General features: G+C 39.6%; 5 protein-coding genes across 7 annotated transcripts; 1 reads left to right on the plus strand and 4 right to left on the minus strand.

The window, feature by feature from the left end:
* Positions 1–4,412: 4,412 nt before the first annotated feature.
* On the minus strand, positions 4,413–40,688 carry LOC122667740 (protein STRUBBELIG-RECEPTOR FAMILY 6). The gene is made up of 16 exons (XM_043864141.1): positions 40,323–40,688; positions 38,543–38,675; positions 38,368–38,439; positions 38,222–38,287; positions 38,042–38,113; positions 37,872–37,943; positions 36,680–36,751; positions 36,525–36,590; positions 36,360–36,425; positions 35,962–36,272; positions 32,358–32,641; positions 31,726–31,997; positions 6,200–6,332; positions 5,114–5,250; positions 4,851–5,007; positions 4,413–4,751 (listed from the first exon to the last, which is right to left on the minus strand). Exons 1-16 carry the CDS (start codon positions 40,402–40,404, stop codon positions 4,611–4,613), a joined length of 2,136 nt encoding a protein of 711 aa, XP_043720076.1. The 5' UTR covers positions 40,405–40,688; the 3' UTR covers positions 4,413–4,610.
* A 9,941-nt stretch (positions 40,689–50,629) lies between these two features.
* Positions 50,630–65,719, minus strand: LOC122667738 (ATPase 10, plasma membrane-type). Of its 2 annotated transcripts, XM_043864139.1 has the most exons (22): positions 65,646–65,719; positions 64,226–64,374; positions 64,019–64,138; positions 63,296–63,394; positions 63,026–63,163; positions 61,540–61,674; positions 61,194–61,373; positions 60,626–60,832; positions 60,090–60,209; positions 58,544–58,663; positions 58,313–58,435; positions 57,742–57,846; positions 57,136–57,280; positions 55,959–56,120; positions 55,445–55,683; positions 55,045–55,077; positions 54,859–54,940; positions 53,577–53,737; positions 53,318–53,491; positions 51,656–51,838; positions 51,390–51,553; positions 50,630–51,021 (listed from the first exon to the last, which is right to left on the minus strand). In XM_043864139.1, exons 2-22 carry the CDS (start codon positions 64,289–64,291, stop codon positions 50,925–50,927), a joined length of 2,853 nt encoding a protein of 950 aa, XP_043720074.1. In that variant the 5' UTR covers positions 64,292–64,374; positions 65,646–65,719; the 3' UTR covers positions 50,630–50,924. The 2 variants fall into 2 exon arrangements, with proteins under 2 accessions (XP_043720074.1, XP_043720075.1); XM_043864140.1 differs by lacking the exon at positions 51,656–51,838 and having other exon boundaries at positions 51,390–51,609.
* A 4,713-nt stretch (positions 65,720–70,432) lies between these two features.
* On the minus strand, positions 70,433–72,131 carry LOC122668799 (glucan endo-1,3-beta-glucosidase 5-like). Its single transcript, XM_043865331.1, has 2 exons — positions 71,774–72,131; positions 70,433–71,603 (listed from the first exon to the last, which is right to left on the minus strand). Exons 1-2 carry the CDS (start codon positions 72,124–72,126, stop codon positions 70,433–70,435), a joined length of 1,524 nt encoding a protein of 507 aa, XP_043721266.1. The 5' UTR covers positions 72,127–72,131.
* Positions 72,132–75,425: 3,294 nt separating this feature from the next.
* LOC122669045 (cysteine protease ATG4-like) lies at positions 75,426–109,514 on the minus strand. Of its 2 annotated transcripts, none has more exons than XM_043865671.1 (9): positions 109,171–109,514; positions 102,285–102,786; positions 102,094–102,179; positions 101,918–101,968; positions 101,385–101,770; positions 78,580–78,718; positions 76,108–76,163; positions 75,952–76,022; positions 75,426–75,853 (listed from the first exon to the last, which is right to left on the minus strand). In XM_043865671.1, the coding sequence occupies exons 2-9, from the start codon at positions 102,745–102,747 to the stop codon at positions 75,624–75,626; spliced, it is 1,482 nt and encodes a 493-aa protein (XP_043721606.1). In that variant the 5' UTR covers positions 102,748–102,786; positions 109,171–109,514; the 3' UTR covers positions 75,426–75,623. The 2 variants fall into 2 exon arrangements, with proteins under 2 accessions (XP_043721606.1, XP_043721607.1); XM_043865672.1 differs by having other exon boundaries at positions 109,137–109,514.
* A 2,605-nt stretch (positions 109,515–112,119) lies between these two features.
* Positions 112,120–113,632, plus strand: LOC122666820 (protein TIFY 3-like). The gene is made up of 4 exons (XM_043862897.1): positions 112,120–112,246; positions 112,567–112,774; positions 112,921–112,978; positions 113,316–113,632. Exons 1-4 carry the CDS (start codon positions 112,145–112,147, stop codon positions 113,476–113,478), a joined length of 531 nt encoding a protein of 176 aa, XP_043718832.1. The 5' UTR covers positions 112,120–112,144; the 3' UTR covers positions 113,479–113,632.
* Positions 113,633–116,191: the final 2,559 nt, after the last annotated feature.

Consider the following 116,191-nt stretch of genomic DNA (forward strand, 5'->3'; position numbering starts at 1 on the left):
CTGAGTAGCGAAAACCATTTTACATAGCCGTTACTTTGTCCGACAAGAGAGAGGCAAGTCGATCGTCTGTCTCTACCTGAGCCATGGGATCTCATATTTTTGTATCTTTTGCATTGTCTTTACTTTGATTAAATTCGTTTAAAAGGTATATTTTTTTTCTCTCTTTACTTTTGGCACAATATAGACGTGTAAAGTAATTTGTTTTTAGTATACATAATAATTTTTATTTGTTAAAATATCATGTTAGATTTATCTTCATATATTTGATGCATCATATAACCTTACATGTTTAAAAATAATTTATCATTATGGGAGAATATTCGAAATCAAACATCTAGTAGAAAGACCAATTTAATTAGACAAGATGAGGTGCTAATACCTTCTCATACTCGTAATTTGACCACTTACCCAAACTCTCTGACCGGACCATATGGAATCAGTAGTCCTTTCCACTCACTCTGGACGGAGCTACCACCATTGGGTCCTAGGCCCAAATCTTAAGTGGCGACTCTATTTCTTTTTATATATGTAGCATGATCCCAAACCCCCCATTCTAATAATGAATCCCAAGCATAAATCAAACCTTGTCGCCAACAGACCCCGATAAGAAACAACTCTTCGGATCCCAACCGCAAGGCGAAGAACCCCGCATCCGAAGGTTACGATACCCATAAGGGGGTAGGGAGGTCATTTTATAGTGGATGAGAGAGACAGACACAAGTGCGCAAGCACAAGACCATGCTCTTGGACATTAAACTTTCTTCCTTATTTCATGTACAAAAGCCTCGTTTGTTAGTTACAGAGTTTGAGGAGGGAAAAATTTAAGTGGGCAACAAGAATTGTTAAATGGAGGAAAAAGCACTATTAATTTGCATTCCATTGTCATTTATTTATTATTTTTTTTTTTGTGAGAATATTCCAGAAAAAGGGAAAACAAAGAGAGAGGGCATAGCAGAGAAAATGGTGAGGAGAGAGTAGCGAACAAGTAGCTTGAGAGCCCCTGTCGAATGATATGATGACGACTCCGATGATGTTTCGTCTTGAACCCGAATAGGATTCATAAGCTATTCGACCCTAAACTGAAAAGCAATTGATTGAATTCATTTGCGACGTCATTGTCAAAGATTGCTCTCCTCTAAAAAAATCCTTTCCACCTTGTGACATCTCCCACCGCAAATTCTGTGTTCATGGCTTTGGTTGCGACACCATTCGTGAAACTATAATCTCATTTTCCAACCCTACCGTGATATCAAGGACTACAGTGTTATCATCGACATAGTGACCAGTAAGGCAAAGGAGTATGGATTTGTTCTCCTAATACTCACATGGACACAAACAAAGTCCTGGAACAACCCCAAAGGTAAGGGTATCAAAATAGGACCGGAATCGAAAAACCGAAAAATCCAAATTGTACTTGGTCCAAATTCAGTTTTTAAATTTGGCTTGGTTCGGTTCCTAGATTAGGAGCCTTCGGTTTGAATCAAAACCAAAGTGAATTAGTCACTTAAATCCCTAACTTTCTTCTTTGGAAAATAATTTTACGAAGGCAAAATCTTTGTTATGATCAGTTGAAGAACTTCACGTTGGAAATCCTCAAGACTCAAGAGGATCTCCATCATGTGGGTTCCTAAGTTCCTTTCTAATTTGGAAATCATGTGGGCCACAGTCGAGACAAATTAAACTTGTCCAAGAATGGGAGCTCAAGCTTTCTTGTGCCATTAGTGCATTTTTCGGTTCTTCGCCAAGACCCTAGTCTTATGAGTAGGCTTCACAATGCCTCAATAATATGACCAATCCGAGTTCGAATGAGGGATCTATGATCTTGAATGAAGATGCCACACATGGTGCCCAAATTTTATTTTCTACACCATACAACAACTTCGGGGATTTTTTTAGCCATCTTCTAATTGGAAAGTACAGGAGCTCAAATCACGATAAATGAAAACATATGAGTTTGCTTTTCAAAAAAAATTTAATCATGTCAATCTAGTATAGGAGTGGGAAGTGATGGCATAGCACGTGAGGTAAAGATAGCAATGTCTGCACATCCAACGGGGTCAATCCTAGTTTTGGGATCCATGCACTGCACTTGAGTTGAAGGTTATGTGATGAGAAATGTATCCCTAAGAGTCAACTTTACATAGGAAGAATTAGGTCATTTGAAGCTAAGATGAGGGAGATATGACGTGAACACTATTTTGTTTCGTAAAATTTCAGAATTGCTGTTTTACATATGCCGTGACTTTAAGGGCATTTCTAGGTACCTTAATGGTTGATTTTTGAGTATCTCAAAATATGAAAGTTGTAGAATTTTGAGTCTATTTTTATATGAAAAATTATCAGGGCCTTCGGAGTTATGCAGAGGGAGTTGAGACATCTGGATTGTGCAAAGGTTAGTCTACCAAACTTGGAAGTGGTCTGACCAGCTCCACCCAAAAACATTATTTTGGAGGTTTAAGTTGCTCTTTTGATTGGGATTATATAAATGATCTGGGCTTCAAGAGAAAATCTATGGAAGATATCCTTGAACTTGAGAGAAATGATTTATGAGGAGAGGAAGCTCCATTGATGTGTAATCCAAGAATCCCCAAATCTTATATGCTTCATTTGTGATTCAAGCTTTCAAATGAAGATTTGGTGAAGTGCATCCATGAATTCATTAAAGGGTTTGAAGAAAGCTGAAGATTGAGGAAGTTTTTTGAAGAAAAAAGTGTAAGAGAATGCTCACCAGAGGTTAAACCCTGAATTTTCCAAGCTTCAAGCTCCATTGATGGTTTCAAGCCTTAATGTGAAGCTTTGGTGAAGTTCTTCAAGCAACATCTCAAGGGTTTGTGAAGAAAAGAAAAGGAGGAGAAGAAGTGATTCATTAATTGAAGACATTCAATCTACGACATCTCCAGATGTTACCCGGTTATGTAGGTAACTCTTTTGCAAATTCCTTTTATTGTAATTGATTGTAGACCAGGTGTTTGTGTTTTTGCCTGAATCACTATTTGCAAGTCATTGAGTGGGATTTGTACATGGTGATGAGCTTGTAGTTGAGGCAACTTATATTATTCCATTGTTTGTAATCTTTGGTTACCGAGTGGATGCTTGGTATGAGGGTACGTACTCCCTTGTAGTAGTAGCTACATAAACTAGGGGTTGTAGCTTTTGACTGTGAGAGCGGTCGAATCATTATATTATGCATTAATAGAGACCAGGTTAGGCTATTTGCACCATGGATGTTAGCACACTGTCGAACCGCGTATATCCTTATCTTGTGGTGTGTGCTCGTATATTTGCACTGTTATAGGATGGTTGTGGAGGATGAGATTTATGATGTGTGCCTGTGACTGGTGATAGCTACATGTGTGTATGTGTTTGCTGCAGGGTGGTGTGTGATTTATGATAGTTGCATGTGCTAGTGTGCTCAAGTGCCAGTGAATCCAATGAGTGAGTTGAAGAATGAACGAATTCATCGCCTTTCAATGTCCATTATAATACAACAATCAACACACACAATGCCTATCTTACGGTAAATAATGATAAGGAGGGGGATCGTTGCCAGGTTGCATGGCCCTTGCACCAACGCCTACAAGAGCATCCAACAAGGGTGAGATTTTTCATTTCATGAGAGGCAAGGCTATCATTTCACGAAGGGAATTTTTCATTTCACTGGGCAGTACGGCATCATGCAGCCTAACAACCTTCTTTTTCCCTTAATAATGATATGGGGCGCTGTTCTCTGTGCCGCAGCACAGCCTACGCCCAGGCACATGGGGGTGGGCACAATGACCACCCTGCTCCCCTGCACAGGTTGCCCATGTGCCTCAACACAGGCTGCGTTGCGGCACAGAGAACATTCTCCCTAATGATATTTTGATAAAACGACGACACCAATCAAGGACAATGAAACACAATAGCTTTCCTCAAGGTAGACCTAAGCTTATGTTCTTTTCTTGGGAGGAGAAATAAACTCCCTCGAAAAAGCATTTTTCCGAAATTCTTCGATTTCCCAAATGCCTTTTACATGTTTGCACTTTGCACAATGCGAGTGTGACAACATGGTGCACCATCCCAAGCCCACAAGCCATGCACACGAGTGCCTCTATCAGTGAGCTCCTTTGCTGATTCTTTAGACCTGCCCTATTCTAAAGGGCATAATCAAAGTTTTGATGGGCAAATTTAAGCTGTGCTTGGTATGCATTCTTGGAATGTATCCCAGATCGATTTTGCATTCTCAAACAATAAAAACAACCATTTGTACTGTCTGTGAATGAAAACATCAACCTAGAATGCATTCCAAGAAGCATACCAAACACAGCCTTAATTTCCGTCGGTGTTAGAAGCAGCTGCATATTTTCCTTTCAAGAATGTCATATATCTAGGAATCAAGGAAGCCTAGTGAAGACACAAAAGAGAATAGAAAATTACAAACATCCGAGGAAAGTATTGTTCGGTACTGCTAACGAAAATCAATGAAGTCCATATAAAACTTCGGTGTCAGATGCCACCATAACCTTCTGAAAACAAAAGCTCATCCCATCCTTTTCCCTTTCCTCTTCTCTATTCATCAAGACTAAAATAATACAACGCCTATCAACAGGGATCATACCAAGCTCAAACATTTACTCCTGTATGTCGGTGTCATCTGCTCGCCGAACTCCTTGCACATCTGCAGCTGTTCTCTTGCTCATGTTTGCTCGCTGCACCAGCCTAACAAGTGCCTGCACCACTTCTGACATGGGTGGTCGGAACTCTGGCTCCATCTGCCCAAATCAAGAATTATGATACTCAGTCGTAAAAATAACAGGTATTAACAGATCACAGCACTAAATTGGTGTTCAAGATCTTTGCTAACATTTTACCTGTACACAAAGAGCCACCACATCAGCAAAACGCGAGAGGGACTTGGCAGGATAGAGCCCTTTGAGAGCTGGATCAACCATCTTAGACAGAGCATCGATGTCATGAAGCTGAGGTGTTGCCCATCGTACCAATGATTGCTCAGATCTTGGCTTCAAGCTGCCAGAAGTATCCACATAATATAATAATTAAAAAACAAAACCAGAATTGAAGTTTGGAGAAACCTTAAAGACATCCTTGTGCTTCTGATATCAGATGGTTTTACCTGTCAAATGGTTTCCGACCAGTAAGAAGCTCCAACATGACCACTCCAAAGCTGTACACATCACTTTTCATGGTATACTGACCAGACATTGCAACCTCAGGTGCACTATATCCAGATCCCACATTATGGTTCAACACCTGAAAAAGTGGTGAAAAAGTAAAGGAAGAATTTCACACCAATAACTGATGAGCAAGCTATAGGAACCATGAGTAGTGATGGCTGATACCACTCCAAGACCTCAGCCTATGAAACAGCAAACAGGTAGATCAGCAGTGTCTACTACAATTTGCTTATAACCAAGACAACCCCATTTCCAAAGAGCTGGTGCCTTTTTCTTACAACATCATAGGCTTTCTTTGCACTTGGTCTCCACCCATGACAAATAAAACAGGTAGGGTGTTATGGAGGTACACCCTTATGGAAAGAGTTTGGAGCTTGTGGCGTGAGAGAATAGAGGACTTCAGAGGTTCTTGTTGGGATCACCAACAAATTACAGATTATTGACACATGGTTGTAAGAGCAGCTTGATAGTCATCAACCTATGGAGACTCTTTAAGTGAAAAAAAAAAAAAAAAAGAAGCAAAATAACTAGCATTCTCCAGACATCTCATGTCAATGATGGCCTAGATCAAGCAACAAACTTGTTGATGAATTAGCTTAGGACAGCAGAAGGCATGGATTAGTGTACATATGGCTTTATTCCCTGTTACAGAAAGAAAAGCCAATATAACCACATTATTTTAGTTAGAGTCCTATTTTACATGCTTGTTACACTTGTATACTTATCATGCTTAGTTAACTCATGATTGTATTTATTCGTCCCCCCCCCCCCCCCTCTCTTCAAAATAAAAATAAAATAAAATAGAAGATTCACAGCCTCATGGCAAAAGTCAGATATTTATTTCATGGCTATGTACTTCATACTAAAACACAAATCTTTCTTATACCCAACTCTTCTGGCATTATTGAGGGGACTAATGATGAGAAGACTTGAGATAAATGACAGCATAATTACGTAATTTCGGCATGCTTTTGATATCCTTATGAGATATCGTAGTACAACTTTTTGAATCTCAAAAGTCTCACCTGATCCATATTTGGAATGAAGTTTGCCAAGCCACAATCTGAAAGGTGAGGATTCAGCTCCATGTCCAGTAAAATGTTGGCAGACTTGAAATTCTTGTGAACGAAAGATGGCGAGCAAACTTCATGTAGATACCTTGATAGATTTTTAGTTAGTTAGTATGGGGCAATGCACCTATAAGTATTATTGCAAAAAGTAAGCACTAATTATTTGATACAGCGCATAACAATGCTGAGATCAACGGAAGCACTGGACAAATACATTCGGTGGTGGCAACAAATCCGGCACCTAAAGAAGAATTAGCCGGTTATAGTCAGTTTCAGAAAGTAAGGAAAAGAATAACAGCCTCCCCCCCCCCCCCCAACAAAAAAGAAAAAAGAAAAAAGAAGAGTGAGCAGACAGAGCTAAAGTTCTATAGTTATGATGTCCTTAATTAGACCATTGGCAATTGTTACAGCATATTGAGTGTACAATTGTCCTTTTCATCTAAATCATTAATACAATGCTTACCTTTTCCTCAAAAAACAAAGTTGAACTATCACCGGGTTTTAAACAATTTCATATAAGGTAAATTGCATCTGAGGTGCCCAATCTTTGACATAAGGACATTTAAGGTGCCTAATCTTTTAAAAGTGATGTTTGGGGTTCCCTATTAAATTACTCTTACTCCAAACGGCATAAATTTTCAATTTTACCCTTCAATACTTCTTCCACTTCTCAATCGTCCTCTGTACTCTCACCCCACCCCACCACCCACCCCATCAGCATCACCTCCACTCCCACCACCCCCAGCCGACAACCTCCACCGAACCCATGAACTACTTAAAGGAGGGTAACAGGTGACATTGGCGAATTGCAGGAGTGGAAGGCCTTGTAAGCACCAATCTTGAGAACATCAAAAGTTGTGGAATTACTTGGGGGTGGAGAGGAGCATGTGTTGTTGTTGGTAAGGAGGAGCATGTGTTGTTGTTAGTAAGGAGGAGCAATTGCAGGGCCTCTTTGAAGTAGAAGCAACCCTTTGGAGGGGCTTACCTACTGGAGAGAGCTGCTAATTGAGCTCAGTGCCATTATTTCCCTCTATTGAAGATGATGAGGGAGCAAGTGCAACAGATGAGGGAAGGCTTGTGGTTGCTGCTGTTGCATCCGCAAGTAAAGCTCTTCACCTGATTCAGCGACAGAACCTTGGGGGATCTGAGAGATCAGGTCAACCACGGTAGCATGGTGGGTGGCGGTTGTGGTGGCGTTGCTATTTGCAGGAAATGCAGAACAAAGAAATCAGTCAAGGCTAAGGCCAATGATGCAAAATCATTCCACGCTCACGCTTATAACACCTTAATAAAGAAAGGGCTTCTTTATTCTTTCTTTTCCGTTTTCAGCTCCTATCTATCGAGATCTTTTCTTGCAGTCTAAGACTCGTTTCAGAGAATTAATTAGCTCCATAAAGAGAAACCCATTACAATAAAGATTCGTTATTTTCCAGACCCACTCTCCAGAGGCCAAGAAAGGAAGAAGAATGGATTCAGAATGCATATTGAGCCATTCGTGTCCCTGTGCGGGCGACGTACAAGAATAAGATGCAAATTTCATGTTACTTGTGAGCTCAAACTCAAACAGTAGCAGCAGCAACGAGGGAGTGGTGGCGTTGCTATGCAGGAAACCCTCCCTCCACTTGCTCCTTGACACCGAAAAAATCAAAGAATAGAAGTCTGAAATATTTGCTACTTCTAATACCCCCTTCCTCACCTTGACGCAAACTAAAGGGCATTCCCCACATCTAAAACTCAGTAAACTTAAGACAAAAGCTCTCCAAAAACAAACACAAAGAGGTTGACGGTTGTGAGGAGGTGGGGGTGGGGTGCAGAGGGCAGAGATGGGAAGTGGGAGTTGTTTAAGGGTAAAATTGGAAATTTATTCAGCTTGGGGTAGGACTAACCTGATAGGGAACCCCGAGTGTCACTTTTAAAAGATGACGTATCCAAAACATCCTTTTGTCAAAGATTGGGCAACTCATATGTAATTTACCCTTTCATATAAGACAAACTAAGTGCATATTTTTTTTAAAGATAGACAAATAACTTTTATTGCCATGAAGAAAAACACAGTATAGGCCTAAAATGACCATAGGAGAAGTGGTGAGGAAAGACATGAATAGTTTAGGTTTTGTTTCTTATATGATGTCGAATAGAGCTGATTGGAGGGCAACGATCCGTGTAGCCAACCCCAATTAGTTTTATATGACTAGTTTGTAGGTGTTGTTCTTGTGTCCTTTTCTTTACTTGTTTTATTATCATTGGTCTTTGCAAGTATCCATGTAGCCAACACCATTTAGTTGGGATAAGGTTGAGTTGTTGTTTGTTTGTTTTTTTTTTTTTTTAAAAAACAAAATACACAGTACAGGACAACATCAACAACAAAGCGAAGGTGGCTATGCACTAGGAGCAGGGATCCAGGCGAAAAGATTGACACCATACCTGGCTTGCCTATCAGCCAGTCACATCTTCCATGAAATGTAAAGTTTCCGCAAGCAAACAGGGACCTGGCTTTCCTAAAAAGATGAAGTACACCAAGGTCACTTCATGGACAAACTAAGGGTGCATTTAGTGCCACTTCTTCGGAGAGTGACTCTAAGGTTCTATTTGTTTCAACAAAGATATTTTCCAGGATTTGAAACAGAAGCAATTGAAAGTTGTATGTGTAGAAAACCTAGGACCTATAACCAGTAACTTTAGAGAGGAGAAAAGAGAGAAGAGAGGATGGAAGAAGAATGGATTGTAATGCTTGAGTGATCTTATTGATCAGACAAGCCCTCTATTTATAATAACTGAGAAAGATAAAATTGGACAGAATTGCCCCTAATCTAGTCTAGCCGACTCTATTAGAAGAGTAGGCAGTACATAATGAAATAATAACAACCTAAAAGGACCAGAATACCCCCACAGTATTCTGGTGTACATTATTCAACACTCCCCCTCAAGCTGGAGTATACATATGTCAAAAGGAAGCTCCAGCTTGGACTAATAAGGAAAAAAAAATAAATGCTACACCAATCTTGAATATTAGTCGTAGACTCCAGTGAGCACAGAGAGAACTCCAATCAACCACCATAAAGCACACACTCCAACATTCTAACACTCTCCCTCAAGTTGGCGCATATAAAGCACAAATGCCCAACTTGAACAAAATAAGAAGAAACAGAGTCATAACAGTGTCCAGCTTGACACATTGGCGGATGGATGAAGCTCCCAAATAATCTTGGGCATAATAAATCTTCAAGAACTGGAGATAATTGATCTTCAAAACCTGGACAAACTTGATCAGTAAACCGGGACAGGATTGTTCTGCAAAGCCTGGGAAGGGTCGATCTTCAAAATAGAGAGAAGCACCGATCTTAATAAAGGCAGAAAAAAAAAGGCAGACACAATCTTCCAAAAAAGGCAGCTTTCATCGATCTTCAATAACTATTCAGTGATGAATCTCGGATCTTCATAGTAACATATAATCTTGAAGATAAATAAATAGGGCAGCAAACATCGGAAAAACCTGAATCAACCCAACTGTAAATCCTCTAATAGGCAACCAAACAAGGTCCCAAAAATATCTTCAATACTTCAATCTCCCCCTCACGGCAAATTCAACCCAGTAACAAGCGATACCCAATGGCAATGGTGGAAAAAACTGGTCTTCAATGTTTTGCATAAATGTTCTGCAACGTTTGTTTGCAAGTTTTGCAATGTCTACAAGTTTTTGCAAGTTCTGCAAGTTTCTGCAAGTTCTGCAATGGAATTGTACACAATCTCCCCCTCACGTGTATTACTATGATAATGGCAAAAAGTGTAATTTTCCCGAATTTCCAAAGCTGCTAAGGGTAATTAAAAAGGAAGGAATGGCAAAATTATAATTTACCAAAAATTTCCAAAGGTGTTATGGGTAAATACCAAAGGTATGGGATATGAAGGGAATTAGAATTATTGAAAGGGAATGGAGTTGGAAAAAGGATGGCATGGCTGTAATTTGGTTGAAATCCATTTTTAAATACAATCCAAGCCAAAGGGCAAACTGGTAATAAAACAGAATTTTCAAGGGTCAATTAGATAGTCAAATAGGGGAATGGCAGAATTGCAAATAACACAAAGTTGAAAAAGGGTTGGCATTCTGGTAAATATGGTGAGCAGTATAGGATTCCTTTGAAAGAAACAAAGAGGACCGTAGGGTCAAGGATTAAATAAGTTCAAAAGGTAAGGGCAAAGTTGGAAGTGGAAATAGAAAAAGAATAACAATTGAAAAATGGAGGGGCATATTTGTCATTGTGCTGAAGTACCCCTCTTCTTCTCCACTACATAACACCAAGGCAACTCAAACCCTTCGCTGGAACAGAGGCGTGAACACCACCGCATTAAGGAATCAAAGCCAATAGTAGGATGGAAAAAATCTATCCAAATAAATCTTCCCACAGCAAGAATCAACCCTTGAAACCAGATCAGCAGTAGTAGCCATCAACCTAGCCATCAACCAATTCTTCAAACCAGGAAATACCAGAACCATAGCAGCGGCAGCCAGAGATGTAGAACCAAAGGTGGAAACAACATCTCCTCCTTGAGGTTGATTGTAGCAACGATACCAGGGAAGGATTTTATAGAATCGTGGACCAAGGCAGGGCTCATGTAGGAGAAGACTACTTCTTCCTCACGATTTCTTCTCAGCCATATTCGAAACAGACCTGGCGGTAACCAAGAAACCATAAAAAATTGACTCCCTGCAGCTGAATCTGGCAGTAGGGTAGAAGTTTAAATCTTATCTGTAGAATGATGACCAGAATTGATCTCCACAAACTGAAGAAAAAACCTTCGAATCTGAACAACTGTGATCAGCAACTTGAGATGATCTGCAGAAGTCAATCTTCAAGAGGGAAGAATCGATTCTTGATAAGGTAGAATAATCTTCAAAAAACATGCGTTCATCGATCTTCTGGAAAAAATATTCTTTGCTACAATACTAAAAACAGAAAAGATTACAAAAGAGAAAGCCAAGTTCGGAGTGCTTCTTCTAGTCTTAAGACCTTCCTTTTATAGCCATCAGACTTCAACTGATTATAAAATCCAATATATGCACAGTAGATTCTGTCGGTGGAAAAGGCTTGTCGTGTGTTGGAAGATAAGAGAGAATCTTATCACATGCAATCGTCCTGCCTTTACTGTTTCAAAAGCTGATTCCTTTTAAAACTTAAGACCAATGCTTTTCAAAAAGCAGATTCTTGTGATGTCAGCATACTAATTATGGTTCTGCCATGTTGTCAATGTTATGCTGAGCTACACTGTCGCCACTGTCGGTGGACATATAACCGGATCCGTGTTGTTCTTCAACAAATATCCGTTCTGCCTCAATGAGTTCTTCTGCTTCTAGAAGAAGATCATATGGAACATCTAAACAATTTAGATTCAGGCAATTGGTGATTAGATTATCGGTTTCTTGAATTTGTTCATCAGTAAACATATAATCAATGTCCATACCTAAGCAAAATATTCTTCTGCCATCAGTGATTCTGGTGGTAGCATATCTCCAATGTTCTGCAGCTTTATGCAGTTCTATCAGAGATCCACGATACATTGATTCTGGGCAAACTTGTCGTGCAAGTTGCAAAGCTTGATCATCCTCAATTTTTGGAGGTCCAACAAAGTCATTTTCATTGGCACGTCTAAAGATTCAGAATTGATATGGTTGAAAGAATTTATCCCTCTGTCTCCACCCCAGAGTGCCGAAAATATCCAGAACAATATAATTCTGAATTCGCCAATGTTTGGTTCAAGGTACTAAAACTCGGGTCTCGGTACCAACTCGGCTCTTGGAAAAACCGAGACGAGTCGAGATCTCGCCGAGTTGGTGCATTTTTTTTTCCAACTCGAAGCCTCAACTTTGGGTCAACCCGAGATCTGGACCTGAGATCCGAAATCTCACCGAGATATGTCGAGTTTTGTCCAGTTAGGTAAGGTATTTAAGTGGTAGGTGGGTTAAAATAATGGGTCGAAACCGAGATCCGAGATCTCGCCGAGATATTGCACTTTTGAGACTTGCAGGTAGTCTAGTCTCAGCTTTTCCAAAAACCGAGAAACTCGGCGAGATCTCGAACTATGGTTTAGTTGCATGATAGATCATGGTTTTGATCATCATATGGAATTCTTAAAGATGACTATTAGGAAGGACGACTATCCTGCTAACTAGTCCCCATTCGACAGAGTTGATATCCCAAGGGTCATTTTCTTGGATATAAAAAATAAGACGAAGATGCTTGTAGGTATTTTCAAACATATTCTTATAATATTTTGTTAAAACATTTTTAAACTTGACATACTGCTCATTTTCGTAGTAATAAAAGATTTGAGAAAACAGTTCGGAAGGGAAAAATTATTTGCATTTTTCATACAGACAAATTCGTTTAATTCGATAAAACTTCCGATTTTGGGAAAAGGTGTCTTCATCCAAAAATTCAGAGATTTCAAGAAAATTGTTGCTTTTCTCAAAAGTAAAATCATCGTCCCAATTTGTTTGTTTAACAATCTTGAGAATGAGTTTTTGAAAATCAAGATCTTTTTGAAAATGATTTACCAATTTGGTTGAAAGTGTACTGAGATGTTTACGAAACAGTTTTTTCTGTTCAGTAACATGTGCCTTCCAGGCGCCATTAATTTCTTGACAAATGTCACTAGGAAGATTAGGATTAAAGAAATCTGAAACCAGTTGAATTTCGGTAAATGGACGACTATTAGGTGAGGTATTGCCCTGTCTTTAGATGCTCAGTTTGTTTTGTATCTTTAGTGCTTCAACATAGGAAATATCATGCCAGTATTCTGACCAAGGGTTTTGGGCATACTGGATTTGGGAAACAGGAGTATGAGCCAAGGGTTGTGACTCAAACGAGAACTCAGGTTGGCTACCTGGGAATGTTTGCTGTGGAGGTGAGTCATTGATTATGACACCCCTGTTAGAATTGAAGGGTATAAATGGTAATTGACCCTTTTTATTCTTTTTGGGCTGAATCCAAGGTTGTTTTCCTTTGTCCTTTCCCTTGTCTGGTGGTGGCGTGGTTGCCATGACCAGATGTACTATGTTCCCTGGTAAGAAAATCAGCAAAAGTATTATTAGCACCTTTTATAAACTCAATTTCGAAAGGAAATTGACAAATATAATTATACCAATTTACTCGTCGTGGATTTTCTTCACATTTTTTAGCTTTTAAAAAATCTTTTATAGCTTGATTATTTGTGCGGATTAAAATTTTTTCAGAAGCTAGATATATCTTAAATCTTTTGAGTCCATTTTTTATGGCTAATAGTTCTTTTTCATAAATAATATATTTTATCTCATTGGGCTTGAATTTCCCAGAATTGTATCCGCAGACTTCTTCTTGTCTAGGATTTTTATACGGTTTACATTTTAAAACTACGCCCCAATGTTCAGTGGACACATCTGTTTCGAGAGTCATATAATCTCCGGATTTAGGAAAGTATATGGGTGGTAAATCTGTGATTTCAGATTTGATAGTTTTAACTAAATCAATATCTGATTCAGTCCAGGTGAATGGTTGAGTGTTTTTCAACTTTTCCTGTAATGGCTTTTCCTTTTTTGAAAGACTTGATAAAATTTCTACCATAATTTAATATATCTAAAAAACTTTGTAATTGTTTTTTATCTTGAATTTCTTCAGGAAAATCTTTGATTTTTAGAAGAATATGATCTTGTAATTGGATTCCATTCTGGTTTAGAACTAACCCAAGAAATTCGATCGAAGTTTGTTCTACTTAAATCTTTTTTGGACTAAGAATTATTCCATGTTTTTGGAATATATCGACAATAATTAATAAATGATTTTTATGTTCTTCCATGGTTTTGGAGAAAACTAAAATATCATCGATATAGACAACACAGAAAGTGAGATGGCTGAACATCTTGTCCATCCATCGTTGAAAAATTTGTGGAGCATTACATAGGCCGAATGGCATAACTGTCCATTGGTAATGCTTGTAATATGGTACGCTAAAGGCAGTCAGTGCTTTTGACTCATCAGTTAGTCTTATCTGCCAGAATCCAGATTTACAGTCAAATTTACTGTAAATTTTGGCATCTCTAACTTTATCAATGAGAACATCTTTGCGAGGGATAAAATAGCCATAAAAAATTAGATGTTGGTTTAAAGCTCGGTAGTTGATTACCATCCTTGCTTTTCCTCTTTTAATTTCACCATGGTTTCTTACCATAAAAGCTGGACTGGAGTGAGGACTTGTGGTTTCTTCTATAAGTCCTTTGGTTAAAAGATCTTTTAATTGAAGATCAAATTCTTCAATATCTTGTTTGACATAAAGAAGAGGATTAATCCTAATAACCTTGTTAGGATTATTAAGTTTAAGAGAACAAAATCGAGGACTTTTTGCCCATAATTTTAATGGGTTTTCATCAAAATTTTCTTTTAATTTTGAAAACAGTCAATGTTCCTTATTGATTTGACAAACTTGGTGTACTGCAGGAGTTGGTGTAAATCCGGTGTCACATCGATATTTATAATCGTGATTCAGAGGTATATCAATAGCAGTGTTCTTTAATGTTAAAGAAACAGAATCCAATTACAATATCATATTCTTCTAAAAATCAAAGATTTTCCTGAATAAATTCAAGATAAAAAACAATTACAAAGTTTTTTAGGAATATTAAATTATGGTAGAAATTTTATCAAAAGTCTTTCAAAAAAGGAAAAGCCATAATAGGAAAAGTTGAAAAACACTCAACCATTCACCTGGACTGAATCAGATATTGATTTAGTTAAAACTATCAAATCGGAAATCACAGATTTACCACCCATATACTTTCCTAAATCCGGAGATTATATGATTCTCGAAACAGATACGTCCACTGAACATTGGGGCGCAGTTTTAAAATGTAAACCGCATAAAAATCCTAGACAAGAAGAAGTCTGTAGATACAATTCTGGGAAATTCAAGCTCAATGAGATAAAATATATTATTTATGAAAAAGATCTATTAGCCATAAAAAAATGGACTTAAAAGATTTAAGATATATCTAGCTTCTGAAATTTTTTTAATCCCACACTGATAATCAAGCTGTAAAAGATTTTTTAAAAACTAAAAAGCGTGAAGAAAATCCACGACGAGTAAATTGGTATAATTATATTTGTCAATTTCTTTTCGAAATTGAGTTTATCAAAGGTGCTAATAATACTCTTGCTGATTTTCTTAGTAGGGAACATAGTACATCTGGTCATGGCAACCACGCCACCACCAGACAAGGGAAAGGACAAAGGAAAACAACCTTGTATTCAGCACAAAAAGAATAAAAAGGGTCAATTACCATTTATACCCTTCAATTCTAACAAGGGTGTCATAATCAATGACTCACCTCCATAGCAAACATTCCTAGGTAGCCAACCTGAGTTCTCGTTTGAGTCACAACCCTTGGCTCATACTCCTGTTTCCCAAATCCAGTATGCCCAAAACCCTTGGTCAGAATACTGGCATGATATTTCCTATGTTGAAGCACTAAAGATACAGAACAAACTGAGCATCCAAAGACAGGGCAATATCTCACCTAATACTCGCCCATTTACCGAAATTCAACCGGTTTCAGTTTCTTTAATCCTAATCTTCCTAGTGACATTTATCAAGAAATTAATGGAGCCTGGAAGGCACATGTTACTGAACAAAAAAAACTGTTTCGTAAACATCTCGGTATACTTTCAACCAAATTGGCAAATCATTTTCAAAAAGATCTTGATTTTCAAAAACTCATTCTCAAGATTGTTAAACAAACAAATTGGGACGATGATTTTACTTTTGAGAAAATCAACAATTTTCTTGAAATCTCTGAATTTTTGGATGAAGACACCTTTTCCCAAAATCGGGAGTTTTATCGGATTAAACGAATTTGTCTATATGAAAAATGCAAACAACTCTTCCCTTCCGAACTGTTTTCTCAAATCTCTCATTACTGCGAAAAGAGCAGTATGCCAAGTTTAAAAATGTTTTAACAAAATATTATAAGAATATGTTTGAAAATACCTACAAGCATCTTCGTCTTATTTTTTATATCCAAGAAAATGACCTTTGGGATATCAACTCTGTCGAATGGGGACTAGCTAGCAAGATAGTCGTCCTTCCTAATAGTCATCTTTTAAAAGAATTCCCTATGATGACCAAAACCATGATCTATCATGCAACCAAACATTGGCGAATTCAGAATTATATTGTTCTGGATATTTTCGGCACTCTGGGATGGAGACAGAGGGATAAATTCTTTCAACCATATCAATTCTGGATCTTTAGACGTGCCAATGAAAATGACTTTGTTGGACCTTCAAAAATTGAGGATGATCAAGCTTTGCAACTTGCACGACAAGTTTGCCCAGAATCAATGTATCGTGGATCTCTGATAGAATTGCATAAAGCTGCAGAACATTGGAGATATGCTACCACCAGAATCACTGACGGCAGAAGAATATTTTGCTCAGATATGGACATTGATTATATGTTTACTGATGAACAAATTCAAGAAACCGATAATCCAATCACCAATTGCCTGAATCTAAGTTGTTTAGATGTTCCATATGATCTTCTTCTAGAAGCAGAAGAACTCATTGAGGCAGAACGGATATTTGTTGAAGAAGAACATGAATCCGGTTATACGTCCACCGACAGTGGCGACAGTGTAGCTTAGCATAACATTGACAACATGGTAGAACCATAATTAATATGCTAACATCACAAGAATTTGCTTTTCGAAAAGAATCTGCTTTTTAAAAAGCATTGGTCTTTAAGTTTGAAAAGGAATCAGCTTTTGAAACAGTAAAGGCAGGATGACTGCATGTGATAAGATTCCCTCTTATCTTCCAGCACACGACAAGCCTTTTCCACCGACAGAATCTACTGTGCATATATTGGATTTTATAATCAGTTGAAGTCCGATGGCTATAAAAGGAAGGTCTTAAGACTAGAAGAAGCATTTCGAGCTTGGCTTTCTCTCGTCATCTTTTCTGTTTTCAGTATTAGTTCTCTACTCTCTCTACTCTTTTGTATTTCCGCATTTTCTAATTTAGTATCAGAGCAAGGAACAACTTTCTGTCGTCTGATCTATCTTTCTAGGGAACGCATATAGAAGCTATATTATCAAAGATTATATTCAGGTATTCTACTTTCTCTTCCAGTTCTTTCTATTTCGAATTCTTGAGAAAACCCATATATCTTTGGGAGGTTGATATCTGTCGGCATAAGACCATCAGTTGGCAGCTTACGACAGTTCCCTCTGTAACCAAAGACGGTCTTAGGTACCAACTCAAGGTTCATATGGATTCTGTTGACTGATTAGTTTCATCTGGAGGAACGGTTGATAAATCTTTGTATGATCATAGCTTGCATGCTTTTTAAAATATAAAAAAATATAAATTCTGCCTGTGATGGTATTAATATGTTAATCGATATTACCACTACTTATTTCAAAAGTATTGATAACAAAATCAATAAACTGGACTCCGATATTAAAACTATTGGATCTATTATAGATTTAGATTTAAAAGAACAAACCAAAGCTCAAATGCAGACTTTGTCAGATCAACTATCTGTCTTTGTCGACGGGTATGTTTCACCACATACTTCTCATCGTTCTAATCTATTTTACGGTAACTCCATAAATGTTTTCGATGATGACACGTCAAATTATTCATTTGATGAGTCAGATTATAATCCGTTAAAAGAAATAATGAATTATTGGAAATCACGTTTTATAGATGAAAAAGACCCTGCTGAAAGAAACAAGCTTTTATCTATGATGCAAGAACTCTACTCTGAACATGAAACCCTGTTCAGCTTGCATGATTATCAAATATTCTCAGACGAATCCGACACTGAGACCATTCAGGCTGAAACGGATGAGTCTGAATCTAGTTCGTCATCAAACTCAGAAGATGAACAAGAACAGGACCCCGACCCAAAAGGGAAAAGAAAAATTGGTCCTTCTGATAATCTAGATCAAGATGATCTATGTCGACCACAAATAGGACTTGGATCCAATTTCGGTTAGAACCTTCATGAAGAGGTAAAAAATACTTCTGACGATGAGCCTGTCCCAACCACACACCGGCGAGATGATTTAAACAAACAGCATGTCGCCTCGGGAGGAACATATTTAGACTTAACCCATATTGCTTATAAAGATTATGAGCATACAATAGATGACTGGGCTCAATCACTAGCCATTGTCATAACGAATTACAAAACTTCATGGGATAAGAAAAAATTTATCGCTTATTTCACTGGAACACTTCAGGGCGATGTTTTGCAGTACATCCGAAAATGGGAAGCCTCGGATACATGCAAAGCTGAATATGCAGTCTTGATAGGCGACTTATTGTCACCAGAAGATATACTCCGTAATATCACGGATATCATTAAAAAAGAATTTTGTGGAATATCCTCAAAAAATGCTTTTCTTGAAGACATTAACTATATACTTTCCAAACTGAAATTATGGACATTTGTGTAAATAAAAACTACAAATCACTGTAGATTTGTAAATAAGTCTACAAATCAGAAACAGATTTGCAATAAACAGATCCTGTCTTCAATGAAAAAAATCCAGATTGAATCTGGAAAAAAAGAAAGCATCGATGCAGGCTTTTAATCTCCTCAAAAGGGAAGAACTGATCTTCAAAACAGGGAGCACATGTAGCAAATCGAATCAGCAACTCAATGTACGAAACCCTAGTTCTTCTTCTTCTCCGATGAACTAGGGTTTCTTTCTAACAATAAGAAACCCTAAACGATTCTCAAAACGGCAATCTTGGAGAGAATCAATCACTGATTGCCTAGCTCTGATACCATGTAGAAAACCTAGGACTTGTAACCAGTAACTTTAGAGAGGAGAAAAGAGAGAAGAGAAGATGGAAGAAGAATAGATTGTAATGCTTGAGTGATCTTATTGATCAGACAAGCCCTTTATTTATAATAACTGAGAACATAGTTGTCACGGCGGTTAGGCGACCCAAGGCGGTGGAGAGGGCTAAAGTTCAAGGCGACACCAACTAGGCGTACAAGGCGCCCGCCGAGGCGACCAAGGCGCCCAAGTCGACCAAGGCGCCTGGACGCCTAGGCGACGCCTTTACAACTATGACTGAGAAAGATAAAATAGGACAGAATTGCTCCTAATCTAGTCTAGCAGACTCTATTAGAAGAGTAGGCAGTACATAATGAAATAATAAGTAAACAACCTAAAAGGACCAGAATACCCCCACGGTATTCTAGTGTACATTATTCAACACTCCCCCTCAAGCTGGAGTATACATATATCAAAAGGAAGCTCCAGCTTAGACTAATAAGAAAAAAAATAACTGCTACACCAGTCTTGAATAGTAGTCGTAGACTCTAATGAGCACAGAGAGAACTCCAATCAACCACCATAAAGCACACACCAAGGTTCAAGAACTCGCGAGATCTCGCCGAGTTTCTCGGTTTTGGGCAAATCCGAGTCGAGTTGCTAGTCGGTTCCTAAAAGTGCAATTTCTCGACCGAGATCTCGAAGGTGAAAATCAAGATATTTTTAGTAAAAAAAAAACAATATCTCTCTCGGCGATATCTCGGTTGGACCCAAAGGTGCTATTTACTTGTATTCAGCCCAATTTTCACCCAAAAACCCATTTCCAACATAAGAGAGAGCAGGAACAGAAGTTCTTAGGCTCTAAACCAAGGGGAAAAACACCTCTCCTTCAAATTTCTTCTTCTTTCTTTCGATTGTTGGATGGAATGCACTGTTTGGAGTTAGATTGAAGTGCCAAAGTGAAGATTCAAGTGCCAATTTGGAGCATCATCACCTATTTGCAAGATTTCAAAGGTGTTTTCTATTTCTTCCCCAAATCTATTTTTTCCAAAAATAATTTTTGTAATCCTTGTTAGATTCATGCGGTTTTAATATATGTTGAACATCTTTGCCCGATCTATCACTTCATGGAGTCGGATTTTTTTTTCAGTTAATAAATTATTTATTATAATTTCTGGAAAAATAAATGATTTATTTGAAAAAAGAAAATGAAAAAAATAAGATGAATAGTGATTGTTTGAAAATGATTTTGATATATGTTAAACTACTTGGGATGCTCTACAGCCCCATGGATTAATTTTTTATTTTCACCCATTAAAAAAATTATTTTATTTTTTAGATTCAATAAATATATTATAAAAATTAAAAATATATATATAATATTAAGGAAAAATACTTATTGCTTATGGAAAATTATGTACAACATATGTACATAATATTCAACTTCAAATGGTGTCAAATTCATCATTACATTATATTTTTCTTATACTTTAAGGTATAAATAGTTTTAAAAAAAATTCAAAATATTATTTTTAATTAACAAATAAATACTAGGGTTAGGGGATAAATAAGAGATAGTTATTTCATAGTTCTAGTAGCTTGACATTATGTTTAAGAATTATGAATAACATACTTTAAGTCTTGAATACCTTACTTTAAGTGATCCATGGTTATTAATACATGCTTTTTATGTAACAGTGTAAAACATAAGACATTTTGTATACAATGTCTGATATAGCATGGCAATATGGAGTTCCCATGTCCGCAGACAAAAAGAAGTCCAAATGCAATTATTGTGGGAAGTTGCTATCTGGAGGAGCCACCAGGTTAAAGCAACACTTGTCTGGTACAGGCAAGGATGTTTCATCATGCCCAAATGTTCCTATCCAAGTGAAAGTGGCAATGACACAACATTTAAAAGGAGGAAGATTAAAAAAATCTGAGAGGGAAAGAATGCAACAAGAGTTTAATGAGGCAATACTAGAGAGGGCTGGTGCAGAGGTCCGTGGCGGAGATGATACTGACATTGGGCTTCCACCTGGTGAGTTTCAATCAAAGGCTGAATGGAGAATTTACCAGCAGACTTTGGCTGAGAGTAGACAAAGTTTTCATTTTGATAATATAAGAGCATATGAGCAAGCAAGAGGAGCTGGTGGATCTGGCTCAGCTGCACCAGTGCAAGAACATGAGAGGAGGAGAAGCACTGGGATAAGAAATATACCATGACCCCAAACCCGACCACGAGTACAAGGTCCAGAACCCATTTTTGAGCGGGATCCCACCACTTTTAGGCAACAAGATGCCTACCACCAACCATCCCACAAGTATTTGGTGGTAAACAAGAGAAAGCACGAAAAGCCTTCAGCAAGTTCATGCTTTACCATGGCATTCCAGCCAATGTAGCACAAGGAACATACTATAATGCATTCCTTGATGCTGTAGGGAGGGCTGGTGCAGGATGGAAGGGACCTTCACCATTTGAATTATACAATGTATATTTGCCTCAGGAGGTATAGGAGCTAAAAAAATACATTGATGGTTTGAAGCCAATGTGGGAGACATATGGGGTTACTCTTATGGCTGATGGTTGGACTGGACCTACTAGGCTGTCCATCATAAATTTCATGGTGAATTGCAATGGAAAGACTATATTCTTGAAGTCTATCGATGCATCAAAGCATATAAAGGATGCATCATACTTGTATAAGGAGTTGAAGCAAGTGGTGGAGGAGGTAGGACCAAGGAACGTTATCCAAATTGTGACGGATAACGGTTCAAACTATAAAAAGGCTGGAGAGAAGTTGATGAATAAGAAGAGTAAGAGGATCCGGCTCTTTTGGACCCCATGTGCAGCCCATTCTATTGATTTAATCTTTGAAGGACATGGGGAAAAAGACTTTGGTGGCGGGTGTGGTAAATAGGGCAAGACAAGTGACAACTTTTGTGTACAACCATTCTTATGCTTTAGCCTTGATGAGGGAGAAATGCAATAGAGATTTAGTGAGGCCTGGTGTCACTCGATTTGCCACCAATTACATTGCATTAAAGAGCTTTCAGAGTAAGGCGATAGGTCTAAGGTGTATGTTTGCAAGTCATTAATGGTTTGGTTGGCAAGGTTCTAAGTCAGAAGAAGCAAAGGTAGCACAACAGACCATTGCAAATGATGGATTTTGGAAGGACTTGGGGAAAGTGGTTGGCATATTAGAGCCGGTGGTGGCGATCGAGGATGGTTGATACAGAGAAGAAGCCTACTTTGGGCCACATTTATGCTGCCATCCAAAAAATGAAGGAAATGGTTAGAGCTGCTATACCTCGAAGTGCAAAGTCCTACACTACCATCATTGATGAGCGGTGGGAGAAGCACTTGAGTCATCCATTGCATAAGGCTGGTGAGTTCAACATACTTTATACTTTAAATGTTATAACTTTTTTACATTTACATATTCAAAACCCTAAAGACATTAAAGCGATTAAGTCACTAACAAATCATATTTGTGGTGTTTACTTTACCAGCATACTATTTGAATCCAAAGTATCACTACTCCCATGATCTTGGGCTAGACATAGAATTGTTAGAGGCAGTTCAAGCTGTTACTCAGAAGTTGGAGCCCCATCCAATGACACAAGCTGCTTGCAATGATGAGGTGAGAGTATGGGACTTTGGCACTTTGGTAGTTAGTTTATGAATGTAATTACTAAATAGAAAATACTAATGCCTCAAATTGAAAATAGATCAAATACTTCAGAGAGGCCTCAGCAAGTTTCGGTCGACTAGCTGCAGTGGAGGGTAGACAAAAGTCAGACCCTGGTAGGTGGCATGATATTACATTTATGAATTATAATTTTATCTCTTTAGAATGTACATATTCTTACTATTCTATATTTGTAATGCAGCCGACTGGTGGGTGCTTTATGGTACAAGTTCACCCAACCTGAGGAAGGTAGCAGTGAGAGTGCTCTCACAAACTTGTTCATCCTCCGGATGTGAGCGCAACTGGAGTACATTCTCATTGATACATTCAAAGAGGCGGAATAGGTTGGGTAGCGAACGACTGGAGCAGCTTGTGTATGTGCACTACAATATGAGATTAAGGATGAGGCACATACGTGAAGGAATTGAGGCCAATGATAAAGAACCCATTGAACTGTCCAACATTTTTCAAGAGGACTCTGATGACGATGAGGATCCCCTATTCCAGTGGGTGAGGGATCGTGGTACACCTGATATGGATCAATCTGGGGGTAGGCCCGACCCCACCATTGCGTCTGTAACCGGCACTGATGTTGATGAATATATGTCGACGCAAGAGGGTCGTGCACATGCAAAGTCACCGAAACCTTTTGAGCCTGCTGTAGGAAGTCCTGCTGATGATGATGATGGTGGTGGTGATGACACTGGTGATGCTAGTGATGGTGATGGTGATGGTGATGGTGATGGTGATGATGGTGAAGCTGCTGCTGCTAGTGGCATGCAGAGTGGCGGTTATTATGATGATCGTCATGAGGGGATGCGCGAGCAGTACGAGCAAGAAGTTGGAACGCAGGAGGACCCTGTGCGTTTCACCGGTGAGTCTCAGTTTACGCATGCCACTCAAGATCAAGACCATGGTGGCCACCCTAAAACATACAACAGAAAGAAGGGTCGCAAACACTCACATCAGTCATATGCTCAGGAGGAGGACAACAAGAGTATGAACACCATGCTTACAAGTTCGAAGCATGAGTATAGATACTACTAGTGAGCATCGATCATGGCAATCATCTCAACATCATCATGGCTATGACTATGGCCAGCGAGCACCGGTTCGATTATAGTGCCTATGGTCAGTATGGGCGATCCAGCTGAGTATGACAGTCAAAGCTCTAGGTCAGGTGTTGGGTATACATTCCTAGTCCCAAACCAGTCATACATGCCTCAAACTCAATATGACAGTAGCAGTGGATCTTACACCTCATACCAATAGCCTCCCATGTACCCTAAGATAGGGAGATTGGTATATGTTGATCAGAAGACTTATATGGAAGCTGTGTCACACTATTTGCAACACTATAGCAATTCCATGACATGGGAATTCTATGTGGATCGATATAGGGATGAATTTCTTGTTCAATCTAATTTTATGTAACAAATTAAGTGAACATTGATGTAATGTACATTTTATTTGAATGTTTTGATTGATGTGTGCTAATTAGAATGTTTTGATTGCTAATTTGCTATGTTTTACTAAATTATATATAGATTATGTTGTTTTAGTACGACTCGTCGCCTACCAACCTATGGTCCAAAGTGAAACTCATATTTGGACTTGTTTTTTGGCAAATCTGGGCATGCCATTGTGTTTAAATGGCCTGAAATAGGCTGGATACCAAGTTTCAGACCCAAAATATGTGTACAACCCACCGAGTTGGGGGTCCGAGTCCAAAAAAAAAAAAATGCATCAACTCGCCGAGATCTCGGCTCGACTCGGTTTCTGGCCTGGCCGAGATGCCACCGAGACCCGAGTTTTCGAACCTTGGCACACACTCCAACATTCTAACAGTATGAGACTGGAAAACGAGACAAATATTTTACTGATGTTGTGTAAAATTTGGAAAACAAATTCCATTATAAATTTCAGGATCTTCTTTTTCCAAAAAAGTGGCGGTTGATACACTTGGTATCCATGGAGGTCAACACCCTTATCATATGACTGAATTCTTCCCTCCCTCAATCAAGCCCAAATATGTTTCATTCTAATATACAACCATGGTTCTAAATCTAGTTTCGCAAGAAACCGAGATGAAAACCAAGTGTGATACAACTTCGTATCTAGTTTCGACTTAATTTCGGACATTTTGCAACTTTTGACCTGAACCTGGTTGAACCACCTATGAAAATTCACTTATCCCCCATCGAAACTTGACGAAACCTGGGCTCGAACCAGGTTTGGCAAAAAACTTGACAAAATCCCATCGAAATGTCATTTAATTAAATGTGTTTATATTTGTTATTTCATTTACTTAAGATGTTATTCATAAATAAGCAATACTCCCCATTTGAATCCAATAAAATAGTTAAAAAATTAAATTTCGAAAGGATAAACATCTAGGGTTTAAATGCTAGGGTGTTTCTCAAATCTAAAAAATTCCGTAAATCTTATTGTGATAGAACATCACTAAAAACCAAAAGAGTGGCAAAATAATATTTTGTTTTGGTATTTAAAAATTCTTTTCTATTCAGGGCGATTTTAAACGGTATTCACACACACCGAACAAGGTTTGACCAGAAAACTCATTCAATATAAATCAGATTTTAGTGATGTTCTATCATAATAAGATTTACGAAATTTTTTTGATTTGAGAAAAACCCTAGCATTTGAAAGTTGAAAAGCGCCCCTACGATCGAAAATTCAGTTTTTAATCTTGAATTGGGGGTTGACTTTTTATCCTTTTGGAATTTGATTTTCTAACTATTTTTATTGGATTCAAATAGATGAGTATTTGCTTAATTAAGAATAATAAATTCATTTACTTAAATGATATTTGACATAAATCAATGCCATACTTGGTTCGATATCATTTCCAAGAACAGTGTACATTAGCAAACTTGGGTCAAAACCACAAGTTCCATTTTGAGTGTTATTTTTGTGAAACTAATTCATGAATAAAGTTAAAATGTCAAAAATAGGCAGCATAGAAAAAATTAGGGCCAAAAACCACTTTCTCGGCCTCGAAACCAAGGTTTCAAGTTGACCTGGAAAAATACCAAACTAGGTCGAAACCTACCATATGTCAGTTTCGGGGCTGACCAAAACTAGCCTCAAAACCGAGATTTTGAACCTTGTGTAGTACTGTAAAAAAAAGTCAAATAGCATAAAAATATGAAATTAAATGTATCAACATAGTTGACTTCCAAGGGAAATATTTTCCATTGGAACAATTAGAGCCCAAGGGGTTTTTGATTTTCCATTGTGACTTTGACTAAAGTCAATTTTGGCACAAATTTCATTCTTTGGAGTGATTTTTTTTTTTTTCTTCCAGGAGTGGTTCTTTTGAATGGAAAGATATTCACATTTCCTTGCTAAGAATCACTTCCGCATTCTTTTTGGGGATAATTTATGATAAGTGTTATTTTATTATATCTTTTAATTAATTCTTTTAGTATAAGAATACTTGTAAGAATCAACGGAGTGCTTCCCAGAAGAACCATTCCAGAAAATCAATAAGTGACACCAAATATGACCTAAACTGCCAACAATACTTGAGAACTGAACGAAGAAAATCATACAAACTCCTGCATGATGACCAATAAGAAACCCAACTATATAGTCTCTCGCAGGTTTCAAGTATTGGGGATTCCAAAAATATCAATATTTAGGTAATGTGATGTGGTCAATAGACTTCTGATGCAGAAGCCAAGCTGTTTGGCAAGAAATAAATAAAAGGCACACACAAGAAAAGGGTTGGTTCACTTAATCAACTGGTGAACCAACCCAATAGGCCATAGGGCCAACCAACCTTGTGTTGGGCCAGCCCAATAGGGCTGGGAGTTGCTGGGTTTCCCAAACCCAGATCGTAGGGGTATCAATGTCAATTTTAATTGACAAATTTTGACTACAAGTGTTGGCTGAATCCTTAGTGGGAACCACATGACTTAGACAATGACTAGAAGAATATCAAGTGGGGTCCACATGAAGAAGCCAGCTGCAACACATTCAATTTCTATTCTTATGTAATATTTAGTTTCTATTTTCATGTCACAGCAAGTAAGTTTCTATTTCCTTTGTAACTTGAGGAGCAAGTATGACCCTTTATATATTGTAAAGGCTTTTAGGAGCCTCCCCATGATTTTATTAGTTAATTGAATACTGCTTTGAAGCAAAGAAAGATTTTCTTGTCCATGAGTGTGACATGAAGGATTGTTAGGAGCCTAGCTGTGAGAGCCGAATCCCACTATCCCCCTTCTCTTCTTATCCTATCTTCTCTCCCTGCCCTGCTCATAGTTCGAGAACTCGCTGAGATCTCGCCGAGTTTCTCGGTTTTTTTAAGACCCAAGACGAGACTAGAGGCGATTCTCAAAAGTGCAAAATCTCACCGATATCTCACCGATATATCGGATCTCGGTTCGGATCTCGGTTTCGGCCCATATTTTTACCCATCTACCACTTAAATACCCCACCTAACTCGATAGAACTCGCCATATCTCGGCAAGTTCTATCCAAAACCCCAAAATTCTCTCTTCTTCCCAAAACTGAGACTACTTTTTCCCAAAACTACTCTGTTACTTCATTTTTTGGATGGATTTCAAGCCTTGAACTGTGATTCAGCTGCACATTTGAAGATTCAACTCCACTTTTACAAGATTCATCACAAATTTGAAGGATTTTTCAAAGGTAAACTATTTTTCCCCAAATCTATTTTTTCAAAAAAAATTGTTCAATCCTTGGTAGATTCATGTCATTTTAAGATATGTTACACAACTTTGGACGATCTATCACTTGATGGAGTCCGAATTTTGTTTCTATTATTAATTTTGTTATTATATTTTCTGCAAAAAGATGATTTTTTTGAAGAAAAAAAATTGAAAAAAATAGGATGAATAGTGATTGTTTGGAAGTGATTTTCATGCATATTGGACAACTTTGGATGCTCTACAGTTTCATGCAGTCATTTTATTTTTTCACCCAATAAAAAAATTATCTAAATTTTATTTTTAATTAAGAAATAAATACTAGGGTTAGGGGATAAATAAGAGATAGCTATTCGATTGTTCTAGTAGCTTAACAATATGTTTAATAGTTACGAATACAATATTTTAAGTCTTTAATACAATACTTTAAGTCTTTAATAGTTACTAATACATGTTTTTTTTATGTAACAGTGTAAAAAGTATGACATTTCATACACAATGGGGGATATAGCATGATAACATGGAGTCCTGATGTCCGAGGATAAAAAGAAGACCAAGTGTAACTATTGTGGAAAGTTGCTATCTAGAGGAGCCACTAGGTTAAAACAACATTTAGCTGGTACAGGTAAGGACGTTGCCTCATGCAGAAATGTTCCGAGCCGAGTGAAAGTGGCTATGGCCCACCACTTGAGTGGAGGACGAGCAAAGAAAGCTGAGAGGGAAAGACAACAAACAGAGTTTGATGAGGTAGTGTTAGAGAGGCCTGGTGTAGAGATCCATGGAGGAGATGATACTGAATATAGGCCTACACCTGGTGAGTTTGAATCAGAGGCTGAGTGGAGAATTTACCAACAAACTTTGGAAGAGAATAGACAAAGTTTGCATTATGGGAATATGATAAGATATGAGTAGGCAAGAGGAGCTGGTGGATCTGGCTCAGTTGCACCAGCGCAACAAGATGAGAGGAGGAGAAGCACTGGCACAAGATAGATCCCACGGCCCCCAACCCGACCACGAGCCCATTCCCCAGATCCCATTTTTGAGCAGGATCCAAAGAACGTTATCCAAATTGTGACAGATAACGGTTATAACTTTAAAAAGGCTAGAGAGAAGTTGATGAACAAGAAGAGAAAGAGGATCCGCCTCTTTTGGACTCCATGTGCAACACATTCCATTGATTTAATGTTGAAAGACATGGAGAAGAAAACTTTGGGGGCAAGTGTGGTCAATAGGGCAAGACAAGTGACCACTTTTGTATATAACCATAGTTATGCTTTAGCCATGTTGAGGGAAAAATGCAATGGCGATTTAGTAACGCCTGGTATCACTCGATTTGCCACCAATTACATTGCATTGAAGAGCTTTCAAACGAAGGTGATAGGTCTAAGGTCTATGTTTGCAAGTGAACAGTGGTTTGGTTGGCATGGGTCTAATTCAGAAGAAGGGAGAGCAACACAACATACCATTGCAAGTGACCAATTCTGGAAGGACCTGCATAAAGTTGTTGCCATATTAGAGCCAGTGGTGGCAGTACTAAGGATGGTTAATACAGAGAAGAAGCCTACCTTGCCCCACATTTATGTTGCCCTTCAGAAGATGAAGGAAATGATCAGAGCTGCGATACACCGGAGTGCAAGGTCATATACTAACATCACTGATGCGCGGTGGGAGAAGCACGTGAGTCATCCATTGCATAAAGCTGGTGAGTTCAACACTTCAACATACTTTACACTTTATATGAGTTTTTACATTTACATATTCAAACTCAAAAGCATTAAGTCACTAACAAGTTATATTCTTGGTTTCCACTTTACCAGCATACTATCTGAATCCAAAGTATCAGTACTCGCAAAATCTTGGGCTAGACACAGAGTTGTTAGTGGCAGTTCAAAATGTTATTGAGAAGTTGGAGCCCAATGCCAAGACACAGGCTGGGTGCAATGATAATGATGAGGTGAGAGTATGGGACTGGGTACTTTGGTAGTAAGTAAAGGAATGTAATTACTAAGTAGTAAATACTAATACCTCTAACAATGTTTGAAATTTGAAATGAAAACAGATCCAAAACTTCAGAGAGGCCTCAGCAAGTTTCAGTCGAAAAACTGCAGTGGAGGGTAGACAAAAGTCAGACCTTGGTAGGTGGCATGACATTACATTTATGAATTATAATTTTATCCCTTTGGAATGTACATATTCTTAATATTCTATATTTGTAATGCAGCCGACTGGTGGGTACTTTATGGTACAAGTTCACCCAACCTGAGGAAGATAGCAGTGAGAGTACTCTCACAAACTTGTTCATCCTCCGGATGCGAGCGCAATTGGAGTACATTCTGATTGATCCACTCGAAGAGGCGGAACAGATTGGGTAGCAAACGACTGGAGCAGCTGGTGTATGTGCATTACAATATGAGACTAAGGATGAGGCACATATGTGAAGGAATGGACACCAATGATAAAGAACCCATCGAACTAACCAACATTTTCCAAGACTCTGATGATGATGAAGATCCCCTATTCCAGTGGGTGAGGGATCCTGGTACACCAGATATGGATCAACCTGGGGGTAGGCCCGACCCCACCATTGCGTTCGTAACCGGTACAGATGTTGAGGACTATATGTCGCAAGAGGGGCGTGCACATTCAGAGTCACCGACACCTTTTGAGGCTGCAATAGGAAGTGTTGTTGAATGCTGATGATGATGATGATGATGATGATGATGTGTGGTGATGGTGATGACCCTACTGGTGGTGGTGATGACCCTACTGGCGGTGGTGGCATGCGAGGTGGTGGTTATTATAATAATCGTCATGAAAGGATGCGCGAGCAATACCAACATGATGTGGGAACGCAGGCGGACCCTGTGCGTTACACAGGTGAGTCTCAATTTACGCATGCCACACAGGATCGAGACCACTAAACTATGTGTAGAGTAGGGTATTTTAGTACGTCGTCGCCTACCAACCTATGGTCCAAAGTGAAACTCATATTTGGACTTTGTTTTTGCAAAATCTGATAGTGTCATTGTGTTTAAATGGCCTAAAATAGGCTGAATACCAAGTTTCAGACCCAAACTAGGTCTAAAACCCACCGAGTTGAGGCTTCGAGTCGGAAAAAAAAAAAATGCACCAACTCGGCGAGATCTCACCGAGATCTCGACTTGACTCGGTTTTTCCAAGGACCGAGTTGGTTCCAAGATCCGAGTTCTCGAACTATGGCCCTGCTCGATATCCCTTGCTGTGTTTGTGACTGCAATGGCTGCAACTGATCACTGCTGAAGTCTAGGAGCTGATCCCCAAGCAAGCCCTTAACTGAGGTTGCTGATCATCACCAGAGAAGGATCGAACCACACTCCTTTAGATCTGTTTTCTGCCCTACTGCCTGCAGCAATCGAACCAGTTTCTCTCCAAGGTCTGAGCCTTGTTCCAGCAGAGCTTTGAGAGATTGAATCACACCAACAAGGATCCCACTCGATCCCAGTTCCAGCCCAGTCTGCTGGCTGGATTGTTCCATAGCCTTAACCTTCTAATTTCATCTCCAACTCAGATCTTCTTTACTGACCATCAGAACTGAACCAAACTTGCAGCAAAGCTTCATCCCTTCAAGGCCTACACTTGATCCTCTTTAGAGCCCAAACACAGTGCTGGTTTGCTAATTATTGTATAACCTTCTAATTTTGGGTTATCTTCATATCTCAGCCTCTAGCCATCAGAATTGGCTGAAATTTGCAGTGTAGCTTCTCTTCACCATCATCCCCACTCGACCTGAGTTTGGAGTCATTCCACATGCTAGTTTGGTTTGAATTCCTAAACTTTCTAATTCTGTCCTTTGTTGTTATTTTGATTGTGGGTTATTTGGAGCTAGATTAACCCTAATCTAGTCTTACATTAACTTCTCAATTGCTTCAGTAGACCTGGTTCATAGATTGAATTTACTTAACCTACAAGGAAGAATGCATGAATTTATACTGCTCCCAACTGGGGGGGGGGGGGGGAGAAGAAAATTTTAAGAGCATATGAGACCAATTAATGGTTCGAAAGCTATCAAGTTGCCTCCCACAACTTAGTGTTAGAACCAAGATCAATGAAACTAATACTAAACAGCCAAACCTTCATAGAACATTATTCATTAGGATGAAAGGAGCTTTGGAGTTCGGGGGTTGGGGATTCTGTCCAAACACCTCAATTTTGATTTTAAAGGCAAAACTATCATATTAGGTATGGTACTAAATGTTGGAAAACTAATTCGTTTATATAACCTTAATCACTTACTCTAATGCACGTGCAGTCCCCAGAGCAATCTTGACACGGGTGTTCCATGTTAACGGCTTGCTGAATTCATCTGAGAGGTGCAGGAAATCATGCAGTGAACCATTCCCATGAAACTCATACACTAGCAGGTGCTGCCCATGCTCAGAACAGTATCCCACTAGCTCAGTCACATTTGGGTGACATAACCGGGAGATGTTGGAAACAACTTCCATGAAATCTTCAGATGACTGGGAAGGCAGAGCAGAAGAATCTATTTTCTTTACAGCAAGAACCTATGGCATATCATCAAAATATTGGAAGTCAAGATCAAGAATCAGTAGGCATTCAAACAAGAAAATCAATGAAGAGGCCCTAATCATGGCCTACCAAATACCATATCAGAACACTGCGAGGACAAATGTATAATGGCCGGGACCATTATATATCGGGTCCCAGCAAGCAGATATACCACCCCAGGATTTGGTCAATGAAGTTATCTGAACATTCCCATATTTGTTTATATAGAAAGCACGAAAGAAGGATCCACAGAGTGTTCTGAAACACTCCATTTAATGATAATCATGGTACAAATCATTTATATGCATAGGAAATTGGGTAAAGGATTCTACACCACATCAAGAAGAAATCTATACCTTCCCATTGTCGAATAGGGCTCGATAAACACGTCCAATAGACCCCTCTCCAATAAGATTTTCCACACTAAAGCTTCCTGTAGCCATCTGCAGGTCCGCTATTGAATACATTGCAGTGCTTAAGGGAGCAGAATTAGCTTTCTTGACAACAACAGGCTTGTTTGAAAAGTCATCTTCATCAAATGATTTATGCCGATCAATGGGTGGAGGTCTAAGGTTCATCGATGCAGAAGTTTCTAACGTTTTTGTGTTAATTATGGAGGACGTCTGAATAGACTTCATTTCTGCAAAGACAGTAATAAACTAAAACGATGAACATTTTGCATTTGAATATAAATGAAAACTTCTTCAAAAAGTAAGGTACATTTCACTGGATTTGAGGGCCAGTTACCAGTACTGATAGCTTATGGGTCAGACTAGCACGTACATAAGCATACTTAAAAATTCTTAGAATCAATAACTCTCTGCATGGGCCTCCAAGAAACATTTTTTTAACTTAGAGACGGTAATGGAGATAAGTCAACTGAAGCTATGGTTTCATCAGGTTCTTCAGTGAAAATCCTGGGATCCTATTTACTAAAACAGATTCTTGAAACACAATTAGGTAGAGTTAGGCAATTAACATTTTGCTTGTCCACAGCATCCTAAACTTGAGCAACTCAACTTCCGTGATTCTTTGAAATTTTCAAAATTCCTGAGAAAACTACCAGTCTTTAGACGGACCAGCCTCCAAAATTTGATATTCTTTCTGCAGCTTCTCACCTTAATTCTTCAATCCCATTGCTGATCTTAGCAAAATCAAGCAATTGCTTGTATTCTGGACAAGAATGCTTCCAATCAATAGTTGCAAAGTCATCAGATTTTCAATTCTTAATTATCTGATGTTGTAGCAACTAGCAAGCCATGAGGCAGGAGTATTCCCATTGGTTCTCAAGTTTCAAAATTATTCTGTTTGTCCAAAGGAGGTTCAAAACACCTATAATGGGCATTGGCAGTACAGAAGGGTAAGGCAACTTTAACTGTATGGAAAAACAGCTGGAGGCATAACAGATATGATATATTGGAGGTTTAAAAAATTGGAGATCCAAGGATTTGCTCCCCCTGGCAGATGAAGCAATTGAATTCTCTCTCTCTCTCTCTCTTTGATGCAGATTTATCACCAAACTGGGCTTCTTTGCTTAGGAATAAGTCTAGGGTTGGGTTATATACATGTTAGGCTTTTGATCCCATGGGTTTTCAAATAGGCCACTTTTTTGGGCCTAAAATATGGGTAATTAGGTTGCATATGGGATTAGTTGTTTTAGTTCCATACTTAGTTTTATTTTGGTGTTTTTGTTCATAAATTGAACCGGTTCAACCAATGGTTCAATTTAAGTGATTTTAGTAGTTTTCTTTTAAATGTTTAGTGGGGCTGGATTAGGACTCTATTTTGAGTCTATTTTAGTTTCCAAGTCAGTTTAAGTTACCTAATAAGTTAAGGACTGGGTTAGGCCTTTCCTTTTTAGTGTAGGAGTCTATTTTTGAGTCTTTTATACAAGGTTGTAAGGGGGAAAGTATTAAAAACGAATTTTGAAATTAATGAAAAGCTTTTTGCTGCTCTTCTTCTCCATTGAATATTTTTGTCTTGTGTTTGATCAAGGCTAGTGGGATTGGTGTTTGATCCAATCGACACCTTGCGGTGTGAAGTCCGGGTGGTTCGTTCAAGCTCTCCTTCAAGTTCTTTGAAGATTTCCTTCAAGTTCTAGTTGAAGATTCAATTTTTATTCAAGATCTACAATCAAACAAGCTGCTGCCAAGGAAATTCTGCAACAACAGTGAGTTTGAATCATCCATCCCCTACAATTCTTCTTCTAATCCTCTCACAGCCCAAACCCTAAAATTCCCCCTTTTGTTTCCAATGTTCCCAATACCTAAATTCTGCCTAGACCAAACCAGCCAGCAAAATCCCTCCTTTTTTGGATCGAACTCTCCTCTCACCATAAAGAAAACTCGATCCAAGTTGCTCCCTCATCCGACCATTATAAACCCTAAAAATCCATTTTTTCCTCTTTTAAAAAACCCGAAATAACCTTAACCTAACTGCCGATTCTAATTAAAAGGCCTAGACTTGTTAAAACTTAATGTAACCTTCACTGATAGACTCCCCTACATGAACTTGACCTAACCCTACCACCAAACCCTAGGTCCCATTAAACCCTAACTCTAATTTCACAATTTTGACCTAACCGAACTACATGTTCAGTTCAGATCCTGGTTATTGGTCTCCTACCAATCTAGAACTACATTACTCTCTCTCTCACACACATTTAACTCCTGGTCTTTCTTCAGATGGTTGCCTCTCTAGCATTCCTACTACTGTCAGTTTATGAAGCTACATGGTATGCTTAGTGAGATGGAAGTTTGGCTAATTTCTGGTAAGCATTTGAACCATTTGATCAATCCCTCATGCTTGATCAAACTGTCGTAAAGTTCCTATCTCTAGCTTCAGTTGCAGGTGTGTGGTGAGAAGGCAAATCAAGGGGTTTGGATTAAAACTTTAACAGGGAATGGTCACAAACAACAAAAATGGTATACGAGTTCTGTGTCAAGAAAATAAAGGTGCTCAGTGATATATTCGGAAGTATGTGGGTAGTATCTCTAACTGTCAGAAAGATTTGGGTAAATTTACTCCAAAATCAGTAATTGAAGTATTGTACCTTCAAATCTTCTATGTAACTAGATTGGCATTAAAATTCAGCCAGGTGCCTTTTCAAAAAAAAATAATAATAATAAAAAATATGGTTGAGTGCTACACCCAAGGGTCATGTTACTCATTCCCATTCCAATGATGATCTAGACCTCTTCCAGAAAAACAACAGGGATCTTATTTTATGTGCATTTCAAGGCTAAAGACTGTTCTATTTATAATCCTAACTCGATTTCTAGAATAAACTGTCCCTTAAGGTTACCAAAACATCTTTAATTAGAATCTATGTCAATACATTTTTTTTGGAAGATCAAGATCTATTGCATTTTAAAATATTCTAGTCAACCATGGGCTTAACTAATTAGGTCAGTGATTAATAACATAAATACTTCTTTCAACCTGACTTAATTGCTGATCAGTAAGTCAATCGATGATTGCCAGGCATTCTACAAACCAAATTTTTTTTTTCAGAAGTAGGAAACTTTCTTAAATTTGATCCTTGATTTTTGCTTTGAAATACCGAAATCCGGTTTCTAGGTGAGGGGAAAAAAACTTTCCAATTATTCTAGATAGTATAATCAGTGCTGTGAAGGTAATGCCTAGAGAACCAGGGGGTCAAGGATGGTCTAGGCGAGATACAAATAGGCAGGCCTAGATGGCTATTAAGGCTATGCAAACTCCCATGTACTCATTTATTGTTATATATTGGTTGTGCCCATCATAAATGTGCGTAAAAATCTTTCTTTTTTTAAATTATTTCTTATAAATGAAAATGATTAATTTAAGTTAGATGCTCTTTTATTACTCCTTTTCTGCAAGAGACACACACAAGATTCATAAGTATTGAGACCATGATGCATTGTTGTGCATTACAGATAAAGCTTCAAAGATAAAGAGTAAAAATGTAAACCGAACTACCTTTAACTTCATTCGAAGCAAGAGGGCTGAAAGGCCGCTCAGTGTCAAGCTTTTCAACTTCTGATGTAGGCCTTCTGGATCTCTTTTTCATTAAGAAGAATGCTACTATTGCGCCAACGACCAAAATTGATATCACTATTCCTGCAACACCTCCACCTCCTATACCTGATTTCTTCCCACCATTATTATTATCAGAAGGGCTGTTAGTGTTATTGCTACCGCTATTTCGATTGGAATGTGCTTTTGGTGGTGGAGATGTATATGGTGGAGGCGGTGGTGCAGGCCCTGATGTCCATGAGTTACCTACAGTCCTGAAGTTAAAATCATAAAGCTCAGATCCAAACAATAACAAAAAATAGATTTCCATAAAAAGAAACTCAGCGTTTTGTGTTTCTTACTTCAAACTGTTTATGTTTTTCAACTGGTCAGGAATCCAGCCGCTAAAATGGTTGTTTTCAACATTTCTGAAAACAAAAATGAAATGAAGCATCAAATGGGTTGAAATAGAAAACTCCACTATCATAGAAAGGACAATGTATGTGCTTCTCAAAAAGATCACTCACAGATTTTCAAGGGGGAGATTTGCAAGGACATTGATGGTACCCGTAAATTGGTTGTTTTGTAAATACCTGCATAATTATAAATCAGATAACTTAGCAAGGAAAACCTGGTAAACTAAGTATTGGTATCAAATCAGATAACCTGTTGTTTTACTTACATGCTAGTCAGACTTGAAAGGGAGCTAAAACTCTCAGAAAGGTTACCTGTAAATTGATTGAAAGAGAAGTCCCTGAAGTCACAGAGGGGAGATCATCATCACATAATCATTCCGAAGGTCTGAAACCCACAGAACAGCTACAAGGATAAAGATTTTTGAAACAATTCAAAAAAAAAAAAGGTTTATATACATAGTTGCTTTGTTGTGTTATCATCACTATTTGGCTCTGATAACAACTATTTTTTTTCTAAGATAGTTCTGATATCAACTTCATTGGGGATGTGGAATGTACAAGGATTGGGGTGTAGACCTCCATTCCGAAAATTGCAAAAATGGACTACCAGGTAGACACTGCACTCGGTAGAAAGTGATTGGTATGTTTAAACTCAAAGATCACTGCTGTCTTTGGTTAAAAACTGTTGAGGTACGATGTCTTTTATTTAGCATAAGTGGGCTGATGCCGAAGGGCCGTTAAGAATTTTTTTAAGGGCTTTATGGGTATTTCGGTAAATTAACTGCATACGGTTTCACTATAAATTTGTAGCAAGGGTTCTTTCTCTATAAGCAATTTGAGAGAGGTGTGATGATGAGTGGTTGTAACCCTATTCTCCATCGATAGTGAAGCAAATCTCATCTCACCATGGACGTAGGCAATCTTGCCGAACCACTTAAATCCTTGTGTGCATTGTGTGATTGTTTGTTTGCAATTTCCATTCTTTTTTGCACCGTTTTAGGTCCTCGTTTTCTACAAAAGCAAAGTGTATAAAAAGAGGGGGAGGGGGAAGAAATTCAAAGTGAAATGAAAGAAAGCACCCCCTCCCACCACCCCCCCCCCCCCAAAAAAAAGAGAAAAGAAAAGAAAAAGAAAAACAATGATGCGTCCTATGAGTAGAACCTTTGGAGACATAGAGAATGAAGTTTGATGCAACTTCTTGCATTCGATCCAAATGCATTCGAAATTATTTGTGAAGTAAAATGCGTAAAATTTTACTTGACCTTTCTGAAAGTTTACTTATATCTAACCAAACAGCCTAAATATATGAACAAAATCACATGCCATAAAAAGGCCCCAAAGTTTGAACATTTAATAAACTTAACTAAATGATAAAGAAGATGATGCAGCAATTTCTTAATGATATTATCCAGTGTGCAGTGATAATGATTGCTTTCAGAAGTTAGAGAGATATCTCACAATATGGTGATGGCAGAAAGCTGTCCAAATATGTCACCCAGCTGGCCCTGAAGTTGATTATGACTGATGTTTCTACAGTCATCAACAATGCTATCGTTTAGTTCAGAGTCCTCTTAAGGCATTTTGCACAGGCAAATGAACTAAATGGTCACTAATCAAATGGTACTCACAGGTATTTAAGTGAAGTCATCTGAGAAACTGAATATGGGATCCCACCAGTGAAGGAATTTCCAGCGAGATTTCTGCGATTCAGATATCAGTTGTTGCTCTTTCCCTTTTTTTTTCATTGCAAGGGGGGGGGGGGGGAAGGAGCGGGGGGATCAAAAGAATGTAGAACTAGGAGAACTTACAGTTGCTGCAGATTCGGAGGTAGTTGATAGGGTATCTGGTTTCCAAGATTATTGTTACTTATATCCCTGGATGGATTTTGATATGTCAAGTAATCAATCAATCAAAGCTAATATAAAATGAGAAATAATTTAAAAAAGTCACTTACAGGTTCGTTAAAGAAGTTAGACTCGTTAGCTGGTACCCCATTGACCCAGTAAGTCCAAGACCTGATAATTTGCTGATGGGATATGGCATAGAAATATATGTATTAGGAAAAAGCAGCATGGGGGATACACAAGCATTAGAATATGAAGGGAAAATAGAAGAGAAAAGAAAATTACATTTCTGTAACTGCAGAGCCAGAGCAGGATACACCTCTCCAGGACTGCCCACATGGATCACCACTGCTTGAACTCCAACCTGTTAGCTGAGATGGAGAATTTAAGCTGCTGTACATGACCCTAAGGGCAGAAGCTGTGCATTGAAGAAGCCAACAGATGTAGTCAATAAGGAGTCATTCATGAGATTTGAAAACACATTTCCATCAGACACTAAACTGTCTTTCTTCTTACTACTCATGTTGGTTATGGAGCATTGAATAGGATAATTAAGCTCCTAAAATATTAAGGAAGAATATATGACAGTATTCAATAATTTGCGAAAGTTCACCTCACCATCCTGTGCCAGCTAATCCAGCTTAATGGTTACATAAGGGGAACCGATATTATTATGCAGCAAAACACCATTTCCAAGCCGCTGGAGAGGATATTACTAAATTATACCAGAATGAAACAAAGGAAAAGTGAACTCCATTGGTAACTAACATGAAGAAACCCAAAATCCAAACAAAGCCAATTCAAAATATCCATAAAAAATTTAGAGAAAGAGAGGAGGAAAAGATGTGGTTAGAGAAATAATGTTTGAACATGAGATTATAGCAAGAAAAAAATTGAAGTGAAAAAGGGGGGGTGGGGGAGGAGAGGGGAGTTGACATGACAGAGGAGAGAGATCATTATTTCCTAGGAGTGCTATTCTGGTGAGACCCATTTATCTATATTCCAAAAAAAAAATCTCATCTTCATACACCTAAACCTGCTCATCAGAGACAGATAAAACAGGTTTGCAATATGATGTCCACAACTACAGAAGATTTAAATCTATTCACAATAATACCCTTCTACAGTCATATTTATAAATTGAAACTTTACAAATTGCTGTTCAAGATAGAAAAGAAAGTACTGCCACAAGAAGGAAACCAAACTAGGATACCTATAAGGAAAAACAATGATTTATAGTATTCTGAAAGAAGAAAACAATCTGTTGGATCTCTCCACCCCCCCCCCCTTTAACCCATTAAAAGAGTAAGTAAAAGAGACGCAAGTAAACATTCAGAAACGGAAAGATACTGCAACTACCTCCAAATTTCAAGAAAAACAATTGGGTATATAATCCGCTATAAGGGACGATGTCTCAAATTCTTGGCATTCACTCTAATTGGACCAGGAAACAAAAAGACCAGAATGTAAGAATCTATTTCCATAATATCCAGCGTGGTTAGCAATCATAATCAAGAGCCATTACTTATTTTTCATGTTACCCAACATGGATCTACGGGAATCAATCGTGTCTAGAGGGGGGGGGGGGGGGGACGGTGCTTTTCCTCTCACAAGTCATCACCTTTTCATCACACAAGTCACAAGTTTAACTAGAGGTTTGGAAGGGGCGAAGAAGAAGAAAAAAAAAAAGACAAGACACACAACACACAGAGAGTAAATAAAGCTCACATCATCAGCTCCAGCATTCATATTATAGTGAAAAAAAAAAACTCAAGATCCACTTCCATACTCTCGAAGATCTACCTACATCAAAACAATGTCCTCAGTGCCAAAAAAGGACACAGAGATCATCGACAAGCTTCATGCCCAATCTCCACAAGCAATCAAAACAATCGAAGCTTACAGTAACAGAGCAATGCAATTATTGCTGGATACACGTCCTCAGACCACATAATACTCACGGTCGAAAGCGAAACGAAACATAAAAGAGAGAAAGGAAGAAAAAAAAAAGGAACGGAGCAAATGAAGTTGCAGGCAACTGGCAGCTGGGGATCGAAATGCTTACCGTCTTCTGGTTTTGTATCACCATTGACAGAAATCGGATTCCAGACACAAATGCTGAGGACGAACACCCACACTTGCCACATCTCCTTGCCGAAATCTCTCCCCAGGAAGAGATGGCTCTGAAGGCTGTTGGAGCTTCACTTTTTTTCCGCTCCGTCTGTGTTTCTTTCTCTGTTTTTTTTTTTTTTTTTTTTTTTCTTTTTTTTAATCGTTTATCCTTCCCATTCTATCAAAATGGAGGAAGTAAAGATGGCACGAGAGCGTAGAGGCAAGAAGAATCCAAAACCACAGAAAAGCTCAAAACCACTCTACTAATGATAAAAGGAAGGGATACCAAACACCAAAATCCAACACGCTTTCAGGGTTTTCTTAATTAAAACCTGTGAAACCTTCTTCTATTGTAATAATAATAAGAGTAAATTACTCCCCCCTCCCCTCGATTATGCTCTAATGACAAACCCCTCCCCTGGGTTTTGGGTAATGACTCTCCCCTCCCCTGCATTCCTTAGATTCTATCAATTGTACCCATTCCGTTAAAAAGGGCTGTTAAGTGTTATAAAAAGACTATATTACCCTCTGACCCCCTTCTTCTTCTTCCTCCTACAATTTCGCCTGCAACTTTGCCCCCAATCGGTTGATTCAAAAATAGAAGATATAAAATCATTTTTCATTATAAATTGATCATCCCTACCCATTTAAAAGGAACGCTACTGATCCATAACTCATCGTCTCTCCTCTTCCTACTTTCGGATGTCCATTGAGGATTTTATGTTATCAGTCTCTGTTTCTTGTCAAATCTTTACTAATCTCAACAAATCCTAGCTAATTCGAACAAACCTAGATTAGATTCTTTATAGGGTCTTCTTTTTTTCTTATTTATTCCTCAATTGCAGATCACTCTGTAGTCTTTATAGATGGAATTCTCTTTCATAGTGCAGCATAGAAGAATTCCGAACCAAGGGTTAGGAATTAGAACCAGATTAGAGAAAGTTGATAGTCCGAACAAATCGGTTGGAATTTGAACCGGTCGAGACGGTCTAATTAACGGGGATAATATGAGAGTAAAATTTGATTACAATGCAGTGGCTGATTTGAGACATATTGAGGTTTCCTGTTGGAGTTAGGAAACTTAAAAACCCAGATGGAAAACATAAATTGGTAGCGAGTGATTTAAGGACTCAAAACAATGAACTAATAATGGTATGATCTAGTGATTAAACAATAATATGTGCAATTAAAGCAATAATCGATACGATTTAGAAAAATCAGAATTGAAGAAGTAGCCTTGAAGTAGACTGGTGGAATATCAAACGAAACACGAAGATTATACGGAAGCGGAATCCTTGATTAAAGAGGCAATTCAATAGTGGTTGCGAAGGAAGAGAGAGAGAGTTATGATATTGGAGTAACCTAAAGTAGGGCTTAGCTTCCCATTGTGATTGGAGTGACCTAAACTATCTTCCTCACTTCACCTCATCACCGTGACCCACTCCCTTTCCAAGACTCCCAAAAATCAAACCCATCTTCCTCACTTCACTTCACCTCAACTCAGACGATCTTAATCCCTTCTTCTTTCTTATCTTTTTCGGGTCTCTTCGTTTGACCAAATTCACCATAATTCTTCTTCGTTGGGAACACCCGGATCAAGAATGTGGTGGTTTATTTCTCTGGTGACCTTTCCGAGGAGATACGTCGATTCGGGAAGCCATTGAAGGTCCGGATGTTGGCATTCTCATTAACAACATCGACATTTCCTAACCCTATGCAAGGTTCTTTCATGGTGGCGGTGGCTACGGAAGTGAAAGTGGTGGTGGATACGCCAAGTGGTGGTGGCGGTGTTTCCTAGAGATGTTTTTAGGGTTTTGATATGGTTAGAGGGTATTATTGGAATATCACAAATATATGGGCATTTTGGGGTTTTATTGAATATATTTAAGATGATGTCATCACTTAACAATCGTTTTTAACGGAATGGGACGGAATGGGTACAGTTGATAGAATCTTAAGAATGCAGGGAAGGAGAGTCATTACTCAAAACCCAGGGGAGGGTTTGTCATTAGAGCATAATCGAGGGGAGGGGGGAGTAATTTACTCTAATAATAATCCTCATTGTTAAATCATATCTCGCTTTCATTCTCGGAGATCACTTTCACTGTCAAGCAGACAAAGATGTCTATCTTAACGCCGTTACTTACGCTAACGGTGACGAAGTTTTTTTTTTCTTTTTGGTAAATACGGCGACGAAGTTCACTAGAGACTTTTTTTTTTGTTTTTAGATAACCAGTTCACGAGAGACTGACGCTGGAAGGCACTTGTAATTTTTCGCATCGTTGAACGAACATCAGCCGTCAGATTCAGAATCATATAATTGTTAACGTTTGCATCATCATTATCGTTTTTTCAAATACCATTGAAGAAAAGAAAACAAAAAAAAAAAGGTTAATGGTTAAAACGTTGGCTTTGGATCCGTCCAACATCGTCCGTCAACGTCGGCAACTGATCATTGGGTTTTTTTTTTTGTTTTTTTCTGGTGTGTGAAAGGGGATTTTTCTTTTGAGAGGAATGAGTACTGAGTCCAACTTATCGTGTAAGTGAGATTTAGGTGCTGGTGTTGCTTATCGTGTTACCGTCGCTCGGAAAAGTAAAATCTCCACCGGAAAATCCTCTGCGGAAGAAGCCTTCGCTTCCCGGCTACGATTTCTCTCGAATCGGAGTCGCATGTATTGCTTTTAGTTTCAAAAAGGGGAGAGAATTCAGGGTAAAGTGAGTGTGAGAGAAGTGAAAATGTCACTTTTGCCTTGAATTCGGCAGGTGGCCTGGAATTCAATTCGATAGGTCTTTCAGCTGCAAGCTTATAATCCATAGTTTGGGATTCAATTAAAGTTCCAATTAGAAAGAAAGGAACCGAAAGGAAGTCTATAAATCATGGCTGCCTTTGCTTAAACTCGCCGTAGTCATAGCCGGTCCGGAAGACAGATTCCTCTCCGGCAACTTATCGCTTTTCCCAAACGGTGAAGAGGCAAACTAAACCCCCAAAAAAAAAACTCATACCACGAACTCCACGTGTCGGCAAAGGTAAAGTAGCAGTGGCGCAGTGCCCTCAAGACATACAAGACATGGCTGCACGTCCGCCATTGTTCAAGAAATACTTGAGAATTTTGTTAGGCCACCGCACGTAGCCTCCTTAGATCCCGCTGAATAGGTGGGATCCACACCTCTTTGTACAGATGGATGGGATACCTTCGACATCCCCGCGTACCAAATGCCAACCTCCAATCGTGGCATATCCTCCGTGAGTTTGGTAATTGGTATGGGCCATGGTGAGGATGTCATGATTACAGCTTTCGCTTTTGGGTAGGGGAAGGGTAGGAGAGGATAAAAATTCGGGGAGGGGGAGGGGTTTGTTAAGTTCTTCGCTAACATATAGCTTCACTAATAATGAAAGTTTCTTCAATTCAACTCCACCAAACCTAGACGGCTACACTACTTCCCCATAATAATCTTAGATTGTATCTTCCACCTAATCTGACAGGTTTATACAAAGCATAAGACTAATATAGATATGATAATATAATGATTATTCTAGTGCTTGGTTTGTTCTTGGTCTCTTATTCCTCATTCTACGCTGCCCAATGCCCACCGGCCAATCTCTTGTTAACATCAATGTATAGTGAGTGCATTTGACCATCTGAATATATATATGCAGGGCTGATGTTCGAGTTTAGATCTGCTACCTACATGGGGACAGATCTGAACCCTCCATGGGGGTGTGGGACCCATACCCCATGGAGGATTCAAATCTGTCCCCATCCGTCCCCATGTGGGTAGTAGATCTGAACTCCTGATGTTCTCTGTGCTGCAGCAGAGCTTGTACCCAAATACATGGGCCTATCATTCAGGGGGTAGATTGGTCATTTTGCCCACTTTCATGTGTCTAGGTGTAGCCTACGCCCCAACACAAAGAACATTTGGCCATATATTTATGATAGAAGGTTCTATGATACGCTGGAGGAGCATAATACGTTAAGCACTTTTGTGTCCATCTCTCCTAATCACATGTCCTTTAATATATAATACTATTTTGTTTATCGGAAAAAAAAAATAATACTCTGTTGTTGCATTTCATTGGTGCGCTCCTCTATACCACGTGCTTAGATAACCTTCTCCACTAACTATCTGGGTGGATTTTGTTATTGCCAAAATAATGAAATGAGAAGTTGTAACAATCTTTTAATTTTCCCTTATTCTATTCCCAAGAGTTATTCAAGATAAGGATAAAAAAATATTTTTAAAATAATTTGAAAATACCTTGTCATTATATTATTAAACAAAAACTACAAATTTTCTGAGTAAACACATGAAATGACAAGATTTACTCTTATTGGAAAAAAAAAATGTGTCATGAAAATGGAAAAGAAATACAAGTACAATTTTATTTCCACCCACTTGGGTTACAACCATAGTTGAAAAACCAGGTTTTGACTTCGGTGAGTCACCCGAGTCGAATGAAAAAAAATGACAAAACATGGATAATAGTCATGTAGACTCGTCCAATATAAAAATGATCGACTTGGTCCAAATCACAAATGACCCGGTGATTTTAATGAGTCAAATGAAAGTCGTCTGAGTTTGGTTCTCTCTCACCATTGAGGTCTCACCTACAAAGTGAACACCCCCACTTGCATTGGAGACCTAGAATCCTAAACCATCGCCATATTTTTGGTCCTCAAAGCCCTCAATAATGATTTGGAGGACTGAGACGACACCATCGCCATCAATCAATTCCTCAACAAAGAAAAAGAGAGAAGGATGGTTAATATCTTCAATATGTCAGCAAAACCTCGACCTTTGCAGGTGGTTCTTGTGCTGGTCAAAAGGTCCGAGGAATAGCCAGAGTGAATGATTCTCTTGCCATGAAAGATGAGGTGCATACAAACTGAATCCTCCATCCCTAAGAAGTTCCTTCCTTTATTATAACTTGAGAGGGACATGAGAGAGAGAGGTAGGAATAAATCTAATTTCTCTGTCTCTGGCTCTCTGCGAGGTTCTCAATCTTGTTTTTTGTAGAGACATTGAGTATTATATCATAATAAATTGGGTTATTAGTTTTGATGTCTCATAATGTCTGTTGTAGTATGGTACAACAAGTAGTTTTTTTGGGCAAAAAGTATGATGCGTTAGTTGGCACGGGTGTTGGGGGTTGCAAAGTAGAAGCTTAACAAACACACTAGAAGGCATATGGAAGAGGATAATGGACAAATGCCTAATCTCACTGGCTACCACCTTGAGAAATCTGAGACTCAGTTAGACAAGCTGGGTTACCAAGGCCACAAAAAAAAAAAAACACAATTCCAACTTGGAACACTCGGCCAAGTCACCAGATTTTTTAAAAGATAAGTTGAGTCGAAAAACCTGATTTTCCAACTATGATTACAACAAGATATATCCTATCATATCACACGTAATATCATACTACTATATAAAAGTACAAACACGTACACTTTTTATGGCCAACTTTTCAGTGAACTTCCTTACCCTCTAATGAAGCACAACACCATATACTGTATATGATTGATCTTTTGTATGTGACATGTTGTTAGACATCACCACACATATTAGATATGTATAATGTGTGTGAAAACATCAATACACATATCCTTCAATATGCACATCATCATATACTTCACCCCATTTTGACATCTCCAAAAAAAATTTGGACTTGTTTTGGGTTGGCTGAGATTCTAAACAAAAGGAATACACATAGACTAGCAAAGATTTTCCAATTTCTACTCAAGTAGTCTATACATAGTCAAAGTTGGTCTTACATATATACAATCAAAAAATTTACCATTTAGACTTGTGTGTCTATACAACCATAATTGGTCTTAACATATAGCCATCCAAAAGATATGCCAATTAGGTTCAATGGACTATACTGTCATAGTTGGATTTATATATAGATAAACAAATTGTTGATTAAGCTCATGAACCTATAAAACCAAAATTAGACTTACACATGAATCAAGAACCTTTTTTAAGATTCATGGGCCATAAGGCCATAATTAGATTTACATATGGATCAAGAGTTATTTTGCAAAAACTCAAGAGCCATAAGGCCAATATTGGACTTACATATGGATCAAAAGTTCTTTTGCTAACACTTAAGAACCATAAAATCATATGTAAATGCAAATGCTTATGCCTTAATCTATATAATGCTCATGATTTAAACTACATAACATGATGCTAGAATCTAAATGATGATCTTAGAACTATATGATCATGAAAGCTTATTCCAACTGATGCATGTGAATGGTAGACTATATAATGAACACACCCACCCAAAGGAATGAGACAATTTTAGATTCATCACACAAGAGCTTAGAATTTTACTTAGAGAACTCAAATTGAAACTAGAATAAATTGTATGACATCTAACAAGGTTGCTGCTTGTCATATTATGAGATATCTTAAAAGGTGTTCCTACAAAAGCATTTGTTTATAAATTTCATAATCACACTGATATTGTGGGTTACTTTGATGCTGATTGGGCTAGTATTGCCAACGATCACAAGCCTACTACTGGATATTGCACATTTGTTGGTGGTAATCTTGTGACTTGGAGGAGCAAAAAGCGGACTACTGTGGCTCGACTGAGTGCAGAGGCTGAGTATAGAAATATAGTGCATACTGCAACAAAACTAATGTGGTTAAAATCTCTCAATCAATAATTGGGGTTCTTAATTGCTAAACATATGAAAATATATTATGATAATCAAGCTATGATCTATATTGTTAGTAATCCAATTTTCATGAGAGGACTAAGCATATTGAGGTTGACTATCATTTTTTGTACAAAATACAGTTATGCAAAAGTTAATTTCGACTCCATTTTCCACTTCGACAAATCAACTTGGTGATATATTTATGAAGGTGTTCCAGCCTGCGTTTCTGGTTGTTCCAAGCTGGGATCATGTATTATAAAAAATTTCTCTTTACCTTGCATCCAAGTTCATTAGGAAAAGTAAAGGTTACATCTAAGAGATATCATTATTAAATATGGTAAGAAATTTAAGTAGTTTACACACTTTTGTTTAGTAATGATTACAAAAATTCCCTTAATAGGTTTGAAAATTTTCACTTCCCTACTCTTTAATTTCCCTTTCAACCAAATAGAGCCTTTTTTGTTCGTTGCCTCTTTTAAGGAGGTGTGAACCTTCTCTGAAATTCTGAGTTGAAAAGGAGCCTCTTCATTTTAGTAGAGCTTTGGCCTCTTGGTGGAGGAGAAGGAAAACAAAGCATGATGGACGCAAGCCATTCCTTGTCCTCACAGTCCATGCTTCATTGGCAATTTGTTGTTGGGGGTCCCTCAGGCTTTGGTTAATCCAGTGGTTGCTCAGCCTCCAAACCCTCTTGATCTTCAATTCCCACCCAATAATCACACTCTCTTTGTGACTCATAGATGTCGATCATAAACAGAACACAAATACAAAAAGATTAAGCAACAACCTCCCTCAACCTCTTTATCTATGTAGATAATTATTAACTTTACTAATGCACATTTACAAATTTCGCCAATTCCTTTAGAGCCAATTGGAACCTAAGATTATTAAGCGAATATGAGTGATTACAACCTTCTACGTGGGACTTGGATTTTTTTTTTGGATGAATAAATATATTACCATACCCCAGGAGGGGGTAGGGAAGAAAGGAGGGGGGGGGGGGCAGCCCAGCCTACACAGAGGAGGGATGCCTCAAAATTGACAAATCAAGACCCCAGGAGACAACAATATGCCTGTTCCTTGGGGAATCCAAAATACGACGGATGCGGCCGCAGTTGATTTTAGAAGAGACGTCAAAGGAGATGGCCTTCCAAATCTGATCAAAGGATCGGGACTTGGAAGTCCATCTCCTAAGGTTCCGCTCCATCCAGATATGATAGATAGCAGCACAGAAGACCAGCTTACTTATAGTGTCACAAACTGAGGTATCTGAGAAAGCTTTGCCCAACCAGCGCCATTCCCGATCAAAGTCCAAAGATCTTCTACTTTGGTGCCAAATGAAGGAAAGAGCTTTTTTCCAGATGGTGGAGGAGAAGGGGCAGACAAAGAAAAGGTGGGCTCTGTCCTCATGAACATTCCAACAAAGGGCGCAAGAAGGGGAAACAGGGATGTTACGGTGCATTAGGAAGGCTTGGGTAGGAAGGCAAAGTCTAAGGGATCTCTAGGCAATAAAGCTATGGCGAGGGATGTGGCCCTTAAACCAGGTTAGTTTGTGCCAGGGGACGGTGGGGTTGGGATCACGAACAAAGTTCCAGGCTGAAGTGGCAGAGAAGGAGCCATTGGGGGAGGGAAGCCAAATGATCTTATCTACAAGGGTGGGGGAAGGGGGGGAGGGACTGCCAGAACAGAGAAATGGTAGAGGGGTTAAGGGAAGGAGGGGGAACCCAGGACCCTGAGACGATGAGGTTGGAGAGGGGAGAATCTTTAGGGAGACCTGAAGAATAGATCGCCCTGGGGCCAAGATGGTTATATAGAACTCCAAGTGGATGCCAAGGATCAAGCCAGAGAGAAATGGAGGAGCCATCTGCAATGGAGGCAGAGGTGCCACGGAGGGCAAGAGGCCTGAGCAAGAGGATTTTGCGCCAGATCCAAGAGCAATCCAAAGGGATCTTGACAGTCCAAATGGAGTCAGATTTGAGAAGATGGGAGTAGACCCAATTGACCCATATGGAATCCTGGCGGGAAGAGATTTTCCAAAGCAGCTTGAGGATACCCGCTGTGTTGGAATCACAGATGCGGCGGATACCCAGACCTCCTTCAGATTTGGGGAGGCAAATAGACTTCCAGCTAGAGGGATGAAGGAATTTGGAGGAATCGGACCCTTTCCAAAGAAAAGCGCAGAAGAGACGCTCCATAGCCTTGATTATGGCTTTGGGGATACCGAAGATGCCAGTCCAATAGATGTAAGAGGCTTGGAGAACAGACTTGACACATTCCAATCCGCCCGCATAGGAAAGGAGTTTGCCTTTCCAGAGCTGGAGTCTCTTGCGAATATTGTCAAGCATGGGAGCACAGTGATGACTGGAAAGCCTGGCAGGGATGAGGGGAAGACCGAGGTAAATAACAAGGAGGGAGCCAATGGAGAACCCTGTCAGGCGCAAAAGAGAGTCTTTGGCCGAGTCAGGAATGCCCATGAGAAAGATTTTGGATTTGAAGAGATTGATGCGGAGACCTGAAAGGGATTCAAAGAGGTGGAGAGAGTCCATGATGGCAGAGATAGAGGAAGGGGTGGCCTTAGAGAAGATCATCAGGTCATCTGCAAAGGCCAAATGAGTGAGGTTAATCTGCTTGCACTTGGGGATAGGGGAGATGAGATGGAGATCGATTTTGCACTGAAGGCTTCTAGAGAGGACTTCCAGGGCCAGGGAGAAAAGGAAAGGGGATAAGGGGCAGCCTTGCCGAATACCCACTTTGGAGTGGAAGAAGCCAGTTGGGGAGCCGTTGACAAGGACAGAAAAAGGAGAGGAGATGCAGGCATAGATCCAACAGACAAAGGCAGGAGGGAAGCCCATTTGGACAAGCACATCACAGATGAAGTCCCAACGAATGGAGTCAAATGCCTTATGAAGGTCAATTTTCATGAGGGCAGTTGGGCTGTGAAATTTGCGGTCAAAACCTCTAACAATTTCAGAGCAAAGAATGATGTTGTCCGCAATGCTTCTTCCTGAGATGAAGGCAGATTGATTAGGCCTGACAAGGGAGGGAATGACAGCCTTAATCCTGTTAGCAAGGATCTTTGCAACGAACTTATAGGTGAGGTTGTAGAGGGAGATAGGTCTAAAATCAGATAAAGACATGGGACTTAGATTTTTAGGCTTTGATCATGAGATGCTTATGAAAATTATCCTTTTGAAGTAAATAATTGAGAGGGACTTCATGAAATAAGTACAAGACCTGTAACATTAAGATGCAAAGTCACAGTACTAGCAGGTTCAAGAAACTATCGAAAACAGCATTACCAAAAGCTAAATGTAGCCAATATAGATCTGGAAGCTGTGCTAGCTTTTACAAAGTTATTCAGGTTAAATGATTCCTTGTATTAGATAAGGAATACAAGATCATACTGCATCGACTGAAAAAATGGCGCTACTATTGTTAAAGTTTCAACCACATTACCAAATTATTAATGAATAGGGGGAAAAAAAATCAAATTGCCTTGCTCCTAATATATGTCAATTGTAACATAGTCTAAAAAAGAGAAATGGTACAAGTTATTAGCAGATAAGCACTCTACAGGTGCTTCCTGACCTTTGGAGCCAAATGAATCAAAGAGTGTAATTGCTCAAATCACCACCATTTTTTGGGCAACCCATTGATGAAAAATACCAATCTCTTACAAATTATCATTCATCATCGTCAGCATTACCCAGTACCAATAACAGTTGGTTTCTACCAAATCTGCTGAAGCCATAAACCACAAAGCTTTTCCGACAGTCATACTTTGTGCCAAGATGACTTCACTCCGCGGACCGCAGAAACTACAAACTAAACACATCTTGCTCGAGTGCTCTCCAACTCGAGTCAATCTCCATTTTGTGGTTTTAGACGGTATGAGCTGTTTGGATTATATTTATGTCCAAATTTTTCAGTCTCACAACTGATTCGACATGTCCTTTTAATGTGTGTAACTCCCTCAACCTGCGAAATTGGAGGTAGAGGTCAATTTAGTATCTGATGGATGTAATCCCCCCCCCAAAAAAAAAAAAAAAAAAAAAAAAAAAAACCAACTAGAAGATATTTCCCCAACTAATAAAGAGTTCTTTATCTCAAAAAGAAGTAAGATAAATTCTTAACAGATGCAAGTAACCTGGGTCCATAGAGAGCAAATTCACGAAAAAAATGGGTAAAAATTGGTTCGGCAAAAAATTCGGTTGAAAGAGCAAATTATTATGCCATCTCCAACAGGCTTGTCCAGGTTGATCACCAGCCCAGACAGGAAAAACGAAAGAAGAAACACGGAGATTGTGCGATTAAAATATAAAACCAGTGATGAAAGTTTCAGCTACCTAGCAATTTCGGCCCGCCGCCTGGCCTGTTCAGCAATCAGAGAAGACTGCCGCCCATTGGTCTCCAATTCTGAAGGTGCCAGTCCTTGTAGGGTACTCTGAGAAAGCACCCACTTAGCCTCCCTGTCTTCCTTCCCATAGTCCTTCTTAGAAGTAAAAGCTGTCTGTAGAGAAGAGTAGATATCGGCAGTTTTACTGATTGTTGCACAACAATATTGTCCTACTTAGGAGAGAAAAAGAAAGCAACCATAAATCATTGTGCTCACCTTTCTATCGAACAATAAATTCCAGGCCTCTCCGCTCAAAATGTAACGAACAATAAATTTGATAATATCCAAGGGTATGTAGAAGATCACACTGTAGATCCATATGACACCAGCCCAACCCCATCCAATGCCTCGGATTGAAGCAAAGGTGATGTGAGCATAAACCGCAATCAAGGTGGCAACCTACATGGGAGACAATGAATAACTCATGAATCAAATGAGTCAATGTAGATTCACTCATCAATCAGGTGAATATAGGAGATCATGCATTTCTGATGAACTAGAGTGAGCATATTCCTCATCACAGATATTAACATAACCATATAATCCATACCAAGCTCAAACTAAAGTTAGTCCAGTGTTTCTACTGATCTCTATGTAGGCTGTCAAAGAGCCATGAAGAGCCAAGCTTCCGTCCAAGTGACTCAGGTGCACTAATCATGGGCTCAGAGAGAGAGAGAGAGAGAGAAACAACTAGGTGGGCACATAGAATAAATTCAAATTCATGGGAGTGTATATTATTGTTTTGGCTTTTAAAATTTGACAATTGGTGAATCTGGACCATATCTATCCAACATCCAGAACTTCCAGTCACCCTTACACGTGGCACAACTAGGTGGGTCATCCAGGAAACACTTCCTTGATGGCTCTTCTATTTTATAGCTACTCTTCAGAATTTTTTTGTTGGGAGGGAAGGGGTGTGGTGGGGTTGGGATGTTATCTTTAGTTATAAAAGAGTTTCATCAACAATTATAAACTAATAAAAGTAATAATTGATATTTAAAGATTTAGAACTTAAAGTTAATATTTATAAATAATTTTTAGGGCGTACCCAGTGCACGAGGCTCTCGCCACTACGGGGTCTGGGGAGGGTCATAATGTACGCAACCTTACCCCGGCTTCGTAGAGAGGCTGTTTCCCGCCTCGAACCCACGACCACTAGGTTGCAATGGAGCAACCTTACTGTTGCACCAAGGTCTGCCCTCTAAGATTTATATATAATTGCTCACTAAAAATTTTAACACTAGCTCAACGCAAAAATTTTCTGTCCAAAAGTTGAGGTTAGCCATGTGGTCCTGTTGAAACATTCTATTTTATCACACTCAACTTGGATTAGCTGAACTCTTATGCCAGATTCCAACCTGACAAAACCTGCACTATCAGGGCTTGAGATCAGCAGCCAAGAAAAATTGCCCGAGTTTCAATAACAATCTTATATGTCTTCAGATAACTACAGTATACTATAGTTATTTGTCTAGATAACTATAACTGACACATCAATAAAAGAAGCCAAGCCTATCTCAGCTCAGCTGAAACCCATTAAGCCAAACAGCTCTAGTTTCTGCCTCAGGCTCAGCTCATTGATGACCCATCCAAATATCCCAAATAATGGCCTTGAGGACAATTCATGCATTCATCAGCGTGGGTTTCATTAGAAGGTTGGAGTCATATTATACTAGCTTCTTCCAAACCTTACATGGAAAAGAGACTTAATTGGCAGCTTTTAGAATCTTATAATGCAGAAACAAGTGGAGAAGAAAGCCGATAAACACAAGAATAGTAGAAATGTCTGCGCTTGAATGTGCACAGATACACATGAAGTGTGGGCAGCCACAAGAACAATGCTTTGAATGAACTTAGCCCAGTTTTCATAACTCTTACCAGTTGAGCAATCACAAAAGCGCACATCAAGAGGGTCCCAGGTCTCTCCACAAAGGACCAACTTTGACTGCGAGTAACAAAAATAAGAGCCTGGCTGATGATGCTGACTTGCAGATATATGGCAGATGATATCTCCTCGCTACTGCTGCTCAGGGACCTTACATGGAAGTAAGTCTACTAACACAAAAATTGAATCAATATCCAGAAGAGGAATAGAAGTCAGTCTTCTTTACATCTTTAAAAATCATGAACTTAATACCTCAAAGAAAGTGGTGCTTTTCACAATCCAGTAAAATAAAACAGTGACTAATGCAAGATAAGTCCCAATAACAATTCCCGTTGCAAAGATCTCATTGAGCTTCCAACTGTCTGGTCTTGGGGATGGCTTCACACGATCCTTAGAAATGGTCATGATGGTCCCTGTTTAAAAGAAAAAAGATGTACATTTGATAACCCTTCCCATGTGAATATGCTCTAGTTTAGATTACAATGCATCAAATATCCATCAAGAAATAAATTTTATTTATTGGTTTGAATAACAAAAGAATTTTTTACTTGGAATGAAAAGTAAAATGAACAGACTTACAGACAAGCACAGGCACATTGACATGCATTCAAATACACATAATTGGTATTTCGTAGGATTTATAAAATTTAAAGAAGGATATTTCAAAGTTGGCATGGTTTGCTCAAGATAGGTTTTAGTCCAACTAGAAAAAGCTTTCAAATCTATCATTGAGTCTCAAATTTGTTTCATGCCTAAGAGCATGTAGCATATTTCTAGGACTTGAAGCTCAAGAAAGAAATTCACGTGGAAGGTTATAAGATATCAATATATTAGGATTTGCCTCATTGTCCATACTCGTAAATTCCGTTTTAGGAAACAGAAGAAACAAGAAATGTGAAGAGCTAACAACGAAAGAAGGCAAAGCTGCAGAGAAGTGAAAAATAAGTCTTTGCTGTTATTCTGCCTCTAAGATGAAGTGGTAAAGACTATCTTGTTATGCTTGAGCTTCTATTGGTAGATATTTCTCCTATAGAATTGTTCACAGTGAAGTTCCAATCCCATCTGAGAAGCCATCCCGCAACACACAAGAAATTTGTCTATGCACGTGCATTTCCATAAAATGAAAAGAAACATATTATGCTCAAACACTTGTAGGATATGTGAGCATGGATTAGGATCTCTTATCACCATCTCAGCAAATCTATCACCTATGACTATTTGATGGTGGCATAGAGAAATGATTGAGCATTCCAGAATTTTGTTCTCCATATTGCTTTCTCATTGATAACAAAAGAGGATCTTAGAAATGAAACCGGAGCAAAAAGAGAGAGAATGGGGCCAAACAGGAAGAAACATACACTAATAAGAACCAATTCACAATGAAAAAAGACAAGCTAAGACTAGCAATGCATTCAGTTTTGCCTCTCACAGGAAATTATCAGTCCCAGCTTCAACAAAAGTTTTTTGTTTAAACCCATGACCTCAAGGTCTCATGGAAGAAAAGAGGGTAGAAACCAACAGGTAGAAGCATTACCATCATTCAGTATTGCTATTATTAGCACCATGAAAGGTGGGAAATCATACTCCCAGATCAATGCCATCAGCATAAAACCTAGCTGCAACACGAGCAACTCCAGTCAGTCGTCACCTTTTTTTAATAATAAATTAGTAACATAAAGTAGTAAAGTTGGAAACATTAAAAATGTGACAGCCATCTTACCACAATCCTTATGGTTATGGATACAGCATAAATCTGCAAACGCATGTAGAGTGATCAGTATCAATTTAAAACAAACATGGAGCCAGGAAGCCAAAAAAAAGATACTTCTGATATATTACTGTAGTGCTATGTGTCATGCAGTGGCTTCTATCAAATGCAGTTCTGATTAATATGGGAAATCAAATCAATGGGTTGGCAAAAAGATTTTCCAGGCCAAAACTAGCTGAGAGAAGCCCCAACCATCTAACAAAGTGAACTCTCATATCCTTTGGGCAACCGTCTATGAGAGTAGCCAAATGTTTGATGGCTAGGCTATCCAATGAGATTATTTGGTAGACAACATGACCAGTGGCGCTAGATGATAGCCATTGTTAGTTGTAATATTAGAACGATACTCAACTGTGTAGTTCTTCATTCTTTGGAATATAGCCCGGCTTGTTAAGACAGCACTGACAATGACACTTAAACCAGGCTCAGTTAAGACTATATCGGCAGCACTCCTCGCAGCATCTGTAGCATCTGACACTGCTATTCCGATGTCCGCTTTCTTTAGAGCAGGTGCATCATTTACACCATCTCCAGTCATTCCACAAATATGCTTCTTTTCTTGTAGAATTTTCACAATCTCATACTTATGTTCTGAAAGTTCAATACATGCGATGAATAAATCTAGTGAAAGGAAATATAAAGAATGGCATGGGAGGAGAAAGGTAAATGAGGATACTATTATATTGATTACAATGATGATCCATATATTAAATTTTCCTTAAAAAAAAAAAATTCAAATCTTTTTCAATCAACACATGGATCAGGTAGTGAAAACAGCTCTGAGAACTTTTGATTTGACCTTAAACAGAGCAAAATAGTTTGATAGGTAAACAATTTCTTGAATATTGTACAGAGGATTCAAATACCAGGAAATACGCCAGCAAAGCCATCTGCCTTTTCAATGAGCTCATCCACAGGAAGAGCTTCATGTTCATCTCTATTATGGTCCAGCAATGAAGAAGCAGGATACATGTTTGTTCCCATGCCAAGACGCCGGCCTGTCTCCTTTGCAATAGATAACTGGTCACCTATTTAAGCCCAAGAAGAATTTAATCATATTTTGTAATGTTTTAACAACCCAAACCTTGCAGACTTATAACAATGAAGATTATATGTTATCGTGACACGTAATGATTTGACTTATCTGTAGCCAAATAGTAGATGATATTCAAAGTCAATTATGAGGACAATAAAATGGAATTGAATTAAGAAAAATATTTAGAATATTAACTTAGAAGAATGAATGTTTAGCAAACATTTAAATACACAAATAGGCAGGAAAACAGATAAAGATTCACTAAATAGCAGAGCAACAATGCATCTGACCTGACAATAATCCATATATGCACACGAGCATTTTCAGTGTCATCTGAAAATACCTTCCCATCGCTAGGACATCAGTAGAAAGAAATGGGGTAAAAAAATCTCCACTCAATTATTCCATTTACAAGGCATACACATTTTTTTAATATCAAGAACCATTGGTCGAGAATTTCCCATAATTTTGGAGAAACATGACTGACCAAATAGAAAACACTTATACTACCTGGAACATAATTCTACCATTTACTGAAACACTAACTGCCTTCCCATTAACTCCCACAGTCCAATTTATTTCTATAAGTTAATCCACCCGTTCATTGTCGTTCCACCCTCCCTAATTCAAGTACAAATGAATGTCTACCCTAACACATCAAATGCCGTTCCTCTGAAAAACATTAAAGGGTTAGGTTTTCATCCAGGTGACACTGAATCATAGAAGAATACAAGTCACATATGAATATTTATCAATTTTCTGGTTGTTTATTTATCCAGTCATGCACATTTGAAGTGCCTTTGGTAAGTAACACTTTCATCCAATCCCTTTGGTAAGTAACACTTTCATCCAATCAGTATATTAGAAACTACTATCTTATTCCCTTCTGTAAATGGATGTAAGACGGAAGGGTGATAACTATAGCTATTTTAACAAATAATAGTTTGCTATTAGATTTTAGAAATTAAGCATCAGCTTGCCATTGTTCAGTAAAATTCACCACTTACCCGTAATCATCTTCACACAGACCCCAAGGTTAAGTGCTCTGCGAATGGTCTCTGCACTATCATGTCTAGGAGGGTCAAACAATGGCAACAGCCCACAAAATGTCCAAGGACCTCCATGTCCCTCTTTAGATTTTTCAGGAACTTCCTGGAAGGATTTTAAGTCAAAGAACTTGTTAGTAACATAAAACTTAAATAATTTGACATGTGAATCAGGACTTCAGATAAAACCTCCCATCCCCTTTATCATTTTAGTAGACTGAGATCACCTTTGTCCCTTCAATAGAAAGGAAATACATTTCTTTTGGTTGACTTTACATTGTCTCATCTCTTTGAGCTAGCCCATGGCTCAACTGGCAGATGTGCTGTACTTAGGGGTGCAACTCGGGCCAAATTTGGGCTCATCTTTGGTGCAAATTACACAGGGCTGGGGCAGGCTTGGGCTCACTTCGTTTCAAGTTTCATCAATTTTCCAACTCAGCCAAACCCAGCCCAAGTTGCACCCCAAATCCACCACAATCACAAGGTTAGGGCTTCTCATCCTGAACCCTGTTAACCCACCAAAATAAGAACAAAAGGGAGGAAGATTAAGAAGCCTCTCATATGTACCTGATACGCAACTCCGAGAGATCTCAATCCTCTTTCAGCAAACTTGTCAATAATGGCATGTACTTTGCCAGCAATCTGTTCTTTTTCTTTGCATAGATTTAGAATCTGAATTTAATGTTTAAGAAAATATGCATCAATGAAATGCTTTAAAAATAAAATCTTCATACAGTTGATATTAAATTGAATAAACCTTGGATTGCTTCCTTTTGAAGCATTTGGTAACAAAGGCAATAGCACACTCGAAAGCAAGTCTAAATCCTCTAAACAGATTGTTGAGAAAAACCAATCAAGACATTTGGTGGATTCCATGTACAAAAGACTATCTGGTTGGTTGTGCTCAAGGTTTCACTACATATTGGAGGTACATATTCAAAGGGTGGAAGAGAGAGAAAGACACATAGGGTGCTAGCATACGGTATACCGCTAGCATACCCAGCCTTTTCCCTATATTCTATTAGTAGAACATATACAGGAAAACGAACTTCCTCAACAATATGCAGTAAAATTCATATACTTTGACTCAACAACTGAAAAATTACACTGTTTAGAGTAATCTAAAATGTTTCAGTACCTGTTCTGGTGCTCCTTTGCTGGCTCGATGCCAGTTACCATCAGAATCAATATATGTAATTGCAGTCCGTTTGTCCACAGGGTTGAAGGGTAGAAAATGAACTTCAGTGATGTTTGCACGTGCCTGTAAGCAAATGGTGGCTTATCTTGTTATATTATTGTTCTATTTTTCCAACAGCATACCATACCAAAGAAAGATTTATCATAAATTGTCTTTTTCTATTTCTTTTACCTCCTTTGGATCAGCAAGCATGTTTATGATAGCTGTATCAATAGCATCTTGATTCTCAAGTCTTGATGCTCTAGCTGCAAGCAGAATAACTGTGTCTTCGTTGATGTCTTTGTTAAAAACCTGCACAGTATATCCTTTCAATTGTTTGATACTTTGATTTGCCTGAACACTACAGAAATTAAGAAAATTACCCTTAAAATGTTAAACCTTCCCACACAGCCCTCTGTGTAGGTAAGAGGGAACTGACAAAGACAGACCATTACATAATCATTAAGAGATTAATGAATCAACAGTAAGTTATGATAAATTGAAAAAGGACGCCCTCAAGAAACTACATGGAGAAGGCTAAACGTTTTATTGATGGGATTCTTGAATCCATTTTGTTGAACCAGGATCCCTCATCTTAAGAATGATGACCTGGTTGTTGAAAATGTTCAATAATCATGGCCTAGTAAGTAAAATTGAGATGCAAAAAGCTGCTAAATTGAATGCTAATTAGACTCGATGAACAAAAAATCAAGACCACTGCAGTCTAAATCTCACTATTATAACTGGCTCAGTCCAGTCTTGTGCAGGGCCTTAGTGAAGTATAGAGACTGAAGAATTGGAATCAGCTCAGAACACCAGACACAATTAAAACTTGTTTGACTTTGGTGGCACTCGGCAACTGGATGATCCATCAATTTGTGTGAGCCCCGTAGATCAAGAGTCTCAGACATGATAAGAAGTTTAGAATCACGGAATTCATTGAAGAACATAGAATCGATCTCAATTATGATCCCCCAAAGTTGAAGTAGGTTGTGGATCCCAGAGTTTTGTTGATTGGTACATGGAGGTGACCAAAGAAAGAAGATCAAAATGTCCTTGTGATGCTTCCGTAAGTTGGGAACATCAGATTTAGCTTCTGGTGATATGGAAAAACATGCAAAGGTAAGTTGTACAATCTGTTATTGAACCAGATGCCAGGCAGGTCCAAAAACCACTCAGGTTTAAAATATTGGCTAAGTGGCAAAGGGTTTGAAAATGGCATGAAAGAAACTAGAATTATGAGGGATGTACAACTCTAAGGGTATTGTAAATGAAAATACGAACTTGACCATTTTGCTTTGTCGCAACTACTTTAGCATGTTTTTAATTATCGAATCTGCAAAGTATACTTGAATAAGTAAATATAATACATGAAATGTCAAAGGAGACAGAAAAAGTTATATCTTGGCTATCGGGCCAATTCAATCCCTCCACTAGCCAATGAGGATAATGGAAAAAGAGTTAACAACATAAATTGCAAATCTATATTCATGCCAGATGGAAATATCCAACTCCAGAGGTAAGTCCTGTTTTTGCCATCTATTAGACCAGATGAAAATGTTTTTTAAGTGTCTGTCAAAAGCAACTCACCACAATTGATATAATACTTACTCAAATGTGCCCCATCAGATTCAATTGATTCTATATAATGTTGGACAAATGTTTGCAGATAATATCAGTTTTCTTTTATTAATTTTTTATGTATGGAAAATTAAGTCTCAGGGATCACTTCATGTACCTCAACAAGGTTTCGATCAACAGTGAGACGATTTAGAGTAAGCGTTCCAGTTTTATCACTGCAGAGGACATCCATTCCAGCCATTTCTTCAATCGCAGTCATCCGTTTTGTAATAGCACCCTGCAGGACAACATGAAGTTGTAAATGAAAAACACTAATGTTGGTGTAGACAATTTGACATTTTTTCTTTCCTACGCAAATCTAGATTACATGCTTTGCTTCCTGCTCTATCTGACATGCATGGCACAAATGCATGGAAATCCATACCATTCAGTTGGTATGGCATCATTTGTATTTCTATGACTCAGTAACCAACCAGAAATGGATTATGAATTTATGATAACCCCTAACAAATATGGCCATTTACTGGACTACCCAATCAATGGTCCGGTAAGGAAAAAATATCTTTTATCAGAGGGTTCAACATCATTCAAATGGTGTGTCTGGCCTCGTTTGGTCTCCCTCCAAAGCATATTGTTAGGGAGCATGAAACGTCATAGTTGGCATGCATATAGTGTAACTATTAGAAAATGTACCTGTTGAGAGAGGCGATGAGAACCAATTGCAAGTGTAACAGATAATACAGTGGGCATAGCTATGGGTATTCCCCCAATTAATAGAACAAGAAGGTTGTTAATTCCATTTCGGTATGAACGGTGCTGAATGGGATACATGACAATGATTTCAATAACCATCCCCACAGCAATCGAGCAAATGCAGAAGTTCCCAATGGAAGTAAGGACCTGGGGAGAAACATGTTATCAGTTATACATCAAACCCTGAGCACATGAACATAAAAACAGTAAAGACACATCTACAAAGCATGTATCTGAGGATTGATAGATATATAAAGGACCAAATCAGCTTCATTAACCTGGAAAAAGGCAACAAATAAAAGCCATCTGATTGGAAAAACATCTTTTTGAAGTATTTATTGCCACAATTTAAATTCTTTGAAGCTGACAGAAAGAAATCCAGTGGTTTTGAGGAAAACTACATATACATTAAATAGTTTTGCAATTATGAACTGAAAAAAAAAAACTCAAGTTTGTACTTAAATTTTAAGGTATCATTTCAGAATTAGAACTAGAAACTTCTCATCACCTTCTGGAAATGCCCAACAACTACAGTGGAGTCAACTAAATGTGCTGCTTTCCCAAAAAAAGAATTAACTCCAGTGGCTATCACAACAGCTTCAATCTCTCCTTGCTTACATGTCGAACCAGAAAAGACTTCATCCCCTGTCCTTTTTGTGACAGCAAGAGATTCTCCCGTAAGAGCTGACTGCATCAGGAAAGTATATCAAATATTGTCTATTTAAATATTTTATGATTTAGTTATATGATATATTTGGTGTCTTAGAAGTAACCATGTTCTTATAATAAGAAATTTCCTAAATCGCAGGATGAAAAACATGTGGCCTTCTCAATAGAGGATCATAAGCATTTGCCTGGTCAATTTTTAGTGGGTCTCCCTCAAGCAGGCGTGCGTCCGCAGGGATGATATCACCAAGCTTTATGCTAATTATATCTCCAGGTACAAGAATAGCCGCATCTTGCTCTTGCCACTGGCCATCTCTGAGGACCTACATTTCAATCAAACATTGTTAGCAAGCTCCTATTGTTTAGGAAACAGTGCAAGAAAATAAAGGAGGTGAGGCTATTTGCTTTCCTCCCACAGGCAACTTTCCATGATAGAGATTCTTTAGTTGACATGTCAGCATCTTACCTAGCACAATAAAGAGAACAAAAACCTAAACTCAATACTGAAATTGAAATCCCTAATAAAAATCAACTGTCTCCAAATTTCGAAAGCCCCTGAGTTCTTATATGCTCAATCAGGTAAATTGACTCTCCTCTAGAAACCCCAACGTCCATGTAACTCTTCTGTTCTTCTAGTAGCATCTTTTCTTCCATCTCACTGAAGCCTTTAAACCATTTGGATTGTGAAATATAAAATTACTATAATTTTCCTTCTAATTATAGCTCTAACCCAACCACATTGTATGTTCCAAGTGACAGTAACTGTTGGTATTCAACAATACCAAGTCTGGGTTCTCCAATCTAGGCATAACCTTGACTTTTCCTATTCTACTTCCATAGAGCTCCAGTTTATTCATTGTTGAAGATGTGTCTATCGGCTCCTAGGGTTAGTGTAAGTCGGTTAGGGTACTCCTAGTCCTAATCGAGATACCTAGCTTCTAGGTGTCTCATAATATGGCTGTAATAGTTAGTACTAGTTCTAGTTGGTTAGTCTTAGTCCTAGTTGTTAATCCTAGTCCTCGTAGGTTTCCTAGTTCTATTATGATTTCTGTTATTTCCTAATTCTTGTAATTCCTAGTAGGATTAGGAATGATTCCTAGTTAGACTAGGAGTCCTATTTTGTAAGCTGATTTCAGATATAAATAAAGGTTATGAGAGGGGACTGGATATCTCAATCACTTCAATCTCCAGTCCCCTTCTCTCTTCTCCATCTCTTCTCTTCTCCACTCTCTCTCGGCCTGGGTTTTCTATTGTTTGCTTTGTTACATTCATAAAAGATGATAAAGTAATATATTTAAAAAAAAGAACTGTTATAGTTGAAGGAAACAATTACAAGGACAAGATGATAAAACCATGGATATTTCAGAGTAAAACAGGCGTACTTCTTTAGTGAAAAGTCAATATAGCATATTGGAAGTGTGCATCTTGTCACCTGACAAAGTGATCAGGGGCGAGTAACTGTATTATCTTACTATTTAAACATAAATCAGATAATGAATTCCTTTCTAGATTCGAATTAAAGAAAAGTGTTTTGGTTTGGACCAGACGGGATATACTAGTGAGCCTCTGAAGTTCTCTAAGGAATGACAGATATTCTGATAATTTTCAAACAGACTTACTGAAAATTTTCTCTGCTTTATGAATGCTAGTTGCGCAAGAGTGCTGGACACCAACCTTTGTTTTTGGGGCCAGACGGGCCATAAGTGCTGATGCAGCATTCCCAGCATTGTTTTCCTCTAGAAAACTGATTGTTGAGTTGATAACCAGTAGACAAACAATCCCCACAAAGTCCTGCCAGTCAGGACCCTCCCCCTGAAATATCATGTAAAATAGGTTAATAAATAAAAGAGATAAAAAGTCCGAGAAATTTTCTAAAGAGGAAAGGAACAGTTGGATCCTCAACCAAAGAAAGATAGCTAGCACACTAAGGCTCTTGTGACTTACTCCACCATTAGCAAGGGCAATTGCCATCACTGCTGCAGCTTCCATAACCCATGACAAAGGATTCCACATAAAACTAAGAAATTTCAAGAATTTGTTCTCCTGCACTCATATAAATGTAGGGTGTGGAAGAAGTCAGAAATCATCCTGATAAGTAAGGATTAGTCTTTTAAGAGTTTTTTGAGGGTGGGCCTCGGCACAACGGTAAGGTTACTCTATTGCAATAGCAGGAGCCTCGTGCACTAGACATGCCCTAGTTTTTTAGGAGTTTTTGGTGCAATAACTCAAGTTTCTTGACCAGACATCCACATGGACATTGCTTCTTGGATAAGCAGTATAAATCATGGTTCTAGAACATAGAGTGAACTTGGCTCGATAATTTTGAGCCAACTTGCCCCAAACTCCATATTTGAGTAAAGAACCAAGTGATTTATTTTGTTACTATGAGGGGACTTATTTTCAGAGACTCGAAAATATATATGAAGGTATTGTCTTGTACCTGCAATTTTTATAACTAAAGAAACCTCCAATAAGACCTTTTGTCTTTTTCATGTACCAGCATTATTTTTCAGGATTTTGTTTATATTCCCAAATTCAGATTTATTTCATGTTCCCAAGTATCCCTTCCTCAACTATATTCAGCTCAGTCAAAGTCATTAACTTATTGTGCTTCTAATGAAGAACAAGTACATGTCAAACATAAAGTATCAGAAAGTTGGAGATTACTGGCTTTTCTTCAAGCTTATTAAGCCCAAAAATCTTTAAGCGGGCTTCAGCATCATCAGATGAAAGTCCCCTACGAGATGTCCTCAGTTGTTCAAAAACTTCTTCCAAAGGTAGGCGTTCCTGTTAAACATAATTTCAAACCAACATTTGAGCACTAGATGAGTCTTACAAAGGGGATAATCTCTCTGCCATCAATACACATCTTACCAGATCAATTGCATCTCTGTTGAAATTCTCAGGATCAAGCAATGGTTTCTCCAAATCTTCAGCCATGATTCAAGCTTAATTTCTTAGAAGGTCCCAACTTAAGACAAGAGCAAACCTTGCTTACAGGTGTCAAGTAAGCATCCACAGCACTGCATCCGGGAAAAATTCTGCTGTTCTTATTATTAAAAAAGAAAAAAAAAAAACCTGTAGTTCCAACTAGTATAGGCTTTGCATAGGACAAAATTAATTAATTTCCAAAATATTTTCCATGTTCAACCATCTACCTCAATGTAACTTATGACAATTGAAACTAAGAACTGTTTTGGGCCACCCAAGGAATATGAAAGCCTTTCAAAACCAAAGCTTTTCATTAATTCTTCATACATCTAGTTTTGGAGATATGTATTCTTTCAAACAGAACCATATATACTAGCCAAGTCTAAAAATCTATCCATCTAAGGTTCTGCTCATTGGTTATCTCTGTTGTCCATTCTCCCACCTCATTTAAATAATAACTACCAGTTTCAGGTCTTTAGAGATCTCAACCTCCGGAGTTGTAGATAACATGTCACAAGACTTAAATTCAATTTCATTCTACCACCCATAGGTAGAAACATCATGACCTTTTTGATAGTAAACAGACTAAGGAAAAATTTTAAAAAAATTCAAATTTCCAGAAAAAAAAAATAATGGCACACTAGTAAACTAGTTTTCAAGTAGATGAAAGAGCTTATTTTTATTTTGATTAAACATCTGCAGGCATTTTAGTAGTGAAGTCCAAATATTTGATTCTGTACCATTGGGAGAAACATTACCCACTCGTTCTCATTGGATAAGCTTTATAGTTATCAAAAATAAGGCAAAAATGGGCAGCATCCATCTGCATTAACTTTGAAATGATGCTCAAGCATTTCTACTCTCACAAATACTTGAATTATCATTCTCACTGTTACTCTACTAGTACTACTTTTATTCTAATCTTAATTTTAATTATTATTTTAACTTTAGAAATTTCTTTCAAAAAATTTGTAAATATAGACATTTATGATCCAGCATTTTCAAAAATTTAAATTGATGAATTAGTTTTTCATTGTATTTTTATTTTGGATAAGCAAATACGATCGGCATTGAATAATACTAATTCAGAAACAATAAGTTTAAGAAAAACTCTGTTACACTAACTTAGCCTAAATGCAATTGAGTACTAACTAAACGATTCGAATGAAAGAAGAAAGAATACCATCTCGAGTTCTACTCAACTCCAGAGAGAGACAAAATCCTATACCAACAATTATTTGGTATACAATAGCTCAAGTACACAACAGGCCTAGTATAGTGAACACCCTGAAAACCTCTCGTTATGAGCAAGTAGCAGATTTCTATAAATGTATCAATATCGATTGAAAATTAGAGGCATTACCATGTAAAAGGTTCGGAAACTGAAGAAGACTCCGAGTTTGTTGGGAGTAGCAGGAAGGTTAGTTTGTAATCTTGCAGTGCAGGGTATTCTGAGAGAGGATTTGGGAGGAACACACTTTTTGGAAAAAATTGATCTTTTAAAAGGATAGAGTGGATTGTCTAGCTGACCGTTTGGTGGGGACTTGCTGGGAAGAAAAAATCGATGGTTCCATCTGATTCCCGCCATACCTCCCATTGAGATAGTGAGACGTAGCCAATGAAGTCTGGTTACCCAACGGTCTTTCAAAACTAAACGTTCCGACCTAACAGTCCTCAACAGCTCCATCTTTCTTCACCTTCCCGCTCAGGCCCTCCTCATTCCTCAGTCCTCACCCCTCACCCACCCGGGTGGCCGGGTCTCTCATATATTTAGTTTAATTTAATTTAAGGGAAACAATTTTATGAGCTGGGTCAGGGTGTGAACTTAACTTTGGACTTTGGACAACAGGATGTCATGAAATGAACCAACCACCTTCAAAAGGGTTCAAAGCCTCTACACCTAACCACTGTATCAACCACTATTAATTTGGCCTCATTTTAACATGTGGAAGACTGATGAGCACATGTTCAATTTGAAGGCTCAATTCTGACATGTGACTCACTTTTTATTGTTTACTCTTCTTTTTTTTTTTGGGTAAACATTTTTTATTGTACAATTATGTGTATAAAATTGGTCATTTGAAGAGTGATGGCAGTATTCAAATAAAAGTTTCAACCTTTTATTGTAAAGAGTGGTGGCACATGATAGACCTAAATCTGGCTTGTTACTCACTTTAAAAAGGGTGTATCCAGTGCACAAGGATCCTGTCACTGCAGGGTTTAAGGAGGGGCATAATATGTGCGTAGTCTTACCTCTACTTTGTGGAGTGGTTGTTTACAAGGTTTAAACTTGAATTCTAGGGGCAACCTTATCTTTGCATTGAAGTCCACCCTCGACATGTCAATCAATTTCTATTGTATGTCTCCATTAGTATAAATTGTTTTTTTTTTTTTTTTTGATAAAAACATTAGTATAAATTGGTCAAATGAATCTATTTTCAAGAAAAAAAAGAGTTTGAACCTTTATTGTGATGTAAAATTAACTTTAATCAGGGTGACAAATGTTAGTTAAGGAAGCTTAATACATGCTAGTAAAGTGTTTATGCGAAACAGAGGAACGAAGTCCTCTAATAATTGGGAGATTTGAAGCGCCCGGTACGGTTCCCTAGTGCTTAAATTTTTATTGAATTTAATATGAATATATTACATTGAATATAAAATAGAAATTATGATATAGCACGACCTATGTTGTTTCGAGTCCCTTGACACAAATAGTTCATGGGCGAAAATTGAGTTATTTAGGTCCTAGAGGATTAACAGGGCGAACTGCTAGTTTTCGGATACGAGCTGATATCCATCCTAGTCACTCGGGCAGGAATTGGAGGAGATAATTTTCTCTCTCCTCAATGGAGTCTCACCGGAATGAGGTCTTTGAAGAAGAGTGAATCCATCATGTGCTTGTATCGGATGGAGTTAAAAATCTTGCAAAAGAGTGAATGGTCAGTTGTGGAGGTTCAGAAGGGCTTGGATCATGACTCCTAGTCTCATTTTATTAGTGTTAAAATTATGGGCAAGAGATTGTTGTTGTCTGGTTGTGCAGTCTGCCAATGAGAACACAGTCAACACACACAACAACACCGACATGTATGGATGGAATATTTGAGTTTATGGAGGGTGAGGCAATAATTACGTCCACTCTTATTTGAGGGCGTAGGGACCACGTGGCCAGGTAACGTTCTTTTTCCCTAAAATTATATAAATGAATTATTTAAATGATACCAGTAACTGATAATTATTGGTTGAATTTGAAAAGCATGGAAGTCTGTCTAAAATGGGACTCACTTTGTAAGGTGATTTGTGCATAAACTTCATTTGTTTCTTGTTCAAGCTGGGAATGTTAAAAATCAACAAAAAGACAAAACTTAATTCCGTCCGCTCACGGAGAAAACTTATATTTGTTCATTGTCTGTTGTGAATATTTTTTTTTTTAATCCCAAGTAAGTCCAGTCCGGCATACATCTCAATATTTTAGGGTTTTTTTTTTCCGCTCTGCTCTATAGTTTAGGTTGTTTTTTCACTTCCGTCACCGTGCGTCGACCTATCTCTGCCATTAGTGCGTGGTATTGTATCTCCGCCACCGTGCGTGTTATACTCTCCGCCTTGTGCATGCTATTTTCTTTTTCTCCTTTTTCCTCCTTATCTCTTCCACCATGATCATCGGAACCCCCATCGACGAAGACGCCGCTACCTACGATGCCGCTGCTGACTCCAACGGCAAGATCAGCTCTGAAGGAAACGAACGGGTGGAGCACAAAAAACTTCTCAACCGCAATAAGAACAGCGAGGTGGAGCCCAAGCGCATTGGCACCTCTAGTGGCGACCTCACCATTTGGGACATCGAGCACAACGCTGTGGACTTCCTTTGCAACTAGTGCATTTCTGACTGCAATGATAGATCTTGCACCTCATTCGTCTGGAACGGATCCGAGCTCATGTACATCGGGACCTCCGGCAGTGACTTTGCCTGCACTCTCTGGATCTTCAATCACAAGGCCGTGGACAACCACATCGAGTTCTACGACTTCACTTGGGGCGGCGCCGACGCCTGTGCTTCAGTCTCCACTGTTGGATCCTGTAGGTTTTTCGACTTGCGCTCGGACACGGTGAAAATGGTGTTGGTGTTGAGGCTGAACCAGTCCTGCGAGGTTGAGTTCAATGACAGGGATGATCTGGTCTCAAGTGTGGCCATGGCCTCCAAGGGCTCCATCTTACTGGTGTTGAGTAGTGGGCCCGATTTGTGGGTGTTTAGGTTTTTTGTGGGCCAAAATTGTAGTCTTTGTGCTCCATGGATATGTTTCAGTATCTGGGCTCTTTGTCAAGGGCGGTCTTTCATTTTTCCTTTTTTGTGTGTTTGCAGGTGTTGGCGACCTTGGTGCTTATGGCACCAAGGTTATCATCAGCTTTACTGTTCCAGCCATCGGTCAGTATTCACCAACACTCTCCTGCCGTCAATCGACGCTCCACTCATTGATCCAGCAGACTACTGCTGATCCAACAAGTTTGTTTGAAAGTAAGCTATGGCAGCGTGTCGGCACGTGTGGGCAGTGTGGCGTTGGACTGTTTGGCATACTTGGGGCCCCTCCTATTGGCATGTTCGTGCATGCGCTTAAATTTAGCAAAGGCTACAACCTGTTATCTAGGGAAGCGGTAGTGACCCAACCCCTAGTCTAGATGACCCAGTCAATAGCATGTACGACCGGGTCAATTTCCACTCCTTGGTTTTAGATACCATATATCCATACTTTGTACTTATTATGCTCTCTATTTGTTTTATGTATTTCCTTTTCCATTGTTTGGCGTTGGGCGTGTATGAATGAATAGCCTTTTTTCTACCCCAAAAAAAAAAAAAAAATTTCGTCCTCTCACTTTATTTCTATCTTATCTGAAATAATTGTTGGTTTTTCTTTTCCACACATTGGTTTGGGGCTTTTGTCCCTTTGGATTTTACATCTATAACTGTTAATTGGATCTGGGTCATGGACCCGATCCATGGTGCCTATGAGGGGCGGCCTGACCCAACCTACGAGCAAGGGAAGGGAGTCGTCCACTTTATGTGAATCACTCCCTCTCCTCCTTTCCTTGTTTTAGTGAAAGACTGCAAAAGGGGGGCTTAGAGTTTTGACTATAAATAGATGCTCTAACCCTAAGTCATATAATAACATCAGTAACCAAGATTTGTTTTCTCTCTCCCTACTCTCCAAGTAATTGTGTGCTCTTGGGATTCCATCTTTTTTCAAGGATTTGTGGTGTGGAGTTCTCCTTCGTAGAGAAACCTTTCAAGATATTCGAAGATCTTGAAGGAGATCGTTCAAGTTTGTGAAACTAGTAACCAAACCCATACAAGATCCTCTTCCGCTGCATTCCCATCTCCGTTAAGGAAACACCCTAACTGGTGATGATTTATTTACAATAACCATCGATAATCAACAGTTAAACCAGTAGATTCCTTTGTCTAATATTCCTTCCAAATTCCTTTGTCGTTTTTTACGCATTCACTTGCTAGTTTTCTTCTTATCTTATCTCTGATAAACAAAAAAACAAAAAAAAAACGTAGCTTATCCATAGCATTTTTGGGATAATATTCTTTGTTTGGGAGCATAACCTACACTAGTGCTCCCTAAGTCTATCTCTCTCCCCATAACAGGTGACCTGGCTCTCCTCCAACCATGGCGAGAGCTAGAGGATCCAGCCCAGCAAAAACAGGAGCGTTTGGGTCATCTTACAGGCGAGCCCCCGCCATGGCTGGAGGAGAGCCGAATACCATAACACGAGGCAGATATGTCATTTTAGACGAGATTTTGCTGCTACGCTTGTAACAGAAATGTTCCAGCTACAAGGCTGACAGCCAAGGAAATGGAATCTTAAAAGGTATTTTAGAAAATACTAAAACCTAGGAGGGTATTTATGACCCCAGAGGGAAAGTGAATTATTTCATTTCCTTGGTTGTCACTCTCGTAGGTACAAACAAAGTTTGGCAGCAAAAATTGTTTCCCTTGCCTTCACGTGCTAGTTTTTCCTTTCATAGATTATGATTGTTTTGTTTAGATGTAATAATATTTAATATTGTACAAAAACATTGAATAAATGGGAACATATCGGGTTTAACCATACCTAATACCTACTTACATGGGTAATGCAATGTTAAATCGTCTATGTCATGACGGAGAAGACGATGATGAAGAAGAAAAGAATCAGCAGCCGGTTTTGAAGAAGATGATCAATAGTTGCTGCCGAAGAAGAAGAAGTAGTAGTGGGGCTCTGATTCTTAGGGCGCTCATGCTTCCCGATGTCGATCATTATCTCAAAACGGCATGTATCCTGAGATGGATCTACGGTTGTAATAGCCGACAGGTTATTGAATTGACATGCCCCCTTCTGCTGGTTTGCCGTCTGATAATAAATGTTGAATGCATACGACGCGTTGCTCCTCGCATCCAGCCCACCACAGGAAGATCCGTAACCAAGGCTGGTGCAATCCGCATAGGTGCAAGCGTAGTTGATGCTTGGGACCAGGTTTGGGTCTACACTGCTTGCACCAGGTGACATCACGCACCACTGCCTTGCCAGATACTTGACTCCCTTGGCCGGGACCAAGCTCTTACCATGACCCAAGTCCAGTTTGTATTTCACGGTTCCATCGTAGTAGAAGATGCCCCAGTGACGCTCGAAATTGCCCGGCTGGATGCTCTTGGCGTCCTCGTCGATTAGACCGAAGAGGTATACATCGGGGGCCGGGCTGGGCCGTTTTGGGGTACCCCGTCCCTGGACGATACGATCGACTAGGCCTTGGTTGAACCTGCGGGCATTGTCGAGGTTGGCTTTGGGATGGCCGTCGGTGGGCCATCCCACCTCACCGATGATGACTGGCATGGAAGGGAATCCATTCTTTTCGAGAGCCCAGATGAGGGTGTCGTAATTTGCTTCGAAGACGTTGGTGTAGGTGATGGATCCGTCCACCAGCGGAATAGAAGCGCTAGTAGTGGTGTTGTTGGGGAAGAAAGCGAAATCGAAGGGGAAGTTTGGATCAGCGTAGAGGCTGAGGAAAGGATAGATGTTGATGGCAAGTGGGCAACCATTGTCGCTGAGAAATTTGATGATGGAAACCATGAGTGAATGTATGTCTGACCGGAAGTCGCCGCCCGATGGGAGGTTGCTTTGGCTTTGGTAAACGTCGGCGTTAAATGGGACGGTGACTTTCACTTGTCTCGCCAGTCCGGCTTTTATGAGGGCGGCTTGGATATTTTTGAGCGCCGGAAAGGTGATGTCTTGGTAGGTGTTCTTGTAAGAACTCAGAAACGGTTCATTACCAACAGCTACGTACCTACAAACAAATACAAGTACACGTACGCGTACGTACAGATGGAAGAGAAGAAAATTTTTAATGCAATGAATTATTAAGAAGAAGAAGAAGAAGAAACTAACTAACAATATATGTTATATATGGAGATAATAATGTACGGGATAGGATACTCTACGTTCGTACGTACGTACCTTATGTCCACACCGTATTTAGAAACATAAGAGGAGACGTTTTGCTGAACCCAATCCTCAGCAACCCTAACGCTGCTAGAAAGTGGTGCCAAGAACTCATTAGGGATACCAAGCATAACCTGGATCCCGGAATTACCAAGAGCCTTGAGTGCCTCAGGCTCAGCTTCAAAGAGTTTAACTTTGTTGAAGCCGTTGTCCTTCAATAGCTGAACAACTGTGTCGGGCGGCAATGGATGTGTAGCGCGTGTTCCCCAGTTGCACCCGAGGCCATGAGCAACCAAAGCAAACTTGCATAGCGTTTGCAGCAGCAGCAGGCAGAAGCAGGGCCACAAGAAGAAGTAGTGCAGATTCATTATTAGTATTATTATTATTATTCACTTATTAATAGCTAACCTTTATATCCTTTCTCCCGTACGTACTCCCACCCAAGTACTCAACCCAAAATTGCTCTTAAAATGGATAGAGGATATGAGTTTTTGAACACATCGATCCCATCTAGCTTTAAACCTCAAAAATGGAAGGATCGAGGGAGAGAGAGAGCTAGGGTGCCCAGCAAGAAGAGAAGGATGGATGGAGAAGAATGAGAATAAGCGTGTCACCGTGCACCAAGGAAACATGGATTGCATGCAACGCAATTGGATCTGGCTAGCTAGCTTGTTCTAAGGAATTGATCGAATTGGATTCCACTGGATGGTTTAGGTTAATTTACCCATTTTGATGAATGAATGAATGAATGAATTGCCCAATTAAGTACGTACCCATCCCATCCATCCATCCGTGCATTTATTCAACAGAATCTGATCAGGAAGGAAGGAAGCAAGGAATAGAGTGAACTTAATTAGTTGTTGGTGATTCAGTATTTTTGCGACTTATTCCTTGTTGACTACAAAAAGGAAAGGTTTCTTCTTCTTCTTCATAACCTTTCTTTATGATGGATGACTTCAACTATACTTTCTGGAGACTGCAAAGTACAAGGTAGCACAGAATAGAATCTGTCCAGCCGTGGCGGGAGCTGGACGGTGCAGCACCCACTCAAGATGTTGCCCAATGGACTAGAGGACATCCAACGGTTAGATTTATTTAAATCTACTTTAACCCTTAAAACCCTTGAAGAGAGTCGGGTCACTCTCTAACCGGAAAACACCCTCACTGGTGAAGGGGCTACACGGCTAGGTAGCGATCTCTTGTCCTAAATAAAATAAAATTTTTGAAAGAACCACAAATGAAACAAGTAAAAAAGGAATCTTGATGCAATGGCTAACATTAATGCTTTACTTTGAAGGCACAGTTTGGGGCTTCAAATTTCTACCCTTGCCAATCAATGCTCAATTGTTCCAGGAAAACTAGCGAACGAACCAGATAGTTAACAAAACATGAGAAATTCTTAAAACCGTCCAATTTGATCTCACAAATTTTTTTTGTCAAGGTGGATCACTGGATCTATACTCATAACGAACTGAAAAAGGGGTGCTTCAAAAATGTTTCCTAGTTCAATCGTTGGTTCAGTGACTCCAATCTTGATTGAATAAAGTATGAATTGATCAATTTACCAACCAAACTTCATGAATGAATGTGATGGGATTATAGTTAGCAAAAACGAAAACCACAAAAAAAAAAAACAGATGGTACGGGTTTTAAACGGTGTAAAACTACAAAAGGTACAACAAAAAAAAGGGAAATGGATGGCACGGGTTAATTTTAAACATGTAGGTTTTAGAAAAGGAAAAAAAAAGCAGTATACTCGTATAAATTGATGAAGTATTATCTAAATATCTGCATCTAATATTTCAAAATAACTATAACATCCAACATTAATGTATATATATATTCGAAACCCACATCCAGCATTAATGTATATATATCCAAACCCATAATAAGTTCCAAGACATATCATCCAAAATACAATTCCAAATTCATACACCATAAAAAAACATGTACAAAATCTTGTTGAACAATGTGGCTTGGCTATGATGGTATTCATTGTTGTCAATAGACAACAAACTCCCAGACTGATGCATGTTCAATTCGACTTGGAAGTTATCGCTTAGAAACCGTTTTCAGCATATGCATTAGTTTGTAGCTCAATTTCAGGGTCAATGCATCGAACATGAGTTAAAGGTGATAGCATGAGAAGTATAGCCCTTCGAGTTAGCTTTACGTCGATAAAAGAATCAGGTCTATCAGAGTTCGATAGAGAGAGATATGATCAATTAAGTAAACCATTGTTCAACCAATCCAAGATCTTGAAAAACGGGAACATGTTTTAAACACGTTTAAGTTTATCATTTGCACTTTTTTCCAGTCATAATTGGGAAACAATCGGCACTTTTTTTTTTTTTTTTTTTGGTAAAATAAAATTTGACTATGGATGGGATCGAATGATTACATCCTAAATAAACTTCAAGTAGTTTCGCACCAAAAAATAAACTTTAAATAATTGAATTCCACTTGCCAGCTATAAGGGCATTTTGGTCTTTTTAAAATTTAACAAATAGGTCAAGGCAATCAGGTCTTTTAGAATTTTAGAAAAGATAGAAGAAAGGGTAGTTTGGTCATTTTAGCATTTAACGCTTGGTGTGGACTTAAATGGCTTTAGGGGGGTAAAGTAGGGGTGGTATATGGAATTTTCAGGGGTTGCGTGTGGACTTGTCAGAACCTTAGGGGGGGCATGAAGAATATTGGGTGCATTTTAGGGGGGTCTGCGTATTTAACCCTTAATATGTTAACACAAATGATACATTATCTATTCAATATTATTAAAAATGATTATTTCCCACTTGCGTGTAAAAAAAAAAATTTGACAAAAACCAGGCCAAGAACGGCATGGGCCGAACCCTAGGGACTCCTAGCTGGTCCTGGGTTTTTGTCATAGATCCATATGTATACATGATACATTATTGCTCTAATAAAAGTCACGGATTAAGTATCATAATTCACATTGAATATTTTAATATACATGATACATTATTGGTCTAATATATATATCAAATAACAAATACCTTTGTGATGTATCAAGTTTCTAACCCAGATTTACAACTCCCTGGTTTAATTTGCGCAGACATTATGACCCGCGGATGTTTTAACATTTGCACGTTATCTACCAACCCATGATGCACTAGAGGCTGAGTTATATAGACTTCTGCAAGGGTGGAAACATGCAGTGAAAGCTAAAATCAAACTCAGAAGTTTTTTGGTGCCAACATAGTGATCTCTACTCTATCCTACACCCAGCTGACCAGAAGTGTCTTACCATGGAACCTAATTAAAGTCTTTTTTCAATTAGCTGATGCAACTGACAATTTTACTAAAGTTGAGTTAACTGAACTAGTGATGAGCTTGTTTATAATAATGTTAACCTTTAAGGTCTCAAAGCCACAACGATCGATGTACTACATGTCACCAAAATCTTGATGTACATTCCAATCTTTTAAGTAATATATAGTTTTCTTTTTCATAAAAAAAAAAAAACAAAAAAACAAAAAAGTAGAATAAAAATTATTATTTCCCACTCACACGTAAAAAGAAGGTGAAAAACAGGACAAGTCCGGCCAGGGCTGAAACCAGGGGACCATTGGCCGGTCCTGGTTTTTTTAAAACCCGGCCCATTTGAACCCTTAGAAAGTCAGGCATAGCCAATTCTACATTAATTTTAAAAAAAATCAATCATTTCAATCAATAAATTATGGGGGAAAAAAAATAATATAGCCCTTCATATGTACAAAGTTAAACTTAGCAGAGCCCAGCGTTATATAAGAAATACAACTAAAAGGAGGATAATCATATCCTGGTAGTATGCAAAAGCCAAGTCTTTTTACCCAACATGGACAGGAAACCCAATATCTAGGTTTCATTAAAGGAGTTGCCAGTCATCCTCAGGTGGTTGGGCCACTGAATCACTCATGTTCTCCTCGTCAAAGAAATTATCCCCTCCTGTTCCACCAGTGTCACCAAGTGCATTGACCATGGCATCAGGGTTCATTGTCTTTGGAAGCTTAACGGACTGAGCAACAGTAAACAATGGCGCACCATTCGATTCAGCTGCAAGTTTGGTAGCTCGAACACAAAAATCATCAAAATCACCTGGAGGCCAGTACGAAATAAAATGTCAAGAAAATATTTCCTAGTACCATCAGCAAAACTATCCTAGAAATACAATCAAGGGATGCTAGCAGGCAAACCTTTGTCTCGGCAATAGAAACCAATAGCCAAGGAGGGATCAATCATATCTAGGGGAAATTGCCGTATGACACTGACAAAAATTATGGAAAAGGTAGGATGAGTTTAGAAACAAATAGATTAATGTTCATGTCTGCAACTGTGTGCAGCAAAACTACCTGCAATGGTAGGATGAAGTATCAGCCTCAAGGTTCTCCTCCCTAATATCAACCACCTGATATAAGCAAATAAGTTGACATATCAGTCAAAATATATAATTTACTAATTTAACCTACAACCAAATATTACAACTACACAATCATGATAAAGTAGGAGAAAAAGGGGGGGGGGGGGGGGATGGAACTGATGAACAAAGCAAACGAAAACCCAAAGACACCTAAATTCATCACATTTATATCAAGAGATCTTGTTTTCAATTTGATAGGTCCACCACCCCACCCACCTGGCCACTTCCCAGTAGACACGAGTTAAGATTAAAGTCTTAATTACGCTTTATAAATGACTGAGAATTTATAAATCCAAGAGTAGAATGAATTAGGCTAAAGCAAATAACCACAGGTTTCGTCCTGGGTTGCCACGAAACCGAGTTGTCTCGACCGAAACCACAAGTTTTGATCGAGTTTTTGTTCCATGTTTATCATATATTAACATTTATAGAATTTATGAAACCCCCCAGCATTTAAAAGTTGAAAATTGCACCAACCACCGAAATCCAGTTTTTATTCTTAAACTGGGAGATGACTTTTTATTCTTATGGAATTTGAATTTTTAACTATTTTCATTGGATTCAAATAGGGGGTATTTGTTTATTTATGAATAATATCTTTATTTCATTTACTTAAATGATATCAGGCATAAATAAGTGTCTGTCCTAGTTTCTGGCATAAATGTCTGTATATCAAGGTGTCCCACCGAGATGACCAAGACCACCGAGATTTCAAGATCTCGGCGAGATAATGCATTCCTCCTATTCCGCCTATGATCTCGTCTCAATGAGGAAGTATATATGAAGCAACCCCTGGTTTTGTTGCTTAGGGGGAGTCTGGCCTGGTGTGCAAACTCAAGAAATCTTTATATGGACTGAAACAGTCCCCTCAAGCATGGTTTGGTCAGATTGAACTTGTACTTGAATTTGGTTTGTCACGATGTAATAATGATCATTGAGTGTATTATCATCAATCTAGTGCAGAATATTTCTCATAGTATATGTAGATGATATTGTGATCATCGGGGATGACTCTGAAGGTATTAAGAGTTTGAAGACTCACTTACAGCAAAAGTTTCAAACTAAAGAACTGGGAAGATTAAAATATTTTTTGGGTGTCAAGGTGTCTCAATCAAGGGAAGGCATTTCACTTCCACAACGAAAGTATGTTCTTGATTTGCTTACAGAGACAAGGATGTTAGGGTCCAAAGTCCAAACCTCTAGATACTCCGATGGATCCTAACATAAAGCTTACAGATGATAGTGGTGAATTGGTGATGCTCTAGATGATCCAGAGAAGTATCGAAAATTAGTTGGAAAATTGAATTACTTGACTCTGACTTGACCTGATATTGCCTTTCCGGTCGGCATTGTGAGTCAATTTATGTCCTCTCCTCGGACAGCTCGTTGGGATATTGTTATTTGAATAATAAGATACCTCAAGAAGACTCCAGGGCATGGTCTGCTATATTCGGATCATGGAAGAACAATTGAGGGCTTCTCAGATGCCGATTGGGCTGGATCTCCTACTAATAGAAGATTAACTACAGATTACTACACTTTGTTGGAAGGAATCTTGTGTCATGAAGAGCAAGAAACAGAGTGTAGTGGTTAGATCTAGTGCAAAGTCAAAATATCGAGCCATGGCACATGTAACATGCGAGTTGATGTGGGTAAAGCAGTTGTTGGCTGAACTTGGGTTTGAAGATCCGTCTCCCATGCAACTGTGGTGTGATAACCCAAGCTGCAGTTCACATTGCATCAAATCCAGTGTATCATGAGAGGATGAAACACATTGAGGTAGACTGCCATTTTGTTCGCGAAAAGCTACAACAAGGGATTATTTCTACGAACCATGTTCGAACAGAAGAACAACTTGCAAATGCGTTTACAAAGTCTTTGGGAAGTGGGAGGATTAATTATAGTTGTTACAAGCTAGGCATGATTGATATCTATGCTCCAGCTTCAGGGGGAGTGTCAAATGTTATCGAGCTGAGGGGGAGGGAGTCGATATTAGCGCCAGCCTTCCCTTTTCTTTTTTTATTTTATGTTTTAATATTACTTTTTAACCCTTTGTGTTAGGTCAGCCCTAGTGTTGGTTATGTAATTGGTTTATGCTTATAAATATTGAATTGGTTTTGGGGAGTCGCATCTCAACAATTGTGAGTTGTGACTCCCAGAATTGCAGAAACCTCTAACGCCTCTCTCTCCTTCTCTTTAACTTCTCTGTTATTCTTTACAAGCTGCTTGGAACTTCTCCACAAGGCCATCGGATCAATTTTTGGTGTTTAGAATATCACATCCAGAAATTGGGTTGATTTTATCTAAATAAAATTCTTTCTGAAATGACTGACGATAGGATGAACTATATTAAAAAAATAGAATATAGATTACTGAAGAGAAATTAGGTAGGATTACACTGTACCGGTTGAACTTCGTGAGGATCAAGATAGAATGCTTTGTCATCTTGCATACCGACAATATATGTTGAAGCCCCAGGTTTCCCACCTATGATGCCAAGGCTTTGAGGAAAGGTGAATGTGGTCCACAACAATGGAATATACCTGATAAAAGTCCCAACAGGTATGACATTCTTTGCATTTTTTGTAAAAAAGTTCAAATATAACCTTATCCTCAAATTTCACTAAAAGGACCATTTAAACCACAACAAATGGGAACACCTCAGATATTTAGACTTAGAAAAAACATATTTGCCAAACTGATTCATGATTAAACAATAAAATTTTCAAAATACTTTTTGACCAATACCATAACGGAATTTTATGTTTTGGAATGCTAGCTCAATAAGATTGTAACTGCAGAGGTATGTATCATAGATATGGGTTCCAACAAGTAATTAACCACTTCCAGCTTTTCCTATCACAATAAGTTGTTTGCTCTTCCACAGTATCACGTAGTGTTGTTCAATCAGAATGAAAAAAGAAGTCACCCAAAGGATGAAAGACTCGGATCATTTACATTACATCCTAAACCACTAGTAGGTGTTTCCAGGATTATTGCATCACAATATCAAGAGTAAGAAACTTGTGCTGAAATTTAATAGACTTCGGACCACTCCTTACAGGTCAAAAGGCAGCAAACAAGAATGGTCAGAGATACATTCTTTTTTTTTTTTTTGGGGGGGGGGGGGGGGGGACAAGTAAATAAGTACAAGTATAAAGTACAGCACCAAAAAAGGCAGCCAAAGCCAGGAACCCAAGGGGACTAATAAGTGGGGCAATGGACTGAAGAACAATTCAAAAGTCTGTTAATACACCCAGGGCCCAGCTAAGTTATCTAAAAAGATATTAGCTGGGTTCATCCTCCAACAACAATAACAACGCAGCCTTATCCCAACTAAATGGGGTCGTCTACATCAATCCTAGTGAAGACAAGTTAAAGATAAAGGAGAAGAAAAGGAACACAACAACAACAACAAATCAGTCTCAAACACACTAACAGGGGTCGGCAGCGTGGATCCTTTCCTTCCAATCAGCTCTATTCAACGCCCTACTTGAAACAAGACCCAAACTATGCACGTCTTTGCTCACCACTTCTCCTAGAATCATTTTACGCCTGCCCCTAGCTCTTTAGAACCTTCAATCAGGATCAAGTCACTCCTCCTAACTGGAGCATCTGAAGGCCTCCATTGAACATGGCCATGCCACCTTAGACGACTTTCCTGCAACGTATCTTGAATCGGGGTTACTCCCATACCAACTCTAATTAATGTAGACTAGGTAGGACAAAGCCCACTAGGAACCAGGGGAACAAGGTTATGTAGTAGGGCTGGCCGAATGGACAGTTTTAGGTAATTAGGTCACACACTAGGGTTAGGGTTAGGGTTTCGAACTAGGGTTTATTTGGTATTGAGGTGCAGGTTTTTATGAGTCTACTGGTATAAGTTGGATCGAATTTGGTTGAGGTTGGAAATCTAGGGTTTCGGGTAGGATGCCTTATGAAAATGGACTGTTTGTGAGATCTAGGGTTTAGGGGCAGATTTTAGGAAAGGGGCTTATAGGGTTTTAATATGCAGGTTTAGGGGATCCTAATGATGTAAAGAAGTTAGGGCTTGTATAGGTTTTCAAATTCTGCTGTAGGGCAGAATTAAGTTGCAGGTTTAATGGAGGTCGAATGTGATGGGAGAAGGGTAATAGATCAGGTTTGTATAAAGGAAAACAAAGGGCAGCAGGTTCACTTACTGTAATGCAGAAATAAGGCAGCAACTTGAAGATTGATAGAGCCTCCTGACCTTCACAGTGCAAGGAGTCGCAGGAGTCCACCCACCCTTCACCACCTTGAGTCCACAAGGATGCAAGCTCGCAGAGGAGCAAAGGCAGCAGCACGCAGGCAGCAATCTCAGATTGAAACAAGAGTTTTTTAATGCAGAAATTAGTGGGGGAGCCAGCCCACGATCCATCTATTTATAATAAAAAAGAGGGCCAAAAGCCTTACACAAATAACCAGATCTGAACTAGGAATCCCAGTTCCAAATCCTAAATCCAATCCTAGTCAGATTAGGACTAATGGTTCCTAACCTGAATCCTAATAACAAAACATAAAAAAACATAGCAGACTTATACTCTAAATAGGAGTATAAGTTTTGTAAACAGCTTTGATATGAATGCTTGAGTGATTAGAATCGATCACCCAAGCCCCTTTATTTATAATAACTTGAAGTAAATCTGATCAAAGTACAAATAGGAATTATAACACCTCAGTCCTAGTCCTACTAGGAATTCCTAATACAACTAGGAATGCCAAAATAGGACTAATCCTAATCAGCTAGGACTAGTAGGACTAATCCTAATCAAACTAGGACTACTTACCCCAATCGTGTAAGCAACCTATTTCAACACTCCCCCTCAAGTTGGAGCAAAGATGTCGATCATGCCCAACTTGACTAGATTGGGATGAAACAATTTTCCAGACAATCCCTTGGTGAAGATATCAGCAAGTTGATCAGCAGATGTCACAAAGGGAATACAAATCAGCCTAGCTTCTAACTTCTCTTTAATGAAATGCCTATCCACCTCAACATGCTTGGTACGATCATGCTGATGGCAACCTTGTTGTCGCAGTACAGCATCATAGGAAGACGAATAGGAACACCAAGATCTTGTAGCAAACCTTTAAGCCATAGTAACTCACAAATACCTTGTGCCATAGCTCGACACTCTGCTTCGGCACTAGAACGAGCAACCACATTTTACTTCTTGCTACGCCATGTGACAAGATTTCCACCTACAAAGGAGCAATACCCAGAAATAGACTTCCGATTTGCAGAACCAGCCCAATCAGCATCAGTGTATGACCATAAATAGACAAAAGAATTCTTTTTCCAGGAGCTGACTTCAAATAGTGCAAGATACGAAGAACAACCTCCATATGAGAAGAGTAGGGATCATGCATAAACTGGCTCACAGTACTCACGGCGACAACAATGTCAGGACGCGTGTGTGAAAGATAAATCAGCTTCCCTACAAGTCTTTGGTACCGGCCTTTATCAACAGGCTCACCCTCTTTCTCCTTGAGTCGAACAGTAGGGTCTATAGGAGTATCTGAAGGATGATAGCCTAGCAACCCGGTCTCAGCCAATAAGTCTAGGACATACTTCCTTTGGGAGAGAAAAATGCCTTTAGAAGATCCGGCTACTTCAATCCCAAGAAAGTATTGTAGTTTCCCTAGATCTTTAATCTCAAATTCTTGTCCAAGGAAGGTCTTCAACCGTCTGATCTCATCACCATCATTACCAGTAACCACTATATCATCAACGTACACTATAAGAACAGTGAGGTTTTCACTAACCCTCTTTATAAAGAGTGTGTGGTCAGCATTACTCTGCTTATAGCCCACAGAAATCATGGCCTTGTAGAACCGGCCAAACCATGCTCGAGGTAACTGCTTCAGACCATAAAGTGCACGCTTCAGTCTACATATTTTTCCTTGGTTTCTGTCACAAGAGAACCCTGGTGGAATGTCCATATACACCTCCTCATCCAGTGTTCCATTTAGGAAGGCATTTTTTACATTTAGCTTCTGCATATCCCATCCAAGGTTGACTGCACAAGATAATAACACACAAACAGTATTTAACTTTGCAACAGGTGCAAAAGTTTCCTGGTAATCAATGCCGTATGTCTGAGTGAACTCCTTGGCCACGAGTCGTGCCTTATACCTATCCACAGTGCCATCCACCTTCTGTTTCACCACAAACACCCATTTACATCCAACGGTTTTCTTCCCAGGTGGAAGAACCATAAGCTCCCATGTGTTATTTTTCTTCAAGGCGTCCATTTCTTCCATCATAGCTGCCTTCCACTTTCCATCTGATAAAGCTTCCTGCCAATTGTTAGGAATAAGAACAGAAGAAAGAGAGGAAACAAAGGCACCAAAGGATGGGGAAAGGGAATCATAAGAAACAACATGAGATATGGGATGCTGAGTGCAAGTTTTGACACCTTTACGAAGAGCAATAGGTAAGTCAGGATCATTACCAGGTGGAGAGGCAGGTTCTGGATCCGGGTTCGACAAATGGATAGGTACTGGAGCAACAGTTGATTGAACCTGCTTATGTTTCCTTGCATAGGTCTTCACATTACTGGCATCAATCCTCCTCTGAAATTCACTAATAGTCCTCTGGATAGGAGTTTGGACCGGGGTAGTTTGCTCCCCTTGAATAGAAATGGTCTCCCCCTGTATAGGAACCTCTCCCCCTGACTCAAGGGGAGTACTAGGGGCAGGCCGAATTGGTTCAGACTCATGGTAAACAGATTGAAGTGGAGGTGGAGAGTCAATAGTCAACACATCTTCACTAACACTCTCCCCCTGAAGAGGTGGGGATACATAATATGGAACAATTTCATGAAAGACAACATCCATGCTGACAAAAGTCCTGCGGGATGGAGGGTAGTAACATTTGTACCCTTTTTGGGTAGCAGAGTAACTCAAGAAAATGCAGCGGAGGCTACGTGGGTCAAGTTTACCAGGGGACCTTGTATCCCTAGTATAACAAACGCAGCCAAACACCTTAGGTGGGACTATATAGGAAAAAGAGGCAAGTAATAGCTCAATAGGGGCTTTTGAAAGAAGAACCCGACTGGGCAGCCTATTAATTAAATAGGATGCAGTAAGGACAACATCCCCCCAATAAAGGGAAGGGACATTGCGAGCAAACATAAGGACCCTAGCCACCTCCAGGAGGTGGCGGTTTTTTCTCTCAGCCACACCATTTTGGGCTGGAGTGTCGACACAGCTGGTCTGATGGAGGATTCCATGTGCAGCAAGGTATTTTTGGAACTGACCTTCCATATACTCTTTCCCATTGTCACTCCTCAAAATTTGAAGAGTGGCATTAAACTGGGTCTTAATCAGTTGATGAAAGTGTTGAAAACATAAAAAAAACTTCACTCTTTGTGTGCATAAGGTATACCCAAGTGAACCTAGAATAGCAGTCAATGAAAGTGACATACCACCGATGGCCAGTCAGGGAAGCTTTCCTACTAGGCCCCCACACATCAGTATGAACAATATGAAATAAGGAAGAGGATCTTTTATTAGAAATAGGATAAGTTGAACGCGTCTGTTTAGCCAAGACACAAGGCTCACAAAAAAATTCTTCCTTATTACAGTCTTTAACTAATGCTGGAAATAAATTTGATAAAGTACCTAAGGGGGGATGGCCTAGTCTAGAGTGCCATTTATGTAAATCAGAAGAGAAAGATGCTGAAGGTAAAGCCTGAGTAGGATCGCCATTAAGCAGGTACAATCCGCCATGCACTTTACCTGATCCAATCGTCTTCCCCGAGTCCAGTTCCTGAAAAACACAGTGAGTGGGAAAAAAGGTCACTTCACAATTCAGGGATTTAGTGATATTGCTAATGGAAAGAAGGTTAGTTGTAAATTTGGGAATATGCAACTACAGACATGGTATAAAATCTCGCGAAATATCGGCGATATATCGCGATATTTCGTGAATCTATCGACACCGAGATACGAAACAAGGTCGAAATAAAAGTACAATAACTCGTCGATATATCGAGATATTTCGACGATATATCGTGGAACTCACGATATATCGCGAGATATCACGATATATCGCGAGATATTGTAAAGTGACAATAGTGTCACATTCAAAATCCTTATAAATTTCATATTTTCGCACTCTTGGTCGATATTTCACGAGAGCTGAAATGAAATTTTCTCTCTTCTTCCTCCCTTCCAAGCCTCATTCAAGCTCCTTGTCGCCGGGAAGACGTCGGAGGGTCATCTAAGCTCATCATCCAAGCCTAATTTCATTATTTAAGGTAAATTATATTTCTCTAAAACTATTTTTTTAAAAAACTTTGTACAAATGTTGTTGGATGTTGATGATATTAATATATGTTAGACAGGAGGCCGATCTCTGACCTCACGGTGTCGAAATTTTTTCCCATATGTATTTTTTTATTTTTTTCTGGTTTTAAAAATTCATTTTCCTACAACTAAAATAGGAAATAATTAGGGGTAATATGACTTAGATGGTAATGAATTAAATATATGTTAGACACCAATGGCCGATCTACGGCTTCACGTTGTCGGATTTATTTTTCTGCTCTTAAATAATTCTTTTAATTTTCGAAAATTAAGAAAAATATATAAAAAATTAAAAAACAGAAATAAATAAGGAAAAATATGAGTTTTAAGTTTAAAAATAATGAAAAAATATGAAAGTTATTTCTATATGTTTTGAGATGCATTACATGTATATTATGTTTACTAATTCATAGTTTTGTTGTGTTAGGTCAATACTTATATTAACATTATATATAAAAATTGGTTTTAATTTTGTGAAAAATATAAGGGTTAGGGGAAAATATTAAATAACTATACAAGCGTATTAGTAATCTAAAAGTGTCAATTGAAGTGCATCTACATTAAGTTTTTTAATTATTTGTGTTACTTACATTGCGTAAACAAGTATCATTATGGCGGATCGTGATAGACAACGTGAGAGGGCAAGCAAAAGGTGGGGAAAGTAGTCAACAAAGGGGGGGACGAACAAAGAGAACGAGAGGAACAAGAGAGACCAACCAGCCAGACATAGGGGTGACATTGCATGGTTACATGGTACTCCCATTGATGGGGATAAGAGAAAATCTATATGTAATTATTGTCACATGCAATTTATGGGAGGTGGGTCCAAGAGACTTAAACAACATCTCATGGAGGATCTAAAGATGTTGTAGGTTGCCATATGGTCCCTACTGAAGTAGCCAGGGAGATTGGTGATAGTTTGAGGGGAAGAAAGAAGAGGAAGGTGACAAGCAAAGGATAAGAGAACAACTTGAGGATACGGGAGGAGTTCGATGGGAGGAGGAAGACGATACAATGATGATGATGACTCCTCCTCCTCCTCGATGATGACATTGCAAGATGCACGATGACATCTGAACAAAGAGGAGGCTAGGGATTTTGGCGGACTGTTTCAAGGAGTAGAGGAAGTTTTCAAGATGATCGCGAGAGACAAGAGTAGGGGGTAGTGGAGGAGGGAGTTGGAGGTCCTAAAACTTTGAATCCTTTTAAAAGATCACAAAGTGTGAGGGCAATCCCAACACCTCTACCAGATGCCAGACCACCATCAACATCGATCCTAAATTGCATAAGAAGAAAGGAAGCGATCAACCCGAATCAAAGGAGCATGGAAGGGGATGAAGGGATTGGTTAAAGAATCAATAGCTAAGTGGATGCTATACCATACCATCCCAGCAAACACTCTGCCATGAGCCCCATTATGATACCATGATAGATACCATTGCGGCTGGCCCAGATTCAAGGGCCCCACCCCATATGAGGTAATGAATGTTTATCTACCTCAACAAAAGAGTGAGATTGATGAGTACATTAGTGAGATGAAGAATATGTGGGAGACATATGGGGTGACTATAATGGCGGATGGATGGGGGCCTCAAGAAAGTCCATCATCAATTTCATGATTTATTGTGATGGGAGGGCGAGTGTTCCTCAAATCGTGGATGCATCCAAAGAGATAAAGGATGCAAAATATATTTCTGATTGTTAAAGGTAGTGGAAAAAGATGTGGGTATTGAGAATGTTGTCAGTTGTAGCTGACAATGGAAGTAACTTCAAGCTGGCGGTGAGAAGATGATGAACAATAATAAGTACCGGCTCTTGGACTCCTTGTGCAGCCCATTGCATTGACTTAATGCTAAAAGATATGGGAAAGTTAAAGTTGGTGAAGCGTGGTTGAAAGTGCAAGACAAGTCACCAACTTTGTATACAACCACTCCTATGCACTCAATCTATTGAGGGAAAAATGTGGGGGTGACTTGGTTAGGCCTGGCATCACAAGATTTGCCACCAACTACATTGCCCTCAAAAGCATTGAGACAAAGAAGGCGGTGAGAAGCATGTTTGCTTCGAGGAGTGGTTTCAATGGAAGGGTTCCAAGGCGCAAATGGGAGGGAAGCACAAACAACGATGTCATCTCGAGAACTCGGACCAAACTAAGCAAAGTGGTGAAAGTTTTAGAGCCGATGAATTCAAGTTCTACATGTTCTTGACTCGCTCGAAGGGCCCAACCATGCAGTCCTATATCTTTGCAATAGACTTGATGAAAGATAGTGTCTATAGTGTGGGTCCTCAGATAGCAAACACTTCTTAGATATCATAAATGCTCATTGGGAGAATCAACTTATGCATCCACTGCATAAGGTGGTGAGTAAATTTGTTTTATGTTTACTAATTCATAGTATTATTATTTACTAATTACCTATGCATTTGACAATACCTCTATTCTATATGTCATATTTCAGCATACTACTTCAACCCTAAGTATCAATATAACAATAGGCTTGGGTTGGAAACTCAACTTATTGATCTTTGTGAAACAAGTAGTGAAGAAGTTGGAGCGGATGGTGCACTACAAGCAATTTGCAACAATGAAGTGAGTTCATTTGGAAACTCAACTTATTGATGCTTTCAAATAAGTAGTGAAGAAGTACTTACTAATTTTCCACATGGGTATAGATCGAGGTATTTAGGGATGCATTGGGAAGTTTTGGAACCGAGGCTGCGATCTGAGGCGAGCACGTGGTGATCTTTGGTAATTCTTTTAAGTTTTAAATTACATATGTATTGAAATTTGAAAGTTGAAAGTTGAAACAACATTTGACACATGTCTTTTTTGTTGTAAACTTGTAATGCATGAATGGTGGGTGTTGTATGGGGAATCGGCTGAAAACTTAAGAAGAATAGCAATTAAAGTCCTTGCCCAAACATGTTCGCATCCTGGTTGTGAGAGGAACCGGAGTACCTTTGCACTCATCCACTCCAAGAGGCGCATGTTGGGGTCTCAACGTTTATCTCGACATGGTGTATGTGCACTACAACTTGAGGCTGAAAGCTGCAACACATACGCATGGGACATGAGGGACGAGAGGGGCACCATTGATCTATGACATCTTTCAAGTTGACTCGACGATGAGGACCCTATTGTGGATTGGGTGAGGATAGAGGTGAGCCAGTGTTGGATGAGGAGGGAGGTAGGCCCGACCCCATGATAGCTTCCGAGATTGGTGCGTGTGGGCGAGTATATGGGCGACGAGGTCGAATACATGCGAGGAAGCCTCACCATACCATTCCGGATTTGGTGGCATTGTTCTTCGATGATGAAGATGGTCTAAGTCCTCAAATGATGATGATGGTGATGATGGTGATCTTTGGTGGTGGTGATGGTGATCTTGGTGGTGGTGATGTTGGTGGTGGTGATCTTTGGTGAAGAATATGACGGCATGCGAGGCGTTATGTGGTAGGCCAGGAGGCCCAGGATTCGGCTTTTGTAGACCCGCTCCGATTCATGGAGAGACACGGTTTGATCATGCCACACAAGATACGGACCACGAACACGTGCCCCCACCCCCCCCTCGAGAGGCCCTACATACATACAACAGAAGCGTAGGGTCGACAAACACACGATTACTGGTTGATCAAATGGACATTGATAACCTATCAGCTCTGTTGGTGGTTTGAGTATGGGTGATAGGGAGGAGGACCGGCCGGACATTGGCGTGCCCCATCTTTTGGCGCACATGCCGCTCCATTGGCATCGGATTATGGTGCATCACAACCTTACGGTGGATATGGATATGGATCATCATCATAGGGCGGTTTAGTGGGGTAGGGGACTATGACTACCCCCATCCAGAGGACATCTTGGATCATCTTTGTAGATAACATCTTTGCATACCCTAGCGGACCTAGATACCAACCTCACGGCCCATACATGCGCCAATGCCATCGCCTCTTGCGCCGGCGCCAACATCATATCACAGTGGATCATCTTCTTCACGAATTTGGATCGATTGGTAACCTAGTTTATATCCTAGGATAGGTTACCTCTGGCATCGTTGATGATTCCATTTACGTGACACTTGTGGATGACTACACTCGTTTCTTCTCCGATTCTATACCGTGGTCCACATATGTCATTCAAACAGAGCAATGGACGTCGACTCGGCGAGGCATGAGTGGGATTGATCCAGGAGGCACGCAAGACTACTATTAGCATTTAGCACTTGTAATTTGTAACTTAAGTTGTGATTTCATTAATCTATGTGTATTTAACTATTTATACATTAAGGTCGGCGACCTATGTCAATCAAGGGCAAGCCCAAAACACCAATTTGAATTCACATTTTTACAATTTTATGGTTTAAATGTGTTTATTAAGCTTAAATAAGGCTGTCCATGAAGTTTAGGCCTAAATATGGCCAAATACCCCGAGATGGACCCCGAAATATTGCGAAAAAATGCAATATTTAGAATATTAGCGATATCTCGGATATTTCGGATATCTCGGTAGGCCCGAGATACCGATATATCGCGAGATATAGTACTATGAACACAGATGACAGTGTAAGGGAAGGAGAACAACCAATGGATCCTTTCCCGAGATGGAGGAGAGGGACCCATCAGCAATTTTGACTTTATCCTTACCGAGGAGGAGAATATGTATTAAAAAGGCTAGAAGAACTGTCATGTGATCGCAGCACCGAAGTCTATGATCCATGGAGTGGATACTACGATGCACAATGACCAAAGAAAAGAAATACATGCGGGCAAAGAAGGAACCCGAATTGGCGCAGAGCGTAGTAGAAGCGTTGATGTGTTCAACATACGACCAAAGCCTGGAGTTCTTCCTGGGAGAAACCAATGTCAGCAGTGGAGTTGGAGCTACACTTTCAGTATGATTGGCTTTGCTTTTAGACTTAGCACGACCACGTTTGGCCTCAAAATCAGCTGGCTTCCCATGTAATTTCCAACACTGAGCCTTAGTGTGATATTGTTTGTGACAATGCTCACACTTAACAGGCTCTTTGGTAGTAGTAGTGGAAGCAGCAACAATATCATAAGAAGCAACAAGAGTGGGACCAGCAGTCTGTAAGGCTGATCTCTCAACTTTAGGAGTCATCATCATGGCAGCCCTTCGTGTCTCTTCACTGTGAACATAAGAAAAAGTCTCCTCTAAAGTGGGGAAAGGAACCCGTCCAAGGACTTGCACCCGAATAGGGTCATAATCATCATTGAGGCCAGCCAGAAAATCATAGACACGGAATTGGTCTACATAGGTGTGGTAGGCAGTAATATCAGCAGTAGTAGTAGGCTGGAATCGAGCATAATGATCCAATTGCTGCCATAAACACTTGAGGGCAGCATAGTATTTAGTAACAGACATCTCCTTCTGAGTCGTGGTTTGGAGTGTCTTCCTGATTTCATAAACCTGAGCACCACTTCCTGATCGACCATAAGTTCCCTTGACAGCAGTCCATATCTGAGTAGCAGTGTCAAGGAGAAGATATTGACTGGATAGATCAGTGGTCATAGAATTTAAAACAAATGACATCACCATAGCATCGTTCGCAGCCCATTTAGTACGGGCAGCACCTTCTTCAGCTGGTTGTTTGGTGGTGCCAGTAAGATGGTCAGTGAATCCCCTACCAGCCACAGTCAAGGATAGTGATCTGGCCCAGATAAAATAATTCGTACCATCAAGCTTGATGGCAGCAGCATAGGGAAGGAAGTCATTCCTAGTCTGACCATCCCCTCCAGAAGTAGTAGTAGTTGTCTCTGAATCTCCCATAGTTCAGGTAGAAACCGATCCACAAATTTGAACAAAAAAACAAATCTTCAAAAAACTGAATCAGATCTGAAGTTTGGGTTTTGAAGTGGCAGCAATTGCAGCCGTCAGAATAGGCTGAAACTTGGATCGAATGCCCTGCAAGTGGTGGAGAATAAGCCTGCAAAAAATCAGAAAATTCTGATTATGCAATAAGAAACCCTAATAGGGCTGGTTACAGTATCGAGTGAAACCCTGGGTTGTGAAACTGTATGAGTTTCAGCCGTCAGAACAGGCTAAAACAAGGATCGAGTATCTCCCTTGTCGTGGAGAAGATTCCCTAAAAAAATTGGCCCCTTTGGATGAGCCAATAAAAAGCCCTAAATTTTAAAAAAATTTAGGTATATCTGAATGTAGGTAATTGCAGGTTCGAATCAGATGTGGATTGGATTCAGATCTGCAATCTGAAATATGTAAGGTGTAGATCAGCAAGTACAAGGATCAATCTCCAAAAAAACAGAAATCCAGCTTGAATAATGTAGCAGCTTGATCTCGAAGGGTTGGAGGAAACCTGCGGCAGTTTCAGATCACACCAGTGTTTGTATAATCTTCAGTGAGGTGTCATTGAGGGCAGCAGCTAATTCTTCATTGAATCACCTCAAAGATGCTGCCCTGAATGAAATAGAGAGTCCGAGAGAGTTGGAGAAGAAGGAAACCAGTAGCCGAGAGAGTTGGAGAAGAAAACCAGAAAAAATCGAGGGGAGGCTGCTCTTCGGATGAGAGATGGCTCGATACCATGTAAACAGCTTTGATATGAATGCTTGAGTGATTAGAATCGATCACCCAAGCCCCTTTATTTATAATAACTTGAAGTAAATCTGATCAAAGTACAAATAGGAATACTAACACCTGAGTCTAGTCCTACTAGGAATTCCTAATACAACTAGGAATGCCGAATAGGACTCGTGAGGTAAAACAATAAAAATAAAAGAAAAAAAAATCTAATCGACTAGTACTACTCCTAACCAAGGTACTAAAACTCGGGTCTCGTACCAACTCAACTATTGGAAAACCGAGAGCAGTCGATCTCGCTGAGTTGGTGTATTTTTTTTTTTCAACTCAAGCCTCAACTTTGGGTCAACCCGAGATCGGACCGAGATCTCGCCGAGATATGTCGAGTTTTGTCCAATCAGGTAAGGTATTTAAGTGGCAGGTGGGTTAAAATAATGGGTCACAACTGAGATCCGAGATCTCGTCGAGATATTGCACTTTTGAGACTCGTAGGCAGTCTCGTCTCGGCTTTTCCAAAAACCGAGAAACTCGGCGAGATCTCACGAGTTCTCGAACTATGCTCCTAACATGACTAGGACTAATCCTAATCAGCTAGGACTAGTAGGACTAATCCTAATCAAACTAGAACTGCTTACCCCAATCGTGTAAGCAGCCTATTTCAACAAGTTTAAACAAATAAAACACTCGTCCCTCTAAAATCGTGGAGGGGAATAAAAGTAAAAGACTGTTTTAACCTTACTAATTAAAACACACAAAAACACTAAAGAAAAGAAAAGGCTCCAACGAAATAAGCCTAGTCAAGGCTCTTCTTCTTCTTTCGCATGCTTGGACCTGCATCAGCTCTCCCCGGCTTAGAAACATTCATCTCCGATGAATGGGTGAATGCCATGTAGTGATCATATAACTCCGGATCAAGCCTCTTGAAGTCATCAGCATGTATCCAAGTACTGTCCTGGCGTGGGTGACCTTTCCACTTGGCAAGGAAGGAGTGGTAACCGGCGCCTTGACGAGTCGTCTTGTGCATATCATCCAGAACCTCTTCAATCAATCTTCCGTGGGTGGCTTCAGTTGGGGCAGTCGCAACATGTGCTTTGAATCGCCATCATCTGAATGTTGCCCCGTATACAAGTATAGATCAGCCACGTTGAAAACATTGCTTATGCCCATATCATCAGGCAACTCTAGAACATAAGCATTAGGCCCAATACGTTTCAGCACCTTTTATGGACCCATCTTCTTTGGATGTAGCTTACTGTTGACACCCGGTTGGTGTCTCTCTGGATTCACCCATACCAAGACCATGTCTCTAGGCTTGAAGTCTACAAACCGGCGATGCTTGTCGGCAGTGGACTTGTAGTGATCAGTGCTGAGTGCAATCTTGCGTCGAACATCTGCGTGCACTTCGGTGATATGGCGGAGGAATTCATCGGCTTCAACACTTACCCGAGCTTGAGGGGGTAAGGGAATGAGATCAATCGGACGGCGAGGTTGTACCCCAAGGAGAATCTCGAAAGGAGTACGACCGGTGGTCCTGTTCACGGAGCTGTTGTATGCAAACTCAGCAACGTCAAGGATAGAGGGCCACGTCCTCTCATAATCTCGGACCAAACACCGCAGCAAATTTCCAAGGCTCCTGTTAACTACTTCTGTTTGCCCGTCAATCTCGGGATGGAATGCGGTAGAAAACAACAGCTTGGTATTTGTCTTCAGCCACAGAGTCTTCCAGAAGTAACTCATAAACTTCACGTCACGGTCGGATACGATGGTACTGGGTAACCCATGGATGGGAACAATCTCCCTGAAGAACAGTTTGGCTATACGGGAAGCATCAAGTGTTCTTCGACAAGGAATGAAGTGAGCCATCTTGGTGAATCTGTCAACTACCACCATGATGGAGTCAAATCTTTCTTTGGTAGGAGGTAGTCCAAGTACAAAATCCATACTGAGATCAACCCAGGGCTGGTGAGGGATCGGCAGTGGTGAATAGAGGCCCGTATTTTATTTGGTACCTTTAGCTAGCTGGCAAACTCGACACCTCCGGATTACATGCTCTACATCCTTGGCCAAGTGAGGCCAATAGTACCGATCAGTCACCTGCAAGATGGTTTTATCCTTCCCGAAGTGTCCTCCTAGACCTCCTCCATGTAACTCCCTGATAATGTGGTGTCGTAAGGACGAGTCGGGAATACAAAGCCGAGTTCCTAAGAATAGGTAACCATCATGTAATGAATATTTAGGGTGCTGTCCACCCTGCTTCAAATCAGCATATAGGACTTGAAAGTCCTTGTCACTAGCATACTCATCTCTGATCTGCTTGATTCTAAGTGCATGGGCTGAAAAAGTGCTCAAGGTCAAGACTTTTCTACTCAGTGCATCAACCACTGTATTTTCCTTTCCTGACTTGTATTTGAGGGCAAAGTTGAAATCCTGTAAATATGCAACCCATTTAGCATGCATGGTGCTAATGGACTTCTGTGAATGGAGGTGCTTGAGTGCCTCATGATTAGTGTACAAGACGAATTCTTTGCCAATAAGGTAGTGTCTCCAATGCCGCAAGACCTGAACAACGGCATAAAGCTCTATATCATAAGCAGAGTACCGAGTCTTGGCATCATTGAGTTTCTCACTGTAGAATGCAATAGGATGTCCATTCTACATAAGAACTCCGCCTAGACCAACACGGGAAGCATCAGTAGCAACTTCGAAAATATGGTCAAAGTTGGGCAGGCGTAGCATTGGAGCTTCAGTCATCTTCTTCTAAATCACTTGGAAGGCCTTTTGAGCTGCTGCTGTCCATGTGAACGGACCCTTGTTCTGTTTGGTGCATTCGGTTATGGGTGCCATGATGGCACTAAAATTGCGAATGAATCGCCTTTAAAAAGAAGCCAAACCGTGGAAGCTTCGCACTTCAGTAAATGTCTTCGGAGTAGGCCATTCAACAACGCTTCGGACCTTTTCCGGATCAACTTCAACACCCTTTGAAGAAATTATAAAACCAAGGAAAACAACCTTGGGCAGCATGAAGGAGCACTTCTTTAAATTTATAAACAGCTTCTCTTGCCGGAGCACTCTTAGAACTTGTTTCAGGTGGTCTATATGTTCATCTGGGTGCTTACTGTACACCAAAATATCATCAAAATAAACAACGAAAAACTTACCGATGAAAGGACAAAGTACCTGTGTCATGACTCATGAATGTGCTAGGTGCATTTGTTAGGCCAAAGGGCATGACCTTCCACTCGAACAATCCATCTTTGGTCTTGAAGGCTGTCTTCCATTCATCTCCAGGCCGGATGCGAATCTGATGGTATCCACTTCGAAGATCGATTTTGGAAAAAATCTTTGAACCGGACAGCATGTCTAGCATGTCATCAAGCCTAGGGATTGGGAACCTATACTTGATGGTAATCTTGTTGATAGCTCTGCTGTCCACACACATGCGCCACGAACCATCCTTCTTTGGTGTCAACAAGGCTGGAACAGCACAAGGGCTTATGCTCTCATCAATAAACCCCTTCTTGAGAAGCTCTCCCACTTGTTTAGTAAGCTCTTCATGCTCAGAGGGACTCATTCTGTAGGTGGGCAGATTTGGTAACATAGCACCGGGTACCAAGTCAATGACATGTTGAATGTCTCTCAGTGGGGGTAACTCGTTGGGAAGTTCTTCTAGCACTACATCTGAAAAATCCTGCAATAAGTCTTTGATAGGTTGTGTAAACTTCACTTCAGGTTGGGCAGCAACCTCATGAGTCACCACGGCAAGAACCAAGCCTGTATCATGGCTGGTCCTGTATCATGGCTGGTTTGTTCAAACTCTCTCTGTGGAACAGCCAACAACTTACTTCCAGATTCTGTCCCCTTCTGGTTGGTACGCATAACACGGCGTTGACGTGATTCTTCAGGCACATTAAGGGGGTACCACTTGATCTCCTCTCCCTTATGTTGAAACACACACAAGTTTTTTCTTCCTAGGAGGGCAACATCATTGTCATACAACCATGGTCTTCCTAGTAACACATCAGTCATTCTCATCGGAATGATATCACACCAAATTTCCTCTGAATACTTGGGGGCTTGTAAGGGAATGTAACATCTCTTGTTCACATCAAGCTTATTCCCGTTCAATAAGGAGACTTTGTATGGCATTGGATGCTTTTCAAACTTCAGACTTGCCTTCTTCACAAGGTCTTCAGAAACAACATTAACACAGCTGCCACTATCAACAATTATCTTGGGAGTGTGTTCACCTGTCCGCAAGCGAGTGTAGAAGATGCAACTACGTCGCCAGTCTTCACTCTTAGATTCAGCACTCAATATACGTGCTACTACGTGTACACCTCGGGTATCTTCAAAGTCTTCACCCAGGTCATCAAAATAAGCAGCCCCATCATCATCATCATTAGGGGGTAATGCATAAACACCCTGTTCATCAAAATCATCAGGGTCTTCTTCTTCCTTTTCAGCTACATGAATCTGTCTCTGTTTTACTAGGCAGTCCTTAGCATAATGTCCCTTTTCATTGCAGCAATAGCAGGTGTTGGAATCACTTGTGGTCATTGGGGCTTTACCCTTGTCCACACGAGAAGAGTTGCCAGTGTAGGGAGCTGTCCGTGTAGAACCAGCAGTGACATTATTACTTCTATTGTAACCATTAGTTGGTTTGGAGGCTGGAAAAGATTTCTTGGTGTCAACAGCAGTGGAGCCAAACCTTCTAGTGGTGTTCAATAGGTCTTCAGCCTTCAAGGCTTTCTCAAAGCAGTCCTTGATGTCCAGAACATCTGCAGCGCCAATAGCTCTAGTAATATCAGATCTTAATCCCAACCGAAATCGAGATAACATCTGAGTAGCACTCTCTATGGTATCAGTACGGGATGAAAGAGAGTGGAACTTCTGCATGTACTCGGATACAGTCATATTCCCTTGCCGAAGGGAATTGAATTGATCTTGCATCTGAGCTTTGTAGTGTCTAGGCAAGTATTTCTCTTTCAAATCATACTTCATATCTTCCCAGTTGGTAGGTGCATCACCTACGTGCTCCAAATCTCTCTCTGTCTTTCACCACCATTCTCGAGCAGAGCCAATTAATTTGGTACGTGCCAATCTCATCTTTCGGTCTTCAGGCAAATCATACTAGTCAAAATAGTCATCTAGGGCAGCAAGCCAATCATAGAATTTCTGTGGATCACCATGTCCATCATACTCTTTCAGCTCTAGTTTGACCTTCTGTGTATCAAATCTCCTGTTAGTAGCTTCATCTCCAGTGAAGTAGGACTTCAAGTATTCCTCAAAGTTAGGTCTTCGAGATGCTTCAGTAGTTCTGTTCCTGTCTTCTCTGTAGTCATCTCTGTCATACCTACGTCGATCCCTGTGATCTCTATCATGCCTAGAATGATCTCTGTGGTCCCTGTGACGTCTGGGATGACCTCGATGATCTTCATCCCTTCCCAGAGTTCCATGTACTTCAGAATGAACTTGGAATCTGTCCTCCTCTACATATAGGGGATTGTTTACAAGAGGCACAATTTGCCTTTGTTCTATTGCTGTCATTCGATTACCAAGAGCTTGCTGGTCTGTTGAAATCTTCTGCAGCATAGTCATGATTGCAGCCATTGGATCAGGTGGGGGTGGTAGTGGCGGATCAACAATAGGGTCGCCATGTTCTTCCATTGCTTTGACACCAATTTAATGTAGCCTAGGTAGGACAAAGCCCACTAGGAACCAGGGGAACAAGGTTATGTAGTAGGGCTGGCCGAATGGACAGTTTTAAGTAATTAGGTCACAAACTAGGGTTAGGGTTAGGGTTTCGAACTAGGGTTTATTTGGTATCGAGGTGCAGGTTTTTATGAGTCTACTGGTATAAGTTGGATCGAACTTGGTTGAGGTTGGAAATCTAGGGTTTCAGGTAGGATGCCTTATGAAAATGGACTGTTTGTGAGATCTAGGGTTTAGGGGCAGATTTTAGGAAAGGGGCTTATAGGGTTTTAATATGCAGGTTTAGGGGATCCTAATGATGTAAAGAAGTTCGAGTTTGTATAGGTTTTCAAATTCTGCTGTAGGGGCAGAATTAAGTTGCAGGTTTAATGGAGGTCGAATGTGATGGGAGAAGGGAAATAGATCAGGTTTGTATAAAGGGAAACAAAGGGCAGCAGGTTCACTTACTGTAATGCAGAAATAAGGCAGCAACTTGAAGATTGATAGAGCCTCCTGACCTTCACAGTGCAAGGAGTCGCAGGAGTCCACCTACCCTTCACCACCTTGAGTCCACAAGGATGCAAGCTCGCAGAGGAGCAGAGGCAGCAGCATGCAGGCAGCAATCTCAGATTGAAACAAGAGTTTTTTAATGCAAAAATTAGTGGGGGAGCCTGCCCACGATCCATCTATTTATAATAAAAAAGAGGGCCAAAAGCCTTACACAAATAACCAGATTTGAACTAGGAATCCCAGTTCCAAATCCTAAATCCTAATAACAAAACATAAAAAAACATAGCAGACTTATACTCTAAATAGGAGTATAAGTTTAAACAAATAAAACACTCATCCCTCTAAAATCGTGGAGGAGAATAAAAGTAAAAGACTGTTTTAACCTTACTAATTAAAACACACAAAAAAACTAAAGAAAAGAAAAGGCTCCAACGAAATAAGCCTAGTCAAGGCTCTTCTTCTTCTTTCGCATGCTTGGACCTGCATCACTAATATTATCATTCCTTATTTTATCCTTCCTGGTTTTGCCACTGATCCATCTCAACATCCTCATCTCCGCTACACTTAGCTTATCTATTTATGACGCTTCTTGACAGCCCAACACTCCGCGTCATATATCATAGCCGGTCTTATGATTGTCCTGTAAAATTTTCCTTTAAGCTTTACAGGAATTCATCGATCACACAACACTATGGATGCTCTCCAGTTCATCCAACCTATCCCAATCCTCTATGAGGCATCAACTTGTATATCACCTTTCTTACTGATGATTGATCCTAGATACCTGAAATGGTCACTTTGTGGAATCTCCATCTCATCCATTTTTACCCCCCTCATTGTTGTTAAAGTTACAAACCATATACTCCGTCTTCGTTCTATTCATCTTAAACCCTTTTGATTCCAAGGTTGATCTCCATAGCTCCAATTTGGTATTAATTCCAGCCTTTGTCTCATCCACCAAAACAATGCCATCAACAAAAAGCATGCACCAAGGAATGTCACCTTGGATATCTCTGGTTAAATCACCCATGATAAGCGCAAACAGACAAGGGTTCAACGCTGATCCTTGGTGCAACCCAACTGTAATTGCAAATTCACTACCTTGACCCCTTACACTTCTAACACTAGTCACCACACCATCATACATATCTTTAATTGGGTCCACATATTTACTTGAAACATCTCTCATCTTTAGCACATGCCAGATTAAATCCCTAGGAACTCTGCCATAAGCTTTCTCTAGGCCAATAAAGGCCATATGAAGATCCTTGTTGCTCTCTCTAAATCTTTCCATGACTCTCCCAAGTAGACAGATAGATTCTGTTGTGGATCTTCCTGGCATAAAACCAAATTGGTTCTCCGAAATAAGCTGGGTATATCCTCCAAGAAATATAAATTCTATCATGCAGAAATACCTGGTTTTCCTTGTCAGATTTAAGTATCTTAAGCCACTTGATCATCAACATAGAGACCCTTCCAATTATCTTAAGCCACTTGATCATCAACGCTGAGGTGTCACTATGAATAATGATGCTTTCTGCCACCGTATCACTCGAGGAGTCTTTATTAAGAAGGCCAAAGAAGTACTCCACCTCTCTTCATTGTCCTCATCCTTCATTAATACTCGACCATCCTAACTTTTAATACATCTAACATGGTCTAAGTCTCTGATCAACCTTTCTGATGTAGATAAGTCACCTAAAGGGTTTATTTTATTGAAAATAAGCTTTGGGTTGGGAATAGGGGTGCCAAAAAAACCCGGCCATCCCGATCCGGCCCTAACCCGCCCTGAGCCCGGATAGGGCTGGGCCAGGCCTGTGTTCTAGACAGGGTCGGGCTGGATTTAGTATTTTACTGGCCCTGGCAAGGCTAGGCTAGGCCTAGGTTGATGCCTTGGCCCTGGCAGGGCCAGCCCGACCCTGTATACACAATAAATTATCTGTATAATGGGCTTTGTTAAGTGGGTTGGGGCTATGTATTCATATATATTATATGTACAATGGGCTTTGTTAAGTGGGCTGACTGGGCTGTTCACTATTCAAGGCCAATTAAGGCTGGGCTTGGGAAAACCCTGGCAGGGCCTGGCTTGGGTTGAGGGTATGCTTGACCCTGGCAGGGTCAGGCTGGGCTTGGGTTTAGGTTTAAGCTGCCAGGGTTGGGTTAGGGTTAAGGCCAAGCCCGGCCTAGCCCGACCCATTGACACCCCTAGTTGGGAATTGATGTAAAGTCACTTAAAGGGTTTATTTTATTGAAAATAAGCTTTGGGTTGGGTCATATATGAATTGGGACTTTGATCCCATGGGTTTACCTTGTAATTGGCCTATTTAATGAGCCTAAAATATGGGTAGAAAGTAGGAAACGGGATTTGCTTCTTTAGTTTAGTTAGAGTCCTATTTTGAGTTTGTTTTCTTTATTATTTCACTTTCCTAGTCAATTTAGGTTACCTTATTAGTTAAGGATAGGGTTAGGCCTTTCCTTTTTAGTGTCTAAGTCTATTTTTGAGTCTTCTATATAAGTTTGTAAGGGAGGCCAGCATTGTACACGAATTTGATTAATGAAATATTGGCTTTAGCCTTTGTGAAAATCCTGAGATATGATGGGTGAGATGCTCAGGCTGAGTTAGCCATTCCCTTCCATCGGTTATTGAATCCAAACCCTAATTTTGTTCAACTCGAGTTCAAGAGCGTTACAAGCTGCTGGGATTTCTTTCAACTGATTGTCACATCGATTTTTTGAAGATTACCACATCAAGATCATTGTTGCTTCAATAGGTTACAAAAATTTGTAGGTTTTTATTTGTTACTTCAACCAAGAAAACTGTTCCCTCATTTGAGTTCCCATTGTTCTCTTGGTTCCCTCATATGATTTTAGTTCCCATTGTTCTCTTGGTTCCCTTATATGATTTCTTATTTATGGGAGGGTTTTCTATTTGATCCTGCTTGGGATTAGACCTATTCAGGTTCTAGTCTTACATTACTTTCTCTCACATTAGCTATCTTATAGATAGCTTTTTTCCCCATCCTTCGAAATCAGATTGTTATACAGATCGTCATATTTCTTCGCCCTTGCGTTCCCCACAATCATTTAGTTCCTGGCAAGCTTGTATCTTGTTATATCCTCTACCTCTTTAGACCTCTGTCATAATTTAAAACAAGCTCGGATCCATGACGTCATCGTATTATGAGCATGACTGCATGGTGGGGTACCACTCCCCTCTCTGGCAATCCTTCTAGACAAGTAGGCAGAGCTCAATTTGTTGCATAGAAAAATAGATTGCCTAGGTGTCTTGGTCGTGATCCACTTCATAACTGCAGGCCATTGATAGACCAACTTCAGACCAAACAACCATTCTCACCCCAGATGATATGATAAGGAATCGTCTCCTTTCAAAATAGATCTGCCTTGGCCCTGATGTCTTGGTTGCAATACTTCCCACACCCAACTGCACTGCATGCAAGTAATTCCCTAGAGAACATGCTATTACACTATGTAACCTCACACATTCATGCTATTACACTATGTAGTAACCTCACACAATGTAACCTTTTAAAGTTTTAAGTTTTAAAATGCTATTACACTATGTAACGTGGACATGCTTGTTTATCATTCCAAGGTCATATCACACATGTCAAACACCAACATGCACATCCACAATGCTAAACATTTTTTAAATAAAAGGATACTGAGAAAGAAGGAGAGAGCTTTCCAGAAGGGGGGGGGGGGAATAAATATTATGGTTTCATGAAGAAGAAACATTATAGTCTTACCCAAGTGATTACCTACGAGAAGAACATACTAATAATATACATAAACAAATGAATCCCCTGTGTTGAGTTTTAGACACATATCCCACACCCAAACTCGTTAAACATAGGGAATGTCAAACTCAACTCTGAACCATTTAATTTTTGAAAGAAAAAAAAACCACTAAGGCTGAGAGGGCCATGAGATCTATTTAAAAAACTCGTTAAACATAGGGAATGTCAAACTCAACTCTGAACCATTTAATTTTTGAAAGAAAAAAAAACCACTAAGGCTGAGAGGTCCATGAGATCTATTTAAAAAGAAAACAGTAGAAACAAATAAAGACAAAGAAAGTAAGAACTAAAATCTTTACAAACCTGGGATTTACTTTGTCTAGTCCAAGGACCAAAGGAACCAATAGAATAATAGGTGCCCAATCTAGTTGACCCTTGGAAAACTCAGAACAAAGTCTAGCAGCGTCTTCAATACAGACAACTGGTGCTCCACCTCGTTCCCCATCTTCATCACCAGAAACAACATAAATAGCCATTGACAGTGACTGGTTGTCCCTTCCAATGTTAATCTGCTGTATCTTGGAGCGAGCAAGAGTTTCCCATGAGCGACACGTTGCATATGGACCAACCCACGAACCAGCAGCAAGGCCATAGGCTTTTCCGGCTTGAAGAAGATTGTGTATGGAGAAGGGAGATGCCTCAGAATCACCAAACAGATGCAAGATTTCAATATATTCCTGATCAAATTGCTGCATAATCAACAAGGGACCATCATGAGCATCCCTACAGCGCAAATAAAGAAGCCTTATCACTCTCTATCTGTCAAAATGAACCCAAGTTTATATCTAAAGATGGAAGCAAAAACAAAATGGCACAATTTACACCTTCCATCTTACCCTTTGCGAGGGCTTTCTCCAAGACCTCCCCAGACGATGAAAGAGCAATGCCTGCCGGCATAAAAGAATTACTTAATTCACTAATGAGAGAGAGAGAGAGAGAGAGAACAATTTCAAATTTGTTTGTGCAAAGGGGGCTTGGAACCCCAAAAAAATAAGTAAAAATAAAAAACTACCTGGGCAACTAGCATCTGACTGCTTCTAAGCATACAACCCCAATTGACATCACTAGTGAATCTTGAATCACCAATAACATCAAAACCTGTTCACAGGGTTACAAATTCTATCATTCATCCTCACCACAGTAATATGGCTAAGTTGGCTAATGAAATTAATTGAGAGAATAAAGACTCTGTGCACAATCAACCTTTCCGATATGTCATCCGAATTTTTGATGAGAAATCCTTTTCAAATGCATCTAGTCCATTGTCATGAACTGCATCACTGGAGGAAATTTCTTTTGAAGTTTTATAACATACACCTAAAAGCCATATTTCACTAGTTGAGCTGGAAAAAAAGGTCTTGCTTGGCCCTAGTATCCGCTCTTGAAGTCTCTTCATTGAGCTACCAGTCACAACTCTCTTCAAAGCATTTGCCCATCCATATGTTCTGGTATTAAATGCTCTCTTTTCACGAACAGATGATTCGTTGTATGTTTCAAACAATGAGATAGTAGACACAAAAAAACTTGACCACAAGGAAGCCTTAGAAGAGTTGGTGTTGTCAGATTTCTGGTCTGAACTAACAGTTGCTGGATGCTTATATTTGGAATCAACTGAATTTCCTGCAGGAATCTTTGGACCCACAGTTCTCTCAGCCAAGTCCTTCATCACCTAGTCATACATCAACATACCATGGCTAGAAGCAGTCTGTAGAAGTCAACAAAAGAGTATTTAGTACACAGTCTAAAGGTAAAGATAAAACAGAACCCCACATCCCCCAAGTACGTGACAAGATGAATGAATATACATAACAACAGTGAATGCACAGAACACATCAAAATCGCAAGCAACTCATGGAATATAAATGGATGATGATCAGTTGGTTTACAACTTCTAATATTCTTTAAGAATCTGTCCGAGGCCAGACAAGTGAATTTCTAATTACAGTAGGATTACATCAAGGATCAACTTTTAGCCCCATACCTCTTTGCATTAGAAATGGATGAAACTAACTAGGGAAATGGCCTGCCGAGACGAGATTTTAAACTATGGCTACAAGACCAGTAATGTTGCATGGAGCTGGATGTTGAACAAAACAACAACATATTAACAAAATAGGAGAATCTGAGATGAGGATGTTGAGATGGATGAGTGATAAAACTCCAAAAACAATAAAAAATCAAGGTGATCTAGCAGTGACCCTGATAGAAGACAAGTTGAATAAGCATCAATTAATGTCGTATTACATTTGTAATTGAGGCCATTGAGTGCAGAGCAGTACGAAGTGACATGGCACAGGTAAAGGAGTTAAAAGACCAAGAGGGAGACAAAGAGTAACTAGAGAAGTAGTGAGAAAACATGAATAGCCCAGACTTGACAACGAACATGACCTTATTTATTAAGGGGGGAAAAAAAGACCAAGACCATAAATACAGTTAATCCCCATTTACTTGGGAAAAGGCTTAGTTGAGTTGAGTTGAGTTGAGTATTAAGAAGCTGTGTTAAAAACATCTTTCTCCTTTCCATTTTAAACAATATGGGGAACGTTGTCATATAGATATATACTAATATCACGATGATCATCCAAGTGGTAAGTATTTGGCAATAGTTTATACTTGGTGCAACCAAATTAGGACACAGATAACACAAAGCAGCTTGGTGTAATCCATTCAAGCAACAAGGCAACCATGCCAACACCATCATACATCTTGATGAAGCGATGTCCTACCCAGAATCCTATATAACCCAACAACAAAGCCCAAAGGAATAAATCCATTTCCCCGAATGGGAATAAAAGGCTACAAAGATGGAAAATTACAACCCATTTCCCAGATACGGAATTTGATAGGGAATCTTTGATTATCTTGCAAAAAAACACGTATAGAAGTTGAGGGAAAACATTATCATTCACACTTGCACTGCAATAGAATCAACTAGAAAATGAATAAGACAGATAGAGATAGATAAATAAGAGTGTGTGTGTGTGAGAGAGAGAGAGAGAGGCTCAGGCATGAAGTCTGAAGAAGTTCAGTTTTGGGGGCAAATTGAATGAAAATCTCAGAAAGTACGAAACCAAAGAAATGTCTTAGAGATTTTGGGTTGAAATCTGGAGTTTGGAAAGGGATCATGAAGGTCCAAGATGCTTTTAAACAGGATATCAGTTTGAGGATGAAGCAAGGCAATGCTACCAGCTTCTGGCACGATAGCTTGGAAACTCTTCTTAAATCTTACTATCCCCAGTTATTAGGGGCTCAGACAACAAGTTCTGCACAATTTGGGACTGTAACAGCGCCTATAACATTTCTATAAGATGGAAGGCTTGACGATCTAGATTTTCCAGCGTTTCTGCTGATATTAAATTGTCTAAGCTCTTACAAACTGATATTTTTAAAGATTTGGAAACTTAAAGTAATTAAATGGATTATCTAGTAGTTTCAAATTTTACAGGAAACAGCCTCTCTGCAAAAGCAAGGGTAAGGATGCGTACATTATGACCCTCCCCAGACCCCACAATGGCGGGAGCCTCGTGCAATGGGTACGCCCTTTTTTATCTAGTAGTTCCAAATTTTAGAGAACTTAACCTTCTATACTAGGAAACTAAACCAGCTACATAAAGAAATATGGTGAAGTGACATTTTATTGAGCACTTTGCCAAAAGAGAATATAAAACATAGTTGTCAAGGCATCGTCTAGGTGTCCAGGCTCTCTCTTGGGTCCAAGGCGATCGCACGCCTTGTTGACACTTCACGAGTTTACGTTAATTTATGTTTCATACTTTGATTTTTTATGAATATGCTTATATTATATTGTACGTTTTATTTATCAAATGTTGGTTTCTCATATTACGTTATTACTAGCATAATTATATCATATTGCATTGATATGGCTATGTAATATAACAATGTTGCATATAAACATAATTATATAAAATTATCATTGTTATATTACATATAGTCATATACTGCACACCTAGGGCGCCTAGGAGACGCTTAGGTGAGCGCCCCTCCAACGCCTTGGGTCATCTAGTTGCCTAGACAACTATGGTATAAAAGATACAAAATTCCATGTACATCACCATCTCGCTGCCTAAACTGTATAAATATATGCTTCACATTCCTTGGCCATGCCCAACTAACCTCAAACTTAATGATAAAACAATTCAGAAAAAGGATGTCAAGCTAATTCCTCTTCCTCATAACACCTATAGCATCTATGAGTCAACTTCAACCCTTTTTTTTTTTTTGTTGGTGAATAAGAATATATTACCAAAACGAGGGGAAGAAAAGGGGGGGGGGGGAATACACAGGGAAAGAGGGGGAGGGGAAAGCTATACAAACATCAAGGCTCCAAAAAATAGCAATGTGCCTGTTCCTAGGAGAGTCCACAAGAGAGCCATGGCGAAGCACGTGAAGCTTGGAGCTGACATCAAAGAAGATGGCTTTCCAAATCTCGTCGAAAGAACAAGAGTTGGAGGTCCATCTGCTAAGATTTCTTTCCATCCAAATATGAGAGATAACCGCCCCTAACACAAGTTTACCAGCTGAGTCACAGATTAAAGCCTGAAAATGTCATATCCAACCAAAGCCACTCACGGGCGAAGGGTAAAGGTCTTCGTCTATGGGGCCAGATGGAAAAAAGGGCTTTTTACTAGATGGAGGAGGAAAAGGGGCAAGAAAAAAAAAGATGATTAACGTCCTCATTACCATTCCAGCAAAGGATACAAGCAGGGGGGACAGGGATATGACGGTGAAGGAGAAATGCTTGGGTAGGGAGGCAGTTGTTTAGGGATCTCCAGACATTGAAGCTGTGGCGGGGGATTTGCCCTAGCCAACTTCAACCCTTGATTGTTAGTTATCCAACATTCTGACGTAAGAGCCTTATCTAATGCCACCACCCACGCAAATGTTGCTGCTCTTGGGTGGGCATAAGTCTTCCAAATCTTCCTGACTTGCAACAAAGAAACCTCTTCCTCTTCAGCAAACTCCTTGACAGCAGTTTATACTATGTAAACATCAAGAAATCCCCCCTGCACTCCCCAAAATTTTATTATCCACCTCCTCCACTATTACCTTTTCCACACACACACAAAAACCACATCCACCTCCCTCCCAATTAAATTATAGCTGTATAAATATGAAACTGTGCCTTCCCAAAATCTACTATCCTCCAGCTCCAGGTTAAAATGGTCTGTATAAACAAAAAACTAATAGCACTCTCTCAGTTAAGTCCCAGCTGGCTATTCTACTTACAAACCAAAATAAAAATGACTTTCCAGTTTCCAGTGAGGTTAATTTGGTTAAAGGAACCCTGTCAAGGTTCAACTCTTCTTGTGGATCACATACAAGCATCCTTACTATTGAACATCTAATTTCCAGAGACCATGAGCTGCCCAGTGTGTGTCTGTTCTGTCTTAGCAATGCTGAAACAGTAGCTCACCTCCTCTATACCTGTCCTTATGCAGCTCAAGATTGGAGGAATGACAAAGCTTCTAAAGGATCAATTGGGTGCCTCTACGACCAGTTCAACCTTTTAGAGAGATGGAACAGTCAATAGATTTGGGGGAGAGAGAAGAGGTTGTGGCTTCAAATTCCTGGGCTCCAGTTGGTATCTCCAAAGAGCAAGGAATGAGCGTGCTATCACCTAAGGAATAATGGCATTATTCATCTGTATTTTTATAACTTATTTATCTTTTTTTATCAATACGAGCAAAACATTTTCATTTCATTCGGAAAAAGAGGATAACTACGATGGATAATGTAATCACAATCCCCCCTCCCAAAAAAAATGTATGATCTTCACACAAAGATTTAACTATCAATAAAAAACACGACTGAAAGATAGCATACATACAGCAAAGCATCCTAGCAGGAAGAAAATAATTCTCGTCTATCCCAGTAAATTCTATAGAATCTAATGCCCAATAGCATTAATATTTGGCAATCTCAACACAAATTCTTGAGAAAACTCTATGGTTGCCTACAAATATTCCTTCTATTTAAAACATGTGGTTGTGGTATACCATAATCATATAGGGGTTGGGCATGACATAGTGTCTTTATAGTAGTGCCAAAGCTAGACACCATTTGGAGGCCAAGTCCATAACTGTTCCAGCCCAAGAAAAGGCCCATTCAAGCCCAAAAATTAGGTCTCTTATAGAGTGTCCCTTATGAGGGGGTACATCCAAGGTCAGTATCCCTGACAGTGCTGTCAAATTCGAAGACTCCTTGGGAAAATATGTAATTTCTTTTTTTTTATTTTACCAGGTCCAGCCATGGTTTATTTAAGTTCTTTTAGTAAGTTTGTTAATTTAAAAAAGTTGGGCTTTATAGATGTGTCTATGTACCAACACAAAATTCAGAATCAATGGAATGAAATTTGTGTTTTGCTTGGCGCTTTCCTCTTCTTTCTCTTTCAGTTACTGGTTTTCTCCCTTCTTCTCAGTTCAATTATCATCTTTCTTATTGTTGTTACTCTGCTGATAGTATATCAGAATTCATCCTTGTTTATTCCTTGTTTTCATCCCCTGTTTCTATTTCAGTCATATTCTGTTTTCTTATCACTTTTCAGCTATATATCAGTTCTAAAATCTCAATTATCTCCTCTCTATTCTTTTTACTAACCTTTGTTCTGCTATCCAATATCCATTATATACATCAAGTCCTGACTCCCTTTTGAGATTTAAATCACTTGTTACATCTCATGTTGCTGCACCTGTTTTGCTAATCTAATATAGATCAGCTTTCAAATCTGGGCCACTAGATCTACTATTTATCAGAGAGATCTGATCCTTCAATACTGCATGATTCACTAGCAACATATGGACCACTCTAACTGAGTTTCAGACTGCTCTGGTTTCTCTTTTATGAGATATAAAAATTCTCCATTCAGCCCTCTAACTTCCAGATTTTCTTGTTTTGTTCTGCAGCTCTACTTTTTCCCATATTTTTTTCCTAAGGCTCCTTATATCATAAGTTTTGGGCAGCATTAGAGCAACTCGTGGCTACCCAATATGCCCCCTTTAAATCATATACATTAGATATACCAAAAGTTCAGGAGGGGCAGTTCCCCCCCCTCCCCTCTTCTATCGAGCAACATTATAAGAAACGCAATCCTGCATTAGATTGGAAAGTTCGGACCACCCCATAGTTGGGATGGAAGGAGTATAATGCTTGCAGGTAGGCATACAAACAAGCATGTTTTTTGCTCTATCCCAAGTCTCAACAGACAAAGCACCAGCAGAGCAAGGTCCATAAACGACTGATAGGATCACGATAGAAGGAACAAGAATATGACTGAACTTGTTCCCTAGGAAATTGCACGGCACACTAAAATGGTGTGGGCCTGGTCCCTATGTGCAGGGTTCTAACTGTTTGAAAGAGTTAAAGACGCAACTGATAGATCATATCTTCATATACCATTGTTCAAAGAGCCATATGTTTACTTGTTTGGCCTTGAAGGATCAGGATCACTTAGGTGAATGAAAACTTTACAAAAAATTGCTGAAAGGAGGGAGGAGAGAGACACGTACGGTGGCATTGGCAGGACACACACACAAACTCCAGAATAAGTAGAAGCATATCAATAAAAATTTCACATTGCACTAAGAAGCAAACACTGCCTTTCAGTTGTAAATATGTGACCGTGTTAGAAACTGTTAGATCACCACCTGAGATACCATCTGATCTAATAAAACTGGAAAAAGGTGGCCCAAACTCCAGAGGTTTCTATTTTTATAAAAGAAACAAATTGGTGCCGCCACACCGAGCACCAAATCAAATCATTATATATTTTTTTTGGGTAATGTTCCCAATCATTATAAATTCCATAATAAAATTTATAGGGTTCTTTAACAGAATATAACAAGTTAAACCAATTTAGGCCCAATTTCAAAATCCCCAAACATGCCTGTGATCCACCAGGTGAAAAAGCAAGTCTCGTATTTGACAAGAATTTCGATACATGTACAACAACAACAACAACAACAAAAAAAAAAAAAAAAAAAAAACAGAGAGACATTAACGATTATTGTAAAAAGTATAAGCGAATCTGAAACGGACCACAATAATAAGCAACTGGTAGAAAGGAGCTGACCTCCTTTTCCGGAACCCTAGTCCAGAGAGAGGATCCTGTGGTCGCCGCGAAGAAAAATCAGATACGACTGACAACTGGCGATACTGGGTTCCGGGGGAGAAGGCCTCAACGGTCTTCCTCTCTCTCTCCCTTTCTCTCTCTCTCTATTCCCCCTCCCCTTTATGCTCTTCTCGCGTTGGTCCAATGATATTTATTCGCTCATAGTGGCTACTATAGTCGGAACAGTTAATCCGCAGCAGCAGATCAAGAGTTTTGGAATATGAAAACGAAGATACAGGAGGAAAGCCGAACCCAGGATAGCCCAAAGTTGGGGAAAGACGAGAGCAGCACGGAGGAAGAAAGACACCGGAAATTATATTTTGAGGATTGAGACGGTGACGTATATGATTATGTTTAGACTTTGGCGTGGCAAGGTGAAACTTGAATTATTACGTAAGATTTTGAAGTTGCTCCCACTTGAAAATTGAGGAATCTTTAATCGCTTATAGCCTTATACCAAAGAAAATTAACACGCTAACGATTAACGAACCGAGGTTATCCGTCTCGGTGTCGGTATTGAAATCGGTCCCTAGAGTGAATGTACTAGTCCGTGTCGATATTGATAGTATTTGTATCATAGCGGTCCCTAGAAAAGCCTATGATCGTGTTCCTAGAGATTTAAATCGCCATGTCCTAGTGAAGAGAGGGGTGTTGAGTATATAAGTGGATGTAATTAAAGATATGTATGAGGGCGTGGTGACTAGCATGAGATTTGTGGAAGATCAGGGCAAAGAATTCTCAATTACGATAAAATTACATCAGGGATCAGTCTTAAGTCCTTATCTTTTTACGTTGATCATTGACGAGCTAACCAAGAGCATCCAAGACGATGTCTGGTGGTGTATGCTCTTTGCGGTTGATATCGTTTTAGTGGATGAGACAAAAGCAGGGATCAATGCTAAGCCAAAGTTATGGAGAGAAACCTTGGAAACAAGAGGTTTTAAGATCCGTAGAACGAAGACAGAGTATATGATGTGTAATTTAATCACACTAGGATGGATATCGACATGGTGCGAATTGGGGAAAGAGAGATACCACAAAGCAACTATTTTAGATATATGGGTCAATCATAAATAAAGTAGGTGACATAGAAGATGATGTTTCACATAGAAATAAAGTGTGATGGATGAACTGAAGAGATATGTCCGGAGTGTTGTGTGACTGACGTATTCCTTTAAAGCTAAAAGGAAAGTTTTATAGGACTGTTGTACGTCCGGCTATGATGTATGAGGCAAAAATGTTAGTTAATTAATAAGTGGCATATTGGGAAGATGTGTGTAGCAGAGATGAGGATGTTGATATAGATGTGCGGAAAAACTATGAAGGATAACGTAAGGAATGAGGGTATTAGAGCTAACTTGAGAATTGCCCCGATCAATGACAAATTCTGAGAGAGCAATTTGAGGTGGTATGATCATGTTCAACAGAGGTCTAGGGACGCCCCACTAAAGAGGAGTGATATGATCTCGATCGAAGGAGTTAAAAGAGTTAGGGTAGGCCTAAAATGACCATAGGAGAAGTTGTGAGGAAGGACATGCATAGTCTAAGTCTTATACTAAGTATGACCTTGGATATATAGAGCCTATTGGAGGGCAAGGATCCATGTAGTGGACCCCATTTAGCTGAGATTCTCTTGACTCTCTAGGTTGTGCCTCTTTCCTCTTACTCTCGTCTTTCATCTTTCATCCCTTATCCTTTTTTCTAGTATGTTCTAGATTTTCATTTGTCATTTTTTAGTTTTTCATTTCTCATCTATTTTCTTATCCCTCATTTCCTCATCTCAATCTCCATTCCCCATTTTCTTTTTTTTTTTGTGAAGATCTCAGTTTTCATTACTTTGTTTTATTGGATCCATGCAACCGAGCCCATTAAGTTGGGATAACGCTGAGTTTGTTGTTGTTTGTATCATAATGGTTTGTATTAGGCCCGGATCGAACATAAATTATAAAACAAAACACTTTTTTGTTGATACTCTTGATCTGTATCGATATTGCATCGATATAGGATGTTAGCCGATATGTTACTGATACCGTGTTCCATGAGAGGTTCTTCATCTTCATTTTCTTTCAGAGCTTCTCTAATTTGTAGCGGGTACACCTGGCTTCAATCAGAAATACAACATCCGGCTTATCAGAAACAAGGAGATTGCAAAGGGAACGGATGTCAAGGGTCTCCCTAACCCTTGGTAGTTCCAACTCAGAATTTTCATGATGACCCGTGGGGCTGATCTCCCTTAGCCTCCATGGGGCCAAAATCTAAAAAAATGCTCTACCATAGGTGCATGCTCAGAAGATTGTTAAGCTTGTGTGTTGTAGAAGACTGGCCGGGTTGGAAATAACAGATGGAAGAACAGTGCCCATTGGAGTGGGTTGGGGGGGCGGGTGGAGGGCGAAGTTTGAAGAGGGCATAGCGGTGTGGGCAGAGTAGGCTGTATCAACTAACGGGTTGGATCCCTGGTGATTATGATGGAGTAGGGCAGGGTAAGCTGGATAAGGACCGGGCTTGAAAGGTTATGAGTTAAGAAGGGTGGATGGGCTTGGGCTGGTGTACAAGAAACCATTTTCAATTGAAAATGGAAAAGACATTAATATTGTTCAAGATACTGTCTCCTTTTAGATCATGAGACTGTGGGGTCGGGTCGCACTGTGCGGCTGACATCTCATCGAATGTGCCAGCCCCTCACCAGCCGTAATGAGACTGCACCAGCACCAGGGCCGAAACACAGTGAACCCCCACACCGTAGGTAGAGGGATCCGTTTTGTTTCTACATTGTGGCTAAGGCAGGTATGTCTATATACTTTTACGGGTGGGAAGGAGTCGTCCCCCCCCCCGCGGTTCATGAAGGATTTTGTAACGATAAGTATCCTTTTAATTCCCGAAATACCCCTCCTTTCCTTTATCACTAGCATGCCTTAGTTGTTTGAGGACCCCAACGATGCCAGCGTCAGGACCAGGCTCTGCTGCATCTTCTCCCACTCAGCTCACAATCTTCTATTCTGGAACCATTAGTGTGTTTGATGCTGTTCCAGCAGAAAAGGTTAGTCATGTAGTTTTTGAGTATATGAAAAACAATAAGATTTGGAGAAAGTTTTTCTTCACCCACTGAGCAATTCAACCATGAATCTATGGTCTTCATTACTCCTCCCCCTCCCCCCCCCCCCCTCTCCCAATATGGTAAGGTCCTAAATGCTTGTAACTGGTCCCTGTCACCCATCCAAAGTTCAAACACAATGAGCCATTGGTGAAGGAATTCCTCCTTCACGGTGGCTCAAGGAAAACTGAGTCCTTTAAGATTTTATACTCACTTTTTTTTTTCCTTTTCTTCTGACATCTAGTATTTTTTCCCCCTTTAAAAAGGCCCACACAATTATGCTGATCGCTGCTGCTGCTGCTGCTGCTACTGCTGCTAAGAACTCAAGCAGAAAGGATAGCGGGATTCCTTCTGCAGCTGCTTCACCAGTACTCACAAGGTCTCCTTCCTTGCAGAGTACTGCAGCTGCTGTGGCTTCACAACAATCCCAATTTCAACCCATTCAGAATACCTCCATGTGCAATCTGCAAGCAGGTAAAGAGAAAAAAGGGAAACCTAACCAAAATATTCAGTATATGGGATATGGTTCTCATTTGCCAGTGTTTCATTTTTGCTGTGCTTTTCAACTTGTGTGTTGTTAAATACAACTCTTATTATAGATTTAATTTTTTTTTGTGCAGAACTTCCAATTGCAAGGAGACACTCCCTTCTTCGCTTCTTGGAGAAGCGACGGGACAGGTATTCCTCCCTCAATGTGTCAGTGTATCTATTTGATTCTTGAGGGCATAGCTTTGCATCTTTGTCAAAATGTATATTTCCTCAGGTTGAACACAGGTCCAATATTTTGTTTACTTACCTACTCAAAAGATGGCATTCTCATAAAATGGTCTGCACAGAGGCAGCCTATCTCCTGCTAAGAATTTCATGCTGCTTGCTTTCTTCCCTGTTCTCATCTTGTAGTTATTAACCAGGAAAAAGAATGGCATCCATGCAAGGGTGTCAAGGTCCTATTGGAGTGGAAATCAATTAACAACTCTAACCATCAAATTTAACATGAACTTGTTATTAACTGCAGATTGGTGAGCAAGAGTCCCTATCCTCCTGTGGTAGTGACAAAAGAAGCAGACAACACAGGAAGTGGCCTCAGTGCTGAAGCCCCGTCCCTGCAGGGCTGCTTCTCAGAGACTTCCAAATCTCAGGAAGAGTTCCAACCAACTGCTGCCACCCACCTTGCATGAATTAATGAATTAATGAATGGAAACCTCGACGAATTATAGCACAAACATAAGCTTGTGATTAGTTTTATTTTCTTAGTTTGTCGCTATGGTTATTTATCTCACTCCAAAATTATTCAAAGCAAGTGACCATCTAGACTTGATGGGTGGCCGGTTCAGAAAATGCCTTTGTATGTGCTTTTGGTTAGGCTATGTTTGTTTGCAGGGATTTTGCAGGGTGGGAATAAAAGGATTGGAAAGTGAGTAATGAACAGTGTATTCTATGCATGTTTGGAGCATCGGGATGGGAATCTCAGGCAGCCTCTGCAAGTTAGAGTTTCCTATCAGTTGGGTATCCTCCACCGCAGCCTGTCATAATTCCGCAAAATAGACTCTTGCATTATTCACGCGGAAAGTTGCAACCAAGGGTGCAAAACTAGGAATTGGGATCTGGTGGGTCTAAGTCTATTTCGATCCGATTGGCCAGATTCTCTCCTAACCCTAGGAATGGCTTATGAGCTATGGATCAGTCAAGTAAGGATCGGAAAGGAATCTTTCTCTCTCTCTCTGCTGGTTTCTCCTCCTTATTCTCACCATGCATCGTCTAATTTGACGGGCCCGACTCTCCCTCAGTTTGGGGAAATAGAGCTTCAGTCTCTGTTTTCTCTGATCAGCCAAAAACGGATTAGCTACTTCTGGAGCTCATATCACCTATTGGACCCTCTTCTCTGCCATTTCCACTTTGATTTGCCCAGTCTTCTTATTAGTTCTCACACACACAAGGATGATTTACAGGTACATTTTTGGCGAAGTGAGAGAGAGGGCGAGGGGGGGGGTGTTGCTGGCCGTTTGGTAACTTGAGATGAAGATGGTTTTTGTTTTTTTAAATTTAGAGACACCGTAATGATTTTGCTAATTCGGAAACTCATCAAAAGGCAGTTGAAATCCAAAATTCAGTCACAACTTAGCATTAAGAATTAGGGGTTAGAAAAACAAACATGCAGAGATGAGAGAGAGAATTGGGTATTCTGAATAAAGAAAGAAAAAAAAAACACTTGCAAAAGAGGGACTTGGTGTGAATGGCTGATTCGTAGAAAAAAGTTAAGATTGGAGAATACTTGCAGAGATGATGAGTTGAGGGTGTCTAATCACTCAATCAGGCCAATTAGACCTTGTAATACTTATTTTGGCCCGTTATTGGATTCTATTGGGCTTGTGTTTGTCATTTTTAAGTTTATTTATTTATTTGAGTATGTTTATTTAGGGGCGTTGTTCTCTGTGCCATCCAGGCATATGGGGGTGGGTGCAATGACCACCTTGCCCCCTTGAGTGGTAGGCCCATGTGTCTGGGTGCAGCCGAGCTGCGACACAGAAAACATTCTCCCATTTATTTATTAGAATAGATTCATTTTATAAGTCCAAAAGTTGAGATTTAAGGGAGTACACGAGATTATATGCTTGGAAAAGATTGTGTGGGTCTCATGTGCTATTAAGTAGAAAAAAATAATAATTTTTGATGAAACTAAATTAAACTTAAAACAAAAAACACAATTCAGGGATATTACAGATACCCGTCTACTAATTTTCATGTACACGCATTAGTGGCTAAAGCATGAGCAGGCAAAATATTATCCTTGTTTACCTTATGCCGTCCAACACCGGCCCCCCTAACCCTCCCTCCTCTGTCCCCGACCCTTCCCTTCCCAGTGACCCCACCCCCTACCCTACATTCTTGTCAAAATCTCAGATTCACTTAGAAATCCTATCTTGGATTCCGTCTCAGCTCCAGTAATTTGGGTAAGCAATGTTTTATATAAAATTTCAGGTTCACAAGGTCTCCTAGTCACACAAAGTTGCTGAACGAAATAGAAAAGAAAATAAAAACAGTAATAACGTTTGAGTGTAACATGTGATAAACCTCCCCGTTCATAGTTACTCTCTGGAAGTTCACTGATGTTCCTCAAAATAGGTATTGCTACATCTAACAAAGTATATCCTTTCTGATATCCAGGTTCCCGATACATTGCTGCCTTTTCTTCCCCTGTTTAAAAACATTTTATATGCATAAGATCTTGGCGACCCATTGGAGTGATCACCACAACATGAATAAACAACACGAATGAGTTTAATGGAGAAAATTGAAATACTTCATAGAACATGACCTCCTTTTCATGTTCTATAAATGCTAAATAAAACAATCATGACCTAAAACGTGTCCATTTTTGAAGCATCACTGTATGCGTTCAAGTTCTACGAGATTCCCAATTTTAATCCCGACAGCTGTTCATTGAGAAGGCACGATCAGAAATCCGAAAGAAATTGGAAGAGATGAAGTCCGCTACACCACCACCAGAGAAGCCAATGGTTCAATGAAAGGCGAAATCCCGACAGACCAGCTACTGACGTTGGTTGATGCCAATCAAGGTGGTGGCACTGATGAGTTGCAGAAGAACAAACCTGAACCTGAGTTCATCTCTATAAACATCCCTGATCCCGATTTTCATGACTTCCAGTAAGGACAGATCAGAGGAATGCTTCAAGCCGCAACAGATATGGGCCATGCACGATGGTGAAGATGGAATCCCTTGTTCATACCGATTGATCCGCCAAGTTATATCGGTGAAACCCTTTAAGATTCGCATCACTTCCTTAAACTCCAAGAGCAACAGTGAGTTTGGGTCGGTGAAGAAACGCAAAGGAGTTTTTTGGGGGAAGAAGACGCAAAAGGGGTTTTGGA

This window comes from Telopea speciosissima, chromosome 7, assembly GCF_018873765.1.
Source record: "Telopea speciosissima isolate NSW1024214 ecotype Mountain lineage chromosome 7, Tspe_v1, whole genome shotgun sequence".
In the NCBI taxonomy this organism is placed as follows: domain Eukaryota; kingdom Viridiplantae; phylum Streptophyta; class Magnoliopsida; order Proteales; family Proteaceae; genus Telopea; species Telopea speciosissima.

What these genes read in the sequence shown, in the direction of transcription:
- LOC122667740 (XM_043864141.1), bottom strand. Translation starts at nt 40,404, where the DNA reads ATGTGGCAAGTGTGGGTGTTCGTCCTCAGCATTTGTGTCTGGAATCCG. An exon ending in CTAACTTCTTTAACGAACCT is followed by an intron (nt 38,288 to 38,367) that starts GTAAGTGACTTT and finishes AAATCCATCCAG; the next exon opens with GGATATAAGTAACAATAATC. An exon ending in GGTCGGAAACCATTTGACAG is followed by an intron (nt 5,008 to 5,113) that starts GTAAAACCATCT and finishes TACTTCTGGCAG; the next exon opens with CTTGAAGCCAAGATCTGAGC.
- LOC122668799 (XM_043865331.1), bottom strand. Translation starts at nt 72,126, where the DNA reads ATGAATCTGCACTACTTCTTCTTGTGGCCCTGCTTCTGCCTGCTGCTG. An exon ending in AAATACGGTGTGGACATAAG is followed by an intron (nt 71,604 to 71,773) that starts GTACGTACGTAC and finishes ATTTGTTTGTAG; the next exon opens with GTACGTAGCTGTTGGTAATG.
- LOC122667738 (XM_043864139.1), bottom strand. Translation starts at nt 64,291, where the DNA reads ATGGCTGAAGATTTGGAGAAACCATTGCTTGATCCTGAGAATTTCAAC. An exon ending in ACAGAGATGCAATTGATCTG is followed by an intron (nt 64,139 to 64,225) that starts GTAAGATGTGTA and finishes TATGTTTAACAG; the next exon opens with GAACGCCTACCTTTGGAAGA. An exon ending in TGCTTGCTGATCCAAAGGAG is followed by an intron (nt 58,436 to 58,543) that starts GTAAAAGAAATA and finishes ATTTGCTTACAG; the next exon opens with GCACGTGCAAACATCACTGA.
- LOC122669045 (XM_043865671.1), bottom strand. Translation starts at nt 102,747, where the DNA reads ATGAAGGACTTGGCTGAGAGAACTGTGGGTCCAAAGATTCCTGCAGGA. An exon ending in TCGGATGACATATCGGAAAG is followed by an intron (nt 102,180 to 102,284) that starts GTTGATTGTGCA and finishes CCCTGTGAACAG; the next exon opens with GTTTTGATGTTATTGGTGAT. An exon ending in GTCAGATGCTAGTTGCCCAG is followed by an intron (nt 101,969 to 102,093) that starts GTAGTTTTTTAT and finishes TTATGCCGGCAG; the next exon opens with GCATTGCTCTTTCATCGTCT.
- LOC122666820 (XM_043862897.1), top strand. Translation starts at nt 112,145, where the DNA reads ATGCCAGCGTCAGGACCAGGCTCTGCTGCATCTTCTCCCACTCAGCTC. An exon ending in ATGCTGTTCCAGCAGAAAAG is followed by an intron (nt 112,247 to 112,566) that starts GTTAGTCATGTA and finishes CCCTTTAAAAAG; the next exon opens with GCCCACACAATTATGCTGAT. An exon ending in TTGGAGAAGCGACGGGACAG is followed by an intron (nt 112,979 to 113,315) that starts GTATTCCTCCCT and finishes TATTAACTGCAG; the next exon opens with ATTGGTGAGCAAGAGTCCCT.